This window comes from Sus scrofa, chromosome 14 (assembly GCF_000003025.6).
Source record: "Sus scrofa isolate TJ Tabasco breed Duroc chromosome 14, Sscrofa11.1, whole genome shotgun sequence".
NCBI classification, from domain to species: Eukaryota; Metazoa; Chordata; class Mammalia; order Artiodactyla; family Suidae; genus Sus; species Sus scrofa.
In genome coordinates, this window is record NC_010456.5 from 133,439,986 (window position 1) to 133,583,114 (window position 143,129).

The following is a 143,129-nucleotide window of genomic DNA, read 5'->3' on the forward strand; positions in this document are numbered from 1 at the left end:
CTCCCATGGTGGCTCGTCAGGTTAAGAACCCGACTAGTATCCATGAGGATGCAGGTTCGATTCCTGGCCCTGATCGGTGGGTTAAAGGATCTGACATTGCTGTGAGCGGTTGTAGGTCACAGATGTGGCTCAGGTCCCGCGTTGCTGGGGCTGTGGCATAAGCTGGCAGCTGCTGCTCTAATTCGACCCTTAGCCTGGGAACTTCCACATGCTGCATGTATGGCCCTAAAAAGAAGGGTAAAAAAAGTGCTAAGTTCATGAACTTGAGGAGTCTGGTTTTCTTTTAATGAACAGGAATCTTTTGCTGTTCCGATACCTGGTCTTTGCTGCTAAGACTCCTGTGTATCCTGGCTCCTCTCACCTCTTCGGGGTGGTCCCTGGAGTGACCCGAGAGGCTGTGTCCCAGGCTTTTACGTCCTCAGTTTCATCCGCCAAATAAAACATAATTCTCCACTTTGAGGTTATGCATTTTTTTCCAGTCAGCACTATCCATTCATCTCCCCAGATTGCAGAACAGCCACTCTCCCAAGCATTTCTCAAATATTAGAGGATACCATCCCATTTTACAGATGAGAAGATCAAGGTGCAGGGAGCTGAGGTCACGTTGCTACGGGTGGATCTGAGCCAGGCCAGGCTGGGATGCGAGCCCTTTGTGCCAGGCTGTCTAGGCAGCCGGGGGGCTGGAGCTGAAGCAGGGGAGGGGGTGGCTGGCTCGGGGCTGCCGCATGGGCTCAGCGCCTGGAGGGTCTAAGAGCCATAGACACAGTGCGGACCAAGTGAGCTGCCTTAGAAGGACAGCAGGAGGGAGGGGAGGAGAGAGCCAGCCGTCTCACAAGACCCAAGCCCAAAACCCCAGCCACCCAGAGCCAGGCCAGCCAGGACCAGTTGGAATCAAGCAGGCACAGCAGGAAGGGAGGGGCCCTGGCTGAGAACCTCTGGAGATGTTCTCCTTGGGGGGGAGCAAGCTGGGTCCTTGCAGGGGCCAGCGGGGAGCAGGTCTTTGGAAGAAGTCAGATTCCAGCATAAGCAGCGGTCCCTCATTTGGCTCCAGCTCATTCCCGGGAGCAGCCTGCCCTCTGCTGGGCTTGCCGGGGCCCAGAGAACAGAGCCAGGTCCTGGGGTGATGGGGCTGGGGGAGGGCTTCTCAGACGCCCCTTTTAGGCCCCGCTCATAAACTGAGTGATAATTCACCAAACCAGCACTAGAGTACTGCTGACAGTTTCATCATCCTGCTAACCACTTATTTGGGCTGAGAACTTGTAGTTTATGTTCCGCTCATCAAAGAAACCCTAGCTTGACTTGTATAAAATGTGTGAGAGACATTTTTGTCACAGCCAGGCATGGGGAGGGGAGCGTTGAAGGCGGGAGGGGGCGGAGGGCTGGACTCAGGGTCACCCTCCCCAGTAGGTCGGGGTTCATTCAAGTTTATGTGGAAACAAGAGTAATTACTCTTCTTTCCAAGTCAGAGTGACTTGATTCCCCTGCTCGTGGGTCCTTAATAAGGGACCTTGTTGACACAAAACGTGGCCAGGGCTCCAGCGCCATGGACACATGACACCTAAAAGCTCAAAACACTGGACTCTGGGCTTCGCTGAACCCCTTGGAATTGAGGACAGGGGTGACAGTCTATTTGGGAAATAGTGTGCAGCTCGTTGAAAGATGTTCAACGGGGGATCAGAGCCAAGTCTGCAACTTAGACCACCGCTCACAGCAAAGCCGGATCCTTAACCCACTGAGCGGAGCCAGGGTTTGAACCTGCATCTTCATGGTTACTAGTCGAGTTTGCTACCACCGAGCCACAACGGGAACTCCCCACTCTGATAATTTCATTAAGCCTGGCTCAAGGCTTTCTAAGCTCTATAAACCCACTTTGATCCCACAGGACAGTTAGACACGCACAAGTCCAGTTGATTTACCTGTTTTCATGACCCAAACTTAATCACCAATGAAATCTCAGCCTCCGGTCCGACTGGCTTCTAATCAGCTGCCACTACCTGAGCAGCCCTGGAAGAAAGTCTAACTTGGGGTTCCCTCGGCAGGATCCTGGGCTCAGGCCTGTGGCTGGCAACAACGGTACGGAGGTACCACGCAGGCCACAAGCCAAGTGGATTCACCGGTATGCACTTTCTAAACTGGGGCGTAATTTGGGAGTGGAGACCCTATTCACCCAAAAACCACACACAGCATATGCCCTCCCCTTGGGCACAGGTGGGAGAGGACCCCGTCTCTCAGCTCGAGGGGTCCTTCTCCACCTGCAATTTCGTCCACTCCCCAGGAGGAAGACACATCCCCCGCCCCCGCCCCGCAGGCAACTCCCCCTTTTCTTTGCAGGCCAGACCTTCCCCCCGTGCTTCTGACTCCTGCGCTGCCACTGAAACAGAGATGCATCCCCACCGGCCTGGCTCCCTCTAAGCCACCCCTGCCTCCCATGCGCGGGCCAAAGTCATGGGCATCGCTTGCTTCACAGCCGCTCTCCCAGAATCCAATCAGGCTCCGGGGTCTTCCTCCCAACTACATCCTAAGGGTCGCCTCCCCACCATCCCCCCTGCTGGCACCCTGCACGGTTCCAGAATGGCAGTGATCATGTGTGGCTCTTTAAATTTCAATTGAGTAAAGTGGAATTTCAAATCCAGCGCCTCCGTCAAACTTGCCAGATGCCAAGAGCTCAGCAGCCACGGGTGGACAGTAGCTACTGACCTGAGTGGCACAAGCACAAACCATACCCATCACGGCAGAAAGGGCTACAGGACGCGCCTGCTCCAGGACCAATTAAGGACCAAGTGACAAGGGTGCCAGCTGTCCCCAGGCTCTTGTCTGCTCCTGGCCCATCGTCTACAGGCCACCAGAGGGGTTCTTCCTAAAGCACAAATCAGCTCACATCCAACCTTTGCTTAAACCCACCCATTCATGAGTCTGGTGACCAAAAAAAAAATAATTCCAGTTCGTCTTGTGACTGGCCAGGACTTACGGTATCCACCATTGAGCAATATCTACAGGGCGCCAACCGTGGGCCTGGCAGTGACCTGGGAACTTGCGACAGATATCAGGGAGTGAGAGTCAAAACTCTGGCCCGCCGTGGAGCTATTTAGTGGGAGATGGGAAAACGCCGAGCCAGCCTCGCGAGTAAGAGATGATTGTATAGAAGATGAAACGTGCTGTGACGTAAAGAAGCAGAGTGACTTGGGATGCCTGGGCACAGCCATCAGGGTGGCCTCGTTGCCAGGTGACAGGGGCGTGCCCGGCAAGGGCATCAGCGGTGTAGAGGCCTGGAGGTGGGGGAAGCCCGGGGATTGAGGACCAGCCAGGGGCCCTGTGGGACTGGGTGGGGGAGGGTGCAAACTGCAGGAACCAGGTCACAGAGGATGAGAGCGGGCCACGCGGGGTCTCACAAGGGGCCGCGGGAAGGACTCAGCAACTGCCCGGGTGAGGTTCTAACAGTGACGGCCCCCAGCCCACCTCTGCAAGGCTCCCAGTGGAGGTGAGGAGAGGAGTCCAGTGCCCAGGGGCTCCCCAGCCAGAGGGGTGTGGGGTGGAAGAGAGTGCGGGGGTGGGGGGGCCCCGGGCCCCTGGGCAGGATGGCCGTCAGCCGTGAGGAGGGGAAGGGAGAGGGTGTGGTGGGGGGGAGCCGCTCAGTGGCATCCTGGCAGAGCAGCTCCACCTGAGCTGGAGGTTACAAACTTGGTCCAGGGTGGTCCGCTCCCCTGCTCCCTCCTGCTCCATGGTCACCCAGCTGCCTTTATCACCTCGAACATCCAAGCCTACTGCCTGTGCTGGCCTCCTGTCCAGGCAGCACCCCACTCCAGCCGTGCTCTCCCAAGTCACCCATCTCCTGGCTTCCACGGCATCCCAGCCACCCTTGAAATGACCCTGACTGCTTACACGGTGGGGTCCAGCCCCCTCCCCTGGAAAGCATCAGCTCCTTGAAGACCCTGGTCTCTCTCTGCCCTGCCCCTGGTGGATACTCTGTAGCTAAACATCCCGCAGGCCTCTCTCTGCCCTGCTCCCCGCCAGCCACTGGCTGCTCTTCTGCCAGGACATCCCAGAGGTGACCTGAGGTCCCACTGTGAGGCCCAGGGACCCAGGTGGTCACTGCTGCTCTTGGGGACGCTTGCAAAAAACAAACAAACCAAAAAAACCCTTCTTCCTGCATGCTGCAGGACTCAGCCCAAGGGCCTTGGGCTAGAAGCCATTTACACACACACACACACACACACACATACACACACACACACACACACAGAGGATTTAACTACTTTTTTCTCCTTCTTCTGCTGTTCCCCACCCCCCTTTTGGCCAGAGGGTTTTAGGCAGGAGATTGGAAAAGCCTGAGCAACCAGCTCTACCTAACTGTGTGTATTTTCAAATGTAATTCACCATGTCAAGTATTGATTAGGATTTGATGTGTGCTGAAGAGTGACACGGGCGCTCTTTAAGCAGCGGAACCACTGAACAAAGACACAAGCAAGAGGATACAAGCTTGGTTTGTGGGTCGTTTATCTTGTCCTGCTCCCCAAGCTAATGCCAAAATCTCTCAAATGGCCAGGAAAACGCTGAAAATGCTGATAAACACAATGCGAACAGTGCAAATGTATATAAATACATTTGGGGGTGAAGGATGAGGGGTGATAACGGTATTCCCCCCGTTGTTCTAAGTTTCAGCTTCCCATCGTCCCTGCAAATCCCTGACCGGGGACACGCACGGCACCCCTGGAGTCCAGGCTTAGGGCAGGAGCGCCCCCTGGAGGAGGTTTGGCCGCCAGCCCACTTCTCTGGGTCTGTTCCTTGTGGAGCCGTGGCCAGTCTGGACGACAGAGTCCTGCTGCTGCATCTTCTCTGTTGAAATGGATGGCCAAATCTTTGGGGGGGGCTATTTTAAACTACATAAGTGGGCTCTGGTTTCCAGCCTAGGAAGCAGGATGGGGGGCCACAGAAGGGGAGGGGTCTTCCACGCCACTGTCCCCCAGCCCTTTCTGCCTTGCCAGGCACTGGAGCCACCGTGGTGAGGACAGGCGCCTGCAGTGGCCGGGCACCGTGGGATGTGTAGGTCCCACCCGTCGGTGGCAAGCAGGGAGGTGTCTTGGCTGCAAACTCCGCCCCTTTCCCCTGCTGCTCTGTGCGTCTGGAAAGGTCTCCATCAAGTCCCTGTCCCTCTGCACACTGGGGTCCCAGAGCGTTCCGCCCAGGTGTCAGACAGGAAGCACAGGCAACAAAATGCTGCGGGTGCCCGCAGCCGTGGGGGCTGCTCAGCAGCCTGGTGACCCAACCCAGTCAGTGAGCAGGACCCAGCAGAGGGACAGAACAGGAGTCCACCATGTTTCTCCCCTGTCCTGAGATGCCAGCCGCCAGGCCCAGGGGTGTGACCAGACTGAGAGGGTTTCCAGGATGCAGGACTTTCAGCACCGAATTCAAGAGTCCTGGGAAACCAGGGCATGTCGGTCACCCAAGGCCAAGCCAGCCTCCGGTCACCCCGAATGCAGCTCTCCAGAGAGTCCATCTCTTAGTCTCTTGGTGTGACTGTTTCTGGATCCCAGCAAACGCTACTGGGGCAAAAACATGCTTTTGGTTTTCATAAGCCTAGAGTTGCTTATAAAGTCCTCATGTGGGGCCAGCGGTTGCTCCCAATTAGCTCCTGGCACCAGGCCCGTTCAGCTCCCTGAAGTGCAAGGTTATTGCAGACAGTGAAGGTCCAGGAGGCCTGGGGCCTTCTTCCTGGGTTTGGGGCAGGCTCTCAAGTGCATTTCTTTGGAGGGCACCAGGCCTCGTCACCTTTCACCGGCATGGTCTCCACCTTTTGCTTTCAGCCCCTTGGCTGAGGCACTTGGAGAAGTTGACATGCTTGGTTCACGCACCCGCTGAAGTTCAAGTTCAGCTGTGGAATGTCCCTCCGTCAGCTGCTCCCAGGAGATGGGCTCCTTGCTACCTTGGCTTTGCTGTATCTGGAAGGGAAGTTACTGCTGATTAAATTACTGTCATGGGGAGTTCCCATCATGGCTCAGAGGAAGCGAATCCGACTAGTATCCATGAGGACACATCTTTGATCCCTGGCCTCGCTCAGTGGGCTAAGGATCCTGCATGGCTGTGGCTGTGGTGTAGGCCAGTGGCTACAGCTCCGATTTGACCCCCAGCCTGGGAACTTTCATATGCCACTGGTATGGCCCTAAAAAGACAAAAAAGAAAAAAAGAAAAAAAATTACTGTTATATTTAACCATATTTCTGTATCTGTTGCTTATTTCCAGACTAAGGCTCTTGAAATTAGAAGCCAGGGATTTGCTACCTGCACACGTCTCTCGGTGACCTGCCCTGGGCAATGTGAGCCTCCTGGCCAGCAGCCCGATTAAAGGGTTTGTGGAGTGAGAAGGAGCCCGTCAGCTCACGTATCGCAGGTCATCCTGCTGGGACGACGTGGGTGGGTTCTGGCCTGTCTGCCCACCTGGCTAACTGGACGGTTTCCGAGTCTCCTCCCGGAAACAGACTGAATGCATGGGTGTCCCCGTTCCTTGCCTTCCTGAACCATCCTTTTTCCAGGACACTTTTGGGGCCCCTCTGCTGGCCTGCCATCCTGCTCCAGAGACTCCAGGCTCTGCTGTGTCACCTGCTTTTACTGATGGGATTTTAGCCAACAAGACACCGCAGAGGCCTGCAGAAACGCTTGCACCTCTCCGTGGTCCTCTCGCTCCTTTGCCTTTCCCACGAGAACCTGCCGAGGAAGCCCTGCGGGACCGTGGGCCTGGGGAGTGGAGCCACATTCACAGCTGTCCCAGCTGTGTCCGTCCTGGGTCTGCCACCCATCAGGTAACTGGCAGACATGAGTTGAGCCCAGCCAAGGCCAGAAGAACGGGCCACCAGAGCCCAGCCTAAGGTACTGAGCCCCAGACTTGCAACCTGCTAACTCCGCGCTCAGAGGATGACGCTGCGTTTTTGTGGGGGTTTTGTTATGCAGCCTTCTTGTGGCAACGGATGACAGACTCTCCAACTCCAGCTGCCAGGAGAAGATTTTTCCGTTTCTTTAAAGTCTCAGGACCCAGCGTGGTGCGGGTATGGTTTGAGGTTAAAGATGCCAACGGAAAGAGTTTGGTATCAGACAGACCAGAGAACTGGCCTTGGGGGGGACCTTGGCAGTGGGTTAATCCTTCTCTAGATTAGGGGTACCACTGAGGCTATTGTTCCCCAAATTCTAATACTGACAATGCATTGTGCAATTATGCATCTGGAAAGTGTTAAGAGCTTTCCATCTAACAGCTCATTAGATTTTCACCACAATCCTGTCATAACATGTCTGTTTTTCAGATGAAGACACTGAGGCACGATGTGGTTACTTGGATGGGCTGGGGCACCACACCGACTGTACTGCTTTGTTCTCTGTGTGTGTTTTGCTTTGAGCATATATACACTGTCCACATCATATCATCTCGGCCAATCCAAACATGGGGACATTGACTGGAAAAAAACATGACAATAGCAGTTACCTCAGAGTACAGGGTCTTGAAATTTTTTTATTTTTGTATTAACTTAAAAATGTTTTACAAATGTGTGTTATATTTATAAGAAGACATATCTTTTTTGTTTTGTTTTGTTTTCTAGGGCCACTCCCGTGGCATATGGAGGTTCCCAGGCTAGGGGTCCAATCGGAGCTGTAGCCGCCAGCCTATGCCAGAGCCACACCAATGCGGTATCCGAGCCGCGTTTGTGGCCTACACCACAGCTCACGGCAACGCTGGATCCTTAACCCACTGAGCGAGGCCAGGGATCAAACCCGCAACCTCATGGTTCTTAGTCGGATTCCTTAACCACTGCGCCATGATGGGAACTCCAGAAGACATAACATTTTTAAACGTATCTCTTTACAGAATATTTGACTGTGTTTCTATACCATGTGACCAATGACAGCACCTGGTTTGAAAGTTACTTCCTTCATATTTTATAACTGTAATCAACACAAGGCCCTTGACCTAAGCACCTAGAAGACTAGTTATTGTGGACAACGTGCTTCTAAAAACACACAGAAATACTGGTAAAATACATATTATTATTATTATCTTTTTTTTTTTTTTTGTCTTTTTGCTATTTCTTTGGGCCGCTCTCGCGGCATATGGAGGTTTGCAGGCTAGGAGTCGAATCGGAGCTGTAGCCACTGGCCTACACCACAGCCACAGTAACGCAGGATCCAAGCCGCGTCTGCAACTTACACCACAGCTCACGGCAACGCCGGAGCCTTAACCCACTGAGCAAGGGCAGGGACCGAACCCTCAACCTCATGGTTCCTAGTCGGATTCGTTAACCCCTGCGCCACGACGGGAACTCCTGGTAAAATACCTATTAATTAGGATAGGAAAAGTTGGGGCAGTATATAGACCCCCGAATCTGAAATGGCTGACACACAATAGAGAGGGTCTTTTGTTTCTGGGAGAGCCTGCAGGGGACCCGACTGTCACTGAGGACAAGAAAGCGGATAACACACCAAAAAGCACTTGTTTGAAGGCGCTGGATCACTGCTGCAGCAACCAGGCCTCAGTTTCCAGGAGAGAAAAAGCCATGGGAAGATAAGCCCTATCCTGAAGCTGCTTTTCTGCTCAGGGCACTTGGGAATCCTGGAGAAGAGCAAGAGGCAAGGGGCCCAGGCTGGTGTTCCCTGGGGAACAGGGACACGAACAAAGACGCCGATCACCTCGTACGTCTGAAAAGACCAAAATGAGATTCCTGGAGTGGAGGAGCCAGAATTCTCTAAGATGGGACAAAGAACGAGCCCAGCTCTTAGCCAACTTTCCCCTCAGGATATCTGAGGATTTCCAAAGCTGCACAAGATGCAAACTAAAAAGGTAAACACAGAGCCTGAAAAGTGAAGTGAAGGTGTTAAATGGTTTGGCTGTGCTGAGCACGCAGGACCAGAGTTCAGGACCCATCACAGGAGAGCCCCTGATGAACACACCATTCCCTTAATAGGAAACCCTTAGAACCACGCTGTCCGCGTAAAGCCTTGCGGCGAGAGCAGCAGAGCTGTTCCCATCCTGCCACCCAGCCTTGAGCATCCGGGCCTGACTAGCTCCCGCTCAGGCCCCGACAGGATGAAGATGGTGGACCCCGCGCCTCCAGTCTGGCCGTCCCTCAGAGAAAAGAGTGAATGATGCCCAGCCTTCAAAGAAAACTTACTGGGCATGCCAAGAGATGGGGCCCAATGGCCAAAGATCAGGAATAGGTGTTGGGGATGGGAGAGCAGATAACATAAAACAGGTGCAACACAGATAGAGCAAATAGTAAAAGTAGAACCATAAATCCAAATATATTCATAATTACATTAAATGTAAATGGACTAACTACTTCAAATAAGACTACAACTGTCAGATCAGGGGTTTGTTTGTTGGTTTGTTTATCTTTTTAGGGCCACACCCACGGCATGTGGAGGCTCCCAGGCTAGGGGTCCAATTGGAGCCCCAGCTGTGGACGCACGCCACAGCCACAGCAACGCCATATCCAAGCCACCATGTCTGTGACCTAAGATCAGGTTTTTCAAAGCTTGATTAAAGGTTAGTTACAAGAGATCCCCTTCAAACACAAGAGAAGAATAAAGTAAGAGTTGGCAGAAAACTATGCCAGCTACACACTAAATAAAAAGAGAAAGAGACGATGTATAATGATGGAATGAAATATCAGCACACGCCTCTCAACAGAACCAGAAGGCCAACAAGAATAGAATGTGAACAGCACAGTGAACTTGAACTAATTAACGGTGCATCCAACAATGACAGAATACACATTCGTTTTAAGTGAATAAATATTTAATAAAGTGAACCACACGCTGAGTTGCAAAGCTAACCTCGACAATGTTTGAGAGAGGTGCACCATGCAGGTATGTCTTCTGCCCATCCCCAAATTAACCTGGGAATGAGCAACAAAAGCTAATCAGAATATTCCCATCTCTGCCCCACAAATTTTTTTTTTTTTTTGTAATTCACGTGCAAGCTTGAAAGAAGGACAGGGGGCACTTCTTGAGCCAGAAACAAAGTAGGAACGACAAGCCAGAGGGTCGTTCCTGAGCTAACATCACAGAAACCCGGGGGAGGGGGGTCAAAGTAAGAAAGTATCCTAAGGGCTGGGGGCTGGGGGCTGGGTTTAATGCTCCTTTGTAGATGAGAGGAAATACAGCCCTGACATAGGAAAGACAGAGGGGAACTGCGTAACGTCGGGACTCTGGAAGACTGGCCCTTTCTTGTAAGAGGGACTAGGAAAACTCAAGAGAAATCTCGGGAGCGAAGTTTGACTCTGCTCCGAGACGATGAGGGTGCATAAAAGCACCCATTCAAAATGGAAGCTCCAGAGTTTCCACCGTGGCTCAGTCGGTTAAGAACACGGCTAACTGAACAGAGGTGGGTTCGATCCCTGGCCTCGCTAAGTGGGTTAAGAATCCCGCGCTGCCGAAAGCCACAGCATAGGTGGCGGGTGTAGCTTGGATTCTGTGCAGCGGTGGCTGTGAGGTAGGTTGGAATTTCCATATGCCACAGGCGTGGCCATAAAAAGAAAAAAATAAAAACGGAAGCTCCAAACTCACCCCAGGTAATCCGTGGGACAGTTTTAATTTATATTTCCCATGAAGCAAAACCTCCCCAATCAAAAAGTTATTGCAAAATCTGTTTTCAGAAAAGCAACCCTTTGGATCCAGACCAAAGCAAAGATAAATCCTTTCCCAGAAATACCCCTCGTCCAGGCACATGGGACTCCTCTAGAAAAAAATAACACCACCCAAAGAAAATCTCGCAATAGATTTTTAAAAGCACAAACTACACGAGGAAACAATTTGCAAGGGAAAGTCAGCTGATGAAAAAAACCCAAAAAACAGAATGACTAGGTCCCCCGAGCACTTGTAATAACAGAGCAGTTCAAAGGAAATTCTAAATCCTCTTCAAAGTTATGATTTATGTTTCATGATGTATGAGGCCCAAAACATATTTAAATCAAATATAAATTTAAATCATTTGCCAATCATATTTAAATGACAGACCACCCCAAATGAAATTATAAATTATATTTCAAGTGTTTAATATGCTTAAAGACATAAAGAAGGAATAAATACCATTGAAAAGAACAAGGTTCTATGAAAAAAATAAAACTTGAAAAATAACTAAATTGATGTGCTGTGACTAAAAATGACTCCTCCCCAAAATTACTTAAAAGCTACAAATTTAAAAGTTCAGACAGCAGAATTGGTGGTATAGGGAAGTAGAAAGATTTGGAGAACTGAGACATAAATGTAAGGGAATTTCACAGAATGCAGTGCGGGTGTCAGGAGGCAGAAAATCCAAAAGAGACTGAGAGATGGGAGACTGAGTAAGAAGGGCCAGGCTGGAGCCCAGTGGGGGTTCTGGGGAGCCCTCGGACATGGCGAGAGCTCCTCGACATCAGTTTAAGGTCCAGCATGTGGCAGACTGCCTGTCCCCCGGCGCACGACGGACTCTAGTCACTGAAAAGTGGGCAGACTGGACAGGATCACCTCTCAGCCAGTGCAGAGGACGAGAGGGTCACGTGTTCCTGAAGGGGCAGCCCTGGCCCTCAGGGGAGGAGCCCCCTGGGAGCAGCTGGGATGAAGAGAGAGGGAGAGAGAAGGAAAGAGAGAGAAAGAAGGAAAGCGGGAGGGGAGAGAGAGCTGGGGGTTACAAGTTAGATCCTTTAAACGTGTAGATGCTTACAAAGTGGCATCACTTTCTTTGACTGTTAGACAGGGTTTCTTTGAATGACCTGGCCAGGTGAGCACGGGGCTGTATTTGGGTTAAGCTAAGCTTGGCTTGTCATCCAGACCGTGGACCTTCCCAGAGCTGCACAGTAGCAGCCACCTCAGCTTGCTGACACTAAGGCAGGACAGGTGTCCATTAGCACCTGGGAAAGTGGGGGAGGCAGGAGCCTGGCAGCCCCTGGACCCCTGAGCTCCTCCCCCACATCTAGGAAGGAATCGGCCCAAGGACCGGGGTAGCAGAGCCTGCCTGGGTGGGGCTAAGAGGCCACAGAGAATGGCTTATGAGGGTGGTGCCTGGAGCCGGGACGACCATTTTGCAGGAGAGGAGGGGATGAACGCAGGATAAGGACGGGCGAGGCTGGAGCTCCGTGGGTCTGCAGGTAGAAGCTGAAAGCTCAGCTTCCCCCATCACCAAAGCTTCCAGCTCGGAGGTCCCACCGGGGTGGGTGATGACTCCCCGGGCCCTCTTGAGCTGTGCACAGTCCTAGGAGGGTACCTGAGACCAAAAGGTCAGATTGGCCTAGGACAGGGCGTTGGGTGGGGGATGGGGGCCAGAGTTGAGAAGGAGAGGCATTCACGTGGGGAGGACAAACATGGGGAGGGGCTGAGGGGGTGTCTGACCACTGCCAGCCCCATAGGAAGTGTCTCAGCTCAGCCCCTTAGGAGCTGTGTTCTGGCAGCTCCAGATGGAGTGGAAGGAGCTCTGGAGGGGAGTCAGGCTGGCTCCCAGCCTCCCTTTCCCTGCGGGCACTAGGGCCTTGATCCTGCCTGGCCTGCAGGCTGCTCAGCTGATGTAAGGCAGAGGGTGGGTGGGGTAGGAAGAGCCTGGAGACCAAGAAGCTTCACCCTTCTCTTCATATAACGGCACCTTCAGAACAGCACCTCCTGATTGGCTGAGCTGAGACCTTGGTCCCTCCACCTTTGGGTGACCTCTTCCTGGGTTACTCTTGGTCCCTGGGAGTTCCCTGGCCCAGGGGAGAGGTGAGCAGGAAGACAGTGGGGGATCGAGCAGACCCTCCAGGTTAGTGATGGGCATCTGCCAGGTTGGCTGAGAAAGGCCTCCTGGCTGCAGTGCCAAAATTGGCCACACGGGGGCAGCGCAGAGCTACGGTCCAGTGCCTCTGGCTCCCAGGGCTCCCATCCTGGAATCCCACAAGGGTGGGGAGGGGTCTGCTACTCCCGTCCCAGCCCTTTCCCCACACACTTGCTCTGCCGAACTGCCTTGGGCACCGCAGCAGCTTGGGGAAAGTGTCGCGTTTTCCAAAGGGCGATAAAGGGATGAGCACGTCTGAAAGAGTCCCTTGAAATCCTCCAGGTCCCGACCCCACTCAGTAGCTGGGGAAACTGAGGCTCAGGAAGTTAAATCACTTGCTCAGTGTGGTCCAGATGCTTAGCGCCCAGTTTAGTTCTCTCTCTGGGCCCTCTGCCTCCCTCCTGGAACACCACTCCTCTGCTGGGTATCTGAGGGGGGTAAGGAACAGCTTGTGTTGCCCCCAGGATTCGCTGGCTGAAAGAGAGATCCAAGCACACATGACCACAGAGTCACAGGGGAAGAACCGATGCCAGGCCAGACGGGAGAGAAATCTCATGCAGGCCAGGAGGTGGGAGGCCAGGTGGAATCCAGGAGGCCATCGTGGAGGTGGGGGTAACACATGCCCTTGGCCTTGGGGTGAGGTCAGAAGCGGACTCAGGTAAGCAATGGGGAGGGGGCGCGGCTGGTGGTGCGATGGCTTGAGCAGAGGCAGGGAGGTGGGAGCTCTGGAGCCCAGGTGATGCACGTGCTGTCTTAGGGGAAGTGGATTAGAGGCCAGACAGAGATGTCTGCCCGTTTCCTGAGGTCCGTGCAGGCTGCCCGGGGCTCTGCCCTTAGAATTGGAGGCCGGCTTAGCATTGCTGGCATTTCCCTGAATTCCATTATGTTGAAAGCGCAGAAAACGGCAGTTCTCCAGATTATCTCATGTGGAGGTGGGAGTCCACAAAGGCTCTCCATGGCGACCGTGGGGCCTGATTTGGGATGTTCAGCTGCCCTGGGAGAGCAGAGGCCAGCCCCGAGAAGGCAGGCGGCCGCGCCCCATTCCTCAGCCGTGACTCGAACCCACAGCAGCGGCAGGAGCTGCTGGCCTGGGGGCCCCAGAGGGCCCAGTCCTGACCTCAGAACTGGTGGCACAGGGGCAGCCTCGGGGGCGGGCTCAGAGGAAGACTCAGACTGTGAGATGGACGGGCTCCTGGCACAGCCACCCCGCCTGCTCAACCTCCCCAAAGGCGGGGCTCCTCCCCAGGCCTGGCACTCACTCGGCCTGGCTTCCCCGTACGGTGGCTGCAGGCCACGGAAAGGAGGCAGTAAGAGGGTGGCAGAGCCCAGGATGGAGTCTCTGCCCAAAGACCCCTGCAAGGCTGGGCACTGATGGGGTGCGGGGAAGTGGGGGGCGCTGTCCAAGTCAGTTCTGCTGCTGCCACAGGGGAATGACCTGCAAGATGCCACCTGGTCCTGACCTCAGTGCCCAAATCCCGTGTCGGCCCCTCCAGCCCAGAGTGTCCAGAACACACCTGGCCTCACGGGAGGCTCTGCCCCACCCCCTCCCTACCTGCCTCCTTAGACACCCAGAGATTCCAGGGGCTCAGAGGGAAGAAGGGCAGGGGAGAGTCGGGCCCTGGAGAAAGAGGACCTAAAATCAAGGACCAGCTCTGCTCCTGGAACCGGGGGTCTGGGGCTCAGTCCTTGGCCCCTCTGAGCCTCAGTGTCCCCTCCTGTATAATGACAGAACCAGAATAAATCTGATGCCTCTGTCCCAGGGTGGTGGTGGGGATCCAGACCCTCAAAGGGGCACGTGGCACAGGGCCTGGCATTCAGCAGGTGCTCAGTAAACAGCAGGCGCCGTTATTACCACTGTCCCCACTTGTCCTGCATGTGCCTCTTGTCCGGCCTCCCCAGTGACCCTGATGTCTGCCTCCCGTCCCCTAAACATCTTGGCTGACCTTCTGCGCCTGCTCAGTGCCCTTGGCCATTCTGCAAAATGCCCTCTGGTCAATTGTGTGTTTACCGCAAGTTGAAATCATGTTGATTTCCAAGTCTTTCTTATGCCAGTGGTGCTTGATATCAGAAATGTGTGATTTAGTAGAATATAAACCAGAGTTCCCATGGTGGCTCAGCAGGTTAAGGACCTGAAGTTGTCTCTGTGAAGATGTGGGTTCGATCCCTGGCCTCATTCAGGGGCCATAGTGCCGATCCCCATGGGCTGGCAGCTGCAGCCCCCATTTGACCCCTAGCCTGGGAACTTCCCTTATTTATTAAATAAATAAAAAATAAACACATAAGCCAGCTATCCTCGGGCTGTTTGGTAACAAGGCTCCTTTATGCTCTTAAAAATTACTGACGATCCCAGAGAGCTTTTGTTTACGTGACTAACATGCATCAGTGTACTTACCGTATTAGAAATTAAAGCTGGGAGATGTCTGACGCCCATGAGAGCACAAGCACGTGGTCCAGCAGCAGAGTGAGCCTCGGCCACTGTGTCATCACCTTCATGAGAAAATGAGAGGGCGAAGTTGGTCTCAGTGTGACCAGCAAGAGTTTTGTTTTGTTTTGTTTGCTTTTTAGGGCCGCACCCGCGGCATATGGAGGTTCCCAGGCTAGGGGTCCAATCGGAGCTATAGCCGCCAGCCTGCACCACAGCCACAGCAACACCAGATCCTTAACCCACTGAGCGAGGCCAGGGATCGAATCCACACCCTCATGGATACTAGTTCGGTTCTTTAACCACTGAGCCACAACGGGAACTCCAAGAGTTTCAGTGCTGACTGGTGGGTCTCCTGAGGGTCCCAGGGGTTGCCAACATCCCTGGACCACACTTTGAGAACCACTGATGTAAACAGATGAAATACAAATGCAAAATAGGAGGAAGCTTGAAAAGCAGGTCGGAAGCTTTGGAAAGTCCCAGCACACAGCAGGAAATAATTCTGGGAGAATCAGCTCATCCGCCATGAGCCACTCGGCCTTTGGATGCTTTGCAAGTGGCTTCCAGTTCTCGGGCCCCTTTAGAGAACCAACGCCAGAAACCACAGCTGATTCATCCTGATGTGGTTTCGTCCACAAAGATGACCCCAGAACTCCAATCTGCAGATTCATGGTCGGGCATGGGGTGGGGGGAGGCTTGGCTTTTATTTAATCAAAAGACAAGCGAAGGTACTTTAAATATCTTAAGTAAAAATCAAATGTGTAATGTGTATGTGGTTACGTAGGCTTTCCCCCTTATCCAAGTTGCCCAGTTAACTCTACAATTGGAGAAGCTTCGAGAATTCTGGCCCAACCCTCGCGTCCCGCCCCCGTGGACACCAGCTCCGCACCTCATCCGTGCCTCCCACCATTAAGGCTCTGGCCTCCCAGTTGCGTCACATGATCAATGCTCCATAAACACGTGGGGCAAGACCTGGGGAAGGAACCATCCAAAGAGCAAGGAGCAGCCCCTGACCCCACCCCACCCAAGGCCTGGCCCCGTGCCTTGTGCAAAACAGATGTTCAGAAAATCCTGGCTAAAAAATTAAAGTTTGATTCTTCGCACCCTTTCCAGCTGGAGGGTGTCCCCTTGGTGCCTTGGAGGTCATTAGGCGGGGCTGAGCCCAGAGGTGGGCCATCCACTTCTGAGGTGACGCTGGGCGCCCCCACTGCCAGCCTTGATGTCCACCTGGTCCCAGGAGTGGGAGGCTTAGTCAATTCCGAGCTAAAAGCAGAGGAGAAGCCTCTTCCGGCGGGAGTCCCAGCCATGAGTCCCTTTTGGCAGAATGAAGCCATGTTCATGGCCCTTGCTTTCCCCTAGCAGCCCCAGTCACTGCCCAGACCCTAGACGGGCAGGTCTGCAGAGACCGCTGGCCCAGAAGGCCTAGAGAGGGCTGCCCCATCACTAAGGGCGTCTGAAACGGGGACGACGTATGAAATGCAGACAGGCTGCTGGGGAGGAAGGGAGGGGGCAGGGGCTATGCATTGGCACCATGGTTAAAAACATTGACTTTGAAGTTAAAAAGCAAAAAATCTGAGTTGACATTCTGGCCTTTTCTTTCCGGAGATTGGAGCTGTGTGACCTCAGGCAGGTGTGTAGCCTCTCTGATCTTCAGTTTATGCTTTCATGTACCATTGCCTTGTTAATTCCAACACGCACTCATGAGGCCCATGGACTGCAGATGTGGAAAGGGCCCGTGGTGTCCCCAAGGTTACTTGAACCCGGCTCATCTGGCTCCAGGCCCAGGGCTCACCTCTCCCCACACTGTCCTCTTGGGGGGCCGAGCCTGGTGGGTGCAAGTCAGATGGTCCCTTTCAGGGGAAGAAAGGTAAAGAAGGATGGCTTGGGACTCTGGGAGAAGATGCTGGAAACTTTCCCACCTCGATTCCCCAGACCCAGGTTTTTTCTGCCCAGCGAGAAGGGAATTCCTTAGGGAGGCGAAGGGCTGACCCCTCACCGTGGCCTCCTCACTGTGCGCAGCCTGGGGGAGGACCAGGCTTCAGGCCCACCTGCTTCTAGATCGGACCAAGGCCTGACCTTAAAGGGGCTACTCAGAGCAGGCAGAAGAAAGTCCCAGGAGCCCCAGTGCCTTTGCTGCCCCAAGCAAGGGGTCCTCAGGGCAGGAGAGGAGACCCCTGTGTCTGTACCCCAGGCTCAGATCGGGGCATCCACAGGGAAAGGGCTGATCCTACTCCTTGCTCTGCCCGCCCCCAGGGCACGGTGATGCATACAGGTGCAGCCTGAGCCGGTCCCACCGCGGGAGGACTCAGCCACTCTCAGGCGGCAGCCCAGAGAGCCCGTTCTTCCTCGTGGGCCTGCTGCACTCGCTGAGATGCCACCACTTGTGCCTCTGTGGTGTCCTTGTCACCTGAAGGCTCTCAGGGATAGCAACCGCCAGGCCTCAGGGATCAAGGGCCACCCAGTCTCCCTCTGCCACTTGGGACCTGAGCAGGAGCAGGTTGGCAAAGGATGGGAACCAAGAGGGGGAGGAGGAGGAGGGCTGGGGACAGGGGCCAGGCTGACGGCTGGGCCTCTTGGAGCCGGGACAGAGCCAAGGTCAGGGAGTGGAGGCTGGCTTGGGACCATTAGGCACGAGTGCTGAAAGTGAGGCTGGAGGTCACTTTCCAAAGCCACCCCCGGAGAATGAGGCTGGGGCCAGAGGCCATCAGCCCCCGAGGCTCTCAGGGACCAGAAGACATTCTAACCATTTTTGTCGTTTTCAGAAGCTGCTTCCTGAGAGACATGACTAACCCGAACACAGCTGAACTTCAGAAACTCAAAACTTCCCATGTGGCTCATGTGGGGCTCCTGGGGGAACTGGGAAAGTAACTTAAACCAAAAAAATAAACTGGGGGAGTTCCCACTGTAGCTCAGTGGTAATGAACCCAGCTAGTGTCCATGAGGACGCGGGTTCGATCCCTGGCCCTGATCAGTGGGTTAAGTATCCGGCATTGCCATGAGCTGCTGTGTAGGTTGTAGATGCAGCTCAGATCCCACATTGCTGTGACTGTGGTATAGGCTGGTAGGTGCAGGTTCAATTCAACCCCTAGCCTGGGAACTTCCACATGCCACACTTCCCTAAACACACACACACACACAAAGGTAAGCACTCAAAAATCACTTCCACCCAGCACTAAAGAAAGAGCCCTGTCTGGGGCTGGGATGTCCCCGGGCTCACCTGGGAGAAACATACAAAAGAACGACTTGCCACACACCCTGTCCTGCTTCCTCCAGTCACAGGGTCCCTCCTGGTCAGGAAGACGCAACCCCTCCGAATGGACGTGTCCAGAGCTCAGCCCTCCGCTAGGCAGCCGCTGCCCACGCAGGCCTGCGCGGGCCCCTCGGGGCACGGGCAGACAGAGACAGGCACCTGTCCGAGAGCTCACCGGCCCCACCCTCTATTGACAGCTGAATAACCACCCCAAGACGACGGCATCCTGATTCCGGAACCTACAAGGAGTCCTGCAGACGTGACCTGGAGACGTGGCGACGATCCCGCGTTGGCCTCTTGGGGACCCAGCGGAATCCTCGGGGGCCTTACAAGGGCAGACGGGGAGAGGCAAAGCTGCTGTGACCGGGAGGCAGAGGGAGTTTGGAGGTGGAGGAAAGGGCCACAGGCCAAAGAAGACAGGTGGCCTCCAGCATCTGGAAGAGCGAGGAAGCGGGTGTTCCCTGGAGCCTCCAAAAGGATCCGGTCCTGCCAACACCTTGGCCGTAGCCCCGCGAGACCGAGTTGGGTTTCTGACCCTGAGAGCCTTGAGATCACACACCTGTGTTGGTTCAAGCCACGCCGTGTGGGGTAAATAGCGGCCATGGGTAGGGGTGCGGTCCCCAGGTGCCCTGCCCCGCAGGCCCTGCTCCCGGGCTGCCCCGCAGGCCCCTTCAGTGGAGGAGCCAGGAAAGCCGCGTCTTCCTACCAGTCTCCAGCGGCTCTGCGCACAGGGTGAGAACTCTGGAGCAACGGGAAGTACCTGCCCACACACAATCCTTCTCGCTGCTGGACCAGGCTCCAAACTCCCCCCCTGGAAGCACGGCCTTGGCTTCAATTCCCACAGAGTCGTCTGGGGAGCGGTCTTCCCAGGGGGCGCTTATACTGAGACGCACGTGAACCTCACGAGGATGTCGGCCGAGAGCTGGGTCCCGAGCGGGGAGGCCGCGCAGCACAGAGGGTTCTGGAAGGGCCCCCAGGGGACGGGGTGGGGGATCAGCCCTCCAGACCTGCTCAGCGGTCCCCCCACCCACCCCTCTCCTCACAGGCACAGAACTTTCTCTGCTGAGCAAAGCTGTTCTTGGTTTTGCCTTCAACAGACAGGGCCTCCTCGTTTCCAGGCCTGGGCTGGCCAGCCACTGTGGGGAGCGGTTCTGGGCAGAGGCTCGCCCAGAGTGGGTCTCGCCAGAATCCGGGCTCCACGCGTCCCCAGGATGGCCCAGACTCCTAGAGCCCCAAGCTCATCTCCCTTAGGCTTGTCCTGGCAGCACTTGGGGGCCTAGAATGTCCAGTGACAGTGACACGCACCAGTGACAGCAGGAGTCTCAAACTCACAGCCCCCAAGGGCCACACAGGCCCGGCAAGGAGAAGCAGCGCATCAGGAGAGGCAGCACCTGCGGTCACCAGTCTTCCAATCTAAATGTCTGATGAGGACACCGGGCCCATGTGTGGACAGAGCAGGGCCACGCCGCCCTGACGCCCAGCCCAGCAGGCCCCAGGCAGGAGTCCCCTCCCCAATCGCCTCTGTCACCGTCACCAGAGGTGGCAGGTCCCTCCCTACAGGGCACCCAGCCCGTGCAGGTGACACGGAACTCTCCTGCGGCTCATTCACGCGCAGTGGACCAGCGGGGAACCTCCCACAAGGGCTCTGACGGCTTATAAGGAGGGGTCCCAGTCACAGGGGTCCACAGTTGATTATGCTACATATTAATTAGCATAACTGAATATTAATGAGCACGGCATGGACATACCTTACACCACTAAGGGAATACAGTTTAATACAATCGGATACACAGCTTTGGGGACACAACGTGACTGCCACACCCGGGTCATGGAAACGCTCCGTCTCACTTTGGTTTGGGGACAACAAGCTCAACGCCTCGCTTGAAAGGACAGCTGTGCTGTCAACTAGAGAGGGCCTTGAATGGCAGCGGGGGGAGAGACGGGGGCGGGGGGGGGGGCGGTCAGAGGAAATTCAAGGTGCCAGACAGACAGACAGCCCTTTGAAGAAAGGGCCCGGGAGAGAAGGGGCTGCACGTGCTGATCGGCACGGAGGGATGGGCCTGTGTCTATAAAAAGATCAGTACAATAAACCAAATAATATTGGAAATCAGACTTTCAGTGATACTTCTGTAAGAAGCAGAATTGTGCTACATGTTGTTCACATGCACAGGAGGAAGAAAAGTCCTTGCGGGAACGACAGGCAGGGCCGATGGGCTGAAGGGGACAGCTGAGCGGCAGCGGCGTCAACCCACGCGAGGGGACTGTGTCCAGAGCCGAGGCCCCGCGGCGGAACGGAAGGACGCCCCCTCGGGAACACGCCCACCCATCCGCGCACGCATGCGCACACCTGGACTGCAAACACACCCACTCGCAGGTGACGTCGCCCGGAGGCACCTTGGCTCCGCCCGGGTCGGCCTGCTGCTCCCAGTGCCACGGGGAGGGGAAGGGCGGGCTGTCCCTGAAAGCAGGTCAGGACCACGGCTCTCTCGGCAGCAGAAGCAGCCCGGCCGAGCCCGTGAAGGCCTCCGCACACCTGCAGAGGAGCTCGGCGTCCCACCTCCGCCGGCGCCAGGCCTGGGCAGCCGAGCCAATCCTCACGCCCGGAGGGGCGGCTGGCCGCAGGGCCGATTGCCCTTTCCCACGGCCGTGTGTCCGGGACCCTGATTTGAGGGCTCGGATTCGCGGGAAGCGTCCCTCAACGGTCACGGGCAGGGCCTGGTTGGGGTCCAGCCCGGCGCTGCGCACACGACTGGGTTCGATCTTTCCTGCCACCTCTGAGAACCAGCTAGACCTGCGGCCCATCCATCGGTAAACCAAGCTGCCACGTGGCCCAGAAAGTTCTGGTGAGGACACAGCTCCTGGCATTCTTGCTGCGAATCCCCACACACCATGTCCGGCCCAAACAGAGCTCAGGCGCTGCGTTTCTGGCCGGGAAAGGAGACTCTCTGGAGGTTCGTGAACTGAGAAAGACTTCTGGCCACACGTGGTGGAGAACACGGGTAAGAGGCTCATTCGGAGGAAGGGCCTGCTGCATCCAGAGCTAAAACCTCCAAAGCCCAGAGTGGCCCGAGGACCTTGGGTGCACGGCAAGGGCCCGAGTGCCGAGACGGTCCCTCCACCCCCAGGATGCTCAGCCTGGCATTAAGAGCAAAAACGTCCCTTCTGATTTTTTTTTTTTGCCTCACCCGAGGCATGTGGAAGTTGCCTAGTCATGGATCAAAACCCGCGCCACAGTAGAGGCCCGAGCCACTGCAGTGACTACGCCAGATCCTCAACCCGCTGAGCTACGAGAGAACTCCTTCCCTTCTGATTTTAAACGGCATTTCTATCCAAAGAGAAACTGGAACAACTCTTTTGAGAAAACATCTAAAGGGGCAGAAAAGAGAGCTCCAGCTAGTGAAACGCACCAAGCGGTTTTAAACGTGTTCATTTTCTGCTAAACAGGAGTTAGGTCCACCAGGACAGAGGAGGAGGAGGTCCCCGCGGCAGAGCTGTGCTACCAAAACTGGCTTGTGTTTCTTTCTCATGTAGAGTCGAGTTAATCCGGTTTATCTCTGAAGAGACAGAAGAGCTGACGTCAGGGGCAAAGGGAGAAACAGGAAAAGAGCCTCTATTTTGCACCCAGAGGAGGTTAGTGATTAAACCGTGGGTTTCCAAACCACGTATGAAGAGGTTCTGGCAGCCCCCAGGGGGACCTCCAGGGACCCCAGGACTGTCCAGGCCCAGAATCTGCGCTTCCCGCGGCCCCCGGGCCAGCGCCTGCCGGCCTCGTCCGGAGCCCAGCCACTCGGAGCAGAAGGAGGCCCTTCCCACGTGGCATTTCCAGAAGCCTCCATTGGAGTCTGGTGAAGGGACCACTGCTGGGCTCTTTAATATCACGAAGGAAATTCTGAACCGGTTTCCCCCAGCAGGTGCCTGCGGAGAGGTTTTCTCCAGAGCAGAGAGGTTGGCTCAGAGCAAAAGGGTTCCTCTCACCAAGAGTGACTTTATACCCATGGGAACAGTGGAAAGGCTGGCCCCGCGCTGGCAGCAGGCACTGGGCCCTCAGGTCTTCTTCCACAAGAAGGCCTCGTCAGCGAGCACCTGCGCCAGCCGGGCGTTGAAAGGCCCGTAGAAGTCCTGCAGGATCCTCTGGGTGACCGGCCACATGGGCCCCAGGTTCCGGTCCTCAGGACGCCGCGCGTTGGACGCTGGGCTCTTGGTCAGCAAGGCCTCTTGCTTCTCAGTTAAGGGCCCTGGAACACAAAGGAAAGACGCTGTGAGGCCGGAGGCAAAAGACACTTGAGAAACTCCCAGCTGAGCTTCCTGTTGAGACAGGAGTTTCCGAAAGAATGTGTCGGGAGATTAAAATTCTTTGGCTGGATCCGTGTCGGCGTTGCCGCGGGGAAGGCAGAGGTTCCAGCGAAACAGCCGAGAATCCGTGGCCCGGGTGCTCCATCCAGCCAGGAAGCAGAGCTGGCGCTTGGGGTGCAGCCTCACCTGAGCCTCACCTCCTGTTTCCTCGCCAGCTGCTCCTAAAGGGGAGCCAGCCTGTCTCTGGGTAACCGTGCGACCTGTCAGGCCCAGCCGTGCATAGATTTTCCTGCTAACCAGCCCGCTGGAGTTCTGCCACCACCATCTCTACACCAGGCGGCTGGTGCCAGGGCCCCGCGGCAGGGCCATATTTCACCCCGGGTGTTGTGCTGTGAAGGGGGGGACATCGTGCCAAGACCCTCCCTGGCTGAACCTCCCCCGCAGCAGGGGCATCTGCAGGTGCCCCCCCACCGCCTGGCCCGCCCCACTTCAGGACCACAAGCCTTTGACCCACAGGCTCCGGCCTGTGTGCCTGGGCTCTTGGCATCAGTCCTGAGCCGTGTCACACACAGAAAAGCGACCTCCCAGTGTCCTTGGGTTACGTGACATGGAAGGAACAGATCTGGCCTCACTGTCCATCTGCAGGACTAAAGGCGAGCTCCCACAGGCGGCCACACCAAAGGAAAATGGTTTTTGGCCTTCAAAGGACAAAGCGGTCACACACCCTCACATGACCAGCTCTCAGAAGAGGAGAAAGAATCAAGTGACCAAAGGGTCCTAATGCCTGCTGGGGGGCAAGCAGACTGCAGGAAATAGTCAACCAGCAGAATTCTGGGTGAGCCCACTGACAGGTAAGCACCTGGGAGGGCCGTGCCCTCCACTTCCTCCCCACTGCCAGGGTCTGGGTGCGAGCACCGTCCAGGGGTGCCACTTCACACCATGGCTGGCAACCCGGCCTGTTGCCATGAAGTGCCACTCGGGTGGGGGGTGGCATCCTCTGGCTGGGGCAGGCTCCCCCCTCCCAGAAGCCATGACCAGCAGCCCAAACCCAGCCACACGGCGCTGCCTCCACTGGTCCCCAGCAAAGCTGAGCCATGCATTGAGCTGTCCCTTCCCTCCTTCAGGCCCTGTGGCCTCTGCCAGCCGGTCCAGCTGCCCAGACAGCCTGTCCACCCTCAGGAAGCAGCTCACACTGTTCCTTCCGCGACTCCTTCAGCAACTGGGCGAACCTCCCCCGACACCATTCTCAGCTACTCGGTTACTTGAGCCTCGGCTTCTCCTCTCCCTCCACCAGACCAGCAGCTCGCAAACAAGAGGAGAGGGCAGACACCCCTCCCCACACGGTACACAAGGCACGCCCCCCAGGGGACAAGGCGGTGCTTTTCAAACAGGTACTGAGCGGCTCAGCCCCGCCACAGCCCCGGCTCGGCTCGGGGAGTCTGCTCGGGGCTCAGAGAGCCGGTGCCTGGCGTGACATCCGTACCGAGGCTGAGGAACTGGAAGACCCTGTGCATGGTGAACTTGACGTTGGAGGCGTGGTCTTCCAGGCGCAGAATGAGGAACTGTTCTTTATCGAAGACGGTGAGCCAGTCCAGGAGATACACAGCGTACAGCCCGACCTGCAGCCTCACCTGGGACCAAAAAAGAAGGCAGGCGTTAGCCCGGGAGTGGCTCCGCCAGCACCACAGGCACTTTTCCAAACATGCTGCACACGTCTTGTAAGCCAACAAGCAGAAAGTCCGAGCAAACAGTCCCCTTCAGAAGGTGGATTTTAAATGCCGCCCATTCTCACTTCCCTATAAGGGCTTGTGCTTCTCACACGAGGATTCCCAGACTCAGGGCCACCGAGTCCCCAGGACAACCCTTAGGCGGCCCCGCACTTCATAGCGGGGACTCGGGTAGAAGTGGAGGCCAAGGTTACACCCACCAATGGTGCCCATGTTCTTGGCACAGAATCCTGGCTGCCTCTGCTCCTGCGCCCAGCACACCACCGCCCTGAGAACAGCTGCCGATGCCCCCCAACGAGCCATGTGAGAGAACCACAAAATTCGTGTCTCCACAGGGACATCCGTGGCCTTGAGCGCGTGCACACATCCCCGTATGAGCAGCTGTATGAAGCCGTCCCTCCACCTGCATGTGGGGGTCCTCCTCCTCCTGTGCCGTCTCAGCGAGCCCGTGTGCTGAAGCACTAACCTTACCCTCACCCTCAGCTCCTGCAAGGTGACCTGGAGGCCCCCTGGGATGTCCTGTCTGATAAGAGTGTCTTGCTTGCCTGGGAGGGTCCGGCCCCTGGGATGCTCTAACAGCGTGAGTTATGATGGGGACTCGGGGCCACAAAGCCTCCGCCTGACCTCCAGGAGGCACGGGGCAGGAGGGGTCAGGCAGGTGGGTGGTCCCCAAGGAACACTGCAGACACCAAAGGCTTGGGTGGGCTTCCCTGGCTGGCAACATCCTGCACGTGCCGTCCACAGGCTCCTTCCCTTGGCCGATTTTAATCCGTATTCTTTCCCTGTTGTGAGTGTAACAGCCAGCACTGTGTTCTGTGACCCCCTCCAGGGAACAAGTGCACCCCAGAGGGCTTTGGGGGACATACCCCCAACTTGCGAATGGTGTTAGGAGGGACCGCGGTCTTGGGGACTGATTCCTCTAACTTTGTTGGCTCCAAACTGTTGGCAAAGCTCCAAAAAAGAAGGGGCCCTTCCTTCCCCTCTGCTCTGAGGTCCCCGAGTCCTCAGGGCCCCGCTCCACATCTGCCTACGGCCCCGCCTCCCTGTGCTCTTCCCCGAAGCTTCGCATCCCTGCCTTCACCCTCGCCTCTCTGTTCAGGCCACATCAGGGCCTGCCTGGCACTGTCCCAGCGTCCCCTCTGGAGCCCCTGTCTCTAGTCTCCACGTGTGAGCTTCCCAAACTAACAGCCTGGCCACGGCCGGCCCACACTCGGGGCCTCACTGGCTCCCAGTGCGAGGAGTCCCTGGTCGGACTGGACCCACCCCTCCCACGTGGAGCGCCTCCCAGCGCCCAGTCTCACTTCCTGAAGCAGACACTACACATCCTGTTCCTTCTCCTTCCCGCCTTGACCTTGAACTCCGCGGGGCAGGGACCAAGCTCTTCCATCATCCCAGCCCAGCGAGGCCGCAAGCCCTGGCACGTGAGCGTTTCTCGGGTAGAAACTGCTGAACGCAGTGGCAACAATGAGAGGGTGCCATGCTTGACAAAATATGTACAGACACTAGCCAGTTTCATCTCTCGCTATTCTTTTCCCATTTCACTGTTTTTCTAATGGCATGGGAGGCTGCGGAGGAAGAGAAACAATTAGTGGGGGAGAAGCGGGCTCCCAAATTCATTAGCTGCCTCCAGCCCCCAGGCTGCTGCTACCTTAGACGCCAGAGCATAAAGAGACCTCAAGCTGGGCCACAGCGAAGAGAAAATGAGTACATGCCAGCCTTGGAAATAAATACACGTGTCGCCTCCAACATAGACAAACCGCTGCGAGAATGTCTTAAGTCACGGGCCTCACGGAGCTTTCCAGTTCTCCGTCGGGCTCGGGAGCCAGCCCCCTCCCCTGGAGGCCCAACCCGAGGAGGTGCATCTCCTCCAGAGACCCCACCTTTGCTACTGAGAACATTCTAGAAGGAAAGGAGCTGGATGTGTATGGAGGGACGAGGGTGTTCCATCCCTGCACCTGGCCACGGGTGACCATACTTCCCTGAGAGTGTGTCTGTGTCCTTGCGGAGCCCCTTCCGCTGCTGGCCCACTCCTCCCACGGAGAGCCTCCTTCACAGGAGGGCTGGTCTGACAGGGAAGGGCTGGCCGGGGCAGGGGGCAAGTCTGAGGGGGCTCTGGGGTGGGGGGGCACGCTCCCCTGCCCCCGAACACTCCCTCTCCGGCTCAGTCCGCCCCCCACCTCCCACCCGAGACCCCTAACCAGTCAAGGAAAGTGCCAGTCACCTCAAGTGACAGTTCCTGGGGCAAGGAGCATCACTTCCACCGCCTAAGACAGGTCCGCCCAGAATCCTTTTCCCTCATCGGTCCCCAGTATCGGCCAGAGAATCAAAATGGAATAAACACAGGAAAGCTTTTAGGGGAAGTGACCAAGATATTTACAATTTTAAACATCGGAGCCGAGAGACGCCTTCGAGGTTATCTGCTCCAGGGGACCCCTGACGGAGAAACAGTGGCCCAGGGAGGGGCGGGGGCCTGACCAGGATCAGTGGGGAACATCCTTGCACTTGGGGCCTGTCCGCCCCCACCCCAAACAGCCGAGGGGCCACTGCAGGCATCCCTTGACAGGCACCGAACCTCTCTGCGCCCCGCTATGGATTAGGGGGACTCTCCACCCAGCCTCTCCACTAGTTTCACACACACCTCGTTCATTCGTTCGTTCATTCTGCAAATAATCTAGCGCATCCTGCAGGCCAGGTACCCCACTAAGCAACAGTGACGCGTTGCTAAGTAACAGACGTGGCCCCTGGCCACGCGGAGCTTGTAATCTCGTGGAGACAGAGCTAAACTGCTGAAGAAACCATCACCTATGATCGCCAGCGGTGACATACGCTGAGGGAAAACCAAGAGGGCAGCGAGAGAGAAAACAGAGATCAGATAAAAGACCCCACAGACAAGGGGACCTTCGACAACCAGGAAGGAGGAGCGTGACAGGCTCTGGGACAAGGCCTCTCCAACCTGCGTCACAGCACACCCACCTAGAGGGCTGTGCTCAACAGGCTGGTGGGCCCACCTGCAAAGGTCCTGACTCTTGGGTCTGGGGCTCCACCTGGGAGTGTGCGGTTCTGACAAGTTCCCAGGGATGCTGTGCTAGTGGTCCAGGGACCACACTTTGCAAACTGATGCTGTGAGGCATCAGTCTGAGGACCTAGCAGGAGGGGGCAGGGATGGAGAGGAAGGCGGGGCCGCCTCGCTCGTGTGCTCAGGGACAGTGAGTGTCTTGGGCAGGGCAGGGCCAGGATCCTCGGATGTCTCAAAAAGACTGTCCTCCCTGCGCTGCAGTTGGGCTGGGATTCACAACTGGAGGGAACTTTGCTTTTCTCATGTCACAGTGACCGCCCCCCCACCTCCCCGCCCCCAAGGAGGGTCTCCAACTGCCCCCACCTGCCTGGCAGGAGCTCTCCAGAGACTGAAGGGTCACAGTCTGCAGGATGTAACAGCCCCTTCATCCTGTGTGTGGACCCTGCCCTAGGACCTCGCTCTGACCAGAGGCGCCTGCTAAGCTACTGCCTAGCCATCCTCAGCAAAACACGAAACTGAATTAAAAAGCGCATGCCTCTTGCCCATTCAAATCTTTGTTTTTAGGAGCCAGATAGGGAAGGCGGAAGCGCCGTGAGTTTCATCAGAGGCCATGGGACCTGGGACTGAACCCTGACCTCCTGTCATGAGCCACGCGGCTCTGGGTGGAAGTGTTAACCTCTGCGAGCCTCCGTGACATCTGCAAAGTGGGCGCAGATTTCTCGGGAATGGAGAGGACTGAACAAGATGACGCCCTGGAAGAACTTAGAGGTGCCCCTTGTCCCCTCTCTACCAGGAAGGACAGAACTGGACATCACTCCAGACCGTGACGGGCCTGGAGACGGCACCAGAGCATTGGCTGTCCCAAAAGTTGCTAAAACTGACACGGATGGAGTAGGCACAGACAGTTGCAGAAGTCCCAATTAAGGGACCATAGATAAAGAGGGAAACTTAGGGGACTTTGGGAGATCACTGTAAGTGAGTACATTGCTCAAAAAAGCCATCAGCACGAGGCAGCCTTGCTTGACCAGTGGAGGCGTGAGAACTGCCTCAGGTGGTTGGTGGGCGATGGGATGAGCCCTTCATCCAGATTCCGACGGAGGGCAGGAGTTCGAGCACCGCCCTTCTGCTGATTTGAATACACGCCTTAGCGGATACCCAGGAGGAGCTACTCCTCCCAGAAAGGAAGAGGGGGGCTTTTGCGACCCCCACTCCCCTTGGAGGATAAACTGTAGCCCACTGGGTCCTCGGGGCAGAGCTTCTGTGCCTGCCCGCGTGCATCTCTCACAAGTGTCCTATCTTAATAAACCTATTTCTTGCCTATCACTTTGTCTCTCGCTGAATTCCTTTTGCACAGAGGCATAAAGAACCTGAACCTCGATGAGTCCAGACACAGGGTGAATGATTCTAATTTAAAACCGTGGGGTCTTGTCCCAATCTGGGTTTAGGCCGGGTTCGAGTCCCGGGCACGTGGGTTCACGTCCCAGCCTGCGTTCCGGCCGGGTTCAGGCCGTGAGTGCTGTCAGTTTGAAAACTAGCCCCCGCTGCCCACGGGTTCCCACAGGTACTTGCCTCACCACATGGGCCACCAGAGAAACTCTCAAGTCCTTTTCCTCCGTCTTGTCACTTTCCTACACACTCGCGTTAAGACACCATATGAGCCCGAGTTTCAACCACCCCTGAGCTCCTCCCAACTGCACGTTCCTGTGCTTGTGTGCTAATAAGCACATGACAACAAACTGATGTTTGCTTTTTTCTTTTTTTTTTCAGGGCCGCACCTGCAGCATATGGAAATTCCCAAATGGTCTAGGGGTTGAATTGGAGGCGCAGCTGTCGGCCTACGCCACAGTCATGGCACTGAGTGAGGCCAGGGATCAAACCTGTGTCCTTAAGGACATTGCGTCTGTCCTAAGATGGGCAGAGGAAAGAATTATTTCTCCTCCCCGCCACATGAATACACCCCCACTCTAATCCTTAGCACAGCCTGGGAAAGCGGCGTTATTACCCACTTTTATGATGAAGCAACTGCGTCTCTGAGAAGCAAAGCCAACTGCCCAGAGTCACCCAGCGAGTAACTACCTGCCCCCTGGGAACTGAACTACCACCACTGCCTGGCTCCAAACACCACTCCTTCCACCCTCCACGCCAGCCAGGCTGGGCCGATCTGGGGCTCTGTCTGCATCGTCCGGCCAAACATGAACTCCCGCAGGACAGCATGACATCCTGCCTGCTGCCTCCGGGCGCCCTGCCAGGTAAGACCACCCAGGGAATGAAAGTGGACATGGCCCTGTGGACACAGACCTCCTGGGTCCCCCGTTTCTTATTCTTAGGAAATGAGCCTCATTCAGCGGCCATAACCCTCCCTGAGTCCCTAGGGACGGGTTCTGACAGGTGCTGATCCAGGAAGGGAGGGGACGCAGAGACCAGGGAGGAGCAGGCAAGGTCCTTCTCCCTGGCTTCTCTGCACCCTAAACACAGTCACCTAAAAGCTAGAGATTAGGTACCCTGAGCACAGCGGCCTGTGGGTTAAAGACGATCAGCACGTGAGGCTTTTCGGGAACTTCCTCGTTTGTTCTAACCTCTGATCCATATGCCCTTTCTCCAGTTCTGTTACTCCAGGCAGTCGCCCGGAACACCAGCATCGGATCAGACGGAGATACCCCGACCCCAGCCTGGACGACTAAGATTCCCCCAAAGAAGGGAGAATGTGTTCACCTCCAACCCGGACTCTTGTCCAGAAACCTGTTTTTCTCCTTTTAACTCTCAAACTTCCCGCAGTCCTTCCCAATGGGGGACACAGTCTTTAGGGCATTAGCCCGCCGTGACCTTCCTTTGCCTGGCAAAGCAATAAAGCGATCTTTTTCTCCTTCACCCCAAACTCTGTCTCTGCATTTCAATTCGGCACCTGCAGATGGAGGCCGAATTCCGGCAACAATAACAACGGGTGCAGAATGAACCGGATCCAGAATGAACCGTCTGGACCTGGAACCCCACCCACCTGGACGGTCCCTAGCCTCGCCTCAACCAGATCTAATCACAGGGCACGCTCAGCAGAGAGGGCCTGTCCCTATGCCAACCCGTGGGGAATTTGCCATTAACAGCTTCTTTTGCATAAAAAAAGGACAAGGGAGTTCCCGTTGTGGCTCAGTGGTAACAAACATGACTAGTGTCCATGAGGACGCAGGTTCAATCTCTGGCCTCGCTCAGTGGGTTAAGGATCTGGCGATGCCATGAGCTGTGGTGTAGGTCACAGAAGAGGCTCAGATCTGGCGTGGATGTGGCTGTGGTGTAGGCTTGGGGGCTGCAGCTCTGACTGGACCCCATCCCTGGGAACGTCCTTGTGCCGCGGGTGTGGCCCTAAAAAAAAGAGGGGAAAAAAAACAAGGACAAGAAATGTGCAGCTATGTTCCTGAAGGTAAACAAGAGCAAAGCGAAGAGGGAGCAACAGAAAATATTTTTCCACCGTGACCTTGTGCAAGAAACCCTGAAAGTCGCTAGTGGGTAATGTTTTACACCAGCAAAAACAATCCACTATTAGAGAGAACGCTCTTAAGATGATCAGAGAGCTGGGTCCTCACATCTGCGGATCCTAATTACAGGGTGTGTTTTCAGAGCCGCACTAAATAGTCATCTCCCTAACTGCGCCCTCATTCTTCCGTAGGGGGAGGAGAGAGCATTGTAACTGGGAAGAAAGCAGGCTGCCCGCTGAAAGCGCCCAGCAGCTTCCAGTTTTTAAACCACGCCTATTTGTTTTGCATTCGCCACCCCAAGGTCCGGGGAAAGGCATCTGCACACTAAAACGCTCCTCTGCGTAGATGCTAACATCCTGGTCCACAAGGATCCCCTCGCCCAACAACCACAGAGCAGGCGCTGGGGGGCGGGGGGGGGCTACGCACAGGCATCGCATTGTTGAGGGTGTTGTTGTAGACGCAGGCGCGCAATGAATAATCCAGCATGCAATTTTCAAACAGCTGCAGCGCCTCTGTCACTTTTTCATGGAAGTCATCTGCCGATTTATTTGAACTTGCAAAGTAGAGATAGTCTGAGTACAACCTGCGAATAAAACAAATGGATATTTTTACCACCGGGAATGTGAAACCTCGCATCGAGTGACAATGGGAATCAACAAGCAATTACCTTATCTAGTTCGGTTCATTAAAACACCGCCTTTCCGCGTGTTCCCCGACAAACGCGCCACTTCTAACACCCCAAGACACCTCCCCACCCTTCACGGGGCTGCCCAAGCTCTCCTGAACTCAGACACGTCTACACTGGCCCCAGACAAGCCACCACTGGTAGGATTTTCTTTTTCTGGTTCTTTCCAGCCACCTCCGGCAGCGGCTGGTTTCACAGGAACAGTGAACTTGGAAATAACACTGGCTTGCAAAGATCGTGCCACGGCAGAGAGAGACCATGAAAACTGGATGCTTCTCCGCTGGGGGGAACATCTGTCGCTCTCCGTATCACAGCTCGGCGTGGCACGCCGAGCCCTTTCCGCAGACAGTTCTACCACGACGCTGAAAGGCATCTTTCTGGTTGGTAGGGGCCTATTTCTTAACACAATGTAAAATCACCCCCACGTGTGCATGCAGACACCTGTGGGCCTGCATGTGTGTCCACACACACACACACACACACACACACACACACGGATCTGCTCACACAGACCCCGGCACGCATGTGTAACAGTGTTTGCACACAGCAGCTGACAGTGCTTCTCTTTGACCAAACTGAACTCAGGTTCCTTCGAACCTTCTTCCCAACCTGACCTTGACTTTTATTTTATTTTACTTATTTTTAAAAATTTTTTGATCACCCCTCAGCATATGGAGGTCCCAGGTCAGGGGTCAGATCCGAGCTGCAGTTGTAACCTACACTGCAATGGCAACTCTGGATCGTTGAACCCACTCTGTTGGGCCTGGGATTGAACCTGTACCTAGCATGGCAGAGATGCTGCCTCAGATCCCACTGCACCACAGAGGATACTCCTTCACCTTTTTTTTTTTGCTTTTTAGGGCCTCACCCCTGGTACATGGAAGTTCCCAGGCTAGGGGTTGAGTCAGAGCTACAGCCGCCAGCCTACACCACAGCCACAGCAACACCGGATCCTTAACCCACTGAGAGAGGCCAGGGACCGAACCCACATCCTCATGGATCCTAGTAGGGTTCATTAACCACTGAGCCACAAGGGAACTCCTCGACCTTGACTTTTTTTTTGCCCAATTAAAGCAGGAATCGTGCTTGGTTGGTTTATACAGAATCCCCCGCCTCTGCTGTTTCCTCGTAGTGACTTTCCATCCATTGACCCACACCCCCTTTGGCTGTAAGTTTCCACTTTTCCTCGTTGTCTTTGGAGCAGAACCTCATCTTGTTTCCCCACTGCAAGGCCCTGCCACAGTCCTGAATGAGGGCGCCCTCGCATTCTTTAACACGTGTCAGTCATTATCTATCTTGCTTTTTTTTTTAACAAATTCTCTGCAAATATATTTCACTGGACTTTCAACATTACAAACAGCATTTTTTTTTTTTGCTATTAGATACTTCTTTTCTTATATCAAATAAAAAGTAAAGCAAAATAAGTTACACACAGTAATAAGCACATCTTTCTTTTAAAGTTTTTGCCTCTGATCTTCCCCATGGCCTTAGCTTCTGACCCCAGGCCCGCTCTCTCCCCTGTACTCTAAGTACTATAGGGACGAGGTGTGTGGCATTAAATTCATCTGTCAAACAGGAAATAATTGTGCTTTCCTCGTAAGGTACAAACAAGATCATCCATACAAATCCCAGAGGTGACCTTCGTTATCAGCTTCTTATACATTCTTCCAGAAATTTTCAATGCCTATTCAAACGTATATCTGCATATAATGTACCACAGTCTACGGGGTGGGATCAGAGGAGACATCTATTACCACAGCACTTGTCCGACGGTGTAATTCGGGGGAAACATGGACCTCACAGAGGTCGCAAAGGAGGGACCAACACCTCGGCCCAACCTAAACCTCGTTCCATGGTGGCCCAGTCATCATTTCTTTAACAGAACTTCTTCCGAGCCGTGAGTTTCCTAGCTCTTCCTCTCCCTTGTCTCTGCTGGCAGAGAGGGTAAGTCTTCATTGATTTGAGTTTTGGAAAATTCCCCCTTTGTTTCTGTCCAATACCTTTTTCTTCATCCACCTGCTGGGGCTCCCGCTGCTCTGCCCCAGGCCACTTGCTCCCACACAGCCCCAGCTGCCCAGGGAAAGCAGGCTCATGGGGCCTGGGCCCCGGCTTCGGGATGCCACAGTTCTCTCTCTCTCTCAGCCCCATACCTTCTGTTCCCCCAACTTCTCCACCCTGGCTCCCCTCTTTCCAGCGGAGGAAATTCAGCCAATCCTATCAGGTCCCCGCGTGCTCGGGGACGGCAGCTCTGCGCGGCTGGGAGGCTTCCGTCCTGGCCACGCTCATCCCTGCCGAGACAGCGGTGCCTGCAGCACAGGACGGCGGCAGCCCCTCCTCCGGCGCCCTCGCCTCTCATCCCAGCTGGAGTCCGAGTCGCAGATTTCCTAACAAGCAGGGCAGCGCGTGGCACCCTCAGCCATCCCCACCCCACCCCACGGAGGACACCTCTGAGAAGTCCTGAGATGTTGGCACCTGCCCACACACAGACGGCCCGGAATCCGCACCCACCCTGGAGGGAGCGCCGCGGACACGCCGCCGGGTGGGCCAATGCTCCGAAAGGACGTGCTTCGGGACCAGCTGCCAGACACCATCCTCCCCCAGATCCCCATTCAGCCGGATACAGGCCCCGGGGGACGCGACCTCGGTCCCTTACAGGGGTCCCCCCACATCGGCTGTGCTGTTTTCCCCTCTTCAAGAACAGGACATCTAGCAAGCCTGAAACACGGCGTCTGTCACGGCAGGGTCAGAGTATGACCGAGGGGCTGATGGACAAACGCCCAAATCAGGTTTGCACGGAGCTGTGCTTGTGCACGGGCACCTGGCAGCCAGGGGCCTGACGGGGTCCTTCCCGGCCCGCACACTTCCTATGGGAGCTGTCGACACTTCGGCTTTGCTGCCCAAGAAAGGCGCCCATGCAGAGCGACCCAGGCCTCTGAAACCGCCGTCAAATCTGCATGTAAATGGAAGTTCAAGTGCAGAGCTCCGACCGAGGACTCGCACACAACCAGCCAAGCTGGTTGCTGGAACTGGAATTCCACCACATAAATACCTGAAAACCCAACCATCGTCTCAAACGTTCCACACTGAAGTTAATTTGTGGTAATGGCATTTCTTGTAGACGTCTGGCTCATAAATGGAACAAGAGCCTCTGGAGCTGGCTTCATTTTAAACACAAAAGTGACTTCATGAAGAATCTGCTGATGCCATGCAATTCTTTAGAGATCAAGAAGTAATTCCAGGGGACAAACTGAGACATGTCCAGTGGTCCAACCGGGCCCGCCCAGCCCCTCCCGGGTGAGAATACTGATTTTCATCTGTTTGGGGTGCAGTGAAATGAACCCAGACCCCTACCTTCTGTGAATCAGGTTCATGACCTCTAGAACCCGGCCAGGCCCACTTCCTCGGCAGGGTAAGGGGAGACTTCCCCAGCCCTTCAGTCGCCCAGGGACCCTGGATGCACCCACAGGATGGGTGGTGGGCTTCCCTAGAGGCCTTGCACAAGCTGGGATGTGGGTGTGACAAGTCCTTCACGCCCTGTTTTGTCAGCAAACACCTGAGTGTGGACTTTACTCACCATAACGACGGCCACCCTCCCCCATTTGGACTCTGGAGATTCCCCCCAAGATACACCCAAGTCCTAACCCCCGGTACCTGCAAGCAGGATCTTATTTGGAAATAGAGTCTTTGCAGCTGTAATTACGTTGGATTCAGAGTGGGCCCTAAATCCAAGGACTGGTGGAGAAGGGGGAACCCTCCTACACTGTTGCTGGGAATGAAAATTGGTGCAACCACTAGGGAAAACAGTATGAAGTTTTCTTAAAACACGACAAAATAGAACTACCATATAATCCAGCAATTCTACTCCTGGGCATCTATCCAGAGAAAACCGTAATTCAAAAAGATACATGCACCCCAAATATTCACTGCAACACTACTTACAATCGCTAAGACATAGGAGCAACCAAAATGTCCATCGACAGAGGAATGGACTAAGAAGATGTGGTACATGGGAGTTCCTGTCGTGGCTCAGTGGTTAATGAATCTGACTAGGAACCATGAGGTTGCGGGTTCGATCCCTGGCCTTGCTCAGTGGGTTAAGGATCCAGCGTTGCCATGAGCTGTGGGTTAGGTCACAGACACGGCCCGGATCCTGTGTTGCTGTGGCTCTGGCGTAGGCTGGCAGCTACGTCTCTGATTAGACCCCTAGCCTGGGAATCTCCATATGCCACGAAAGCGGCCCTAGAAAAGGCAAAAAGACAAAAAAAAAAAAAAAAAAAAAAAAGAAGAAGAAGAAGATGCGGTACATGTATACAGTGGAACACTACTCAGCCATGAAAAAGAACAAAATAATACCAGTGGCAGCAACATGAATACAACTAGAGATTATGATACTTTCTTCATACGTGAAGAAAGTCAAGGACAAATACCATATGCTATCACACGGGCTTCCCCAGTGGCTCACATCATACGATATCACTTATATGTGGAATTCAATAAAAATGATACAGACAAACTTATTTACAAAACAGAAACAGACTCACAGACATAGAAAATTAACTTACGGCTACCAAAGGGGAAAGCAGGGGTGGTAGGAGAGATAAATTAGGAGTTTGGGGTTAACATATACACACCATTATAAATAAAATAGATAATCAATAAGGACCTACTTTACAGCACAGCAGGGAACACTACTCAGTACTCTGTAATGACCTACAATGAAAAAGAATCTGAAAAAGGATGGATACATGTCTATGTATACCTGAATCCTTCTGCTGTACACCCGAAACTAACACAACACTGTAAATCAACTGTACTGTAATATAAAATAAAAATTAAACTGATGGAGTTCCTGTTGTGGCTCAGAGGGTTAAGAACCTGACTAGTATCCATGAGGACTCGGGTTTGATCCCTGGCCTTGCTCAGTAGGTTAAAGGATCTAGCGTTGCTGTGAGCTGTGGTGTGGGTCGCAGATGCAGCTCGGATCTGCTGTGGCTGTGGTGTAAGCCAGCAGCTGCAGCTCCAGTTCGACCCCTAGCCTGGGAACTTCCATATGCCGCAGATGCAGCTCGCCCCAGAAAAAAAGTGAAAGAAAGAAAAAATGTTTTTAAAAAAAGAAGAAAATAAAAGTTAAGAAGAGGGAGGTGAGGCCAGGAACACATGGGGAGAAGGCCATGTGAAGACAGGCAGAGACCGAAGTGGTGTCTACAGTCCAGGGTTTCAGAAGCCACTGGAAGCTGGGAGGGACACGTGGAACAGACCCTCCCTCAGAGCCTCTGGAAGCAACCAGCCCTGCCGGCACCTTGAATTTGCACCTCTGGCCTCCAGAACTGTGAGAGAGTATTTATTTGTTGTTTTAAGCCACAAGTTTGTGGTCATTGGTTACAAAAGCTTCTAAGAAACTAAGGCAGGTTCTGAACTCAAATTCCTGAGGATTCATTTCTGCCAGCACCCCTCTCTCACCCTGAGACCCTAGAAGAGTGACCAGAGTGTGCAGGACGATGGCCATGTGGCCAGCTTTTCCGCAGAGAAATAAGAAGGAAAAGCAAGAGTTCCTGCTGCTGTGTGGCGGAGGCAGCAGCATCTCTGAAGTGCTGGGACGCAGTTTCCATCCCAGCCCAGCACAGAGGGTTAAGGATCTGGCGTTGCCGCAGTTGTGGTTGCAGCTGCTGCTGGGATCTGATCCCTAACTTCCATATGCCGTGGGGCACCAAAAAAAAAGGAAGGAAGGAAGGAAAAGCAAAGCAGGATCCGGACTAACAGGCAGGGAGGGTTCGTCCAGAACCAGGCAGGCACTTCCTAAGAATGTCTCTTCAACAAACAAGGCTCTGATTTCGCCACAAACTCTCTGGGTAAGAAGAGTCAGATGATGCCCTCGGATGAGTGCACGCCGTGTGGAGGGATTAAAAGCATTCAGAAACGTTGAGAAGGACAGCAAAAAGATCAGAACCAGGTATCCAAATGGACCTCAAGGAGCTGGACAAGGCACACTCAACGCAAAGAAACATAAATGTGCACATTTTAGTCTGTAAAGTCAACTGCACAATGATGAAGCAGGGGAAGGAGGTCAACCTGGAAAACAGATAAGGGGATTGGTTGACCCTAGGACATAATGAATCATCGCTGCAGGGACACCGCTGCCACCTCGGGATGCATTAATAAAGGTATGGCATTGAGAATGTGGGAGGGTGTCGCTCTGCTCCACCCTGGCAGGTCAGAGACCCAGGTATGCTCTTTTCAGTACTGGGTGCCAGGCAGTGAGGGGAAAGGCGCTGTTCCATCTGGAGAAGCAAAAGTCAGCAGGAAGGACGCCAGCATCAACGGCTAAAAGGCTCTTCAGGGCTGGGAGAGGACAAGTCCCAGACTCCTAAAGGACTGACCACTGGGCAGAAGGTTCAGAAAGAGAGACTGATTTGATACAAGGGAACATCTCTCCAACGGGGGCAGTGAGCAGGATGTGAGCGGCCCCAGCGGCAGGAGCGGTCAAGGCCAGTGGGGACGAGGGCTCCGTGGCTGAGTGAGGGCAGCTGACCCTGACCCCCAGCCAGCCCTGAGCCTTGGTGCTGCCAACCCCCCTCCTGCTGAACCACCTCACTTTCTGACTCTCAAACCATCCCAAACAGATGGGTGTTACATTTGGCCAGGACTGTTTCCAACGGCAATTCCAAATATAAGTCCAAAGACATTCCGGGCCTTCTGTGCTGCGGTTATTTTAGAAGGCTGCCGGCGTGGCCCCGGGACGGCAGGCCTGCGCTCCTGGAGGTGAGGCGCCTTTGCCGTGCAGGGCAGGGGGCCCGGGACCCCAGCACTGCTGGGAAGGGGAGCGCGAGTGGATGTGGGGGGAGCCCCCTCAACCTGGTGCCTCTGGAAGGGCGCATGTCTCTTCCCACGGGGCCACAGGAGTGGCCATCGGTGACCTTGAAGGTCTCAAAGAGTAAGTCTGGAAGGTCATCCCAAGATCACAACTGAATTCACTCAACAGCCCCGGGGCACTGCTCTGAGCCCAGGAGAGCAGAGGTGATTATCACAAAAACAGGTGGCCTCCCTGAGCCAGGCTCACCTCAAGGTTGCCCAGGGTCAGCCCCCAGAATCCTCTTGGTGTCCGCCGCCAACAAGGCTGCTCATGGCTACTGAGGGCTGCCCTCACCAGGCCCTCTGCTCCATGTGGCATGTATATTTTCCTCCTGTGCTCCCATCCAGCCTTCGAGATGCACCTGTCTTACAGAGCTTCTCAAGGTCACGTGGCCAGAAGGCCCCAAGCTAGCCCAGGCCTGCCTGACCCAAAGCCCACAGACCCAACGGGACGTGGTCCCTGGCTTCAGAGTTTAGGAGTGGAGCCAGATCAGCAGCAGAACAGAGTGGGTCACTATTCTGGGTCACTAGCCATGTGAGCTGATGGTTTGGGGGTTTTGTTTAGAATTTTTTTTTAAATTGTTTTAAGTGCAGATGAGTGATTTGAAGGCATTACGTCAGCTCTGTTACAGAACTACATAAGTTACAGGAGACTGGAAAGCACGTACACACGTAATAGAGCAGGAAACATTCAGGACGAACAGGGGAGCAGCCCCGGCACAATCAGGAAACCCACACGTGTGTGCACGGAGCACCACGCCGGGCGTCTGCACACCACAGCAACAATGAACGGGTGTTCAGACATCTGTCATAATTCAGTCCTCACTTCCTGAGCTTCGACACTTGGAGAAGCTAAAATTCCTTGGTCATTGCAAGTAGCTCATTCAATTTTACCAGTTTACCTCTGCAGCGATGCTGGGCTTATTGATCTGATTGGCCTTCCCTCCAGGTGGGGGGAACCCTGCGGGTTTTACCCCAAAGGTCACCAGTTCGGAGAGACCACCCCTCATGGTTGGTTTCTCTTTTTGTCATATTTTTGTTCATACCATTTTAAAAACGAAATATAATCCACACACCGTAAAATTCACCCTTTTAAAAATCCGCAATTCAGTAGCTGTTAGTATATGCGTGACCTTACACGGCCACCAGCACCATCTAATTCCAGGACATTTTCAGCACCCCAGAGGGACTGTTGGCTTTAACCTGTCAGTCCCCAGAGGGGCCACTGTCAGCAGTTGCTAAGATCCCCAAGCCCAAAAGGCCCAAGGAAGCCTGAGCCTCAGTGTCAGGGCCGCGTGGCCAAGTGCAGGCTGTCGGAGGCCTGGAGCTGCGCCGTCTCCTGCCACGTACTGCCCACCCAGCAGACCTCTCAGAGAGCCATGTGTGGAGGAAAGCCCTGGGGCAGATGCCGAGGCTGGGGACAGAGGCTGAGGCTGGGGGCAGACGCCAAAGCTGGGGACGGCTGGGAGCAGCTGACAGCTCCTGGACCAGCTCACCCCAGGCCATGCTGGCCCCGGCTCCCTGTGCTCCCAGATTGCCCCCAGCTGGTGCTGTGAACAAATGGTCATCTTTCCTCACCAGCAGCTCCCAAAGTGGACACACCATCTTCCAGTCCACCGCCCATGAGAGCACAGGGCCCTGCGGCCTCCAGAGGGTCGAGCACACACGATACCAGAGCGACAGCTAGAGAGCCCTCGTTACTCTCCATCTGCTGGCATCCAGATCCAAAGCACTGGTCAATAACCCCCACCCTCTGATACAACGCCATCAATAATGATTATAGATATTTTTTCCTACAAGAAAAAAGTCATTTCATGTAGCTGGGAAGGAGGCCCTTTCATCCAATGACTCACAAACCGTGAACATCTCGTCACAAGGGACAGTGAAGCAGGACCAGCTAATTTGGAGGAAACGTCAGCGTCACCTCAGACTGTACCTGTAGGTGACACTGATGAGGCTCATTTTCTGCCAGAAAAGAACATCCAGGTTTGGGCCTAAAAAGGTCAATGTGGCTGCCAAGCTTTGGGTTCCCCGGGGGCCACCTGGGCCGTGTCTTCTCCTCCGCTTGAGCACAAGCAGGATTCTGGGCCCACCTCTGTTTCTTCCTGAGCATCTGCTCTCGGGCCTTGGCGGACATCCAGGGGTGGTGGCAATGCCAAATACACCCTCCATTCTCAAGCCCCGTGTGGCTTACAAAGCACTGTCACATGATCCCGGTACCCGGCGTCTCTACAGGTGAAAAAGGTGCACAGAGGATGGGCTGCCACTGGGTGAGGCCGCAGCAAAGCCAGGCCTGCTTCCCGCCGTGGGGGTCTTACTGCAGAGTGACGGCCACCAGTCCCCTGGCTGACCAGTGCGTGATAACCCGCCCTCGATAATCAGCCCCAACTCTCCGTACCAGGTTCCCCAACTCCACCTGGAGGCCCAGCCTCGGCGCCCGGTGCCCCCACCACCTCTGCAGCCGCTGGCTCTTCTTCCCAGCCTTCCTTGCCCCACAGACCCGCCCTTTGCAAACAATCCATGTGGGAATGCTCGGGCCAGCCAGTGGCTTTGTAAACACTTCTCCCCAAAATAAACAGTGGTAAACACAGGGGAGTCTTCAGCACGATGGTTTTTCTCCCACCAGTAACGAGATGTGGGCCCTCCCTAGGTGGTCACTCCTGAACGGTCTTCAGAGACACCCGCAGACAGGCCCGCATGCCCTGGCCAGGGCTTGGCCAGCTCCCCCTTTCTGCCCTGGGCAGCTCACAGTGCAGCCCTATAAAGTGACCTCGTGCAAATTTGGGGGCCCATAGAAAGATGTGTCAATGACACCTGGACAGGCAGCTTCTGAGAAGCGAAAGCATGAATCCACCGGGAAATTAACAAGCGGCTTAGGACACTCGCTGCTGTCTTCCTCACAACTCAACGGCGGCTTGTGATCCTTAATCCTCCAAGTCAAGCCCACAAGAGGAAAAAGAGAAGCTAGCAGTGCTGGCAGCCGGGGTGGGGCGGGGAAGGGAGAAGGACCGGAAATCCATCATGACCTTGACAATTCTGTGCTGCCCCGCCCCCACTCTATCTCTTGCCCACAGGGAAGTTCTCCAAATTTCCCTTTGAGATAGTTACATTAATATTTAACCCATTCGTGCTAAGAACAGCCTGCTTTTTAATCCTCCTGCATATCTGTTACAGAGAACACATCACATGGCAGCAGCGTGCCAGGGCTCCTCTTCCGTCTGAGAACATGTCTCTGGCACCAAATTGGTACTTCCAGCAACCTGGAGAAGCTGGGCTATTTGGAGGAGGTTTTCGCCACCGGCTGAGTAGCTAGACTCTGAAGTCAGAGGTCCAACAATTCAAAACTGATGCAAAAGCATCCATGGGGAGTTCCTGCTATGACACAACAGGACTGGTGGTGTCTCTGCAGCACTGGGATGCAGGATCGATGCCCAGCACGGTGGGTTAAGGACCTTGCATTGCCACAGCTGTGGCATAGGCCGCCACTGCAGCTCGAATCTGTTCCCTGGCTTGGGAACTCCATATGCTGCGGGGCAGCCAAAAGAGAAAAAATAAATAAAAATCAAAAGCATAGATCGGGCTCAGCTCCTTGCTACACAGCAAGTCGCTGCCCTGGGTGAGCATCCTGCTCTCACCACTGAGGAGAGAGGGGAGTCCAGGCTTAGGCACCCGCACAGACTGGTGTCCTCACTGCTCGTGGAACTTTGCAGAAGTGGGAGCTGACCTGCCGATGGCTCACAGCTCAGTCCCTACACTGAAAAGACCTGCCCCACATAAGGTTAAGCCCCTTCAGGGCAGACACAGCCAATGGCTGGTGGGTGGGCGATGCCTCGTGAAAGGGCCACCGTGGCTACTTTGCTCCCATGGGGGTGGCTGAGAGCCCTGTTGTGCCTGCATCGTAGCTCAACTCCTCCATCGGTCTTTCCCGCTACCCTCTCAGGGTTGTCCCAAAATCACTCCCCAGGAACCTCCTACACACAAAAGGCCACCTCAGAGTCTGCATCCCAATGACTGACCTAAGACAGAGGTGAAAAGCTTGGATCCTCAGACCGGCATGGGATCAAATCTCAGTCTAGCCACTTACTAACCAGGTGACAGTGGACAGGTAACTTAACCCCCCTGAGATCACACAGCTCACCTGACACATCCTGACAACCCTTTCAGCTGCTTGCACAGTTCAAAGGAGGCAATGCCTGCAAGGGGCTTAGCACAGAGCCATTTGCAGTATGTGCTCAACTAGCACCAGGTCCCCTCCCTCCACTAGATGGGGACTCCAGGTGGGCCTCGGACAGGAAGGGCTTTGCTCCGCAGTGGATGCGGTGCATCTAGCACTTCAACGACGATGCTCCATCAATGCGAGTGAGGACATGAGGGCTCAGCTTGGTTACTGTTATCATTATTTGCTGCTACTTGGCTTAATAATACCAGCGAATAATAACAATATTTACCACTTGTCCAGCACTGTTTCAACATACTACACATATTAAGATCTATAATTCTCACAACCCTAGAGGTAGGACTATTTCCCCCCATTTCACCACTGAGGAAATGAGGCACAGAGAGGTTGACTAGCTTGCCCACAGTCACAGAGCCAGGAAGTGGCAGAGCTGGGATTTTCGAATCACAATGATCCTGGGTCCCTGCTCACCACCCACGCACCCCACCATCCACTCTGGAGATGGAGTGAAATTCTTCTGGACCAGCTGGCCCACATCCTGGCTCATCGTTCTGTCTGAATGACCAACTGCACATAAAGGGACATATTTCATTAAAAGCCGCATTCCTTCCATTCCTAGTTGATCTTCATAAGTAGAGTAAGTGTTTAACCAGTCCAGTGGGGTTGTTTTCAAAATCACTTCTAAAAGCAGGGGAAAGAAAATTCCCAAGGTTCCAAAGCCAAGGCATTTGGGTCAAAATCAAGGTCTCCTCTTAAGGGAACCGAGTCCTCTTCCCTTTTGACGCATCGTCAAACGACGGGACAACCAAGGGCTCCTGAGGCGGCTGTGTCTGGGGCTGTGCTCAGGCTACACGCAGAACTAAGACCAAGAGGCAGCGACGTCCAGGACAGATGGCACAGCACCCCTCTCCAAACAGCCCTTGGGCAGACTGTGCTGGGGCAGTTGACACCTTCGGCTGTTTCCCATAGTTTGTGGGGGCTGTAACCACCTCTGAATTAAGATCAAACTCTATCCACTGTCTCTCAAATGAAGAAGCAGGAGGCCAATGGAAGCTGAGTTGAAAGGTCTTTTCCACTTTTGAATTGAACCAATAAAGAAAACTCCTGCTTGTAACTGGTGGCTTCTCTTTAATTCACTAGGCCCACTTGGCCGAAGAACTTGAATTTTAAATTGTTATGATCTCTTGCACAGAGAAACTTACAACAGGAATTCGTGGCTGCCCTTTGGGGCCCTAATAACCACCCACCTACCTTCCACTATGCCCCCCTCTCCCCGAGAAAAATAAGGGGACCTGCTGTTTACAACCTTCTCTGGAAACTTTCAAGTGACGGCTTTGATTCTGCTGACAATTCCAACATTTCCAAACCCTCTACCCTTGATCAATTATAGAAAAAAGGCTAAAGGTAAACCTACAACTAGAAACACAAGTTCCTCCCCCTCCTCTCCCAGCCCGTCTGCAGAGGGAAAGAACAATTTGGTCCAATTCCACTGGCAACAAGCAACCCAGGGAACCTCCCACTCGCAGAAGTGCAAGGTCACGGAATGGCCCAAGCGGCTCACGGCTAGTTAGGCTAGTGGGGACTTGGGCCCCAAGTGTTTGTTTCTTCAAGAGTGACCTAAACACCCAATATTTATCATCCTTTCTGCTCGGGGTGGGAAACAAGACAACCATTTCAGAAAGGCCATGAGTCACAGGGTTCAAAAACGAAGTTCCTTTTGTTGCATATTTTCATAAATGTTTAAAAAGTAACAGAACAGCTGCAGCTGTCAGTAACCCACACAGAAAATATGCACATGCACACACACTCCCCGTGCCAGCACGTGGGGGCTCTGTCACCGCACATGGCACCACACAGGCTCTTCTTCTTCTTCTGGCTGTAAGGCCCTGGTTTGAGGAGGCCCCCTGAGAGCAGCAGGAGAACGCAGGTGGCAGGAACTTTTAAGATGGTCCCCAAGGTCCCTGCTCCTCGGTACTCACTCCCTGTGGTCTCCTCCCCTTCAGTGGGGCCTGGACCTGTGACTTGCCTCTTGTCAAGAGAATGTGACAAAGGGGATGAGCTGTCACTCTTGTGCTCAGGCTACAAAAGCTGCAGGCTTCCAGCTCAGGGTACAAAAGCTGCAGGCTTCCGACTTGGTAGCCGCCCTCTCCTTTGCTGGCTTTGATGGAGCCTTTGATTTTGGCGTGGCCCAGGGGCATGCCTCTAGCCAACAGCAGGCAAAGCATGGAGGCCCTCCTTCCAACAGCCCTTGGGGAACTGAATTCTGCTAACAACCACACGGGCAGATCCTTCCCCAGTCAAGCCTTCGGATGAGACCCTGCCCTGGTGACACCCTGACTGCACCCTTGGGAGAGACCCTGAAGCAGAGGATGCAGAGAGACAGTGTGAGACAGTAAGTGTGTTGTTTTAAGCTGCTGAGTTTTGGGGTGATTTGTCATGCAGCCGTAGATGACAGATACAGCAGGCAACTCCCCAACGGGGTCAGCTTCCAGATGAGGCCATTGCCACGGAACCTCGCCCTTCTCCTCTGCGCCATCACGTTCACACTATCACATTCATCGAGAGAGCCAATGCCTCGCTTTCCTGATGAAGAGTAGCTCTGGAGGGCAGGCTCCTATGCAGTCTGCTCCGCCCTGAGCATGGTGCCCAACACATGACTGGAGATCAATGAATATTTTAATTAGTGACCTCTTTCTGTTAAGTGAGGACCAGGAAGGTAAGAACTTTCAGTTCCTAGTATAGAGTATTCATTCTTAAAAAAAATGGAAACAAGAGGACTCTCTGGATGGCCACCTTGGGCCCATGACTCTTCTGCAAGGGGGACTTTGGGCTGGAACCTGAGAGGAGAGTCAGACAGGTCCTGCTTCTGGCCAAGCTGTCTGAACCTGGGCAGCACGACTACCCTCCCTGTTAAGTGCTGGCCTTTGCAGGGCTTGTATCCTCCGTCCTTAAGGAATCAGAACTGTGGGAAGAAAGAGACACTGCAGGAAGCTGGCTCTGTGTGCCAAAAGAACACACAGCTTTTCCTTTGTGCTGTCTTTCCACTCAGAAGCTTCTTCCCCTTGACTGCCTTCTTTCTCTGTTCACTTGGCAAACTCCTACCCACTCCTCAAAACCCACACTGGTTCAGCTCCTCCAGAACAGCCTTTCTGGACCCCCCACTAGGAGGTTCTTCCCTCTTTGGTGCCACACCTCCCTCCATCCCTGCTCCAGCTGAACTGCAGACTGGAATGACCCCGGCCACATTGTCCCCAGGGCTCCTAGCTCTGCGCCCAGGGAGCACAAAGGCTGCAGCTCCGCTCTCCGGGCCTCTGGAGTTGAGGCAGCACGTGCTCCCTCAGAACAAGGACTAGGGAGACGTGACAGGAAGACACAGGGAGAGCAGCGGGCACCCCCAAGAGAAGGCTCCAGCCTCATGAACTGCAGTGGGAGCGCCCCAGAAAAGGCCGGCAGAGCAGTGGTGAAAACACCTCAGTGGGCAGCGAGGGCTCGTGTCGTCACCAGGGCTTTCCTCTCAAGACTGAAGGCCACATAACCATGTCCACACCAGAGCACTGCCAGCTTGTGTCAACTATTCTGAAGCCGAGGGGGACCACCCACCCCACGGGCAAATGGACCAAACTCCTGCCTCCTGTGGGAGGAGCCAGCAGGAAGGATGGGGCAGCTGTGCCGAGGCCAGGGCTGCCTCAGAACCAGAGCAGGGCTGTGGGGGTGGAGACGGAGCAGGGGTCATCTGGGTGCCAGGCAGGGCACAGGGGCCATTCTGAGATGCCACAGGGGGACGCGAAGGTAAATTCAGGGAGGAGTGCCCAGGACAGGACTTTAAGGCAATAATTCAAGATGAAAGAAACGATTCAAAATGAAAGAGGCAATTCAAAATGAAAGAAGCAAGGTGTAAGACTGTGTGTTACAGTTATATTACACACACACACACACACACACACACACACACACACACACACACACGCCATTTATCTGCACAGAGAAGCAGCCTGAAAGAAAACACACCAAAATATAAATACTGGTTAGCTGCATGAGAGATGATAGGTGTTTCTGGTTTGTTTTGTTTTGTTTTTGTTTTCTCTTCACGACTGCACCCACAGCATGTGGAAGTTCCTAGGCTCAGGGTCAAACTGGAGCTGCAGGTGAGGCCTGTGCCACAGCCACAGCCACACGGGATCTGAGCCGCACCTGTGACCTACACCACAGCTCACAGCAACACCAGATCCTTAACCCACAGAGCAAGGCCAGGGATCGAACCAACATCCTCAGAGAGAGTGTCAGGTCCTTAATCTGCTAAACCACAGCAGGAACTCCAGCTTCTAGGGGTTTTAAAACCACTTTTCCAGTGTATCCTCTAAGATTTCTACAAGCACACGTGTGTGTTACCACTAGCAGGGATACAGGGCCAGGAAGGGACCCTGGGTGTATCTGTGTCCCAGGGTTGTTGCCACAAATCACCACCACTCGTGGCCTGTTACAGCAGGAAGGTACTGCTCACAGTTCTGAAGGCCAGGTGTCAGCAGGGCAGTTCATTCTGGTGCTTCTGAGGGAGTGTCTGCTCGGGCCTGTCTCCGAGCTGCTGGGGTTACCGGCAATCCTGGGTGGCTGGGGGCTGCTAACAGCATCCTTCCAGCCTTGGCCTCCATCCACACAGGGGGTTCCCCCTACGTCTGTGTGTCTCTCTATCCAAACTTCCTCTTTCTGAAAGGACACCTGCTACTGGATTAGGCCCCCCCCCGCCCCAATCCAGCACGACCTCATCTTTTTTTTTTTTTTTTTTTTGTCTTTTTGCCTTTTCTTGGGCCGCTCCCACGGCATATGGAGGTTCCCAGGCTAGGGGTCTAATCGGAGCTGTAGACACCAGCCTACACCAGAGCCACAGCAACTCTGGATCTGAGCCACGTCTGCGACCTGCACCACAGCTCACGGCAACACCGGGTCCTTAACCCACTGAGCAAGGGCAGGGACCGAACCCGCAACCTCATGGTTCCTAGTCGGATTCATTAACCACTGCGCCATGACGGGAACTCCAGCACGACCTCATCTTAACCTGAGCCCATCAGCAAAGGCCCCGTTTCCAAAGGTCACGTACACACACATCTTTTGGGGGATGCAGTTCACCCCGTAACAAGAGGCCCGGCCAAAGGAAAACAAAACCCAGAGTCCTAGGAGTTCCCATCCTGGCTCAGCGGTAATGAACCCGACTAGTATCCATGAGGATGAGGGTTCGATCCCTGGCCCCACTCAGTGGGTGAAGGATCTGGCGTTGCCGTGAGCTGTGGTGTAGGTCGCAGACGTGGCTCGGATCCCGCATTGCTGTGGCTCTGACATAGGCTGGCAGGTGCAGCTCCAATTTGACCCCTAGCCTGGGAACCTCCATGTGCCGCAGGTGGAGCCCTAAAACAAACAAACAACAACAACGACAACAAAAACCCTGGCCACCGTCTCCGCCCTCTGGCAGACTCTCCGTCTGGAGAAGGATTAGATGTGATCTCTGCAGGGCTCTGCGGGGAAGAAGCTGGCACAAAGTATGGATGTCCCCAAAAGACAGATGTCATTTCAAAATAGGAAGAATGCCCCACGCAGCTGAGCTGCACTGGCCATCCTGAGTGGGGAACCCCACCCAAGAGTTCTGGACCAGTCTGGAGGCCTCTTATCTCTGGTGTAGGGGTGCTATTTGGCATGGGGGCGGGGGGGCAGGGTAAATGATTTTAAGGTCTAAGCAGCGCCAAGATTCTGCCATCCGCCCAGGCATCAGCAATGAATGAAGCATCACCCCGAGCCGAGCTGGCCGCCCATCACACTGGCTCGGCCTTGTCCACAATGGGCAGCTCCCGCTCTTTACAACAAAACAGGTCTGTCCGTCGTTTTCCTCCTCTTGGTCTCTCCAGGAAAGGTTGCACCTTGAGACCCGACAGGACAAACGTGTCCTCAGGTCAGAGACAAGGATTCGAGAAGTTCAACTCTGCAGAGAACTCCGACACCCTGACTCCAAGGGCGTTTCTCACGCCCGGATGTTACCCAGAAACAGCCCCACACCCCCAGGTCGGAACGGCCAGAGGTTGGAGGCCCACAGACCAGGGTCAGAATGGCTAAGAAAACAATCCACAGTTTGTTTAGACACAGCGAAGACTGCCCCAAGAATAACATTTACATAAGAAATAGCAGTAACATGGCAAGTTTAACTTGTTTATTTTTAAAAAGAAGAAGAACAAGCAAAATCTTGTTTGTGATGAGAAGGCTGTTCCTCAAAACCGCCTTTCCCTTCCGCCCCCCAAACGAAACATGGACACTGCTCACCTCTCCACGGGGTCCCTGAGCATGACAATCAGCTTTGCGTCGGGCTGAAAGGCGTGGATGAAGTCCTGGGTCAGAAACGGGGGCTCGCCATCCGAGCTGTTGTCGTAGAAGAGCGTCCAGGCGTTGTTATCCCACATGGTGGAGGCGCTGGCCTCCCCTGGAAACAGAAGATGCTGTGAGTCAGCGGGGCGAGGGGCTCCTGCGCAGTGGCCTGAGGGCTGGGACAGACCGGGCTGTGATGCCTCCTTCGGCGGCTGTGAGCAGGTGAGCGGGCCCGCCACGCTGGAGACCTGGAGACGGGGCTCCAGGAAGGGGCGGCTGCTCACCACCCTCTGCCGCAGCCCCCCCCCCCCCAGACCAGGACCTTCATCTGGAAATCAAGATGATCATGTGACACCAAGCATCCCGATTCCTCCCAGCACCCCTCTCCAGGACGTGCACAAAAACCTCCACTAGCATCTGGCCTCCCCATTTCACGATGTTTAGCTTTGCTCTCACAGCGCATGGCTCTGTGGCATTTTAAGGGTCCACTGAGAATGCACTCGACGGTTCCCTTCGAAGAATGTCAGCGATGGAGGAGTCGTCTGGGACACTGATTCTCACCAGGAAACTGCATGCTGCCGGAATCCTCACTAGGAAACTCCTGGGTCTTGCCCCGAGATCACAAGGGTTGGTCCCAGCACACACCCTGAGACCCTGAGAGGGGGCGGCTTTGTGGGAAGGCTCCCAGGACCTCAGTCCCGCCTGCTCACCCACCCCGTCGCCCTGCACACAGCGGGCATTCACTCAGTGCCAACTGGGTGAACAGGAAGCTGGATTCTGGCCCCTGTTTTCTCAGGGTCTGCATGAATGAAGCACGGTCATGTCAGACATACATTCTAGAACAGAGGTGAGGCCAAGACACAGACAAGTAGAAAATGATACAAAAGAACTGATTTATAAAACAGAAACAAACGCACAGATTTTAAAACTAGGAAGGGAGGAACTACGAGGCCAGGAATTAACCCATGCACACTACTGTACAAGAGAGGTGATTAACAAGAACCCAGCAGATAGCGCAGGGAAATCTACTCAATAATTTGTAATAACCTATAGGAGCAAAAAAGTGGCCATATTTATATGCATGACTGATCCACTCTGCTGTACGCCTGACACCAATACAACACCGAGGACCAACTACACTTCCGATAAAATCAAAAAACAAAAAGAAAAAACACTACACACATGTTCAAAAAAATCTTTCGAACTATATCTAGGCACTTATGATGGAGCATGATAATGTGAGGGAAAAAAATGGATACATGTATGTGTGACGGGGTCACCCTGCTGTACAGCAGAAAGTTGACAGAACGCTGTAAACCAGCTATAATGGAAAAAAATAAAAATCATTATTAAAATGTTAAAAAATTTCTATCTCAGACAAAGGAACCAATTCCTGACCCCCCCCTTTTTTTGGGAACATCTTCAGAGATTTAGAAAGAGAGGCAAATCAATCAATTATACATTTGATTTCGGGACATTTTCCTGGAACTGTATCATACATGTCAGAGTCACTTAGGGAAAATCGAAGCCAAAAGACGCCATCTCTCTGATCAGTGACGAGCACATCACGGGAATGCAGAGCGTGAGCGGGGCCCTATTTGTTCTGTCGGATGTGCAGTTACATCCAGGTGAGCACTTCTCTTCGGAGCTTTCTTCCTTTCTGTTCTTTTTTTTTTTTTTTTTTTTTCAATATAATGGAGTTCCTGTCGTGGCGCAGCAGAAACGAATCCGACTAGGAACCATGAGGTTGCAGGTTCGATCCCTGGCCTCGCTCAGTGGGTTGAGGATCTGGTGTTGCCGTGAGCTGTGGTGTAGGTGGTAGACACGGCTCAGATCTGGTGTTGCTGTGGCTGTGGTATAGGCCGGCAGCTATAACTCCAACTCGACCCCTAGCCTGGGAACCTCCATATGCCGTGGGTGCAGCCCTAAAAAAGTGACAAAAGACAAAACAACAACAACAACGAAAAAGATGTAATACCGTAAAATACAGAAAAATAAGTCAATCAGAGGATCTTTGAAAATTCTACTACAATGAAGAAGAGATTATGAGGACAAAGGAAGTATCACGAACTAAGCTGGCATAAATTCTGTCAAATCCCATAAATGAACTGGTTCTACGCTCATCCATCCCCCTGTCCACCTGTCCATCCATCCTGCATCCTGCATCCATCCATTCAGAAAGCACTCACTTGGTGTCTAATACGTGCCCGGCACTGAGCTTGGCCTTGGAGATAGATGATGGAAACAAGACACAGACAATACCCTCCTCGCTCAAACCTTCTATCTACGGGAAGAGCAAAAATTCCATAAGGAATCAGAGCCCCAAACAAGCGCTTTGACAGGGCAGAGCCGGTGCGGGGGGGAAAACATCAGCAGAGGCAGGGGCCTCTCAACGTATGTAGATCCCCAGTCCGGAGAACCCAGCCCCTTGAGTCCCTCTCAACTCCAGCCATTAGCCCAAACCAATGAGAAAAGATCCTCTCTGACCCATTGATCAAAATGAAGAAAGACCCAGATGCTTCTAGCAAGGATGTAACCAGAAGAAGCGGAAGCAGAGCTGAATCACATTTCAGGGCTGGAATGAGCCCAGAACTGATCTGGTCCAAAAGCCCATTTAACAGGTGAGCAGGCTGAGCTGTTGTCACATGGAACTGACTTGTCACATGGCACAGGGCTGGCTGGTGGCAAGTTCAGGACCAGATGCCAGCTCTCCACCTGCCTCTCCACTCCTGAAAAACTCACCAAACTCTGCCTTAGGGAAACGTCAGAGCAGTACATTTATTCCCTATTTTTCATTCCTAAATCTAGAAGTAAACAGAATTAGGAAATCAAACAAAAGCTTTCCTTTTTCATTCATCATCTTAGGTTCTATTTCCTGACCTTAGGACTCATATTTTTAGCTCTTTCATAAAAACACGAGATTGCCCCAGAGGCATATATATATATAGTATGGGAATCAAGTCAGATATGAATTAGACTTGTAACTTGCGCGTTAGAACCCAAGGCTGCAAGGTATTATTAGCTAGTAGCCAATTCGCCCTGGGTGGGATCTCATCTGGCTCCTAAGACTTGATTTCTTTGAATTATCAATCAATCAATCAATCAATCAATCAATCAAGGCCCTGGACACAGGAGTCACAAGTAAACAGCCATCTTCCCAATGGGCAATGACAATTCCTCGTAGTCACTAACAGAGTCACTGAATTTGGAGAATCAAAACATAACCAATTTAGGAGAATAAAAAAATAGATCACTGCCTTCGATAACCAACTTAAGCAAAATATGTGATTCGACTTCTCTCTTTCGGGGATTTAAATAGGTAAATGTCTTCTCCCAGCTGAATCCAATAGAGTGAATAGGTTTTTATAAAACATTTTTGTGAATTAAAAAAAAGATTATTAATCAAACCACCTCATCTTGAGTGCCTAAAAGCATTAGGTTGACAAGGCCTAAGTGGTCTCAACAGCAATTAGTCACCACCCACGATGCACCAGGGCTGCGTCTATTTCAGGAGAGGCTGCCTTTATGTTTGCAGGGTCCCAGTGACCAGGGAGTATAAAAGCCACAAGAATTCAACTGACGACAAATTCATTCATTTTGCACACATGATCCCCCATCCAAACTTACTCAAGTGGGTGGATCATGAAAAGAAATGGAGCATGCACACTGAATTTAAATAAAAGCAAAGAAATGGCAACATTTTAAAAAAGCCATTTCAGGTGCGCTTGAGTTTCCACAGAACTAGAACGTCTACTAAACGTTTCTGCTTTATAGAAGCTGCACAAGCGAATATGAAATTGTACGTGGGGGTAGGAGCAATGGCCAGTGGGGAAGTGCATGGCCGTGGGCAGGCATCATGCAAATGTCTGCAGGTGCAGTGAAGCCGGGCCTGGCCCAGGGCAGGAGCAGGGCCCTCTCGGGAGCTACCCAGAAGCCATACCGATAAGGATTCGATTCATCTTGCTCTGTTCCTTCGCAGAGCTGGCCTGCAGGGCTTGATGAATCTGGTGCGCGGCCAGGTCGAAGAGATCCAGATAATCCTCCACGGGATAGCGGTCCCGCAGCCCATCTCTCAGCCGGACGATTCCTGTGAGACCAAGAGGCAGGAGTTACTGAGAACAAAGCTGCCACTGCTGGGCTGGTGGCCTCCAGGGAGTGACCACTGAGGGATGGACAGGTGCAAGGGCCCAGCTGCAGCAGCCAAGGCTCAGGCGAATGAGCCACAAGAGAGGGAGGGGCGTCTGCGAACCAGCCGCCCTCTTTCAACCCATGTGCGCTTCAAGGGCTGGAATGTACCACTGTTAAGCTGCACAGCAGCCAATTAAAGGATGGCGCACCTGTTTGAGAACTAGAAACAGGTCTACTTCAAAGGCCAGAGAGTTCATAGCTGGTTAACATATGCACTGGGTGAGGCCCTCAAGGGGCTGGGTAGCAATGGCACCAGGAAACTCACGCTGGAGCAAAAAGAAAGGGCCGCCCATCAGAGCACAACGTCTGCTGAAGTTCAGATGCATCTTCTTCATCAGGGCCCACCTGCACTTTCCTGGGGTTCTACTGCATCCAGCAGCCTGTCTGTCCGTCCAAACAAGGGGAACTGGTGGTCCTCAGACAGTTATTCTGGCATCAACCACAAACAGCCTAAATTTGCCCCTTGCCTTAGAACTGAGTAAGTTTCACCTGAAAATGTACTGACAACACACTGCCCCAAACCACAGCCACCAAGGTTAATGGAAAGTGGAGAGAGAACATCCACAGGTCAAACAGCAAGAGGTTTGAGGTGAGCCTGGACACCAAGACACCAGAGGCCCACACGCCCCTGTGCCTCCCTTTCCTCTGCCTGTGGGAACCTGGTTTTCACTGGGGAAACAGTCAGCTGTGTAGGGGAGAGCCCCCTACAGATGCACAGAGAAACCCTGGCTCCCACAACTGCTGCCACCAAACCACAAAAGACACACTGACGCTTCTGTTCACTCCAGAAGTGGCATCAAAAGGATGAAGTCAGCCCTTTGTCAGGAAACACATTTATGAGTTGGTCTCAACGTAGCTTCTACTAAGGAAAACTTTCAAAATTCCCTTCTAAGCAACGTGGGTCCTTCATATGGAAACCGCCCTCAAGGTCCGCCTGGACTTTGGCATCTGTCATCTTTGAACTCCAGTGACCAAACGTCTCCTGGCAGAAGGAAAAGGTTAAGGAGAGGAAACAGTGACCCGAGGGCCGCGGAGTGGCTCGGGCTGGACGAGCAGAAACCAGCCCACGGGCCAAGCCGTGGGAAAGGGATGCTGTCAGCAGAGTCGCCCAGAACTTTCTCCGCAGTGTTTTCACTCCAACCCTGTAAGGCCGAGGGGCTGGTCTGAGAAAGGAGACCACAAGCAGCTCAGTGACAAGCTCTCGGTTCTAAGCTGAACCAGCGGGAAGATGAAACCCTGCCTGTGCAGCCACCTTTCTTTCTCCTGCCTCCTCTCGGCGCGGGGTTGTGGGGGTGGGGGCGCTAGAGGAAAGAGCACCCAGTTGTTAGCTGGGAGCACACAGCCCCAGACCAACATCCACCCGGGCAGCCCTGACCACTTCCCGGGTGGTGCATGTGCCAGGGCCCCGCAGGACAAGATGAGCTGACCATCCTGCACCCTTCCCCTCGCCCTGCACACGACTGGTACTCCATAAATGCTTACCGGGTGGCCAGGAGCTGATCCTCGGTCCTGCTAGATGCCTACCTGGGGGGACCTTAAACCAAAGAGTTGTCTAAACTCTGCATCTTGGTGTGTTTCTTTGTCTCCCCGCCCCGCATCCCCTCTGGGGCCTCACACAGCACTTTTTTTGGGTCAGCCTCAGGGCTTCCCCACCCCCTCCCCGACCTTGACCATGACCCCAACCCCAAGTGTGCGTAAGAAGCTGCTGAATGAAGACGTCAGGCGCACGAGGTGCGGGCAGAGGCCCCTCCGCGCCCGCTGGCCACGTGGTGCGCGCACGCACGCGCGCGCACTCACCGAAGCGCTTCCGGGTCCACCAGTGCGGCTCTTTGATGGCGGAGAACTTCACTTCCGGGTGCAGCCGCAGGCGGTCGTAGAGGTCGGTGGTGCCGCACTTGGGCTGCCCGATGATGTAGAAGTGCGGCAGGCAGCGCAGGCGGAAGTGCTTGCCGTGCGCGTGGGACAGGTGGCCCCAGAAGGCCTTGCGCAGGGTGTCGAAGGTGGAGCGGAAGCGCTTGGAGTAGAGCGCGTAGGAGTTGGTCCGGTAGGGGTCGGTGGTGTTCCTCCCCGCGAACGCCTCGTACCAGCAGGGGCTCTTACAATTGGGCAGAAATTTACCGGGGATGACTGAGAACATCTGCAGCGGGAAAGATGCACAGCGAGGGGAAAACATGAGCATCAACACGCTCTCGCCACAGCGGGAGCTGCCCCGAGACTTGTTACAGGGGCGCGTTGGAAGTATCATTGGAGGGTGACGAAAGAAATACTAACGTCAAGCAAAACGCAGTAAACGGCCAATGACCGTGCTTTTCCTTAACCCACGAGTAAAAATAAAATTTGGAGAGAATGAAGATAAAGTGAAGACAAAACCCAGTCTACCATGAATTCTCTTGCCCGCACACACCTATGCACACAGAGCAATCTAATTCAGTCAAACAGCCGGAACTTCTAAGTTGTGTATTTAAATGGCCGTGAGAGACAAACAGAGTGATTAGGACAGATGAGAAACAGGATGCCAGAGATCTAAAAAAGCGACTTTACAGCCAGGACCACATTCCTTTCTTTCTTCTTCACTGCTCGCTTGCTTTTTCTTTCTTTCTTTTCTTTTTTTTTTTTTTTTCTCGCCACACCTGCAGCATGCAGAAGTTCCCAGGCCAGGGATCGAACCCGAGCCACAGCTGTAACCAGAGCCACAGCAGTGACAATGCCAGATCCTTAAACTGCTGAGCCACCAGGGAACTCCCGGGACCACATTTCAAGCAAGAAGTCCCAGAAAGGAATTATGAGAAGGAGCACCCTTCAACATTTCCAGCTGCACCATTCAGTACCGAATTCCCTTGCTAGGGTTAACAGTGTAAACACAGCACTCCCAGTGACCTCGGATCCATACGGCTGTCAAATTACCATTGGTACACTTGAGACATTTTTGGTCATTTTCTGCCTGTGTTCCCAAAGGTGCTGAAAGGAAAGGGAGCATCCACTTTTTAAAATGGGTCAGTGGAGATAAGCAGCAAGCTACTCACGTGCAATTCCTGCTTCTTGAGATCTTCTCTGTCTGGGAGCTGCCTGGTCGTGAACTCAATCCTGGCGGTGATGCTGTTGATAATTAATTTAATGCTTGGATAGTCCTTCACATATGAAATATTATTGACAGAGGGTGGGTGATGAGGCTCTTTAGTATCACTCAGATTTTCGCCATCCGTCGAGCCGGGATTGCTGGGGAAGGCTCCGTAATGGAAAGGCGATGAGATCAGCTCTTGGTGGACCCCAGAAAGGATGTAAGAAGCCAGCACCAATGTCATTATTACCAATCCAAAAACAAGGCTGCATCGCTTCCCCTTCTTGAAGCGCAGAAACCCACCCCAGCTCTCGTTCCCTTCGGCCCTCACTTCGAGAACCGCAAGCAAGTTCATCTGCTTTCCGTCCACTCGAAACACAATTGTGTTTTCTCCTTTGCACGCGGGGCACTCCTGGCGACTGTGATGGGGGCCTCCTCGGCAGTTCACCTGCTGCGCGTGCGTGTCGTCAGGCGACAACTGTATGCAGCAGTTAATGCAGTGCCTCATGGTAATGCCCTTGAACTGCCGGCCCCCAGAGCCATGGACGAGCCCCGAGGAGTCGGAGGCCCGCACGTGGTGCTGGAACTTGAAGGACGTCTCCTGATCATGTAAGGCGGTCGAACGGCACAAGCAGCACAAATAAATGTAAAAACGAGCACAGGCCAAAACACCAGAGAATGAGGAAGCACGTTCTTTGGTCTGGCTCCGCGAGACACCATGAATGATCTCTAACTGGCATGTTCTGCAAAAGCCACAAGATCGGGAGCAAGTCTTCCTGTCCTTCAGGTCTTTCCCATGGCACAGAACGACGTGGAAGAGTTCTTGCTGGAGCGCATGCAAAGCCCCAAGGGATTAGGAGACGTCATGGCCTCAGTGGGGGAGGGGTTGGCCTGCCATCCACGCGGAGCCCGTGAAGATTCCGTCTTTTACCTCCTGTGCTCCTTTGAAATGTTTCCTCTTCATGGGGAACAAAACCCTCAAGACGTCAGATTACCTAAGCAGCAAAAAGAGGATTTATTACATTATGCGGTGATAAGGATAACCCTGGGATCATCTTCCAAGGAGAGAGGTTCACACGCTCCTTTTCCACGTCTAAGTTTCAGCCAAGCCGGTTGGGTCACAAAGCAAGTTACAGAGAATCATAGGTTAAAGGGAGAGGTTTCAGGTCTGGCTTTGGAATTCAGTCTCTGCCACCAAATGTGGCCCCAATACCAGTACCACCAGCACCATGTCCAACCCCTCCTGGTTTGCACAACTCACAGACTCTAATGCCTCAGCCTTGACTCATCTAAGTGACTGGATCCCCCAATTCCAGAACTTGCAGTCACTCTCAGATTCTTGGAGTCATGACTAAGAATTTAAGGGATGAACTGGAAATGTCAGTACGTTTAAGTCAACAAAAAAGCCAAGAAGGAGGACGGCCAGGATGGGAGCAGGCGGAGAAAATGTTTTTTTCTCTCCCAGTAGCACCACTAGTGTCTTCACCTAGAGCTAACATTTATGACCAGTTTAGGATGCAAAAGTTAATGAAAATTTAGAAACACTGAAATGATTCTCTCCTTCAGTGGACTGTATCATATAAAAAATTGATTTTAAGTTATTAAGCAATTAAACCCAACGTGCAGTATTCCCCTGACTAAAGGAACGCTTCAGACCCTCACACAATTTTACACATTCATCATCCTGGGGAAAACATGATTCTTAAAAATCCATTACTAGAAATCTGTGGTTGTAAAATGTATCGTTGCCCAAATGACACTCTTTATAGATGTAAAAAGAGCCAAAAAGGAGACCTACTTAGTTTCCAGCAATGCTAACCCAGCCAGCTGTGTGATAACCTCTCTGAGCTCTGCTTTCCTCATCAGTAAAATTAGGATAAAAGTAACTCTTTTACGTGTGTAACAAGTGCTAAATTAATTAGTGCATGTGAAGAGTTTGCGTAACGCCTCTACACCTTTAGCATCTCATAAGAGGTAGATAGCATGAGTTATAATAGCATCATCAATGACTATCATGATTATGTTTTTTTAAATCATCAGTGAATGCCAAGAACAGCTGAAGTAGAATCAAAGGTGGGAGCTCCCATCACATTATTTTTCCTTAGTGCCTGAGAATTACCCAAGGGTGGCAGGTTCACCCCAAGTCTGCACACCCCGCCTCCAAGAATCCTTACGGTCCCTGGAGAAGGAGGTATTACCTAACCCTGCATGGAGCCCCCTTGTATTGGGTTGAAGTACCAGAACTCACCAGCAGAAACAGTCCCTTCCCTTGAACCGAAAGGCCCAGGTTTTATCAAAACACAATGACCAAGCAATAGCCAAGCAGTTTCCTAAAACATCTTCCAGAAAAATATCCTGCATGGGGTTGATAGGTCTTCAAGTCCTTCAGTTACCTGGAGAAAAGGTGAGATGCCCAAATGACACAGACTTCTTTCTAGCAGGACTTCTCAGTGCGCATCCATAGGAGCAGAAGCAAATACACAACATTTCCAAAACATCATCAGCCACGGAGTTCTCACTCATATCCCCAGGAAGCAGTTTGAGGAATGCTAGTCAGTAGAGACTGAGATAGGGCCAGAGCAGTTCTAAGACACGCAGAGGGGTGGGGGCTGTGGGAGCAAACTCCCTAGAACCAGGCCAGCACCTCGGGCTCGCCACCCCCCCCCATCCCCACCAGCAGCTGGGCGAAGTGCCGGGAGCCTCAAGGCCCAACCCTCCGCCTCCTACATGCTCAACCACCCCGGACTCATCCCTTGGTACAAACAATCCTCCCAAACCAAGGAAACAAAAGGGCATGCTCCCTGCTTGAAAAAGCCCATCGCTCAGCCAAGAAAACGTCAAAGACAAGGCCAAGCGGGGTTAACATGAGACTCCAACCAGGATCCCAACAGGGAGCCAGTTCGCACTCTTCGGTCCCTCTGGCTGCAGAAGACCTAATTAGATTTTTCCCCAAACATGGTCTTTGAAGCTCCAAGGCAAGAATGTACAAAATCTGGACCCAACAGAATGGGCAAAACATTCTTCAACAAGAACAAAGGTTTCCTATTACAAGTAATAAATAAATAAACAGGAGTGGCGGGGGGGACACCGACAGTCTCCACAGAGCAGCCCTGGGACACGGTCAGCTGGAGCATCTGTCCCCTGGGCAGGCCGCACCCTCCAGCCAGACCTCCGCCTCCACAGCTCCCTTCTTAAACACAAGACGGGGAGCAGAGGACTGGGGAGACAATTCTAGATGCCTTCAGAGCCTTAAAATAAACACTCGGGGAGTTTCCACTGTGGCGCAACAGATCAGCAGCGTCTCTGCTGTGCCAGGATGCAGGTTCAATCCCCAGCCTGGCACCGTGGGTTAATGATCCTGGTCACAACTGTGTCTGGAATCTGATCCCTGGCCTGGGAACTTCCATATGTGGAACCTGAGGCGGGGTTGTAGGAACTTCGGAATTTGCAGCCCATTAGGACAGAAGTGTGAGTAGCCAGGGAACCCAAGACCTGTGAGTGGCTCCTGAACGGGGTGCAGTCTCAGAAGATGCAGCTCTTAACCATGTGGTCTGCTAATTCCAGGGGTTACTACCAGAATTCACCTGAATTATAGGACCCCCAGCTGGCATCCGGAGAGTCGGAGATTCTATTGGTGTGGGAACCACTACCCCTTGTGGGGAAGGAGCTCTTTTTGAGAAAAAACATAAAACTCTCTTACATTTACAAGTTTTACCAGAACATATGGCCAGTCTGTCAAATACTTGATTAAAAATAATGATCCCGGAGTTCCCATCGTGGCTCAGTAGTTAACAAATCCGACTAGGAACCATGAGGTTGTGAGTTCGATCCCTGGCCTCGCAGTGGGTTAAGGATCTGGCGTTGCCGTGAGCTGTGGTGTGGGTCACAGACGCAGCTCAGATCCCACGTTGCTGTGGCTGTGGTGTGGGCCGGCAGTTGCAGCTCTGATTGGACCCCTAGCCTGGGAACCTCCATGTGCCGCAGGTGTGGCCCTTAAAAGACAAAAAAAAAAAATAAAATAAAATAAACAAACAAATAAATAAATAATGGTCCCATGACCAAGTGAGTACATTGCCACGAGCCCTTTAAGTACAGGGCCTGGGACTTCGAAGCTGCCAGACCACCCCCTCTGACTGGGCGGCAGGGGTGCAGGAGTGACCATGGCAGGGAGGCCTTCTCCTCACCCAGAGCTTATATTCATTCGACCAGAAAGGGCGGCAGGGCGACAGACAATAAAAAAGCCACAAATGAGTAACATCCTCTTGGATGCCGACAGAAGCCAGGAGGAAAGACAAAGGGAGAAGACAATGAACTCGATAGAACAGGGGCTCTCAAGGCTGCACCGGGGCCAGATCACTCTCTGCGGTCGGGGCTGTTCCATGCCTGGAGGATGGTTAGCAGCATCCTTAGCCTCCACTCCCAGGCGAGAACTGCTTCCTTGGCGGAAGGGGAGGCAGGGTAGAGAGGATGGCCGGAGAAGACCTAATTTAGGAAGGGACATCTGGATGATGAGACGGAAGCCACATGGGGCGCAGGGAAGCCAAGCCCCTGTGAAGAAGACAAGTTAGAGATCAGAGCTCCCAGGGACCACCAGGAGGGCAGACCCTGGGCCACGGGGCAGGCGGAGGGTGAGGGTAGATGGGAGAACGGGGGAGAGGGGGACAGACTCGCCTGGAGGGCCGGGTCAGGGCTGGGGTTTGCTGCAGCGTAAAGAGGGGTGCACACTGTGTATTCTGTCCAAAGGATCATGACATATAACTATGAACTAACATAACTCGATGAAGAACAACCAAATTCAAGTGACAGGATGGAAAGAAAGACAGATGGCCGCTTTGTTCCTGGACTGGCCTTTTCCATGTGCCACAAATTACCCCACGAACAATCATTCAGAAACCTAACACTCAGGTTATTCTTGCTTAAGAAACAAGCAATGCGTGGCCGCTGCCTTAGCCTGTCTGGAATGTCCAACACTTTGGTGCCAGTGGCCTCAGATTAGACAGGGCCCTTGGCACGGGCTACATTTCAGTGAGAGTGCTCCCCAGCCTGGGCTCAGTGCTGTGCCCCGTGGATGCAGCTCTAGTAGTGGGGAACCTGGTACCGCAGTAAGGGATCAAATAACTGGTCCCAAAATAGAAAGTGTTCAATTCCAGCCCTGGCTAGCATGGCCCCTATTAACCTATGTACCCCAAGCATCATTAGCAAGCCATTTATAACAAAATTGTAATCGAGAGACCCAGATAGAGCACTTCAGATTAAGTAATTGAATGCCCCCTCAGTGTAAGATCGATAAAGGGCATCCAATTTCACCCCAGGAAAAACTTATTAAATTATTGTAGCTATAAGCTGATACAGCAGAAGAAAGATATACAAAACTTCAAAAGGAATCTGGGTGGATTTAAATAAATAGCTTCGTTTCGGTAGACCATTTACATCTGCCCCCTGGGAGTAGAGAAGGAAAAATAGCCAATTACATTATTTTACTTTAATGTTTCCAAGGAAAAAGAAATTGATGGGTCTTAATTAACCTTTACTAAAACACAAAACCTTCACTGATTAGTATGTCTAATGGCTGACATTTCTCTTCGGGCTATGCGTTTGGAAATACATTTTTTGACGAATATTAATCAACAAGTGGCAAAAGGAAGGTTTTTCACATTTAGCTCAAAGATAGCCTAGGTTTGTTGCTGAGACCCAGAAGAAAGCGAACAAGACTGGAGCGTCCTGTACAAACAACAGATGATGGGTTTCAGTCTCACACCTGGATCTCATGCTTTTGATCACATCACGCTCAGTAAACAGAGCAAAGCTACATTCCTCAATGAACCCTCATTGGCCCAGAGCACAGAAGGACGACTACAGCCAGTCGCCCTGGGCCAGGATGCCAGAGTCGTGTCTACTTGGTGACTTCAGACAAGCCACTCAAGTGACTTGCACCGTCTTTGATGGTAACAGGTCACATGTAGTGCTGGAGCCTGGGTGCTGGAGGGGAGTGATCTGGCCTTGACCCTGAGCAAATTGCCAAACCTCTCTCCTCCTTGGATGTGTCCTTGCTTTTTGGTTTGTTCGTTCATTCGAGGTCCACTCCTGGGGCACATGGATGTTCCCAGGCTAGGGGTGGAATCGGACCTGTAGCCGCTGGCCTCCACCACAGCCACAGCAACGCCAGATCCCAGCTGTGTCTGCCACCTACACCACAGCTCACAGCAGCACTGGATCCTTAACCTACTGAATGGGGGGCCAGGGATGGAACCTGCGTCTTCATAGATGCCAGTCGGGTTCGTTACCACAGAGCCACAACGGGAACCTCACTATTTCCCTGGATGTAAACTGGGGGTAATGTTAGGGTCTATATCACAGTGTTGCTGGGAGAATCAAGTGAACCAATTCGTGTCAAGTGTGTAGAAGAGGGTCTGGCCCATAGTAAGGGCTAAACAATGTTAGCTACTATTATGTACCCATAGTCCCGGCCCGCAGTAAGCACTTGGTAAGTAGCGGTTTATTATTATTCATGGCAGATTGCATTTTGGTTCCAATTTCTCATCCCCTCCTATATTCACACCCTTCACCACACAAATGACTTTGCAGGTCCTCCAAGCAAAGGAATGGAACGCATTTCTCTGCCCTTTGGCTTGAGTTTGGAAACTGCTTTGGCCAACGGAATGAGGCAGCAGTGACAGTGTGCCAGTGCCAAGCCCAGGCCTTATGGCAGGTCGCCTGCATTCACCTGTCCTCTATACCTTTATCATTGCTGTGGGGAGAACGTGGTGGCTGGACCCTGAGGGGGCAGAAGACACAGGGACCAGAGCCACCTGGCGGAGCCCAACCCAGAGCAGCCAATACCCTGCTCACCCCCAGCCATAAAGGGTTGGTGCTTTTAAGTCACTGAGTTTTGGGGGCTTTGGTTATGGGATAAAAGCTAACGGATACACTCTTCTACAGATTACAAACAAAAGATTTAACTGAGCTAAGCCAGAATAAGTATACATTTAAGAGCTCCAAAAAATAAGAGTTCCTGCTGTGGCCCAGCAGTAACAGACCCAACCAGTATCCATGAGGATGCAGGTTCAATCCCTGGCTTCGACGTTGATGTGAGCTGTGGTATAGGTTGCAAATGTAGCTTGGATCTGACATTGCTGTGGCTGTGACAGAGGCTGGCAGCTGTAGCTCCGATTCTACCACTAGCCACAAGCAGATATGCCAAAATAATGCTGGAATCCCAGATGGCAGCTGTTCCCAAATCAAGACAAACTTACCCAAATGTCCCATACCGGGTTATTCTCTGGCAAAGTTACGTTTTTTATTCTCGGGCAGCTGTTATGTTTTAGCTATGGGACGACTCCCCCCACAGTCCCCGCTCCCTGATAAAGAACCTTCCTCCTTGCCTATTTTTAGAGTCACTCTAATTTCTTCCTTGCTTCCTCTCCTTGAGCAAGCCCTTCCTACAGCCTGTTCTTGTGGTTTCCTTAACAGATGTCACCTCTCCTCACGACTAAGGCGACTCATCTGTGCTCGTCTGAAACGGGGATTCTCAAACTGTGACCTGCAGGCTCTTCCTGGCTCCCTTAAAACGTGTGTCGTATGAAACACGGGTGGGGTTTTTGGTGTTTTGTTTTGTTTTTGTCTTTTCTTTCGCTTTTTAGGACTGCACATGCAGCATACGGAAGTTCCCAGGCGAGGGGTCGCATCGCCCCTTCTAGCCACTCCCCTGGAGCTACAAGTTTTTTTAAATTATTTTTAGAGCACATTTGACTCTATATTATCAAGTTCGTCATCAACTCTGTATTTGTTAGGGATGACCCCTTCACATGCTTTACAGCATGGAAAATACATTCTAGGCAATTATTTCGTTACATAAAATACAGCCGTAAGAAACAGGCATTTTCTCTGAGATCACATCTCCAGATATGTAGCCGGCTCCTCCTTTGCATCTGGCCCTGGAGAACCAAAGGATGTGCAACTTGGTAGAAAGTTGGGATGTAGCAAAAAAAATGTTCTCTGAGCTGTCAAAATAAAGCCTCTTGGGCCTTGGAGTGAGGCGGAGCTGCATTTGAATCCGACGCCAGTCTGTGCCAGGTTTACCATCTCAGGCAAGTCTTTACCATCTGTGACTATATTTTCCTCATCTGTAAAATGGGAATGAAACTATCTTCTCTCAGCATGGGTATGACGAGGAAATGAGACCACACTTACAAAATGCTTTAACCCTGCATCTGGCACATAGCGAGCCTCCATAAATGGCATGTATTCTCTGTATTATTATGGGAGAGGCCCTCAGGCCTTCAGTCCAGGCTACCTGCTTTCCATGTTTATGGAGCTCTAGGCATAGGTGTCCAATTTTCCTGCCTGCAACTAATCCAAAGGAATGCGCAAGGAGGGGCAGGTGGCAGCTGGAGGCAGACACACAGACAGGGGACAAACAGCCTAGTTTTAGAGCAGAAACGGGATACAAAAAAGCAGGGACGGAATACCCTGGTGGCTGGATGGGTTACGGATCTGGCATTGTCACTGCTGTGGCTCTGTTTACTGCTGTGGCACCGGCTAGATCCCTGGCCCAGGGATCACATGTGGTGGGCCAGCCAACAAACCAAAATGTAGGGCTGACAGAAATCATTTAGATGCCTTGATAACCAGGGTAGGGAGCCCGGGAGAGGCTGGGACCTGGGCAGGTGCATCCGGGGAGGTGATCAAACAGCCAGAATGATCATCCCCCATCACTGCTTCACTCTTACCAGGAAGGGTCAGCTTCTGAGAAACAGGCCCATCCCCGAAGGGCTAAAGGTCTGGGCTAAGTGAGCCATCTCTTTATAGACGGCGGGGGGTGGGGGACAGCAGAAGGAAACCCACCGGGGAAGCCCTGGGGACTGCTGCCGCACGCAAAGCCTCTCTCCCTACGCAAAGTCTGGAGCACCTCGAAGATGGTGGTGGGCAGAGGGGCCCAGGTCAGCCACTGAGCAGGCTCCAGCGGACCAGACCTGCAGGTGCTGCACATCCAGGCCTGCCGTTTGCAGATGAGGAAACGGGGCCCAACGCGATGCCTCCCCAAGGACACGCCGCTCATTCCAGAGACCCAGGGTCCTGATCCCAGGCTTCGCCTGCCCACCTGAACCTCTGCCCTGCTGCGCCGGCCTGGCCTTGGACGGTCCTGCAGTTTATCCCAGAGCATCCCTTCAGGAATCGCTCCCTCAAGAGCAGATTTGCTGTCTTACTCAGAGATACAGGACAGGGAGCCCCAGGGCGCACTGGGGAGGTGACAGGGGAGGCAACACAGTGCTGGCCTTGAGTCCCCGGGCACCGAGTCCTAAACCATCTCAACCCAGACTCTTCATCACCTGGTCGCGTCTCCCCAGCTTCGAGGTATGAAGGGCAACAGGGACAGCACCAGGGGCAAGGTTGGTAGGGGCTGGCCTGGCGCCAAGCATGGGGCAAGGGGAGGAGAGGACGTGCAGAAGGAGGGCGGCTGGTCCACCCGTCGGTTGACAAACACGGAAGCTAAGACGGCGAGAGGATGGGACGGGTCCACACCCAGGACGGCGGGGCCGGAGCCCAGCCTCAACCCTTTTGTTCTTGGTCATCAAAGGGACAAGCCTGGACTCTGTGACTGAGCTGGTGGCTTCTGCGGCCCTCTGAAACTTCAGAGCCACAAAGGTGGCACCTCTCCAACAAGGCTGTGAGCTACGGGGTGTGGTCCCTGAGCTGAGATTCCCCAGCGTGGTCCCCATCCAGACCTGACACTCACCTGGCTGGTAACCCCAGACAAGTCCTTGCATCTCTGAGCCTGAACCTTGTATGTAAACTATGGAGAAGGGACTGAAACTGCCTCTTTCAGCCCTAACACCCAGGCGGGTACGATTTGAAATTAACTCCTCCCCAGTATAAACCCACTATCATCATCTATTATGTCCTGCAGGGTTGCTAAGAAGCCAGCAGTTTTGCAGCGAGCACTGAAAAGCTGGCACAGCCTTTGCTTTAGGCTAGGCCAAGAAGCTGGATGATGAACCCCCAAACCCATAGAGTGTTTGCCCTTACTAGCAGCCCACACCAGTCTGCACATGTCTATTAAGGACTGTGGTGTGCAGGGCACTGTGTTGGCTGACGCTACAGCTAGGAAAAGTGCCCAACCCAGGCCCATGGAACATCCCATCTAACTCCAGAACAAAGGCTCCAGAGGCTCCAGAAAAGCACCCACCTACAGCATTATAGGTCCCACTTCAAGGACAGCCGCAGAGCCCACCAGCCCCTCTGCATCTGCAGAGCTGGGAGCACCAGCACTGGTTCCCAGGGCTGGAAACACACCCCACCAAGCAGGGCTGCCCTGCTGACCCTAGGATCTCCGACAGCTGAAGGCAGGAGGGCAGATCTTTCTAGTACCCTCCAGGACAGCTCACTCTCCCAGCAGGTAACCTGCTCCAGCTTGTTGTCTAATGCCCAGATGCATGGACAAGACCCAGCCAGATGCCTCTCTCTGAAATGCACAGAAAGATCAGGGGCAGGTGGGCAAGACGCTGCCAGCGTGTTCACGCTGCACCATCACCCAGTGACTGCAACGTGCAGACATTCTAAGGGTCTCAGGAGCACAACCGACGCAGCTCTTTTTCTGAAACCAAATGGAGGGAAATACTATTTCTAAGCACTCATTTCATTATTTCCAGTGGTAATTCCAATGGGTGCTAGATGTAGGTCCTAGATTTTTCCACTCAAGCCTGTACATCTATGATGATGGTTCTTCCCAACCTGAGACGAGCTTTCAGAGTTTGCTGTCAAACCCGCCCACCTACGTGGCTCTCGGCAAGAAGCAAGGCCAGTCCTGTGATGTAAAGCATGTGACGGAAGCAAAGTGCAATCTGTTTAAAGACATTTGAAATTCGAAGTGAATGATCAGGAATTCCCGTCGTGACTCAGAAGTAACGAACCCGACTACTATCCATGAAGATGCGGTTCCATCCCTGGCCTCGCTCAGTGAGTTAAGGATCCTGACGTTGCCCTGAGCTGCGGTGTAGGTCGCAGACATGGCTCGGATCTGGCGTTGCTATGGCTGTAGAGCAGGTTGGCAGCTGCTGTTCTGATTCAGCCCCTAGCCTAGGAACCTCCATATGCTGCAGGTGTTACCCTATAAAGCAGAAAAGGAAAAAAAAAAAGATCATTCTTTGTGTAGACTGGGATGTCTATTTCAAATCATGGGCCCAGTTCAGGGTGTTAAGTGACCCCAGAGATGGGGAAAAGAGAAGGCAAGAAACGTAGGTCCAGCACCTGCCATGTGCTAAGCCCCATGCCAGGTCCCTTCCTGATGGCAACCCTCCTGAGGTCAGCGCTGTGACCCTCAAGCTATATGCAGGAAACGGAGGCACAGCAGGGTTAAAATACATCTGGAGTCCCATGGCCAGCCAGTGGCAGGAACAAAACCCAACCACCAGTCTGTTTGGCAAAGCCTGTGACTTCTCCCTGCATCCCATTGTCATGATGACTCCAGCTCTGGGAGAAACCTGCTCAGAACATACGGCTCAAGAACAGCGAGGTCAGCCTTCACCCAGCCCCACACTGTCTCCCGGGCAAAGAGGTGTGACTGGAGTTTGGTGACTGTGCCGCTGGACTATCAACTCTGCAAGGTCAGAATCCAGAGATGCTCAACCCTGAAGTCCAATCAGTGTAGGAACTAGATTTGCCTAGTTCCTGTATCAACCGTGCCTAGAATGGGGCGGGCATTCACTGAATAGATTTAAAATTAATGAGTGAAGGAAGAAGTCCAGAAAAGGGGTCTTACCATTTAGTGACAACAGCAAGAAAAGTGACATGAGCTAGCATTTAGTGAAGGCTTTCTGGTGTCCAGATACCATGCTGGGATTTATATGGATTAGTCTGCCTATACATGGTGAAAATCTATGAGGAAAAGACAATGCATACTCCCATTTGACAGGTGAATTTAATATTTAATGCTGCACCCCTCCACCCCTCTATGACTTAGAGTACAGGAGAGAGAGTGGGTCTGGACTCAAAAGGCCTGGGCAGAGCACCTGCCACCCCTCTTAACCAGCCATGTGACCGTAAGCAAACCTGGCATCACTTAGACCCTCATTCTCTTCTTCTCAAAGTATGACACACTGTCACATCATCCAGTGATCTCAGGACCCAGGTATGCGATCAATTCTTATTATTCTTGGTGCCTGCTTTCAAGGCTTCAAACTCCTGCAATGACAAGCCTTAACTACCAGCAGGGTGAAAGTGACACATTTTTAGACTAGAGGTCATTTTAGCTTTTGTACAACTGGACTGCAAAGATGACAGGTGGATTCTAGTTGCCTCCCAACAATTTTCCTTAACACAAATAGGACAATGAACAAAGAAGTGACTCCGAGTATAATGCAAGAGACCACGTATCAGGACCAAAAGGAGCAGGGTGTCTGTCACCCCTCACATGGGTCCTCAGAACCCTCTCACCTGCTTTGATGTGACTTCAGGAAGAGTGAAAAGGCCGCCGAGCAGCAGGAGATGCCCAAGCCAGATGTCAATCAGGACGGGCAGAGGAGAGAGATCTTGCCTAGAAGCAGAGAACTCATGTTCAAAACCAACTGCAGGGAGTTCCCATCGTGGCGCAGTGGTTAACGAATCCGACTAGGAACCATGAGGTTGCGGGTTCGGTCCCTGCCACTTGCTCAGTGGGTTAACGATCCGGCGTTGCCGTGAGCTGTGGTGTAGGTTGCAGACGCGGCTCAGATCCCACGTTGCTGTGGCTCTGGCGTAGGCCGGAGACTACAGCTCCAATTAGACCCCTAGCCTGGGAACCTCCATATGCCACGGGAGCAGCCCAAGAAATAGCAAAAAGACAAAAAAAAAAACAAAAAAAAAAAACAAAAAAAAAAACAACCAACTGCAAATAATGAGTTTGCAGATGTACACCAGCCCCCCTACAATGAATAAATTAGAGGGGGTACTATTGAACGGGGAGCAGCTGCGTACTCCCCACCAGATGGCCTTGCTGATCTGAATAGTTTTAAACATTGTTTTATTTCCAAAGATAAGCAAAATAAGAATCTGGTTAACCCTTGAATGAGAAGAACCGCCTGGAAACACTTCTTTGGAACGTATTTCCTTTGGATGGAAAGAGTGAGCGATCTGACAGAATTACAATGTCATCTGGAAGGTTTTAAAACGAGGTGAAATGGGATTTCTCCAGAACATTCACCATCTGCCCACGAACAAGCCCAGCCCTTGCTAGATGTGACAAGGACCTGGACTCCAACACCAACCCTGGCTTGGGTGTGTAGACCCCAGGTCTGTGGGGAAGCGTGCCAACCCTCTAGTTGTATGAGGGAGCTGTGCCAGGAGCTGCAGAAAGCTCCAGGACAATTTGAAGCTTGCATGTTCGAAATATTTAAACGTTTCAGGAGTTCCTTGATGGCCTAGTGGTTGAGGATTCAGAGTTGTCACCACTGTGGCTTGGGTTTGATACCTGGCTTGGGAATTTTTGCCTGCCACAGGCATGGCCAAATAAATGAAACATTGAAAACATTGTTTAAAATTAAGTTATATTCAGATACATCACTAAGGGATACAAAATCTGTACAGAGTTGCAGCTTCATGGCTGTCTGAAAGCTGTTTAGGGCCAGCCCAGGGCAACTCCAGTGAGAACTTATTATCTTCTGCCTGTGTGAGCCCCTAGAGACCAATTTGAGAAGCACTGATATGGGGTGGGATGCGGGGGAGGGGGGGAGAACTAACCGCAGCTGAACACCTGCTCCAAGGCAGGGACTCCCTGCCTCTCATCTACTTCCAGGCGATGCTAAAGGCAGATGTAATCACTCCATTTTGTAGGTAAGAAAACTGAGGCTCTGGGCAGTGAAGCATCTTGTCCTAAATCACACAGCAAGTAGGTGGCAGAGCTGGATTTCAACACAAGCTGAAGCCCAAACTGCCCCTCCCTGCAGGGAGTGTGGGACCTGCAGGCACATTAAGTTTCTGATCACTTTGCTCCCAATTTTACTCACATAGAATATTACTTTTGGAACCCCAAAGTAAGAAAGGTGAACCCATAATAATAAATGTTGACTAAACAGGGGTGGCAAAGAGAAAAATGGACTGGACCAAGGCCCCCAGGGCATGAACTCCCATCTCTGAGCCTGTTTTCTCATCTATTGAAAAGGGGTGCCCTCTTGCCCCCCAGCTCAGATGGCCTGGGGGGATGGCCAATGAGGCCACAGGGTGGTACCAGACAAGGTGTCATGGCATGGAAGGGGTTTATCAAAGTGCTAAGCAGGACGTTACAGCCAAGTTTCACCCCCTCACTTCACAAGTTATCTTTGAATTAACAGTATCTTCCCACCAGACATACTATAATGCTCTTCTGTTAAAAAAAAAAAAAATCCACTTTCTCTTTAACCAAGAACCACATGCCTGGGAGTGAGGCCAGGAGGGACATCTCCCTTGCCTCTCTGCCACGGCCATGGGCATTCCAGAGCCGACCACAGAATTCCCCAGAGTGGGTGGGCATCCGTGTTTAGAAACACGCACAATCCAAAAGAGCACCAGGGGACAAGAAACAGAAAGGACAGTGGGACCCTGGAGGACAATGTCTCGTGACTGACCACGTGCTGATGCCAAATGAGCCTCTGACTCCTTTGACGCAGGATCCCGATTCACACGGCTACACACACAAGGGAATGGGCACTGAAGGAGTAGCAGGTGGCAGGGACCAACAATGAAAGTCCACACCCCAGAAGTGTGTGAACACACACGCACACGCACACACAAAGACACACACACACATCTGTCTGTTGGCTCTGTGCCCTTGGGAAAATTGCTTTTCCATTTTCTGTGCCTCAGTTTGCTCATCTGTCAAATGGAAACAACAGCTCTACCTGAGAGCTCACATGAGGATTAAAGGGGTGATCCATGCAAATGCCTCTTAGGGTGCCGCCAACTCCACATGCTCCAGCAACAGCAGCCAAACCACTACCACTTCCCCCATTTCTCTTTCTTCTCCCTCTGCCATGTCTGCAAACAGGCTTCCGGCTCAGCAATATGGTCTCTTGCTTGGGCTACCCAGCCACGTCGGGATGCAAGGCAGGAAGAAGGAAAGCTGCAAAGACTGCATGTCAGCAACATCTCAAAAAGACTGAAATGGGCCATTTCCCAAGGTGACATGGCAGCAAAAATGCTGGTCCCACTAGGGCACCCGGAGCCAAGAACTAGGTTTTCAGGGTTTAAATTTTTTTTTTCCTCTTTAAGGCCACACCCACGGCATATGGAGCTCCTGGGCCAGGGATTAAATCTGAGCCACAACTGCCACCTGTGCCACAGCTGTGGCAACACTGGACCCTTTAACCCAGAGCACCAGGCCCGGGATCAAACTCATGCCTCCACAGTGACCCAAGCTGCTACAGTCAGATTCTCAACCCGCTGAGCCACAGCAGGATTTCCTGGAACTAGTTTTTAGATTGAAGAAGAGACCCTTGGAGTTCCCGTCATAGCTCAGTGGTTAATATCGGACTAGGAACCATGAGGTTTCGGGTTCGATCCCCGGCCTTGCTAAGTGGGTTAAGGATCTGGCGTTGCCATGAGCTGTGAGCTGTGGTGTAGGTCGCAGATGTGGCTTGGATCCCGAGTTGCTGTGGCTCTGGCGTAGGCTGGCAGCTGCAGCTCTGATTTGAGCCCTAGCCTCCATATGCCTTGGGAGCAGACCAAGAAATGGCAAAAAGACAAAAAAAAAAAAAAAAAAAAAAAGACTGAAGAAGAGACCCAGATAAGAAATTAGTTTTTTAATGGTAGTTTTAGGCAATATTTGATAACTATAAATGGAGTACAACCTTAAAAAAAGTAAAGAGGAGTTTCCATCGTGGTGGAGTGGAAATGAATTGACTAGGAACCATGAGGTTTCGGATTTGATCCCCGGCCTTGTTCAGTGGGTTAAGGATCCAGAGTTGCCTCGAGCTCTGGTGTGGTTCGAAGACACAGCTCGGATCCTGCGTTGCTGTGGCTGTGGTGTAGGCGGACAGCAACAGCTCCGATTTGACCCCTGGCCTGGGAACCTCCACATGCTGCGAGTGCAGCCTTAAAAAGCAAAAAAAAAAAAAAAAAAAAAAAAAAAAAAAGTACACAGTTAGCAAAACCAAAATATATGCAGTCATATCAGTTAAACTAATGGCAACATAAAGCTCTTTAGGTGTCAACTGATAAATTGTAAAAATAATTAATCAATTCGTTTCAAAGACAGTTTCAAATCCTTCTAACCTGCTTGACACTTTTAGAAGAGACCCAGTTTCCAACAACGCCTCTCAAGTCTGAAATCCAGATTCCCAACCTCTAAAATAAATAGGTCGAGTGAGTATTTATTTATAGGCACACGTCACCCAAGATGCTGAACACAGATACGTCCCATCTATCAAAAGGAGTTCTCTTCTCCATTAAGCAGAGATGCGCTGAAGGAGTTTGGCGGCAAGTGACTTCTTTCAGACAATTCCTCCAAGCTTTGATACTTGAAGCTGGAGGGGTGGACATTCAATCAACACTGTAACAAAGGTGTGTTCTCTAAGAACAGCTCCGTTTCTCTGGGGCCCGAGAAGATGCTGCTTCAGCAGAGCCCTCCACGCCCCCCTCGCTGATGCAAAGGAACTTGCGGAGTGGGAAGAGGAAAGGAAGCTGGGCAGCAAGAGCCGCTCTAGGAACTCCGTTCTACCCAAACGAGTAAACACGCAACCTCTTAGAATTAACCACAGGGCGGAACCTCTTCCATAAAGATCTGGAAAACCTTCCGGCCTCTTTAGGAAGGTCAGGACTTATCTGGAGAGGGAAGACTTCTTCCTGGCCTAAAAAACAGTCTCAAATTTTTTTAAACTCAGACTTAAAAAAAAAATCCTTGTAGCTGACTTTCTATCAAGAACTGCTCTAGTCAGTTGAGAAAAATAAATCCATCAAATCCCTTCTACTTTTTTTTTTTTTTTTTTTTTTTGCTTTCCAAGGCTGCACCTGTGGCATATGGAGGTTCCCAGGCTAAGGTTCTAATCGGAGCTGTAGCCACCAGCCTACACCAGAGCCACAGCAATGCGGGGTCCGAGTGGCATCTGCAACCTACAGATGCCACTGCAACCTACAGTTCATGGCAATGCCGGATCCTTGACCCACTGAGTGAGGCCAAGGATCGAACCTGCAACCTCATGGTTCTTAGTCAGATTCATTTCCACTGTGCCATGATGGGGAACTCACTTTTTATTTTTCTTTGTAAGGCCCCGCCTGCAGCATATGGAAATTCCCAGGCTGGGGGTTGAATGGGAGCTGCAGTGGCAGGCCTGCACCATAGCCAGGGCAACACCAGTTCCAAGCCATACCTGTGACCTATGCCGCAACTTGGGGCAACACTGGATCCTTGACTCACAGAGCAAAGGCAGGGATCCAACCTGCATCCTCGGAGAGACACCATCAGGCTCTCAACCTGCTGAACCACAACGGGAACTCCCTCCTTCTACTTCTCCTGTGTGTGCTTGCTGGACCGGCATCGGCCTTGACCACTGGACTCTAAGCCCCGTGAAGGCAAGAATGCCTCTTCTGTTCACTTCTACAATCATTTCCTAAAGAAAGACAGTCAGAAAGGCAGGCAGGAAGCAGGCAACACATTCATAAGCATAGCGCAGTCTAAACAGAGAATTCCCAATAGGTTGGGGGGAGGGGGGGGTATTTAAAATAGGATTTTCAACTCTGCAGGTTTTCAAATTCTGCCGCTCTAAGATTAGTCCTTATGGCACTGAAAACCCATTTCCTGGCATCTCTCAGGCCTGCAGCTGGCACTGGCTTCCACAGAGGGGCTGTTTGGTGGGCTGGCCCAGGGCTTGCCAGCCCCAGGTTCCTGACACCCACAGAGAGGAATGGTCCCCGCCTGCCCCCAGTTCTGCTGGGGCAGAAGCCACGGCCCCAGAGGGCCTGGCACTGGATCTCACCCCTGCCAAGCTCAAAAGTACCTCCCTGCCTTTCAGAATGAGCTTCCATACTTAAGAAAACACCAAAATGATACGTCTTAGTAAATTATATGATCCTTATCTGTGGCCAGAGGTTTTGTTTTCTTTCCATTTTGTTTTGTTTTTACCCATTTTCAGCTCTTACAAGCCCTTCAGGCAAATTTCTGAATGCACTCAGTCTACAGTTTCCCAGCACGAGCCACAAAACCCCAGGACTGAGTGTAGGACGAAAGAAAAAAACAGAAAAACACCCCCCTCTTTTTGGCTCATTTTCATTCCTTTCCTGTAAAGGAAATTTGGAAACGTTTCAAAAACATCAAGTATTCAGAGTTGACTAAGGACCCAAATTACCTTTCTCTTTCTCTTTTCTTTCTCGTTTTCTTTCTTTTTCTCTTCTTTTTTTGTCCCCTCAGCTACTTTCCCCTCTTCTATACTTAAAAGAGATCAAATACCAACTACTCATGCAATGAAATGAGTTCCTCCATGTAATTAATTTGAAGGATTTACTGGGGTTTATGGGTGGAAGAAACCAGACATTTAGGTTAGAATAATTGCCCATGGCATGACAGAGTGCTGGGGCTGGAAGAGTTTAAGTGTCAACCAGTCCTGTTCCAGCAGGTTGGGGGTGGGGGGTGAGGCGGGGATGGGGGATGGATGCTTCTGCGGGTTCTTTAGCTAATTCTAGCTGGGTCTGTCGCTGCTGCCGCCCGTGTGCAGCCCTCACCGCCCCCTCCTCCTCTGAAATTGGCTGAAAGAGACAAGTTTACGTTGTCACAAAGCAATCTGGGCTGACCTTTATTTTTCTGAATGTACACACACTGGGATTATTTTAGTTTTCGAATGACAAAAGAATTGACGACACTGCTGGACCATCTTTGGCTAACTCAGTTTTTCTGAGGTTTTCACACCCTTCAAGTTGTAAAACCTTGAGCAGAAATGAATGAACAAATCCAGCAGATGCTTTTCCCAACGAAAGGCCAACAGCATTCACTTTACAATGGGAAGGGGGCATTTCAATCTGGGGGGGAAGAGGGGGTGCCCTACTTGGACTGCCAATCGCCCCCCCTCCCAGAGGGTGGGTCTACACGGCACCAGCTCCTTCTCAGGGCTGCCTCTCCTGGGTCCCTCCTGTTCCCCTCACAGCTTTCTGAGACCAGGCAGGGCCCTTTGGCAACAGCAGGATTGTATGAACACATGCAATCCAGGGAGGGAGGGTTCCCTGTGCTCCCCTCACCCCACCACTCTCGCTGGGACTGACACCCCCCGCCTCCAAGCGTATTTGCAGCTGGAGCAGAGAAGCTGTTTGCGCAACGCAGAATAACTGGCTGGGCTTCTCAGGGCATCTCCGGGCCTGCAGACCCTGGTCCCTAGTGATGTGACAACAGCACCCCACATGTCACATTCCGCCCTTATTCTGGGGATGTGATAATGTGCCAAGACTCCTGCAGGCAGCACACTTGAGGTCTCTTTAAAATTCTCTTTGGGGATTTTAAAGGAGAAATTAGGAAAAAATTTCAAAGGTAGCATGGAGCTGTTAGATGTTTATCTTCTTTGACTATTTTTTTCCGGCTGGTAATTTCCATCTGCATCATTCAGTGAAACCACTGGCATCTTCACACCTGTCCAGACCCATCTGTCCAGTCATCAGTGCTCAGCCTGGAAGAGGGTGAAGAAAAGGGCAAACGCCCATCCTGCCCCCTAAGACCCGCAATCCCGTTAGGCACAGAAGCCACCAGAACAGAACCGCAGCCCCAAACCCAGGCACCCGAGAGGCCATCTTTTTAAAGTCCGCGTTTCCCCCGTAAGGAAAAGTCAGTGGATCTGCCCCAAATCCAGGGTGACTTTCAAGGCGGACCAACAGGACGTTTAGAGGAGGGGAGGTGTTGGTGGACAATTAAGCTTCTGACTAGAAGCCTAAGCCATCAAGTACGCGGCGCAAAAAGTTCCAAGTCCAAGGTAACATTTCCCCAGGTAGAGCTGGGTTTTCAAATTTCATTAAAGGCTGTGTCTAAACACGTAAAATGAAAATGATATATTGAGGCAATTATCCAGATACTTAATGTCAAAACTCCCGGAACCCTTGCCTCAATTAGTGAAATAACCGAAGCAAAAAATGAGCAGATGGCCAATTCCTGGAACAGCTGCTTCTAGTTCTCACCTCCTCTGGGGTCGGAGGCAGGGCCATGGGGGCGGTGCCAACGGCTCCCCACTGGTGAGCAGTTCCTGGGGTGCAGGGCGGTGGCTACAAGCCCAGGGGGCATGCAGGTGGCTGGAGTCCTCGTGCTGACTCCGCAGCCTGACCCCAAGCCTGCTTCAGTTCCCCATCTGCAAAAAGGGGATGATAATGAGAACATGGAGTCTGACAGAACGGCAGGAAGGCCAGAGATGATCCAGGGAAAGTGCCGAGCGGGAAGCCTGGGAGCCTGGGAGTGCCTGACTAGCTGGCTGCTACTCTTATGATGTTTGCCAATTTGCCATCACCATTGCTATTATTCCTATTAGGATTAGTATGTTATGTCATATTGTTATTACTGTCATTCCTCCTCGTAGAGTTTGTGTTCAGCGAACATGTCGGGTGTGTCTCTGGTCTGGTGTGCGTCACACCACTCTGTCTGTGTTTCATTCTGGCCACTTCTAGAAAGCCAGCTCCCTGAAATGCATCAGAAACGAATGACTTCGCCGTCTGTTGCAACGACGGATCCCTCATATTCTAATCCAGAAAAAGAAGATCAAAGCCCACATATTTTCATGTCTTCTAAGCCTGTTTAAAAAGAATCGCTATGCTCTTATTAAAAAATTCTGCTTTCCGGAGTTCCCGTCGTGGCGCAGTGGTTAACGAATCCGACTAGGAACCATGAGGTCGCGGGTTCGGTCCCTGCCCTTGCTCAGTGGGTTAATGATCCGGCGTTGCCGTGAGCTGTGGTGTAGGTTGCAGATGCGGCTCGGATCCCGCGTTGCTGTGGCTCTGGCGTAGGCCGGTGGCTACAGCTCCGATTCAACCCCTAGCCTGGGAACCTCCATATGCCGCGGGAGCGACCCAAGAAATAGCAACAACAACAACAACGACAACAAAAAAAAAAAAAAAAAAAAGAAAAAAGAAAAAAAAAATTCTGCTTTCCTATCACCTGCCTTGATAGCTCTACTCTTTACAAAAAAAAAAAAGAAGAAGAAGAAGAAGAAAATCAGAAAGACAGAGGAAATACTTATTCATTTAAAAAGACCATATCTTGTGAATAACCGCAAAGTATTCCATTTCAATAAAAAACATAAATGCAAATGATAAAAACAGGATCATTTTCTTTTTTTTCTTTTTTTTTCTTTTTAGGGCTGCACCTGCAGCACATGAAAGTTCCCAGACTAGGGGTTGTCTCAGAGCGACAGCTGCCAGCCTACACCACAGCCACAGCAACGCCAGATCCTTAACCCACTGAGCAAAGCCAGAAATTTAACCCATATCCTTACAGACACTATGTCTTAACCTATTGAGCCACAAAGGGAACTCCAGGATCATTTTTATTTTAAATGTTAGGACTGAGGCTATTCGGGGGCCCAAACCCACAAAGATGGCAGGGCAAGGAGATAGTGCAAGCTAGGCAGAAAAGTATCTGAACAGCTCTGAGCACTTCCCTCCCTGGGCTAAGCCGCAGGCCGATGTGAGTGGACGCGAGCAGTCAGGGTGCGGACTCTGCTTCTCAGAGGTGAGAAGACACCCGGCGTCCCACCACAGACATCCAGCTGGCATCGTGCCCCCTGGTCCCTTGGAGGCAGTGAGTCTTAACTTCCAGCTCCACGGGGCAAAGACGCAAACTCCTTGCACTAACATCTGACTTGCTCTCCACTATGGGGAGAATCGGGTTCAGCTGAATCCTGCACGTTTCGCTGGAGCAGAATCAGGGCCACGCAGGCCATAAAGACCATCAGGAAACGCGAGTCTTGTGAAGTTCAAGAGCGTCCCTGCCGTTGCCAGGTGCCATCTGTGGTGTGGAGGGCATGACACTGCAGGAGTTATGAGGGCTGGGCCTTGGGGGTTGGGCAGGGGGCTCAGGGTTGGGGAGCCCAGAGTCTCTGGCCAGTTGAAGGGTGCCCCCACCCCAAGAGAGGATGGAAGGAGCGGAGGGCAGGGCCTGTGGTCTGGGGAAGGTGGATGAGGGTGGGGGAGTCAGGCATTTCCCCAGAGACCAAGAGGCCCTCGGGACTCCCGGGTTCATGACTTCAGGCTGGAGAACCTTGAGTCACTGACGTTGAAGGGCGAGACAGAGCGGACGCCCCATCTGGTGTGAGACTCGGGTCCCACCACCTGGCGAGGGAAGCCTGAGCGGAGGCCGTCAGCTGGTCCCGCCCAACCGGACCCCACCCTCCCCTCCCAGGGGAACAGATCTCGCTCTCCCTGGCTCAGCTTTGACAGTCCCTGTTTCCCGGGCCCCACCAACCAGATCTGCACATTAGGTCCCATTAACTGTGAGATAAGGTGAAGGCGGCACCCCGAGAATCGAAGTTCCCGCCGCACTCCCGGCAGCCATTCGCCTCTGGCCACAGGGCCCCACTGGTTTCCTGGGACGACCTGAAAATACCGATGTCACCCAGGGTGCTGTCAGAGCAAATGACAGAGGACGGTGAAGGGAAGGCCTGGCAGAGAGAAGAGCCGTGTCCCAACAGAGGGGCTTCCCTCTTCACGGCGTGGCAGGACAGTGTCATCCAAGAGAGAGTTTTTAGAAGAAAAGAAAACCCTGCACTTAGTCATAGACTAGGAGTTCCTCTTGGTAAGAACCCAACTAATATCCATAAGGATGCAGGTTCGATCCCTGGCCTGGCTCAGTGGGTCCAGGATCTGGCACTGCCATGAGCCACAGTGTAGGTCACAGATGCAGCTCGGATCTGGTGTTGCTGTGTCTGTGGTGCAGGCCGGCAGCTGCAGCTCCAATTCGACCCCTGGCCAATGTGGCCCAAATGAGAAAAAGAAAAAAAGAAAAGAAAAAGTTGCAGACCAAAGCACAGGACAGAAGCAAAGTTTCTAGCCATCCCCACGTCCAGCGCCCATCCACCGAGGCCTGATTCCAGGGAGGCCAAGCCCCCGACCCCCGGGGGTCATATTTGACCCTCAGACTAAGACGGCACCTCCAAACTAGCCTATTCAACAGAGATCATTAAACCCCTACCGCGTGCCAGGCCCCCGTGTAGCGCCAGGAACAGAGAAGTGAGCTGAAGAAGGCTGTGCCCAGAGGAGCCCGCAGGCCAGGGGTAGAAGCATCCAGAACCCTACAAAGAAGATAAACGTTTGACAGGCCGAGGGCTGTGGGTGAACATGAGCTGCTGACAGACCAGCATGCTCATCTGCATGTCGCGGCCCGCCACACCTCCCTCTGGGGACTCCCACTGTCCCCCGAGAAACGGCGGGGCCAAGGCAGGAAGCAAAAATGAAACCCGATTCACTTTCTGGACAGTTCTGTAGCTTAGAGTTTGGAGGGGCTCCCATTCCACTGGAGTAGAGACTTGGATGAAATTTAATTTAAAAGTCAAGGTGGAGTTTTCACCTTGACCGAAGGCTGGTCAGGGCCCACCCATGCCTGACTGCAGGGCAGATGGGTGTTTGCTTCTGTGCTGGTACTTTCTTCCGAACAAGGAGCATCAGAGCAGATGCCTCTTTCTTTCGTCCTTTCTTTCTTTATTTATTTTTTTTATTTTTGCTTTTTAGGGTCTCACTTGTGGAAGTTCCGGGCCAGGGGTCGAATCGGAGCTGCAGCTGCCGGCCTACTCCAGCCACATCTGTGACCTACATCGCCTCTCACGGCAACGCCAGATCCTTAACCCACTGCAGATGCTTGTTTTAAAGGCAGCAGCAGAGAGAAGTGGCAGGGAGGACAGAGCCCCTGGACAGCTCCTCCTCTCGCTGGACAAGGCACCCTGGAGGCCAGGGGTGTCATCAGCCTGAAACCCCGTGCCCAGGTGAGCAGAACGGTGGGGGGACACCAGGGGCACTGCTCACCAACTCCAATTCCCTGACCTCCAGGCTCAGATTCCAGCAAGGAAAGGAAAGATCCCAGAGCAGCGGCGCCCAACAGAAAGGGAATGTGAGCTACATGGCCAAGTGTAAATATGCCAGAGGAAGTTCATTTTCACATATTTCATTCCATATTATCATTTCAACATGTATGCGGTATGTCATTAATTATAGAGTTACATTATTTTTTTCATACTAAGTCTTCAAAATCCAGTGTGTATTTTACATGTATAATACATCTCAATTTGGATGCCGAATGTTCATCAGAAGTACCTGATTTGTATTTAGACTCCCTAAAATTCACAACTGAAAATGTAGAGGGAGTTCCCCGGTGGCTCAGTGGGTTAAGGACGTGGTGTTGTCTCTGCTGTGGTGGGGATTTGGTCCCTGTCCCCAGAACATCTGCATGCCGCGGGTTCGGGAAGGAAGGAAGGACGGAAAGAAGGAAGGGGGAAAGGAAGAAATAAAATGGAGCGGTCCGTGCCCAAGTTGCTCCAAACATTCTCAAAAATTTTCCAAGAATTGAACTGGATGCATGTTTTAAATTTTAAACTGATTAAAATGAAATGCTATTCAAATTTTCAGTTCCTCGGTGGTACTGGTCACATTTCAAGGGCTCACTGGCCACGTGTGGCTTATGTTACCATCTGGGCAGCACTGAGGCAGAGTATCTCCAGTGTCCCAGAAAGCTCTGTTGTACACGGCTGCTCAGGACAGACAACCACTGGAGGACGAGGTCTCTTATTTCCTTCATTCCCCTCCTTTCCCAGCCTCCCAACAACGGGCACTGGAAAATCACTGTTTCCCAAATTGATGGAAGACTCCCTATGGCCCTGGGTAAAACAGTGCTTCCACCTCTGCCCCAGATCTGCAGAATCTACTTGGGGCAGGGAGAGGCAGGTGGGCAGGTGACTTTTAAGCCTCAAGCCAATGGCCACAGAATTTCCTTCTTTCCAAGTCTCCCTTATCCAGCCACGGCCACTGTTGTGAGTCAGGAATTTGATGGAACCAGGGCAGTGCATACACCACCTTGGAACTCAGCCAGGGCTGGCCCCCATGGGGCTCTGCACATGGGACAGAGTCCTCTCCCCTCGAGCTTCCTGTCTGTATCAGGGACACCAACATACCTGCACTCATAACTGTCGTCAACACACAGGGATGTTCAGGAAGTGTCAGTTGCCTCTTCTCCCTGCTTTGGACCCCCAGTCACTCTAAGCATCAGCCTTGCAGGCAGGAAAGGCTTTCTCCCCACCTTGAACATGGGGTGGAAAAGTCAGGCTTGTCAAGCTACACAAAAGAAGGGAGTGTGCAGAACCAGTTGGTTCAGGGACTGGATTGATTTGCAAGTAAAATCTTTCTAAGAGGAGGCAGCCCCCACCCCCTCCAGGAGAGAGGAACCCCAGGTTGGCCACTTTCATCATAAGGATTAGCCTAGAGGCTCTACTTCAAGGCAGGCAGACACCCAAAAGGGTGGCGACTAAATGCTCGATTCTGGACTCTTCCCAGATACCAACAAATCCCCACTGCCAAGTTCAGGCACAAAGACTGGCTTCCAGTGAAACGTGACCATAGGGTGCAGGCTCCCAGTAGGGATGGGCATCTTTCTGGGTCATCATAGGGACTTTCTCTCCACTCATTCCCAGTTTATCCATTCAACACAAACCTGCAGAATGGCCAGCAGTTACCCCAAGGTCTTTCCTTTGGAGGCAAGGGGCAAAGGACAGTCAGTCTGACTGTATGTTTCTCCAAGCTCTTATTTCACCTTTCAGGAGACTCATCTGCTGCTGGGGGGAACTGCATGTGGTATAATTGCATGGAAAATGGGCCACATCTGCTGAAGTTGAGTCCTCTCATTCCCAAAGACCAGCATTTCTACTCCTAGGTATGTGCCCCACAGAAACATGCTCCAGTGCTGATCAAAGGCATGCACCACAATTGGAATGCTCAGTGCACCAGCTGGAAGGCCAAACTAAAGCTGCCAGCAACACCAGGGAAGAACCTCACAAACACAGTATTGAGCACAAGAAACCAGACACAAAGGAGGACACTGGACATTGTTCATTTATATAAAGTACAAAGAACAGATGGAACCTGCAGAGGTGGTGAAGGTCAGGATGGAGATCTCCCCTGACCGTGGACTGGGGGTGATCAGTGAGCAGAAAGGAACTGGGGGTCTCTGGGATGCTGTTCACACTTGACCATGGGGCTGGCTGCACAGGGAAGTTCTGTTCATGCAAATCCATGCAGGTGTAAGCATTTGGTAAGTGCCCTCTAATTAGGTCTGTTATACTCCATGAGTGGGGGTGGGGGTGGGGTGGGACTCATAAAAAAGAAAGTATGGGACCTCAAGGAGATAGAACTCAAAGCCTCCCGACAAGAATTACCTGACCCTTATCATCATCCCACCCATCTCCCTGTAATGGCCCCTCCTCCACCTTGAGCAACCTGGCCTACCTACTCCTTCCTGCCCCCTACAAGGAAATGTAGGTGGCCCATTCCTCACCCCACCCCTATAGAGGCCTTATATGCCCCCAAACAACCAGCACATGTATCCTAAGACCCCTCTTTCCCGAACAAATCAGCAGGTCAGCAGGTGTATCCTAGGACCCCTCCTCTCTGCCTGGGCTATAAAATCGGACATGACCATGCACTCATTGTCGGCTCTCCCTGATTATCAGGAGGTCATCCTGCTGTGCTAGCAGTGATTCTTATCTCGACAAACTCTTCTTGCTCTTCACTTCGCTATGAGTCGGGAAAATTCTTCTTTCAAACCGCGCCACAACAGAAAGAACAGCTGGTAGTGGGTCTTTCTCCCGTAGAAAACAAGAGAGAAATAAAGGGCACATAGGAGATTTGAGGCCGGCATGGACGTGTCAATGAAATTCAGCCCTCTTGCCTTGACCACAAAAGACAACACCCACTTCCTTTCAGAAGCACCAAACCAAAGCCACCTCCACTCGCAAACACTCAGTGATTCTGGGACCCAGCTCACAGTCCAAAGGCTAATGATCTCCATTTGCCAGGTTCAAAGGACTTTCAGAGCCTTAAATGACTCTTCTCAGGGTGGACTTGGTCAGGAGGCCACAAGCCCTGGTTCTCCTGAGCCATGTCATAGGGCCAGTCTGGCAGCCACCTGCAGGTTGAGCACATGCTGGGAAAGCATGGGATCAAAGAGAAGGCTCTCACTTATTCCTTTAGCCACTTTCTTTCTTTGTTTCCTTTTTTCCCCTTTTTTTCTTTTTGGCTGCCCCATGGCATATGGAAGTTCCCAGACCAGTGATCAAATCCAAGATGCAGCTTTGACCTACACCCACAGCTGCAGAGACACTGGATCCTTAACTCACTGTGTTGGGCCAGGGAGTGAACCCTCACCTCCATAGTGACAATCCTTAACCTGCTGCACCACAGTGGGAACTTTTTTTTTTTTTGGTCTTTTTAGGGCTGCCCCTGCGGCATGTGGAGGTTCGCAGGCTAGGGGTCGAATCAGAGCTACAGCCACCGGCCTATGCCACAGCCACAGCAACGTCAGATTCCAGCTGCATCTGCAACCTGCACCACAGCTCATGGCAACGCTGGATCTTTAACCCACTAAGCGAGGCCAGGGATAGAACCCACAAGCTCATGGTTCCTAGTCAGATTCATTTGCACACGCTACGACGGGAACTCCCCACAGGGGGAACTTTGATAGTATTATTTTCTCATATCTTTACAGTTTCCTTCCATTGAAGGCATTGTCTGAGAAGGCCAGTGCACAGGCCAAAACAGCAATCCAGAACCTCATTCTTTCATTCCTTACCAGGTTCCATTCTACATGGCTGTGCTGGGCACACAGTGGCAGACAGGGCAGGCGGGATTCCTGCCACTTCAGAGTTTGTGGGGTTTTGCAGAAGAGAGAGTCTGTTTTGTATGCTCATCTCTCCTTCCTTCCCTCCTTCCTTCCTCTCTTCCTCCCTCTCTCTCTGGTTTGTACATTAAAATTTTTCCCCAATAGCTTTGAACCTGACATGTTATTAACTCAGACTCCTGCACCAGGTCATAAAATACTGTGGACTTTTTTCCTATTATTTTTCTTTTCAAAATAAAAGCAATGATTACAGATGTCTCAACAGGGAAAATAAAACCAGCTTTTGTTTGCCCACCAAGGTGCTGTAACTTGTCATTTACTGAGAAAGTTAAGGACCGGCTGAGCGTCCCCTTGAAAGGGAGGCTCTGATGCCAGACAGGCAGGTACAACAAACCTTGCTTCATGGTCCTGGGCTCAGCAAGAGCAGCTGTGACCTCTAGAGCCGCCTCTCTCTCCCCAGCCAAGAGATGCATAAAAGATGATTTCTTTCTTCGGGCATCACAGCCCCATTCAGACCCATCAGCCTGTGACAATGAAAGCAGAGCACAGTGTCCTGGCTCCCTTTGAGCTCACATCCCCAGTGACCTCATACAAACTGAGAACAAAAGGCGGGAAATCCAGTGGCAGTCCACAGTAACTCCTCCGAGACGAGACGGGGCTCTGAGGAGCTTTCCGTAGGGCTTCTGAGCAGAGCAACCCCCAAGCCCTGCCCCCAAGAGAAACTAATTTTAATCTTCATTCAAGATCCGCAGTCCCAATTCGAAACCTGCAAGTCCTGGCTCTCCTCTGCTGGAACCTCCCCTCTCCTTGGCAGCCAGCCCTGGATGCTACTTGCCACTTCTCCACTGGCTTCGAAGAGGAAAAAGGCACCCACGAAGCCGGTACAAGTCTCAGCTCAACGCCCTGGAGAGAACAAAGACTTAACACAAAGAAGAGCCGGCCCTTCCAAGCCCTGCAGCCACTTGCTCCAGCGGAGGGCCGCTTCGGGCGCTGGAGTCTGTGTCCTCCGCCAGGATCTGCGCTCTCCGCCCTCCCACCCCCCACTCTGCACACTGACTCTCCGGGCTGGGAAAGGACAAGGCTGACCTACGGCGGCCCTGAAACCCCGGACTCTCTCCAGGGGCCTTTCACTCAGCTGGGAGGGCAGAGCCCAAGCAGTGGGCACCACAGACGAAGGCCAAGAGGGGCTGGGGCCGCCCCTCCAGGGACCGAGGCATGGGGCTGCAAAGAGAGTCATACACCAGGTCCTTAACCCACTTCGCCAGGCCAGGGATCAAACGTGAGTCTCCAGAGACAACGCCAGATCCTTAACCTGCTGCGCCACAGCAGGAACTCCAGCCTTTTACATTTTGCAGTGAAAAATCTCTCTCTCTCTCTCTCTCTCTCTCTCACACACACACACACACACACACACACACACAGAGTCGGGTGTTCTCTTCTCCAAGCTAAGCTATCAGACTGTAGGAATTTTGCCCTTGTCGCTTGTCCATTCTGAAGATTTTTCCCTGATTTCTTTTTCTTTTTTTTTTTTTTTAATTTTTTGGGCCACACCTGCAGCATATGGAGATTCCCAGGCTAGGGGGTTGAATCAGAACTGTAGCTGCCGGCCTACACCACAGCCACAGCGACATGAGATCCAAGCCGTGTCTGTGACCTGCACCACAGCTCATGGGAACACCAGATCCTTAACCCACTGAGCAAGGCCAGGGGTCAAACCTGCATCCTCGTGGATACTGGTAGGGTTCATTACCACTGAGCCACAATGGGAATGCTGACTTTTCCAGACTTCTGATGCACGGCACCTGAGAAAGGCACATGAAATCCCACCAGCAGACCAGGACCATCCTTCCAGGAATCAGTTCAGCTCAGCCAGCCTCTCCTGAGCATACACAGGGGTCGGGAACCCTGCCAGAGCCCGCAGAGCTCACCAGCAACAGGGCAGCAACCCTGCCCTTCGGGGGCTCACAGTTTACTGTTGACACAAGGTGCTGGAGGTCAGGGTGCTCTAGGATAAGGATGACACAAGATGCCCAGGGCCAGCTCCATGGGCTGCAACCCGTGCAGTCACGCAGGTCCCGGGGCCCACAAGTGTCCTGCACGTGGTTCAATGCTCTGCCAGCTCCATTCTGAGCTCCTTCATAAGTTTCTCATAAAGGGCTTGAATTTTCCCATTGTACGAGGGCTTGCAAATTATACAGCCATTTCTGGAGATGCCTAAACAGTTATACAATCAGGATTAAAAGGAGAGAAATCCCATCCAGAGAGCGTCTCTCATTCCTGGTACAGCTAAAGAACAAACACATCCTTAGAGAATGGCATTACGCCCTGGGTTTAATCTCATCGCTGGTCTACGCAGGGACCTTTCCAGGGTCATTTCAGAATCAGCATCTTCCATTCCATACCACAAGAGACGTTACGGCAAAAGCAGTTCCCACAAGCCCATTTATCGTAGCTCTGACCTATGACAGTTTCTTCTCTAAAGCAGCTCTGCCTGATGATTTTAAGATTATGGGGACCTTCGGTTTCTCAAGCCGATGTGATGACGCAGCCATCCCAGAATCCAACCGCCTCGCACGCCCTCAAGTGGAGGCCTCCCCTGTGAAATTTATGACCTGAAGCTTATGCTCCTCTGGCTCCTTTTCTTTTTTCTTTTTCCTTTTAGGGCCACGCCTGTGGTATACGGGATTTCCCGGGCTAGGAGTCAAGTGGGAGCTGCATCTGCTGGCCCACACCACAGCCACAGCAATGCTGGATCTGAGACGCATCTGTGAGCTACACCGCAGCTTGCAGCAACCCTGGGCCCTTAACCCACTGAACAAAGGCCAGGGACCCAACCCGCTTCCTCACTGACACTACGTCAGGTTCTTAACCTGCTGAGCCACAGCAGGAACTCCCTTCTATCCTCTTTTAAAGGGAAAATCTTTACCCTGGTTGAGGGATAAACTTATTCCAAAATTATATATAATATATGTTTGTACATATATATATAAAGGTGCAAATATCTACATATATTGTATAGGCATACACACATACATTATATATGTATATATGCACATACATATATGTGTATATGTGTATATGGCACACCTGCGGCATGCAGAAATTCCCGGGCGAAGGATCAAACCTGTATGCACCATAGCAGTGACAATGCCAGCTCCTTCACCTACTGAGCCACCAGGGAACACCATTTACAAACAAGCTGGATTTTAACCTTCCTTTGTGAAGAATGCAAAATCAATTCCGTATGTGCTGACAACGCCCTGTATCTTGGCCTGGTGATGTCTCACAATTAATGCTGCCCATAAGGCTTACAACCATCGGCTTCCCATGACGCCTTCTGGTTATTACAACCATCACTCTGACCCAGAGCTGAATGTAGGGGGTTTAGACGCAGCAGGATGCATGGGGATTTTGCATCTTTAAGATTGTAGATGGTTTAATTAAAATACACCAGAGCATAAATCAATCGGAAATAAGGCTCCCATCCACCAAATTAGGCAGCAGAAGCTTCCCAACCTTAAGAGTTGAACAAGGAACAGAGGAGAAATTTTACTGAGATCTTTGCAGTGTTCCGTCCTCTACTGATATAAACTGTTTTCACCGCAGTGAAACCACCTGCACTCAGGGATGGAAGGGACATGACACCTTTTTAGCCAAGGCCCTCGTCCTGCAGGCGAGAAAAGAGGCTCAGAGAAGTCAGGTAAGCAGCCCCAGGACACAGGGCGGTCAGGGCGAACTGGGACCAGAGGTGTAAAAGCCTGAAAAAATGAAGCTGACCCTACAAGGTAGGAGCCAGCAACCTCTCAAGTCAGACTGCCTGAATTCAGGTCCCAACTCTACCTTTCAAAAGCTGCCAAGACTTGGGCAGGGTGACCTTCTCTAGCCTCAGTTTTCACATCTGTAAAATGGGGGTGTTAACTGTGTCTGTGTCAACGGCTGCTGAGAGTAAAGGGAATACTGTCAAATCTAGCATATGGTAAGTATTCAAACATGGGCTACAATGATCGGAACTCAAGCTTCTCAAGTCTTTGTCTTACATTCTATTTCACCAAACTGTTCTCTATCTCACGGGCTCCTTACCTCTGCGAATCTCCCAGATCTGGGGGAGAAACCTACCTGTGTGCACACACCAAGGATGGGCCCCCACAAAGCACCAGGTGGGCACAGGGAAGACACGAAATGCGTACATTGTGGGTCTTCCGGAATTTGATGATCGGATAAAAACTAATTTCGGTTGATGGCCAGTTGGAAGGGATCCAAAAACAATCTGAAAGATAAATGACAACACTGAAGTTCATGAAATTCTAAGATGCTTCCCAAGTGCTGCGGATCCCGAGATTTAATGAAATTAGACGGCGGCAGAATGTGGTCTGCAGCTTGGGTTGCACCAGTGTCGGTTTCCTGGATTTGATAATGTCCTCTGGTTATGTTAGATGGTATCACGGTGGGAAGCTGGTTGAAAGGTACGCAGGAACCTGTACTATTTTTTGCAGCATCTTGTGTGTCCACAGTTATTTCAAAATAAAAAGCTAAAAGAAAATTAGGAGGCAGAATCTAGGAGCACCAGAAATTTAAGGAGACTCTTGGCAAGTTTTCAACATGTCAAAACAGGCACAGCTCCTAGGCGGTATGGCCCCACACAGGACTTGGGAAGAGAGGCTGAATGAACATCTGGAGTGATTCTAAATCAAGCTCTTCTGAATATGAAACTGTTTCTCTTTTATTTCTCCATTTTCTAAAACATAGGGAAATTTATCCATATGTTTTGTCCGTATTGAAAAATTCAGCATACACAGCATAAAAATGGAGATGAATGTTGCTATAACTACTGGTAAACATTTATTAGGAAACGTTTGCAAGGTTTAAGAACGTCCAGAGAGGAACAGGCAGAGATTTAAAGTTTATGACCACAAATGACAGGGATAATCTGTTGAGGCCTTCCATACATCAGGTCAACCCGCTGGTCCTTGGGCATCGTTTTTCCAGGAAGGAAAGGTTGACTCTATGTTATACCAAGGGGCCCAGGTGTAGACAAGGTGGAGCGTATCCTGAAGAAGAGAGCAGGTGGAGGACCCAGAAGGCCAGAGCACCAGACAAGCAGTTCCCATGGAGACCACAGTACCTGGGTGATGGTGGGACCTGGGGTGGGGAGGTGACCTAGGAGGTAGGGAGCCAATTGCCAAGAAAGGGACAAGGAACAGCAGGGCCCTTAAGGAGCTGAGGTTCTCACGGACGATGGGAGAGAAACATCTGTGAGTAACCACAGGAGGGAGGAAGACCCTCCCTGTGAGAGGGCACGAGAGGAAGTCAAGTCCTGAGCGAGAGCTGGGGCTCGGTCAAGGGCACGGGGCCAGGGGAAGAGAGCCATGCTCAAGGCAGGCGCCAGACCTTCATGGGAGTTCACTATACCCCTGTCCCCCTCCAAAGGGTCCCCTCTCCCCAAACCAGACTTCTTGGAGTTGTCACAGAATTCAGGTGAACAGCCGCAGGCTCACCTTTGGGATTTCAGAGACTATTTCAGTCTTGTTTTCATGAGTGTGGTTTCAGCTGCTCACCCAAGACTTCCCCCATCAAGCATGTGCTGACTTAAAAATAACTCCTGTTCACAAGCCCAACCCTGAGCGAGAGGACGAGGAGAATGGGGGTTTTCTTTGCTTCTCACTAGCCCTGCTTTTTAAAACTGAAACAGCTGCAGGCCGGCTGGCATGGGACAAGGATTCTTCCCCCAGAGATGAGACCAGGAGAAAGCGAAGCCGTAAAAGGTAATTTGGAGGATGGAGAATGGAAGAGAATGGGTATCAACCCAAGTGTGCTACAAACCAGGTCCTCAGAGCCACTCTTCCCAGCCTAGTCATCCCATCCCATCCCATCAACTGGTCCCCCGGACATCTTAGCATTCCCGGGATGCTCTTCCCGAGCATCCCAAAGAACCAAAGTGGTGCCTTCTTGTTGTGCAAAGTTCAGCTTAGATGTCACCTTTTTGGAAAGGCCTCTTCTGATCACTCAGTCACTCCCCATCAGTTGGCACTTATTACGAACAGAATCAGCCTGTTCTCTGACTTTTGTGAACTCATCCCTAGGTATATACATTCTGTGAGTGCGGAGACCCTGTCCATCTCGTAAACGGCTGGATTCCCAGCTCTCAGGACAGCATCAGGCACACAAAGGTCCTCAGTCACTGGAAGGGGACTCTTAAGGGAGGTGCAGAACCTGAGGCAGAAGAGCTGAAGATGGTCAGACTCCCAAATGGTCTTCATTAACAGAGCTGAAGGATCAAGGGCAAGTCGCTTCGCCTCCAAGGTCAAGGTTTCTCCAGCCATATCGGAGGGTGAGCAGGGAAGGAAAACAAACCAGACAACCAGTAGGAAGACCCTGTCATTTCTGAACTCTGGGTCCAAACTGCCAAGTCATCTGTGTATTCCTGCCTCTCCTCCTTGCATCCAGCCATCCATCCATCCAATCATTCTCTCCCAGGGGCTGGGTCCTTGGGATATAACCTTGAATAAGACACACTCCTGTCCTAAAGGGACAAAAACCCTTTTAGTGGCAGGGACAGAAAGGAGGCAGTTCCTGCACTGACCAGCCAGGGGCCAAAGGAGACTGCTGGGCCTTTGGCTGGGACCCCTGTGGAGAGGAGGGGCCAGGCCGCTCTTGCAGAAAAGGAAACAGGAGCTAAAATCCCAGAGATGCTGCAGTGATGGGCATCCAGGGAATCTGATCAAGAAACCCCAGGAGAGTCACAGTTGAGGACAGACTGAGGACGAGAGGCTGGGTCCCGAGATTTCCATGCAGATGAGCTGTCCCTCGTCTTCACCATGAAGAACTGGAAATCTTCCTCAGAGGAACAACTACAACCACTGTTACGCTGCATCCGAACCAAAGAGCTTAACACTTGTGCCCATGCACAAACACACATGTGTACACACACACACACACACACAGATGCCCAGGGCCCACCTCCGCAGAACACATGGAGGACTAGAGCATGTGCACTTCTTTCCAAAATCCCCATGGGGGTTCCCAGGTGACACCCTGGATGTAGAGCTTCCTGCAAAGTTTACTTCTGATTACATCTGCAGAAGTGCATTGTGGGGGCGGTGCCAGTGATAAACAGCAAGGGATGGAGCTGTGACAGTCTTAACTGGTGAACCTTCCTAAGCATCAAGAACATTCCGGCCACAAAATAAAAACTAGTCCAGGGACACAGCTCCACGCCCTGGGATGCGCCCCCAGCCCCGGCATCACACCTGCCCGGGTGGGGAGAGCGCCCCACTGGCCCACACGTGTCCTGCCTTGCAGCGGCCCAGCCCGAGTCTTTAAAAGACAACTTCATAATGTACCCTGGAGTCACAATCACAGCCCCTTGTTTATGGGCTCGGCCAGATCAGATAAAATTTCATTCTCTGAATTGGTTCCTAATTTAATTACTCCCCGGATCAGCGCGGGCCTCCCGCTGCCGCAGGGGAGGGATGCAGGAGGTGCTGGCGCCAGGAGCTGCGGCTCTTGTTTGGCAGCTGCTGGAGATGAGCCGTGCTGGGGCCTTTGCAGGTCGGGGGGAGGGGGGTTGGAACCACGGGCTCGGGCAAGGTGGTCACCCATCAGCCTGTATTTGCTGTCCCCAGCCAATCAAGAAGGTGACCTGGGGTTTTATTAAGGCCTCAGGGAGAACATTCAGGATAACTGGGCTGACTCTGAAGACCCAGATTCCATCCTGACTCTGTGTGGCCTCGCTGGGTCTCAGTTTCCCCATCTGCAAAATGGGGCTGGACCATGTTCCCCCAAAGGCCTTTCCAAGCTCTAAAATTCAGAGATTTCAGGGGCAGGGAGGATCAGAACCTCATCTGAGAATCAAGCCTTTTCTCAGGCCAGGGAAAGAGCATATAAAAAAGTAAGTGAATTTTATTGTTAAAAGCAAGGGAAAATAACTCATGAAATTTAATTCCAGAAATGGAAACATGTCCACACAAAAAATGTGTAAAGGAATATTTACAGCAGCATTATTCATAAGAGCCAAAAGGTGGAGACCACTCTAATGGCTATCAACAGATGAATGGATTAAAAAAAAAAAAAAAACAGGTCTGGAGTTCCCGTGGTGGCACAGTGGTTAACGAATCCAACTGGGAACCATGAGGTTTCAGGTTTGGTCCCTGGCCTTGCTCAGTGGGTTAAGGATCCAGCATTGACGTGAGCTGTGGTGTAGGCTGCAGATGAGGCTCGGATCCCACATTGCTGTGGCTGTGGTATAGGCAGGTGGCTACAGCTCTGATTCGACCCTTAGCCTGGGAACCTCCATATGCCATGGGAAGCGGCCCAAGAAAAGGCAAAAAGACGAAGAAAAAAAAAAAAAAGGTCTGTTCATATAATGGAATAGACTCTAATGTCTATCAACAGATGAATGGATTAAAAAAAACCCAGGTCTGTTCTTACAGTGGAATATTATTTAGCCATAAAAAAGGAATGAAGTACTGATATAAGCTACCACATGGATGAACCATGAAAGCATTGTTACATGAGAGAAGTCAGACACAAAGAACACATATTACTCGATCCCATTCATCTGAAGTCCCAGAGAGAACAACAGAGATAAAAAGTGGGTTCCTAGAAGGTAGGGGGAGAAGGGGGAGGCAAGGGGCTGACAGTTGACAGGCACATGGTTTCTTTTTGATATGATGATGTGTTCTCAAAGTTAGCTGTGGTTCTGGCTGCACATATCTGTGAATACACTAAAAGCTACTCAACTGTATACTCTACATGGGTGAATTTTATGTTTCGAGAATTACATCTTCATAAAGCAGTTTTATCAGAAGAATAGGTTGAATGGCCAAAAAAAGTCTATTGCGGAGTTCCCGTCATGGTGCAGCGGAAACAAATCCAACTAGGAACCATGAGGTTGCGGGTTCGATCCCTGGCCTTGCTCAGTGGGTTAAGGATCCGGCGTTGCCTCGAGCTGTGGTGTAGGTTGCAGACGAGGCTCGGATCTGGCATTGCTGTGGCTCTGGTGGAGGCCAGTGGCCACACCTCCGATTAGACCCCTAGCCTGGGAACCTCCATGTGCCTTGGATGTGGCCCTAAAAGGACAAAAAGACAAAAAAAAAAGTCTATTGCATGATTTTTAACAATAAATCAGATGAGAACTTTGTAAAATAAATATATACGTATAAATATACATATCTGCATACAAACATGCACTTGTGTTCGCTTGTGTTTGCGCACACACACACACACACACCTCCCTGAATAGCCCTGCAGTTTCGAAACAGGTTCAAAGCTACGTGGATTTTCAGTGGGCAAATCTCCTTCCATAAACAAACAAACCAAAAAAAAAAAAAACCCAAAACCTGCTGACTCAGAAGTGGGAAGGCTTGCATTTTTCTATTGATTTATTTCAGCTTTAACAGCCAAAAGTAAATTTATTTTCTACCATCTAAATGGCAACTGAGGTTTCATCTGCTTTTTAATACATCGTTTTTATTCTCTGAGCCAAAGTGTGAACAATGCAAAAGATCCATGGATTTTCAATGGTCAACCTGTGGGCAAATGATTTTTTTTTTTTTTTTTGGCTTTTGGTCTGGAAGATATTTCTGATGAGGAAGTCATTTTTGCTGAGCTCACTCTTCTCTTTTGTACCTTTTCCCATATCTAATTTCTCACCAAAACTGCTACAGAGCAGGTAAAAATAGCTTTTCAAAGTTAAGGCGACCCAGATGTCAGACTGATCCCACTCTCATTAGCTGGAGCATCCTTTCATCGGCTCATTTAGTCTTACTGATAACTTTCTGAGGCAAGTTCAAAATGTCCTAAAAGCAGCTATTTCCTGACTTGCAAAACAGTGCACTTGGATTACCGGACTGATGGGAGATTGGATGAGGCCTTCCTGGAACTATTTCTCTTTATCACAAACTGTGACAGAAGAAGGAAAGGCCACATCCTTGTGGGCCAGGCTACAGATGACCACAGAAAAGGCAACTGTGAGTTTCCCACAGTTCAAGAACCCCCAGACCCAGGGAGCTGGTCCTCCCTACAGACTCAGCATTTCTAATGGACAGTGTTTCTTTCACACAAGAAATATTCACCAGTGGATCAAAGTTAAGAAGCAACCAGGGAAGGGCAGGGCTTAATGCTGGACAGCGGATGGGACAGTGCGGGGGCTACAATCCCGCGCCATGCCTCTCCCCTTGGACCACCACCTGCTTCACGTCCTCCCTCAGGAGGGCCTCAGCATCCTGGGACCCGAAGCAGAGAGATGGTTGACATTCTTATAGCCAGGACACCATGCTCTTTGCAAGTCCTGGTCCTAAGGCAACAGCACACGGTGGGAGAGGAGGAGGCGGCCCCACCCATGAGAGGGGCCTCGGGCTGGCTGGGATGCTGGACAAAGGAGGTCCTGGTACCAGCCAACTAGAGGTCAGAGCTAGGGGATCCCAACGTTGCCACAACCCCCCTCTGCCCTGGGGCCCCTCTCATTTGTCCTTCAGCTCTGTGAGGAGGGGGAGGTTTCCAGGCAAGGCACGAGCCCGGATGCAAGGCTGCCTTTTGGATCAGGTTGGTCCTCTCCCACAGACCAGATAACCCCACTCCTGATCTGTTGAGATTCTGGAGAAAGGTGTTCCATGGACCAAGGGCTGCATGGAGAGTTGCGAGGATAAACTTGCCTCCCTCCAACACACACACACACACACACACACAATGTCAGGAGCAGAGAGACCCTGGCCCCGCCCCCACTGCAGCCCCCAATCCCTCACTCCAAAGAAGAGGGCAGAGGCCAGATAAGTGATGACATCCTGCCTCCAGCAAATGTTCTGGGCTGTTCTTCGCGGAAAATTAAAAAGCTAACCTTCCCCAAGAATCCAGGGAAAGATCACATCCTACAGAGGCCCCCAGACTTCTACCTTGAACCAGACTAGAGAAAGAACGCCAGTTCCCCCATTCTTTTCGACATCTGCCTAAAGCCACAGTAATTCTGAAATCAGTAATTCAGAATCAGTAATTCACAGTAATTCTGGTCGTGTCTGGGTCCACGACCAGAGATGAGCCAGCTGCGGACAACCCCTACCTGGATGGCCCCCGGCCGGTCCCACAGGACCTGGGCCAAAACTACGCCCTGCTTTGTGGCTGCAGCTAAAACAGATCACAAGTATCTGCTGAGAAACTCAACTGCTTGGCCCAATTCCCCGGGGCAACCCCGCTTTCTTGTAATCCTGGAGAACCCTTGCTGGCACAAAGCAAACACAAATGCGTGTGTGTGTGTATTTGGAAGACTCTTTATATAAACAGGTTCACAAATCAGAGGAAATAGCCCTCTGTAGACCAATAGTCTGATTTTTGGTTTGGAAATTATGGTCCCTATAAATACACGCCAGGACAGACTTTTATATTTTGAACGCAAATATTTACATTCCAAACAAAGGAGCAGGGAGCCTGAAGACAAGCTATTTACACCAGCTATAAGAAACACAAACAGCCCCCACATTTCTTGCCTGAGTTAAAGGCTCCGCCTTCTATTCCTGAAACACCAACCAAATTTCCACAACATTTATCCCCAAGACTCTCAAGACACACACGCACAAACTGTGGTTACTACCTTTTAATAGCCCCAAAACCTACTGTCAGGAAATCCACAGTTATTGCATTAGGCTCTTGACTCCTTGAGAAATTTAGTGACAGGCATGAACGAACTCTCCCGCACCAGGCTACCAGTGTGGGGGTCCTGTTCTGTCTCCTGGGTGCACCCCCAGGCCCCCTGAGGCCCACAGGAAACCCATCACAGTCCTCTCTCTCCAGGACAAACTGGCTTTTGATGCATTAACTCAACCAACAGCAGTTTCTCCTAATTGCACGGCACCCCGAGACGACGTCACCCTGGAGAGGCCTGCCAGGCCGAGGAGAGTGGACCACATCCAGGAAAACCAGAAGGAACACGGTATAAAGTAGGATGGGGTCAAGGTTGAGTTCAATAGGGTAGAACCACAGACGCTCAGAGGATGGTAACCCCTGCATGGGAGGAGGTGGAAAGATGGAAGAACTACTGGCAAAGCTTCCTGAAGGCGGTGATGGGGGTGGGGGTGGGGGATGGGGAGAAGGGGGGGAAGGGGAGGGCCCATAAAGGTTTAGGTCTCCTAGGTTTAGGAGAGGGAACCAAGAGGAGGCGGGAAAGCTTCTTCGGCTCAGGCCACCCGGCTAGGGGTCAGCCAGTGGCTCCGCCCCCGCCTTGTAAATTACACTTGTGCAGCCTTGAGATCAAGGGCTAATCATTATCTCAATCTGGCTCATCCTGTCCACACTCGGCAGATAACAGCACCTGGTTGACAGGGTCGCCTGGTAATCTCAGGTCCCCCTCAATGTCCTTATCAGCCACATTGCTAAAGTTGTCCCTATCAACTTCATACCTAATAGGTGCCACGTGTCAGCCCCCCACCCCCCTCCATGGGTCAGCTCTGCAGCTCTACTCCCTCGAACCCAAACGTGACCCCATCTTATTTGCTGTGTGTATGGGAGGGGAACGCTCCTTGCCCACATGTGATGGGCCCCACCTCGTGGAGCGAGCGCGTGGGTACCATCACCTGTGTCTACACGAGCCAGGAGCGTTCAAGGAGGATGAGGATCTGGGCTTTTTCCCACACAGAGTCAGCACTGCCCCCTGCTGGCTGCCCCAGGGAGGAAGGGAGCCCGGCTGGAGAGGCTGCGGCTTTGCCATCATTCTGCCTGAGGCTCAGGGGAGATCAGCCGGCCTCACTGCCCAGCTCTCCCTTTTACGATGCCCACTGGCCACCGGTTCAATCCCATTCTCCGACGTCCGCTTCCATGAGGAGCAAACGCTGCAGTGTCACCTTCATCCATCCTCCTCCTCCCCCCTCTCTCCATAGGCTCAGAACTTGGCCAGGAAAGAGGGGCTCAATTTGGGGAGCGCCCTTGAACCCTAACTTGTAGGAATGGTACTCAACTCACACGACAAGGTAGAGATTATTAACCTCCATTTTACGGAGGAGGAAACCGAAGTACGAGGAGATGAAACCACTTGCCCGGGGTCTTGGTGATGGAAATAAAGACACACCCAGGCTCACCCCACCACCTGCGCTGCCCCTCCAACACCCAGGCTAAAAGAACATCCAAGGAGGGGGCCCCCAACCTTTGAGGGATCGGAGAACGAGGATGCCGGCCCAACTCACTCCATTCGGCCTCAGTGGCCAAGCAGGGCTGCCCAGACCTCTTTCAACAGGGGTGAGGCGGACCCTCAGACTCTGAAACACCTTCCAACCTCACAGCAGGTGCGCCACAGGCCAGACCCTCGGGGCAGCTCCCTTGGAGGGCATGGCAGAGCAGGACCGGGCGTCCCCTGAGCTGCCCTGGAAGGGACGGACTCACCACCTCCCAAGGCCTTTCCTTCCCTCAGAGGCTCTACCCACTGTCTTTTTGACCACAGGGAGCACAAGGGACCAACAGGCTCATATTCCATCTCAAGAGAAGACTGTACATTATAGGAAAAAATAATCACGCCTGCCCTGCCATCTTATTCCTTGCCCTGTTGGGGTATTTTCCAGGCACCTGGGTGACTAGCCTGCCTGTTTCAATATTTTTATCACAAACATAATTCTGGAAAGCGTCCCAGTTTCCATTATCATGAAACTCTCTGCCTTTGAGGATCTGCCAACTTATTTTCTTCGGGGACCCAAAAGGCCTGGACCAGGGCAAACTCTAGAAATGTTGAATCGGTGGCAGGGAGAGCCTGCCCCAGAAAGAAGGTCCCCTCACACCTTTTTGTGTGTGTGTGTATCTTTTTGTCTTTTTGCCATTCCTTGGGCCGCTTCTGCGGCATATGGAGGTTCCCAGGCTAGGGGTCGAATCGGAGCTGTAGCCACTGGCCTACACCAGAGCCACAGCAACGCAGGATCCGAGCCGCGTCTGCAACCTACACCACAGCTCACAGCAACGCCAGATCCTTAACCCACTGAGCAAGGCCAGGGATTGAACCCGCAACCTCATGGTTCCTAGTTGGATTTGTTAACCGCTGAGCCACGACAGGAACTCCACCTCCTCACACCTTTTAAGATTAGAGTGGAGCTCAGGATGTAGCATTCCAAAGCAGGCTACCCCAGAACATTCCCAAGGAAAGCTCCCTGCTCTGCCCTCGGCTTCATCGCAACCAGCAGGAGCACAGAAAAGCTGAGGCACGGCCTGTGCATGGTGTCGGCTGAAAGCATCTCAGAAGGCAGCTGTTTATCCAGCCACCTCCTTGCACAGACGAAGGAACAGCCCAGAGAGGTCACCCAGCCTGATCAAAATCAAGGCGTCCTGGAGCCCCTGGCCTTAACAGTGTCAGAGAAGCCCTTAGAGGCAGAATACGCCAGAAGGCATCCCCCGCCCCAAGAAATATACACATCTACAAAAAAAAAAAAAAAAAAGAAATATACACATCTACATAAAAACCTGTAGTGCGATTTTAGGGAGAGCAGAGACATCTTTGGTCCCTGGTCATCAGCTCCAGAGCTAAAGAATACTACCGGGGGAGCGAAGGTTTACTGTATGCCAGGCACCAATGCAAGCACCTGGCAGGTGGCAAATAAGGCCAGAGCTGAAGTCACCCCAGAGCACTCTCACCTCAGAGTGGCTCACCCAGGCTCCCACTGCACCCTCAGTGGCAGTGTTATGTAACTCTGCAGGTTCTGCCTCCCTCACTGCTCTGAGCACCGCCTCTGGGCCCCCACGCACCTGCTTCTGGGCCCGCACCTGGAGGAAGGCGTAAAGGCTGCGCAGAGCTGCTGATGGTGAAAGAGGCAGCTTGCGTTTCCTCCACATCCCTTTCGAAACCAGCAGAGACTGAGAACCTGCTTTCCTCTGGCACCTCCCCCCTCCCACCACCACTTGCTGATTCACGCCCGCCCGCCTTCCCCTTCTAGAGCCACGATTGTTATCCCCCGCCCCCAGCCCCATTTCCCCCCTTCCTCCCGCGCATCCTGCCTCCTGATGGCTCTGATGGCTCAAAGCGTGGTCCCTGTGATCTCAACCAGCCTCCCTGCCCTCTGACTGAGACAAAGGGGGACACCGGTCAGGCCTGGCTGGCACGGGGCCAGCTGGGAACCAGTAGGGACCCAGCAAATGACAGCTGCGAGGACCACGTGTCTTCCTTCCCCACCCCCCTACTTGAAAAACATTGTCTGTATTGGCCCGATCCATACAAAACCTTGACTTTTCTTTCTAGACATGGAGACTGGATAGACTCACTCGCTAAGTGCCACCTCTAGGCGTCATTGCAGGCAGACCTGGGTCTACACATGAATCACCCCCCGGCCCCAGCGCTGCATTTTAAAGGAAGCGCATCGCAGGAAGGAAATCAGACCCCTCGCACTTGAGAACAATACCGAAACACTCTGTGCAAGCAGTCGCCCAGGGCGGTGGTGGCTAAAGGAGAAGGCAGGCCCTGGGCGCAGGGCGCAGCAACACCGTCACAAGGAATTCTGTGGACAGCATCTGAGCAGCCCACCTGCACACGGACGCCCATTCTCACCCGGGGCTGAAAGAGAGGCCCGGTGGCCAACAGCTCACACTAGGACACTCCCAGGGCCAACTAGTTTAAAAATAGTTTCTGCTTTTAGATTTTTTTTTTTTTTTTTTTTTTTTTTTTTTGCTTTTAAGGGCCACACCCATGGCATACAAAAGTTCCCAGGCTAGGGGTCAAATCAGAGCTACAGCTGCCAGCTGACACTACAGTCACAGCAACGCGGGACCTGAGCCATGTCTGCGACCTACACCACAACTCACGGCAGCACCAGATCCTTGACCGACTGAGCGAGGCCAGGGATCGAACCCACAACCTCATGGTTCCTAGTCGGATTCGTTAACCACTGAGCCATGAAGGGAACGTCTGCTTTTAAAGAAACTCCTCTCTCCTACAAACGGGTTCCAAATGACACCTCTGCCATCCTGGACCTGCTGAGGCCTGGGGACCAGGACAGGATCTGGACGTGGGGACAGGAACAGAGAGCTGGCGACCACAGCAATCGTCCATTCATCTGGGAGTTTCCAGAGGCTCCCGCTCCACAGGGTGGGAGGAGCTGGAGCTTGGAGGCCTCAGATGACTTTCCACTTCTGGGCTAGAGGACTTTGGACCCGCTGCTCCAAGCCTCAACTTCCACATCAGTAAAAGGAGACTCTGTCCCCCCAAACCCACTCCTCACAGTGCTATTCCTTGCCTGATTGTTCCTCCCAGATCTTAACGCAGCTCACTCCTCATTCGCCCACCAGGTGCATGTATTTTTGCCTGCTCCCTTCCTGCAAAGGCTGGGACTGTCTTCTCACTGTTGCACATTTTTTTTTTTTTTTTTTTTTTTTTAGGGCCCTCAATATAGCATCTGGAAGTTCCAGAGCTAGGGGTCGAATCCGAACTGCAGCTGCAATCTACACCGCATACACCGCAGCTTTTGGCAACACCGGATCCTTAACCTAGTGGGCGAGGCCAGGGAACAAACCCAACATTGTGTTGGCCACAGTGGGAACTCCTCGCTCCTCACGTGTACTATTTGATCAGTTAAATCATAGCAAAGTTTCATGCAGAGTGTCTCTTTCCACAGGACAAGAACCCATCCAATAGCTACTGAATGGATGCATGACACACAGCATGTGACAGAGCCTGGCACATGGCCATACACACTGGGCACCTGCCAATTCTCAGTCCCTCGGCTTGGGGGGGAGGGGTCCCCATGTCTTATCATGGGCCACATCTCCCCGATGGGGGGACACCCTTCTTGATATACAAACACAGGGCCAGATGTAAGCTTCCGACCTCTTGGCAGAGCCTCACCCCCAACCCTCTATTCCACTTGCAGGACCTGAGCCCACACTTAAACTTCCAGGCTTGAGGATTCCTCTGAAAATTAACAAGACCCTTCAAGTTGGTTTTCTCCCCCCACTGGCTGAAGCTGAGTCAAAGCTGCCCTCTATGGCAGGGCCTGTGCCCACCTGCTCAAGGTAGCCCCAGAGTCTCCCTCCTCTTCCCATCCCCTGGGGCCAGCCTAGATGCTAGCTGGGGCAACCTCCAGCCAGGCCTCCGGTGGCCTTACACCACCACAATCTAATCACAACCCAGCCCTAACCTAAAGCTTCCCCTAGTGTAGGTTCAAAGAGCCCGGGGCTCCGTGGCCCAGCTGGTTAACTAGGAGTTTCTTTTCTGCTCTTTCTCCAGACACCCAATACGCAGAGTCTACTTTCCAACCTCTCCCAAACTTTCCTGCAGACAATAGCTCTTCCAGCTGCAAGGACAAATCTCTTCTTCAGGCAAGGAGAAAGCCAAATGCCTCACCTGTGCAGGCTGGGGCAACAGTAACACAGCGAAACAGCAGCCCTCATGGCAGCCACAGCGACAGTGCCGGGATCCCTGGCCATCTAAGCATCCAAGAAAAGTAAGGGGCAGGTGGGATCCACTATGGACAAAGCTGCCTCTCCATCCCCTAAACAATATCCTGGATGAATTCACCTGCTCACTTTACGCCATGAGGTAGCTCACTGAACTGGAGAGAAGAAAACACACACACACAAAAAAACATTGTTGGATTTCCTTCCAGGGCTCTAAAGATGGTTCTCCAGGGAAGCTGGACCTTGGAGGGAAAAGGAGCCCCACAGCTCCACTTGGGGTTCACCTATGAACCGAGAGGGAGACGATGGTGAGCCGCCTCACCTTGCTGGCTCAATTTCCCCACCCAGCAGGAGGCAAAAAGAACATTTTCCTGCCAACGTTTCAGGCTTATTGACGAGAAACATGTATCTGATTACAAACTACCCAATTAAAAGGCATTTTCCCATGTTATTTTAAACAAAATCATATATAACTTGTACGTATTTACGTACCAACCAAGACATCCTGACTCAACACACAGTTGGTAAAATAAATGCCACGTTCTGGAAAGGAGGGTGCCTGAATGTGCACGTTGGGGTGGGCATAGAGAATGGTGTGGGAAAGATTCTAGAGAAACTTGGGGCAAATCTCCAGACCTCAGTTTCCACCTGGGTGTTTCAGGGGCTGCAAGATGTCCCCTTGCGGCCTTTCTGCCCCAACACCGGCTGGCTGGCTACCTAAGAACCGCAGCTGATAAAGAGGAGCTGGGGCCCTGTGAACCCTGAAAGTCTCCACTCAGCCTCACTGAACGGCGCGCTACATCCCTTTGCGGGGCTTCCTGGAGAAACAACTTCACTCCCCAAAACGCCGTGCCATCAACTCACCCAATGTGAATACAGCGAAGAGCCTCGGGGAGCAGGAAAAAGGGGGCGGGAGGAGTGGGTCTCAGTCCTAATTTTGCCTCCTCCTTCTCCAATCTCCCTACTCGGGGCGGGGAGTCCAGCTGTCAACAGTCGGCCACCGAGCCCCTGCCTTCCGTCTACACCCGCCGCTCCAGTCGCGCCAGCTGACCCGGGGGCGCAGGGCGGACGCGGAACGTGGGCACCAGGACCGCGACGGGGCGGTCAAGCAGCCGCGCCCAGGACCGTGGCGGCTCCGAATCCTAAACACACACGCACACACACGCGCGCGCGCGCCGGCCAATCCGTTTGCCCGGAGGAGTCGGAAGGCGCTTCCCCAGCTCTTCATTCATTCCCCCAAAGGCGACGTTCTCGTCTTCCAGGCGCCTCCACCCCGCGATCCTGGGGGCTCCAAAGGAGCCAACTGCGCCACGACCCGCCCCCCATCCGCCCACAGCCACCGAGTCCTCTCCACCCGCACACGCAACCCAGCAGACTCGCGCTCCATCACGACCGGCAGCGTCGCCCCCGCGCAGGGCCGCTGCCACCCCGGCTCCCCACAGCTTCGCCGCCCCGCAGCCCCCGCAGCCCCGCCGCCGCTCCGCTCAGACCTGCAGCGCCCGGCTCGCCGCGCCCAGGCCGGCCGGGGACGCCGCCGCCGCCACCGCGAAGCGCCAGCTACTCCAAAGTCACGCCGCCTCTGGAGCTGCGGCCCGGCGCTGCGAGGGGGCAGTGGGCGGAGGGCGGACAGGAAGGAGGAGAGGGTGGGGAGCAAAAGTTCAGGCGGCTCGGGCCTCGCCGCGCCCCCGTCTCCTCCCAAGCCCGCCCCCGCGCCCCCACCCCCGGAAACCGGTCCCTCAGGCTTTGTCACCTGGGACCACCACCGCAATTTCCCCCCCCCCCCGCGATCTCCCCCAAGCAGCGGCGGAACAGAAGCCGGGGCGGGGAGGCGGCTCGGAGCCCGAGTCGGGGAGAGTGGCGGATGCACACCTACCTGCCCCAGGCGGCGCCTGGAAACTTCCCCGAAGTGCGCCGGGCAACAGAGCGCGTGGCTGGGGAATCCCCCCCACCCCCCACCCTACCCGCGCTCACACGGAGAAAGCACCGAGCTGTGGGTCCGTCTATCCTCCGCCTGCAGCGCGCCGCCCGGATTCCGACTCCTGGGGCTGTTCTCCTGCTCAGCCGGCTCGTGCGTGCCCCGGGGTGTGCGCCCCCCGCCGGCCTCCCGCGGTCCGCAGCGCCATCGCCCCACCATCGGGTCCCCGGTCCCCGAGCTCCGACCGCATTCTCCCGAGTCGAGGAGGGGGGCGTGCGAGCCCTGGCGCCGCCGCTGCCGCCGGGCAGCCCTTCCCGCGGGGTCCCCTGCGCGCGGGGCGCCCGGAGCGCGGGCAGCACCGGCGGCGAGAGGACGCCCTCCGCTGGGGGCCGAGGTTGCCTCGGGGAGACTGGGCCGAGGGTCGCGGGGCCCAAACCTGCCTCGGCTCCGCGCGCTCCCAAGTTCATTGTCTGCCTGGGCCGCCGCCGCCGCCACCGCGCCGGGAGCGCCACGGGGAGTGAGGCTGCGCGAAGCTTCCGCTGGCCGGGACTCCCTACGCCCAGCCCGGGCCGCCCCTGGCGCTGCCTGGCCGGAACGCGGAGGGGCGCCGGAGCCAGACACCCACCCGCGCCGCTTGTCGCCGCCCGGGCACCCAACTTGTACCTGAGAAGCCAGACTCCAGCCCGGGAGCCTCTGCGGCTCCAGCTCCGCGGGAGCGCGCCCAGCTCCGCGCCACGAGCCCCGCATCCAGGGCACGTCAACCTGACTCCCCAAGCGCAGGGAGGAAAAGTTTGGGAGTGACGTGCGGATGGCGAATGAAACATCCGAAGAGAGCCCTCCCCCCGCCCCATGTCTGTCGCGCGGACACACATCAGCTCGAGTCTGGAATGTGAGATCAAGGCGTGTGCGCCCAGCGGTGGGTTTGGTTCCCACCCCCTCCCCTTCCAAGTAAACACGGTTTGTGCGATGCGCTGATTCCAAATAGCAAAAGCAAACCGAAACCCCTAAGCCTGCCAGTGACACCCTGCCAGAGACATTTTTTTAAGGAACTTGGCGGTCTGGAGCCAGCCCATACATTGATATTCAAGGCCACGGAGCCGGTGGGTTCTGCGCCCTCTGTTGTATTTTTGCATCCTGAGAAGGCTCTCCCGGGTTCTTCAGCCTGTTTGCTTTCGGGGGGAGGGAAAGCTCAGCGAGACCTCAAGCCCAGCCGCTGTGGCCCCGGGGTGGCTGCTCCAGGAAACCACCCGGGCTGCCCGAGGTCAGGGAAGCGGCAGCAGTGGTCCTCTCTGGACCTTCGAATGCACATACATACCGTCAGTTAAAGAAAAGACACTTTGAATTCTGGAAGACTCAGCTCAAGAAGTGCTTAGAGCACTAAGATCCAGCCTCTGAGGAAACAGGTCCAAGGGACAGGAAAAAACCCTTGTCTTCAGTCACATGAGCCTTTTGCCTGCCGGTGTCCCCATGGCCACAGCCCAGCATCTTGTCCTCAAAGCAACCAAAGTGGAACTGAAAGTGCTCCGTTAAGTGTCAGATGCTGGCACACTGATGAGGGATGCTTCCTGAGGGTGTCTTTCCTCTCATCCTGGGGGGGAAAAAAAAAAAAAAACCAACCTGATTTTTATTGCTTGAGGCTTCATTCTCTCACCCCCCCCCCAAGAAACTATAACCCACCCTGAGGTCATAAACTTCTGCTCAGCATCCATGGCAACTAACGTAGAGGTCACAATCCGAGGATTATAACTGCAGATGGGAAGCTGGCATAAGAGGGGAATTCTTCAAAACTGTATCTTGTTTTCCTGCAAATAGTGCCTCTTACATAAAAACTACAAAGCAAGATTAATGCAGCAAAGAGACCAGCCGTAGAATCTCAGGCTAGATTGCTTTTTCCATATAGACTTCACTTGGTGGGGGTTTTTTGGTGGTGGTTCATTATTATTTTTTTTTAAACAAAAACCTTTTTCTGAAAATACAATGAGCTGCTTTTTGCAGGGCTCACAATTCCCAATAGATGATGATGCCATTTTTCAAGGTCTTACACACATCGTGGCTTTGGGGCTTATTTATTAGCTCCCAAGAAAAGCCTGCCTTTCAGTGAGGTTTATATACTCAAGTAATTGCATCGGGGGACACAGTGCAGGGTGCTGTTAAAGAGGATTGGCTGTGCGTGGGTCTGCAAGGAAGGCCCTGGGCCAGGCAGCTGTCAGACCGGAGTGTGCAAATGGGTTTAAACAAACACAGGGAAGGTTCTGTGGAAACTGAGGAGGAAATCCCCTCCTGTAAGGGTGTGTGGAACATTATTCCGAGGCCACACATACCTCTGTCTTTCCTCTCCCCCCTCCAAGTAAACACCTCCCTCCGCTGTGGAGATGGCACAGGGCCCACGCAGATCCCTTTCGGATTCAGGCATCAGAAATCATGGCTGATGCGGAACAAATTGTTTTCAAGTAACATCACGGAACCCCTTTGATATCAGTTCCACCAGGGACTTTCTAAAGGTATTTATACACATGCCTGAGGTTAACTGGAGGGCAATTTTCCCCCTCAGCATTAATTTCAAAAAATTACCCAAGAATTGCCCTTGCGTCTATTATTCTGGAGAATAAACACAAATGCCAGACAGGTGTGAAAAGTGGACGGATAGACAAATAGGTGTGTATCTGAGGCTGGTGCCAACATGATATTGGCAACTAATGGCTGAAAAAAATGCAGGGAATTTTAGGAAACAAAGAAATGTCTCCTCCCCACATGCACACTTAGGCCTCCATCCTTTTGGAATTATATTGTTGGATTTCACCTCCTACTCCTGATACCCACTAGCTGAGTGATCTCAAGCAAGTTGCTTCTCTTTCCTGTGCTTCAGTCTAGCACCTATAATAACCCCCGGAAGCAATAGATGGAATTATTGACCCCATGGGGGTATTGTACTTTACATCCCTTGACTTTGGACGTGGTCATGTGACTTGCTTTAGACCATGAGATTTATTTATTTATTTTTAGCTTTTCATTTTGACATTATTCAGACTCACAAAAAGTTGCAAAAATAGTACAGAGGCTTTCCAGTGTATCCTTCACCAGCTTCCTCTGATGATAACACTGTACAGAATTACAGGGCTTTGTCAAAATCAGGAAGTTGGTGCTGGTAAAATAAGACCCAAGTACATACAGCAGAAATTGACAGAACATTGCAAATCAACTATAATTTTTTTTTTTTTTTTTGTCTTTTTAGGGCCACTCCTGTGGCACATGGAGGTTCCCAGGCTAGGGGTTGAATGGAAGCTACAGCTGCCCGCCTCCACAACAGCCATGCCAGATCCGAGCCATGTCTGCGACCTACCCCACAGCTCACAGCAATGCTGGATCCTTAACTCACTGATGGAGGCCAGGGATCAAACCTGGGTCTCATGAATACTAGTCAGATTCGTTTCTGCTCAGCCATGATGGGAATTCCACCTATAATTTTAAAATTTAAAAAAAAATACTCAAGGGAGTTCTCATCCTGGCTCAGTGCTTAACGAATCTGACTAGCATCCAGGAGGACTCAGGTTCGATCCCTGGCCTTCATCAGTGGGTTAAGGATCCAGCCATTGCCACGAGCTGTGGTTGCAGACACGGCTCAGATCCTGCATTGCTGTAGCTGTGGTGTAGGCCAGCAGATACAGCTCTGACGTGACCCCTAGCCAGGGAACCTCCATATGCCTGCAAGTGTGGCTCTAAAAAGCAAAATAAATAAATAAATAAAATTAAAAATAAAAAACATTTTAAAAAGACAAGTATAGATCTTACTCAGATCTCCCAAGTTTTTTGGTTGTTTTTTTTTTTTTTTTTTTTTTTTTGACTTTTGTCTTTTTAGGGCCATACCCACGGCATATGGAGGTTCCCAGGCTAGGGGTCTAATCAGAGCTATAGCTGCCAGCCTACACCAGAGCCACAGCAATGCCAGATCTGAGCTGCATCTGCAACCTTCACCACAGCTCACAGCAATGCTGGATGCTTAACCCACTGAGCACGGCCAGGGATTGGACCTGCAACTTCATGGTTCCTGGTCAGATTTGTTTCTGCTGTGCCACGACAGGAACTCCAGATCTCACCAGTTTTTAAGTGTATTCTCTGTGTGTGTGTGTGTTTATATAACATCATACCACATGTATAGATTCTAGTAACTGACACCTCCATTAGGATACAGAACCATTTCGTCATTGCAAAGAAGCTCCTTGTGCTTTACCATAAAAGCCAGGCCCTTCCTCCAAACCTAACTCCTGCAGTTACCAATCTGTTCTCTGTTACTATAACTTTGTCACTTAGAGATTGCTGTACGAAGGAAATCCTCTGGTGTGTAACCCTTTGAGACTGACTGTCTTCACCCAGTATTATAGACAATGAGATTTTAAAGAATGTGACTGAATCAGAGGCTTGACATGTGTTGCAAGTCTAAGATTGCTCTCTTGTGCTTTGAATCCATAATGAGAACACATCCCAAGAAGCTGCTGCCTCTTGCAGCAAGGCTCTGGGATAAACACGTATGGAGCAGACCAGAACTCAGCTAACAGCCTAGAGTCAAGTTACCCCACCCGAAACTGGACTCAGAGCTGCCTCAGAGGACCTACAAACACATGAGCAAGGCGGAGAAAATGTTTGTTGTAAGTCACTGCATGTTGGAGTTTTTGTTACACAGCATTACTGTGGCAGTAGCTGACTGATACATTCCCTCAGTGGGCTGGTATGCAGATGAATGACACAGTATTTGAAAAACATTAAGCACAATTCTTAGGGCCTGGTAAGAGCTCAGAAATATTAGCTACTACTAATAATCAATATTATTGAACGTGGTTTTGCATATTATGGTCACATAATAACTGTTATTTAACTAGTTAATTGAATTAATGAACACGCATGAGTTGAGTAGATTCTATGAGACAGTGACTGCGCATCAGAAAACTGGAAGACCTAGGACCTGCCATGATTCCCAAATTACATTCATTCACTCATTTGCTCATTCATTCAGCAGACATGCCCCGAACACCTGCTCTGTGCCACATCCTGGAGCCACTAGGACGATTAAGTCATCGTACCCTTCCAAAGATGGGGACTACAGACCACCACCGTATGACAAACACCACTAAGCACTTTCCCATGATCATCTGAACTTCACCACAGCCTCATGAGCCAATATTATTTAATTCCCATTTTTCAGATGAGGAGACTGAGGCTCATAAACAAAACATCCCAGGAAAAGGCCAAAGGCCACTCCTGAACCTTTAGTGTACACTGCTGCAAACAAATTCAAGTTAACAGTGGGCACACACATTAGGTAAGTAGAAAGGAGACGAGGCCGGGGCACTGTGTATTACGAGCCCCAATTCAAAAGCAGCAAACTTGGTTTGATTTTTCCACCATAGGAACATTGAGCATTTGGAGAAGCATAGAGCATTTGGAGGCTTTTAAGAGCCTCCCATTAGAATGGAATGCACGTTTTAGATGTCAGAGGCCTTACTTATCAGCTAACGCCTTAATTTTCAGTTAACACTTTAGCAGCGAGGGGGGCGTTTCATTCATCATCACCTTATTCCCATATTTGAGGTTGTTTCCAAGGGGACAGCATGGGCAGTGGAGAGCTGCTGGGGTCAGAGTTCCTGTGCTGGGAGGGGCAGCACCTGCGGGTGATGGGGACCCAGGCTCTCAAATTTGTTTCCGAGGACCTGGCTTCAGATCTCTGCCACCAGCAACGACCTGCCTCCAGTTCCGTGACTTTGACAAATTTAGACTGCTCGGTAACCTGAAGTGCATTTCAATTTCATAAATTTAAAAATACTCTGGTTAGACAGATCCCTTCTGCAGTAATGCATCCATTAAGTGCACTTTAAGCCAATTTTGGTATGCTAATCCATCACAAATCGACGTGAAATTTAGGTTCTTGTGAAAATTTCCTACACCCGATCCAAAACCTCAAGCGGATTTAGGATAATAACAATTCCTTAAAGCTGCAGACTTCAGTTCTGTAGCGAAACTTCAGTGAAGAAAGAAAGGGGACCAGTTTTAAACAAACATCGGAACATGTGCATTTACATCGGATATTTTCAGGGTCCCCCAGGGGGTGGGTTCACTTACTCCAGAGATGCTGCCACAGCTGGAAGGTTTTAGAACTCTATTTTGGAGCTCCCTCTGGAGACGTCTGAGGGACTGTAAGCCCTTTGAGGTCAGGAACAGGGTCATGGAAGCCTCTGTATTCCCAGGCCCTAGCTCAGTGCTTGGCACAGTGGACATGCCCACTAAACGCCTGGTGAATGACCCAGTTGGAAGCTCCTGGCTTGATTAGCGACTCTCCCACCAAACTAGTTCCTGAAATCAAATGCTTTCTCCATGCGTGAACACTGGGGTTCCTAAAGCACAGGCAGAAACCTCTGAAGGAAAATCAGATGAGGACTCTAAGTGGCTTTAGCGATGACAGCATCTTTTAGTGATAACGGCATCATGAGAATGGTGCATCTCTTTGCCTTGAAGGGTCTGAGGCCAGGAGTGAGCACACAGCCAGTCATCGTGATACAAAGAACAGCCAGGTGGTGAAAGCGACATAAAGTCATTGTTATCACCGCCTAAGACTGTTGCTACCAATTGTGGAAGGGCAGCGCCTATTGACTAGACGTTTTTAGCTGCATAATAGACATTTCGCCAATAAGATAGTTTACAAGCCGGTAGCATTTTCACTTACTTGTTTCTGTCATAAGATCTACAACCCACCCAACAGCAAAAATGAGCTGTTGACTTGGTAAATTGAGAGCAGCATCGCCTGCCCTGGCTGTGAGATACCTGAGCCCTCTAAATAAATTTCATTTTCCTGGTTGAGTGTTTAATGAAGTCACATGTTACAAAGCTGTGCTTTGGAGCATAACGGGAATGACACACCCACACGCAGAGGCTCCCAGCAGCTGCTGGTGGTATGAACCCCTTCCCTACCCAGCATGTCTGCGGGGTTCAGGTCAGACTTGCTTCACCCCTCGCAACCCCCACCTCAATGTCATCCTCAGCTCTCATCTCTTTCACCCCCAGCTCTAATTATCCACCACCTTCTTCTCAAGCCTGTTGATTTTAGAAGCCCAGGGAGCTTTTAAAATGCAGATTCCAGAGTTTCTGCTGTGATGCAAGAGGATCAGTGGTGGTGTCTCTAGAGCACTGGGACACAGGTGCAATCCCAGGCCCGGCACAGGGGGTTAAGGATCTGGTATTGCCACAGCTTCAGTGTAGGTCAAAGCTGCAGCTCGGCTCTGATCCCTGGCTTGGGAACTCTATGTGCCACAGGGCAGCCAAAAGTGAAAAAATGCAGATTCCTTGGCCTCGGCCCCAGAGATTCCATTACAGGAGGTCCGGAGAGAGGCTTCAGAATCTGAAACTCTGTAGCCCAGGCCAAGGAGGACTGTGAGCATCTTCAGATGACAAGGTCACGATTGCAGCCCTCAGAGTGGTTTGTCATTTCTTGCACTCCCTTTACTGCTTGGCCAAGCCAGCCTGTGTCATGGTGAGGAGAGGTAGCCGGCCTCTGGTTGGCCCACAGGAGGGAGAATTCTAGCAGGGAGGAGGAGTCTGGGACCTGAGAGGCCAAGAAGGGAGAAGGGCGTCTCCTGGACCCAGAGACCCCTGGGCTCTGCAGCACCTGCAGGCCTGTGGCCCCTCTTTCTGGAGCCAGGAGGACCTGTCGGCTTTGCACCAAGATGAGGGAGGATCTATTTGTCCTGAGTCCACAGCTGCCCACCCAGGGCTGCCCTGGAGAGGAGCCTCCCTCTCCACCCACTGCCACTGATGCCCGCCCCCAGTCTGGGCCTCCGTCAGTCCTGGGTGTCCAGTGATGGGGCGGCCCTGCAACCAGCCTCACTCAGGGCCTCCCTCCTGCATCCCAGAGCCCGGACGTCCATCCCTTCGACATTCGCTGCCGAAGGAGCTAAGTGATGCTTCTCCCGCTTCAGGATCCACGATGCATCCTGTCCACCAAGCTCAGTCACGTCCCTTCTCAAGCCGCGATCAGGCCTGCGGCTGCCAGTCCAGCAGGGTCATCATAAAAACCATTATTTCTTCTTTCAGTTCAGCCCAAGAGCAGAGCTGGTATTTGAAGAGTCCAGGAATCAAATATTCATAGAAGTGACTGCATAATTCTTATTTGGAATACTAATTATGTGAAGGAACAAGAGAACCAGTTTTTGTTTTTTTTTTCCTTTAAGTTCCAGTGAAGGAGCTGTTCCCAGGATCTGCTAAAAGCCCCACAGAAATAAACAAGGGCCCGCAGGACTGACCTCAGGACCTGCCCAGGCACCAAAAAACCCCCAAAACAAACAAAAAAACCACCACACCTGGAGTACCTCTAGGACTTTACAACCCACAGACACGTTCACCTTTGTCCAGTCCCGTGGGCCCCTGTCCCTAGCTCTTAAAGATGGGACATACTGGAGTTCTCGTCATAGTTCAGTGGAAATGAATCTAACTAGTATCCATAAGGACGCAGGTTCGATCCCTGGCCTCGATCCATGGGTTAGGGATCTGGCATTGCCGTGAGCTATGGTGTAGGTCTCAGACGTGGGTGGGATGCTGAGTTTCTGTGGCTGTGGTGTAGGCCGGCAGCTGTAGCTCCGATTGGACCCCTAGCCTGGGAACCTCCATATGCTGCGGGTGCAGCCCTAAAAAGGCAAAAAAAAAAAAAAAAAAAAAAAAAAAAAGAGATGGGACATAAGAATGCACCATTTTGTAATGAAGCAAGAGACCCAGGAAGAGAAAGGGTCTTTGCCCAGGGCGGCAGTAAGAAGTCCTGAAGGGTGAAGGGAGGGTTCAATCCAAGGCCAGTGCTCTCCCTCCTAAGTGCTCATCACTCAGCAGAAAATCGCAGCCTCATCACAGCCCTTGGGAAAGTCCATGCATCCACCCATCCTATAGACAGGAAACCGTAGCTGAGGGAGCACCTCCAAACTGCTCCCCAAATCCTCTGGAACGTTCACCCACCCATCCCTTCACCCGAAGGAGGCTCCCGGCGCCCTGGGATCCGGACCCATTTCCCCTGGGATCTGGGTCCCCAAGGGGGATGGCATTCCACGATGTTCCTCAGTTCTGATTGCTTTCCAGCTCGGTGTTGAAAAAATATCAACACGCCAGAACCACAGAACACAAGGTTTTCTGCACCTTGGCTAATTTCCTGCTGACTCAGCCAGGCTGAGAAAGAGCCAGCCGTGGTAACTTCTCTGGCCGTGTGTGCGGAACAGTCATTGTGGAATTGTCCTCTGTTTCATAAAAAGTGCTCAGGCCTTTCTGCAGGGCAGAGAAGCCCCCACAGCGTGGCTGTCCTCCCATGCCCGTCACTTTCAGGTGGGCTTGTTCACGGGCAGCTAACTGCTTCCTCCTTTTTTTTTTTTTTTTTTTTTTTTTTCTATCAGGGCCTTTGTCTTATCTCTGCAGAGGCCTGGTGCAGCCATGATTTTTTCAGAAGCCAGAGCAGAAATGCCAGGTCCCATTTTCACTTATATGATTTTCCTTGGTGAGCCTCGCGGAGACTTAACCCTTCTGTGCCTCCATTTACCCATCTGCGAAATGGCTAGGAGAGAATGCAGGGACTGATGGATTTGTAAAGCGCCTGCCTCTGATTCATCTTCAAACAACCTCTGTGTTCAGAGCTGGGGGGCTTCTCCACGAAGCTGAACCGTGGCTCTGTGTTGACTTGAAAAGAGCCTTTGAAATGCCAGAACACGTCAGAGGAAACGAAAAGGACTTGAGGGCACACGAAAACTACCTCTCCTATTCAATAATGCACGAGGCTTTGATGATGCTCATGTAAATAGCACCTGTCTGCGGAGGCAGCGCTGAAAGAGCCAGTTTCAGAAGGGAGCTGGTTACAATCTATTGGATTCCAAACCCTGAAGCCCAAAGGGGGTTAATAATTATCCCCAGGGGGTTACTCATGATGCAGTTACCTCAAGAGCTGCAAAGAACGCTGTCGTTGTGGGGTCCCAGCTGTCCTCTATGTTAAAAGTGTCTTTCCACCTGCCGTAATCAGAACCTCGCTCTTTGTCCCCCAGCCCCTCCTGGCCCGTCCTAGGATTAGGGGTGTGCAGTCTAGGAAGGGGTCACGGGCTTCAGAACTTCAGCGGCTGAGATAACGCGTGGTGCTTTTAATCTGTCAGCCCCCCCTTTGCTGTTCCAAGACTGGCTGGTTTCCCTGTCTCCTCTCAGCGGCACCCGGCAGGGCTCTGTGGATGGTGGGCAGCTGACAGGTGGGTGCTGCTCAGTGTGGCGACCAGGAGGTGAGCAGGACTGCTGTGCTCCAGGGGTTGATGATTGTTTAGCTCAGGTTTCCCTCCCAAGCCCTGGAATGTTCTGTCCCCTGGCCAGGGCGGAGGCCTCACTGAGCTCAAGACTTCCCCCAGCGCTGTCCCCCGCCTCCTGACCCCAACTCCGGGAATGACAGTCAGCCGGGGGAGGAGGCTGGCAAGTGCCCTGAACGTCTTCCTTCTTCCCGACTTACACCCAGTCTCTTGATTCTGTTGGTGGACTTCTCAAGGCCCTGTCCCCTCCGGCTGCCCCATGTCCATGGCCCCAACGCAGGCCTCCACTCCCCTGGCCCAGGTCCCTGCCACAGCCTCCGGAGCCTCCTTGCCTCCAGCCACACCCTTCGTTCTTCCGTCACCCTAGCTCTCCAGCATGGCGGCTGGCCCATCCTTGCTACCACCCAGCCCCCGGCCCCCTCCTTCCTGTCCCTCCCAGCTGCAGGAACCCTGGTCTGCTCACAGTTTCCCCAACACTCTCCTACTTGTGCCCCGGCTCTCCCTCCGCCTAGAGGCTCTCCCCACCCCCACCCTCCATGCCCCCAGCCCTCCCTGCACTTAGATGGGACCACGTGACCATCTGGCCAGGGAACAGCCAGTAGGATGGCACACGTCATTTCCGGCCGAAGCGCAGAGGAACCGGTGGGATGAACATACCCCGTGCTGTCTGGTGAGATGACAGACCCCCCCCAAAGCAGCCGCCATCACTGAGTCACTTTGAGGAGGACACCTGAGGTCCCGTCTCTCAACATGCATGGCCTGTGCATGAACAGGAAACAAACTGTGTGTGTCCACCCTGACCTGTGAGCTTCGTAGTGACCGTAGCAGAGGCCTTGACCGCCAGATTGATGGCCTGGGGAACTCCCTTCCACCTCCACACACTCAAGAGTCACCCCGGCCAGACGCCCCCTCCCCAGGTCACCAGTGACACTCAAGTCCCTAACCTGTGCTTCCAGGGTGTCCTGTGATTTACCCCAAAGGAACTTTGTTGTCACCATCATTCTGGTCAATGTCATTGTCATCGTGGTCTATCAGTGCTTGACCCCTGTCTAAGGCTTTACACACACACCGCATCTCATCTCATCCTCGTTATTGGGTATAAACTATTTCTTCTCCCCGTTTTGCAGATCAGGAACCTGAGGCTCAGAGAGGTGATGGGGTTTGTTTCGCTGCCCAGGTGCCAAGGGCCAGTGTGACCAAGCCCACAGCCGACGTCCCTCAGCACCCCTGGACCCCTTCCTTATCCACTTCTCAGTCCCCAGCACTCAGCACAGTACTAGCATACACTGGGTGCTCCGTGAAGTGTGTTGAATGAATACATAAAGGATCCTTGCCTTCCTGCCTTCCTTTTATGTAGCAGAGCTCAGGGCAGAGGTGGAGCGACACAGTGGGCACTGGGGCAAGGGGCAAGTTATTATGCCCAGAAAGTTCCCCATCATGCCCGCTCCCTTCAGGGCAGCTCACACCAAAGGTTGGCTCTCAACTCAATTTGCAGAAGACTTTTGTGTGGGATGGAGTCTGTTTTTTTGTATTGTTTGCTTGTTTGTTTTGAAAAAAAAAAACAATGAAAGGATGGGATGGACCCAGCCCTCATCACTTGCTTCTACCTTGACAGTGGGATTCAAAGGCCTTGCCCCGCCCCCAGTCCTAGAATAGCCCCCTGTTCTCATTCCCTAAATGTGCATAGCCCTTCTCTGTGTGTGAAGCACTTTTCCAGGGTCTTAGCTCATCCGGCTCTGAGATGCGGGGTTATTATCCCCGTTTCCTAGATGAGAACACTGAGGGTTTGGGCAATTACCCCTCCTCAGCCAGCTCCTGAGAAGCCCAGCTGTGGTTTGAGCCCAGGTCCTCTGGCATCGGGTCATGTGATCTCCCAGCCCCTGCTGGGCTGTGCTCTGAGGCCGCCGCAGCCGCCACCACCGCCACCGCCACTGTCATGAGCCCCGGGAGGAGGGGCAGGAGGGGAGCTTGCAGCAGCTCTGGTGCCTGTCTCTGGTGTCACGCCGAGCACAAGGGAGCCATTATGCTGATTGTCTTCCTTCCTGGGCAAAAAGAAAATCGAACCCAAGGTAACAAGTAAGAAGACGGTTTGAAAGACCCTGGGGAGGCCAGTTCCGGGAGGGGGCGCGGAGGCAGGGAGGAGAGCTGCCAGGTGAGCAGACACTTTGTATTTTGTGCTTTAATGGCTGCCTGTGCGATGCCAGGCTCGGGAGAAGAGAGACTCAGTGCTGTCCACCAGGCTGACCTGCAAGCACCCCTGGCCTCAGCTGCCCAGTCCCTTGGCCTCCAGGAATCGGCTGAAGGACTTCGTTTGTCTTTTTCCACCAGCCTGGCCTGATTGGAGACCCACTGAGACAGCCAGTAGGGTTTGAATTCATTCCTTATTATTGGCTCATGGCCTTTCCCAGAAATAAGAAAATTCACAACCAAAGGCCATTGAAAGAAACAGAAGGGAGTTCCCTAGTGGCTCAGTGGGTTAGGGATCTGGTGTTGCCACTGCTGTGGCTTGAGTGACTGCTGTGGCATGGGTTCCATCCCCGGCCAGGGAACATCCACATGCCAGGGGCTCAGCCATTAAAGAAAGAGAGAGAAGAAGAGAGGGTTCCCCTTCTTCCTTGGGGCAGTGAGATGCCCCGAGCAGCCGAAGCCTCTCGCCTCCAGCCTGAGGATGAAGCCATCATGCAGAACCACTGGGATCAGCGGAGAACGAGGTCAGAGCCTTGGCATCCCGTCTAGGGCTTGCCCTGCTCTGGACTTCTTGGTTGTGAGATGACAAGTGTCCTTACAGCTGAAACCAGTTTGAATTGAAGCCTCTTATTCCTTAGAGCAAAATCAACCTAAATCGATGCACCAAGAATCTGGGCCTCATCCTGGAGGAACGGAGAACAGATGGAAAATGTGCTGATGGATGGATGAGCGGACGCATGTTTGAACAGATGGACAGATAGCCACTGCCTGGTCAAAAGGCATGAGGCTGTTGTTGTAAAGGAGCCTGAGTCTTCCACAGGGGGCTTGGGAGTCAGGAGCAGGAAGGACTCACATCCGGCAGGAGCTGGAGACCTGCCAGTCCACACCCCTCACCTGGCAAAGACCTTTTGCCAGGCATGGGACCTGGACCAGTTCACCCATCCTCACTGGCAATGGAAGGACGTCAGACATCCGGTGCCTGTGGGTACCCACCAGGGACAGCACGGAGCCTGGCGTCAACACACGGTCATTGGAGAGCATCTTTAATTGAAAACACAACCACGTGATCACAGCCATCCCCTCCCAAGTCCCTTCACCCATCCACAGGGGGAGAAATCTCAGACCAGAAGCCCAGGACGTGCCAGTGTGGGGTCTTCAGAGAACGGACTGGATCAAATCAGGACATTTGGTCTCGTGCGTGCTACTCTGATGAGCCATCCAGCCTGAGACTCTCACCAGCTGTATCCCACATGTTCATTAAATGTTTGGTAAATGGACCACGAGATGCTCAGGGCACTCCCCGAACCTTTGCGTGGAGTTGACCCCAGATCGCTGGAGAGGCGGTGAAAACACACCCCCCTGGGTTTACATCCTGGCTCTGCCGTTCCCTGACTGGGTGACCCTGAGGCATCAGTCACCTTACTTCTCTGCATCTCGGGTTCCCCAAACCCTTTTTGGTAAGGGCTGGATCCCCTTCAGGCAGAGGGCAGGGGCATGGCTCTTTGGAGGAATGGAAGGTAGAGAATCAAAGCGGGTGAGGGAGGGGCAGCGGGCACGGAAGAGCAGGGCTGGAGGTGGGGGACTTGCCAGCTTATCGTTGGAAATGACCACTTTCCCATTTTCAGCCTCCTAAAACTTTATTCTCTTGCATAGATTCTCTACTCCACCTTTGTGTTTGGCTTAACTAGATTGGTTTGCAAACGCTCTCCAGGATGGCCCCACTAAGCTGCGGCCCTCCTGAGTCCACGTTATCACAGCCAGCGCCCCCGATGGCCCCCCAGCTTCCTGCTTGCTCCAGCACCCACATGCTCAGCAGGCCACGGAGACAGCCTAGCTGTTTACCTCTGACTTTGAACCCTTAGCCCTCAGAGGTTCTTATTCTCCTTTCTGGAAAGGGCTAGTGTGGTCATTTTCCCATCAGCTTTCAAAACAGCACCGCCTAGACCTCAGCATCCGTGGCCAGCGTTGTACACGCTAGAGGAACCCGAGGTGTGGGACTTCTCCACGCTCGTGGATGGAAAGCCAGGAAGTGCAGAAATTACCTTGGTTCTAGTGGAAACAGAATCCTGTTTTCCAAGAAGCCAAGGCCAAAGATGCCTTTGTTCCAGAACATTCTTTCCATTTCCCCTTCTGACCCATTGCCCTAGAGTTTCCCTTACCCTGTTATATGGAGATGGTGGTCTAAGGTCACTGGCCCGATAAGGATACGGAAAAGCTTCCCATTCCACCGACTGCCATTATTGGTGACCCGACGCCCACCCTATTTCCGGCAGAGTTAAGAAAAGAACAAGGTAAAAAAAAAAAAAAGAAAGAAAGAAAGAAAGAAAAAGAAAAAGAAAAAAGAACAGAACATGGTGTGAACACAGAAAGGGGGGGATACGGGAGATAGAGAGAGCAGGGTTCAACAATTAACCTTTGTTACACCTGCCCCACAACACCCGCGCGCGCGCGTGCACACACACACACACACACACAGAGCCTCCCCTGACCAGGGCCTGGCCAGACCTGGACAGGATGTTGGGGACCTCACCAAGCAGGCAGGACATCAGCTCCCTGCAACAGCAAGGACTCCGAGATGGAAGCCAGCCTTGGGACTGGGCCTGCACCGCGGAGAAGAGGGAAGAAGCCGTCAACAGGTCCAGAGGTTCTTCTGGGAGGATGGCTGGCCCATGAGCTCTGGGGGATTCTAGGACATACGAGCTGGAGGATGGCTCAGGGTCTCATACCCCAGTGCAGGCCCCCAGTCTGGTCGGAAGGCTCAGGGCTGGGCAGTGACCTGTATTCCTAATAATGTGAACATCACGTGCTGTCCCGCTGAGCAGGGGGTTCTGACACTCCCTGTACCCTGGAAGGTGACATGGAGATGGATGGTCAGAAAGAACCATATAGATTTCTGTGTCCTTTTAAAGGCTGTTTGTAAGGACTGCAGGCGGGGGCGTCTGATGAAGATGAAAACAGAACGTTCCCTTCTGGTTTTGAAAGTATCAGAAATGAATAGCTTCCTGAAGCTAGAAGAATGCTCCGCTTGTGTAATATTGATTATCTTTGGGGCCAGAAATTGTTTTGCAGTTGTTCCTGATTGAAAGGTTTTCTATTAATTCCCACTGGCAGGCAGAGTAAGAAAGATCAAGCACCTAATTGCCTTTGAAATAATTACACCCCCAAATGTAAAGTCTTAACCAACGCACCATGCAATCGATGTTTTGCTGAACTAGGGAGCTCTGGGAGCCAGTGGAAGGTCAGCCCTGGACGGGGGAGGGGAGCACTAAGGCACTGGGTGATGGGGTTAATGCAAGTCACAGGCCCCTTGAGCCCTAACTTCCTTCTTACTGATTCTGGGCCCATCTGCAGAGCTGGTGACTCCCACCGGGGTCCAGGACACAGAAGTGGGAGCCCTTGGCTGGGACAGCTGTGCAGTCAGAGGCATAAGCCGAACCACCACCACCACGCTGACCCAGCAACCTGCGGGCAGCTAGTGGATCCTCTTCCACCCAACTCCATGTTCTGTCTCCTCTTCTGCCCAGTGAGACTGAACCACACAACCTCGGGGGGTTTTATGAAAATCCGGTATGATAAGTGTTTTGTCGTCTATGAATTCATTCAGTCACTTTGTATTTTATTTTATTTATTTATTTATTTTTTGGCCATGGATTCAGCATGAGGAAGTTCCCTGGCCAGGGACTGAACCTGTGCCACCATCACCAGAGCCACAGCAGTGACAATGGTGGATCCTTAACCTACTGAGCTACCAGGGAACTCCTCATTCATTTATTTCAAAAATATTTGTTCCGTCCCCTGTCAAGACCAGCACTGTTCTAGGTGGGAAAGGGGGCAGCTGTGGGTAAGGTAGCCCAAATTCCTGCCGTCAAGGAGATTAATTCTAGGGAAGCAGCAGGCACTGGAGAAATGTGTGGGGCTCGTAGCATGCTGATGACAGGTGTAAGAAGAAGAAACAGGTCAGGGAGGGAAGAGGTAAGGGGCTGGACGGAGAGAAATTGGAGGCAACGTTCCCCAGGAGTTTGGCTGTGACAGGAAGCAGCAGAATAGGGTGACAGATGAGAAGTGGGGTCCCAAGGGGAGTTCGCGTTTACAGAAAGAGGAGAACATGCTAGAACATTGATGGGGTGAACCCGTAGGGATAGGAAGCCCTGACGTGGGAGGAGAGGGGATTGCTAGAGCTGTGTCCTTGGAGCAGGAGAGTTAAGATGGGATTTTGTGCCCAGGGGGTTGGTCCACGGTTCTGGGGGAGAAGACGAAGATGGTGAAGGCAAATGGGCGGGCAGGTGGGGAGGGCGTGGATGGTCTCCCAGGTTCCTCTAACTTTCTCCTTGAAGCAGGTGCAAGGCCATCAGCAGAGAGGGGCAGTGGGATGGCGGTCTGCCCCTTAGCTTGGGTGCTGAGCACTTCCGGGGTTTTCCTAAGGATGGAGAGGGCTTGCTTCTCAGAGAGCAGTCCACTCCCTTCCCACCCACCCCTAGGGATGCCAAAGAGGCCACGTGTTTTGCAACATCTCAGCCGTGCTGCGGGATGAGGGCACCCTCCTGCCCACATCATTTTCTCCATCCTGACTCTCAGCCTGGCGCACAGCAGAGCAGGCTGCACCCTTTTCTTTCCCTCTGGCAGGAACGCGACTAGCACTGCTAATCCAGTCACCTTTAGCACGTCACTTTCAGAGCACTGGGGTGGACTATTTCAAGTGACTATTCTAATTGCCCCAGCTTAGCCCCCTGAATACTTAAAAAAAAAAAACCCTGATAGTCATATGTTCCACAGAGAATTTGAAAGAAAGAATAGAAAATGAAACAGCACCTTAAAAAAACCACTCCGTGTTATCCTAACACCACCTTCTATTTGAAATTTCCCTTCAGCCCGAAGACCAGGAGGTGGAGGCGCTGGGAGGGCTGGGCCAAGCCTGGAGTGGGGGGATGCCGAGGGAGGGGCCTTTGGCTTCTGAGACCCAGCTCAGGCATCTCTTCAGACAACAGACTTGGCTCCGATCCAAGCTGGATAAAATCAACACCCTTTTGTAAAGATGCTTCAGGGCTGAGAGCTGGGGCACCGCAAAGGAAGATCTCTTTCCACTTCGCTCAGCACAGGCGGCTTCAGACGCAGCCCCCTCACCCCCTCTACCCCCCACCCCCGTCGCCCTCCAGAGGGGAAAGTCAGGCGTTCAGGCCAGGGCGCTGGCTGGGGAGACACGGTCTGGGGAAGGAGGCTTTGCTCTCCCCTGTCAGAACCCATGCTCGGCAGGGAAAGGGGCCCCTCTGCCCATAACCAGCACAGCCAGAGGCGGGGCTGCTTCTGCAGCGGGCCTGTACCAACATCTGTGAACATGGGCCCAGGGCAAGGGCACAGATGTCCTTGGGGACACACCTGGCATAGAAAGGCCTGAAGGACAGGAGGTGGCCAGGTGCTGACTAAGATCCGGGCAAACACAGCCCCTACACAGCCAACAGCCTTGGCCCCACCAGCCCTCAGCCTCGGTGCCACCCAGGGTCCCCCGACGTCCCCATTTTGACCTTTTTTTATATATATAATGTGGCATGTGGAAGTTTCCAGGCTAGGGATTGAACCTGCGCCACAGCATTGACTCAAACCACAGCATTGACTCAAACCACAGCAGTGGCAACACCCAATCCTTAACCTGCTGAGCCACCAGGGAACTCCTATTTTGGTCTCTTGGCAGCATTAGGCACCTGTGATCACCCTTGTCTGGGAACTCACCCCTCTCCCTCTCTGCCTGGTCCACTTCCAACACCTCTGGCCCTTCGCTATCATCCTGCTCCTCCTCAAGTTGCTTTTTAAAGATTCCTCCTGAAGCCCCTTCTCTGCTCTCTGCACGATTCCGGGCAACGTTCTGGGCTTTGTTTATTCAGTCAACAACTATCTGGGCACCCAGCTGGGCCAGGCACTGAGAGAGGCCCCCAGAGGTACCAGCATTACATTTGCATAGAGGAGGCAGATGGTCTGAAGGAAAACATGTGACTCAGGAAAGCTCCAGCCCCGAAAGTCGGAACTCTTTCCCCAGTTCTCCTCAAGGGGGGGATCCAGCACAGAACTTCAGCATCCCAGGCCCCAGCCCCACTCAGCTCTGAGACCCTAAGGGGGACACGTTGGCTCCGAGGCCTCAGTTTCCCTGTTTGTAAGATGACAAGGTTGGCCTGTCATCTAGTCTCCAGATCTGCACTGTCCAGGAAAATTTTCTGTGATGACAGACGGGTCCTATACCCCGCTGTCCAATCCAGCCGTCACTAGTCACTTGGAGGTATTGAACCCTGGGGAAATTAAACTTTAATTTTATGTAATTTCTATCCATTTAAATTGGCACCTGTGGCAAGTGGCTGCTGTATGAGACAGTGTAATTCTCACTGCCCTTGACCTCATCCATAATTTTACAAAAGTATTAGCCAATATTGCAAGAAAGTGACCTAGAAATCCTCTGAGTTGATGAACAAAATAAAGAAACAGAAACTGCCAGGAGTGAAAACAATTATGACTTTTTTTTTAGTTATGATTTTTTTTCCGTTTAACCAGAATGCTGGTTTATAGCATTCTGTCAATTTTCCACTGTACACCATGGGGACCCAGCTACACATACATGTATAGATTCTTTTTTCTCACATTAGCATGCTCCATCGTAAGTAACTAGATATAATTCCCAGGGCTATACAGCAGGATCTCATTGCAATTCTGACTTTTAAATAGATTGTTTCATGAGGACACGGGTTCGTTCCCCGGCCTCGCTCAGTGGGTTAAGGATCCGGCATTGCTGTGAGCTGTGGTGTAGGTCGCAGACTCATCTAGGATCCCAAGTTACTGTGGCTGTGGCTGTGGCGGCTGCAGCTCTAATTCAGCCCTTGGCTTGGGAACTTCTGCATACCCTGGGTGTGGCCCTAAAAAGACCAAAAAAAAAAAAAAGTCAAATGGGTTATTTCTTCTTCCCAAGGTGAAGACCCCACCCCAGGTGAGACCCAGGGGAGAAACCCTGACCTCATCAGGTTATTGATGCTCTTTGCCGGCTCCGTGTTAGGATCCATTGGCAAAGATTTTCAAAATCACCAATAACCAGGTCCCACCTCAAATAAATAAAGTCAGAATCTCTGGGCCTAGGCTGGGCCCTAGTCGTGTTTATAAAGCAACCCCTGCCCCCCTGGATGTGAGGCCAGCGTTTTGTCCTACAACCTGCTGAGCTGGAGGGGAAACCCGAGCTGGAGAGGAGATAGATGACTGTGTGGGTCATGAGTTTGTCTCAGAGCCTGAGCTGGACCCCAGCTCCCCAAGCTTCCCGGGCCAAGCAGCCTTTGACACCAGGCTGGTGGCACCAGACACTGGGACCAGCGTGCAGTGCCCATGGAGAGGGCCTACACGCTGGCTCATCCTGTGACAGAGCCATGGCCCAAGATGGGATCCGGTCCTCTGGTGTCCTTTTAACTTTCCATCAGCCTCTGCGTCCACCAGCACATGCTGACATGCTAAGGCATAAAGCCATATCCCTTCCCACTGAAAAGTATTATTACACATTTGTGGAAGATAACTCCCCACTTGTCACTTTGTAAAATAAGAGATTTCCTGTGTATGGAGAAACAGATTCACATCTGAGCTCATTCCAGGCACAGAGAGACCCAGCATCTCTGCACCCACCAGCTTTGCCTGAAGGGAGGGAGGAGGGTGAGGCTGGGGGAGAAGGAGAGGGGAGGGGAGGGGGAGGGGAGGGGAGGAGCCGTCTGTGCTGGAACAAGGTCCCCCTCAGGCCGTAAGGATGGTCCTCAGGGCAGGGCTGGTTCTGCTCAGCTTCCTGGATCCCTGGGCAGAGACGGCTTCCTTGGAGCTGCTTGGTCAGGCTGAGCGTTTTGGGGTACCTCAGGTGCCCAGGTTGCCTTCTGGGGTACAGATCCAGCCCCCTCTCCATCCCGCTCAGGGCTCCCTCAACCCTGGAGCCCTGTCCCCACTCTTGGCTACTCCCTGAGCCCTGCTGCACCCGCCCTCAGGCCCAGCAGTGGGTTCACGCCCGGCTCCTGGTTTGGGAATGTTTCTTTTGCTGGTTTGCTTGATTTCCAAAGTCAGCCTGGTCTAGGGACTGAGCCCCGGTCGACCTGACCTCAAACCTTGGCTTCCCCACTTCACAGCTGTGTCACACCCTATCTGAGCCTCCACTTCCTCATCTCTAAAATGCAACCTCCTCCCGGGAGGAAAGAGCTGAGTCAGCACCGTCCTGGGCACCCAGCAGGAGCCCCACTGTGCCCATCGCTTTCCCTACTCCCCCCACCTGCCAATCATCAGCTTCCTCGGGGCAACGTGGGTCCAGGTCTTACTTCCTTTGTTTTCTCCTGAGCATTTCTCCGCAGGCTGGCAACAGCCTGGGGACGCAGGCATTCTGCAAACACGTGTTCAGTGCGTTGCAAATATTCAGAAGGTGAGGATGTAGGATGGTTTTCTCTCTTAGTGTCTCCCCCAGGAATTAGAATTTACAGCCGTCTTCCCCTCACTGCCAACCCCGACAAGCAGACCCATCTTGCAGCCATTTCCTCAGTTACACACACACACACACACACACACACACACACACACACACACACACACACACACACACACGGAATCAAGCACATCCTCTTCAAACAATAGGAGGAAATGAGGGGGGGCTGGACCACTGTGGGAATAGCGCAGAATCCTTCAGATGCCTTGTGTTTTAGATGCTGCTGGTGTGAAGAGGAGGTGGCCCAAGAACAAGCAGTCTTGACAGTGAAGAAAAACAGGAAATGATGGTAGTGGTGGTGATGGTGTGTGCGTGCGCGCGTGCACGCGCGCGTGCGTGCGTACTGCCTGTGGCGTGAGCTCCATTCATGAATGCGGATGGAAGCAAGGGCATGGCCGCCCAGGAGGCTTTCTGACCCCCTGGAGTTCTCCAGGCAGAAAGGGCACCCCCAGAGTTCCCACTGTGGCACAGTGGGTTAAGAATCCAACTGCAGTGGCTCAGGTTACTGCAGAGGTGTGGGTTCAGTCCCTGGCTAGGAATTTCCACATGCCATGGGTGCAGCCATTAAAAAAAAAGAAGGGCACCCCTAAGGGTGGGAAGATGGGACCCAGGTGAACAAGAAGATGTTAGTAATTCTGTAGAAGACGCAGGGTGCCCGGATGCCCAAGACTTAAGGATGCTCTCTGGGGAAAGCTGGTTTCCATTTCTCTCATGGAGGAGCTTAGGTTTTTGATGTGGTCCCTGATGAGAAAAAAGAGACAAGGCTTGGGAACTGTTGATGAGGAGAGAAAGTCCCGGGATCCTGCCTCCTCATCCTGGCCCCTCTCTTGCCTTGATTTGGAGCAGAACCTGCACAGAGAACTCGGAACGGGATTTCAAGAGTCTGCGAATTCACGTGGAGATGGGAAGCCATGGACTCAAATCTCTGCCTCTCTGGGTCTCTCTCCGTCTCTCCATCTCTGTCTCTGTCTGTCCCTGTCTCTCTTTCCTGGACCACATGGTCGGCCTCCTCTCCAGTTCTCCTTTGTCTCTTCTCCGATCGACCACAGGACCTACCACCTTGCAGTGAGAACGGCCATGGCGTGCTGACTCGCTGGGCCTCGTCCTTCAGCGAGTAAACATCTGTAAACGTGCCTGCTGTTTGCCAGGCGCTGTGAGGCGCTCAGACACTGCAGGAGCTGGCCATGCCCACCCTCCTGGGCTTACCTGTCATTTCAGTCCTCTAGGGAAATACTTTGGTCCATGGCCTTGGGTCCCTGTCATTCAGGTCCAATCAGCTATAGCCCATAGCAAGAAGTCACGTTAATACCAAAACGACTCAACTGGAACCTTCCTGGGGAGTGCACATCGAGAGAATGCATCCGAGGTGATTCTGACCCCAACGCGGATCCCAGACCACGGGTGTCTAGACACAATTTAAGACTTTATGGAAATGAGACCCGCAGAAAGGTCATTGTACCAGGTCACACAGCTAGTCAGAGGCAGGGTGGGACCAAAACTTTGGTCTCCTCTTGCCTAATTGATTCTGTGACAGAACTTCCCGCATCCACGATTCCCTGTAACCTTCCTAAACTTCCAATGCCTCTAACATCGGGACATTAACGGAAGAAGTGTCCCTTTGTTGAGAGGGTTTAAATATGACCAGGTTGTGTAAACATATTTTGAGAAAACTGATACCTCACGTGGGGTCAAAGCAGTCTGTTCGTTTGCTTCTATCTTTTCCGGCTCCAATGGCCTGGCCCCTCCTGGCCCCTCCTGGCCCCAAGGGTCTCTTCTCTTTAGAATGCTGCCTGGGCCTTTGCTTCCCTGGCGGGAGTTCCTTTTGCCCTTATTCAGTACTCGGGAACCACACTCTCACAGCAAACACACATACACACCACATCCACACACACCACACCCACCACACCCACAGACTGCAGGTACCTCACATCACACCGGCACACCGTACAATATACCCCTACCCACCACACACACACACACACAACACACAACACACACCACACAACACACACAGCCCTACACATGCATATATAAAACACACACACACAAACCATGTATACACACACACACACAGTCTCACAATCATCCAGCACGGCTGGAGGATGTGCATCCAACTAAATCAAAAATCCTCGGTTGGTGAGTTTCTCCCTCGGGATGTGAGGTTGTAGATTCTCCACGGCCTCACTCACATCCGGGGTACAATCCCATGTCCTTGAGTTCTGACACCTGGAGACGACCACCTTCTCGTGGTGACGGAAGATTGAGTTCTGCAGGGGGCGCTGCCTCCTGGGGTCTGTGGGCTCCAGCCTGGGCTGCAGCCTCTGCAGGTCTTCTCTCTGGGCATCCAACAGGCCCCCTCAGGCTGGCAGAGGCGCTCCCCCATGCCCAGGCCTCGCTGGAAGCCCAGTGTCAGGGGTCCCAAGAAGACCCTCAGGGGGCCGCGCCTCCGTCCCTCACATCTGCACGGCCGGCTCCAGATCTCAGGTTTGTTCCAGGCCCGGGTCTGCTCAAAGTCTGATTTCTGGATGGGGGGGTATTAAAACACCTCCATGCGGCACATTAACTTGCTCTGGTGGTACAGCGGCTAGTCTTGGTTCTATACTAACTTGACCCTGGAGTGCACTAACTAGTCCTGTTGATCCCTGACTTGACCCGGTCATACAGTGACTAGACTAACTTCTTGTTAGTGGACTAACTTCTCTGGCTATTCTCCGGTTGTCACTAGCATGCCCTGGTGGTATAATAACTTCCCTAGCTGAAGACTAACTAGTCCTGGTTGAACTCTAACTTGCCCTGGTGGACATGCAACTTTGTGCATCCTGTCTCTCTTATCCAGCTCCCAAACCAACCATGACCTGTTGGACCCCCGTGGACCTTGACCCCCTGGGAGGCGGCCTGACTCGCCGCCCCAGCTCAGCACCCAGTGGGTCCTGGCACCCCAGAGGTGTCTCCTACAGTTCTAGGCCCAGCTCCGGGCAAAACCCATAAGTTTTTATGTTACCGTTTCTGAAAACATGATCTTTACTGCAAGTCACTGGACGGTTAAGGGGCCGCCACCTCCTCTGGGAACGTTATCCTTAGTCAGGGGATTTGGGCTCGTTAGATTTCGGCATTTGCTAAGGAAAAGAAATTTACCTTCAGGGCCTCGGAAGAAAATTCCATTCCATCTTTTAAAGTCACAGCCGAGATTTTTAATTTCCTAATGGATTTATAACAGAAGAAAAATTACCTCTTCACATGGTATCCTTGCCAGATGCCGAAGCTGTTCCTACTTTGAGGTTGGCTGCATGGCCTCTTCGTTACTGAGCCTGGGCTTCCTTTGGCCTCTGAGCTGAGCACATTCACGGGAAGCTTCTTCCCCAGAGTGAGCTCATCAGGCAGTGCCCGCACCCCAGACCTCCCGCCAAGGTGCCCTAGGGGCCTCCTTCATCACTCACACACATGGCCAGTGAGCTCCCTGGATGTCAGCAGATGCCAGCCACTGGGGGTTTCCAGACTCTGGAAGGAGCTTGAGGCCTCCTTAGCTCCTGTCTGGTGAAGGATAAGGAAACAGAGGGAAGGACTGGGCAGCCTTGGAGGGTGAAATGGACGCAGAGTCCAGAACAGGCTTCAAAGCTCTCCCCTCCTCTACTCTTCCCCCACCCAATGCCCGCTCCCCCCCCCGGCCAGGTCTTATTGCGCACAGTGGCCAGCCCTGCCTCCTGGCTCCAGGCCCCTCGTGGGGGTGGATGGGGACGATGCATCGGAAAGAAGACAATTCAGCCAGCAATGCTGCACCACATTCACCCAGTGCTTCTCTCAGCCGACAGCCGGCCAAGGGCTCTCAGATGCCATCCGTTCTCATAAGAACGGAATTTGTCCAGCTGTCCCCCCAGAGCCACCTAACTAGAGAGAAGATCCCCCCAAAGCAGAGGCTGTGGTGTCCTGTGCTGAGCAGAACCAAACATAAACACGGGCTGCATCTCCCTCTCTAAAATATCGTGTCTATGATGCAGAGAGGTTCAGAGACCACTGAAGGCCATGCAGCTTGTGTGTTCGTCTGCTCAGGCTGCCCCATAACAAAATACCACCCTCCAGGGTGTGTTACAACTGCAGGCAGGCGTGGTTTCTGGGGAGAACTTTTCCTTTCTTGTAAGTGGCAGCTACCCCTGCCTCCCTACAGGGTACAGAGGGAGCCAACCCTCTGGAGTCTCTTCTTACAAGGGCTCTAACCCCCTAGTGGGGCCCCACCCGCATGAACTCCTCCGACCCTAAGGCTTTCCATCTCCAAAGACCACCACCTTGGGGAGTAAGACTTCAGCAAAGGAATCTGGGGGGACACAGGCATTTCATCCACGACAGCTGGCGGGTGGCAGAACCCAGACTATCCCCTAGGCTTCCTGCTGCTATTGCACAGTGGCCCTGGGGGAGACCTAAGTGGCCCCCCTGCCAGAGAGGCCCCAACCCTCAGTCTCGCCCCTACCCAGGCAAGCACAAAACCCCCTGCTGCTGCTGTCCAGGGGTCCTGTTTCTAGCAATTCCCATCTTGCTCCCATCCTAAAGGATTTGAGCCCACCCACACCAGACATCAAGTCCTTGGACCTGGCGCCCCAACAAAAAGGAACTGCAGGTGCCCAGCGATTGCCTAGCCTGGGGGCTGAGAGCGTTCTCACCCTGCTCTTCTGCCAGGTGGCACTTCTTGACTGCCAGGGGGCACCCACGCCACCCTGTCGCCAGCGCACTGGCCTTCCCTGGAGTCCTCACTGTGACACCTGAGGCATCCCGTCCCCGGGGACGCTGTCTCAGCCAGGACAGGCCATCAGAGCTTTCTCGTAGGTAAGGGACAGGCCTTGTAGAGAGCAAGTGAGTTAGCGCTGGGCTGCCTTGCCCTACCCTGACCTCACCCCCGAAGCCCATCCAGCAGCACGGCCGCCTGCAGAGGCCAAAGGTAGGCCTTGAATGACTTATCCAAGCTGCAGGATATTCAGCAGCTGGCACCTCCCTGGGGGCAAACACCCCTCTCCCACCGCACTGCTTAAGCCCTAGAATGATCATCTGGCCCAAGGGGCCCAGCCCCTTCCCAGCCTGCAGCCCCTCCTCCTCCTAGCGCTGACCTGCCGTCAGCCCTCTCCAGGCCTTTTTGTCCTCTTCTCAGCTTGGCGGCAGCCACAGTTCTGTCCCCTCCCCTGGCAGGGTTCTGATGTATTTGCAGCTTTATTTTTTTTATTATTTTATTTATTTTATTTTATTTTTGTCTTTTTATGGCCGCATGCACGTCTTATGGAAGTTCCCAGGCTAGGGTCGAACTGGAGCTACGGCTGCCAGCCTACACCACAGCAACAGCAACGCGGGATCCAAGCCATGTCTGCAAACTACACCACAGCTCACGGCAATGCCGGATCCTTAACCTACTGAGTGAGGCCAGGGATCGAACCCACGACCTCATGGATAGATACTAGGTGGATTCGTTTCTGACATACCTGTGGTTGTAGCCACAGCTTTGGACAGAACTAGTTTGGGAGGCTTCTGGGCTCCCTGACCCCAGGATGCCAGGCTGGACACTGCCCACAAAGTGCCAAGAGGAAAGGCCATGCTGAGCCAGTCTCAGCACCCTGGCCGAGGGGCAGGAGCAGGAGGCAAGGGCTGGAGTCTGGCTGCCCCCAAAGGCTGGGCTGGGAGGAAGCAGCAGGCATTCAGCTCCCAGAAGGGTGATGCCACAAAACCTAGAAGCTGCATCGCAAGGGGCACTTGTCTCCCAGGCAACCCCACTGTCCCCAGGAAGCCCCTCTGGGCCCTGCTGTATTCCCCTCCCTCACCCTCCCTCCCTCACTGCGTGACCCTGGGTCGGTACATGCCTTTCTGTGTATCTTGATCCTTAAACTGGGGACTAGAACTCTCTAAGGTTTTTCCAGCACGAACCTTCCAAACATCCAAGCTCCAGGGCCCAGCACGTGGGAGAAACAGGCGCTTCCGCCTCCGCTTTCACACGTTCACAAGCCCCATTTCGCACAGATCCCCAGCCATTATTTTCTCTTTAAACCTTCATCACTCCAGTGGTTTCTCTCTTCACTCCCAGGTCACCCCCGAGGGGGGCGGGAGGCTCAGCCCGCCAGGAGGCAAGCCACTTTCCGGTCCCTGTCCCCGCGGGTGCTCTGGCTCAGCTGGCCCCGGACCATCAGGGCAGAGCCCACCCCCGCCGCGTCCAGGCATAATTTACGAGCCCCATTCTCTCCACGTGGGGCCCTGAGACGCCCACGGCCTTAACGCAGGATGTTAAAAGCTTCCTGGGAAGCCCAGCTCTCAGCTCTCAGCTCTCAGCTCCAAGAGGGGTAATTAACGTAATAAAGGGGTTTCCAATTACGATTCTTGCCGCTCCTTGATTTTCCCTGCAAATCCTCCCTGAGATGTTTCCAGAAGTGCCCAGGCCTTTAGAATCTGTTTCCTCGAAGGCGTTTCATCCTCTCTGGTCTGTTCCATTCAGCGTGAAAGAGGCCCGCGCCGCCAGGGTCCAGGCGCAGGTGCCAGGGCACAAGAGAGGCGTGGACCGTCCCACCTGGGAGCCCAGGCTCCAGTTCTCTCCGCCGCCCAGGCCACCCTTTCTCGGGCCCCCTCTATGTGTGAACCGTCTTTCTTGCTCTCCAAGGAGGAAGCTGTTTGTAAATACACTGCCTGATTCTGAGGATTCTGGGTGGGGGGTGTGACAGGGTGGGTCCTCGCTGTCTGGAAACAGACCTTAACCCAGTGCCATCAGCACCCGGGGACTCCCAGCAGCCTTGAGAAGCAGCTTGTCCGCAGCGCTGCGGTTCACAGGGGTGCCCTCTGAGCCCAGAGAGGTTAGGGACCCTGCCCACTGTCACACATACATATGTGCAAGAATGGCAGGGCTGGAGTTCCCATTGTGGCTCAGTGAGTTACAAACCTGACTAGTATGAAGATGTGGCTTTGATCCCTGGCCTCCCTCAGTGGGTTAAGGATCTGGTGTTGCCTTGAGCTGTGATGTAGGTTACAGACCCGGCTCAGATCTGATGTTGCCATGGCTATGATATAGGCTGGCAGCTGCAGCTCTGATTTGACCCCTAGCCTGGGAACTTCCATATGCCGTAGGTGTGGACTTAAAAAAAAAAAAAAAATGGCAGGACCAGGTCTCAAGTCTCCTTCCGCTGCCCCCAAGCCACCAAGCTCTGTGAGCAAACCCACCCCAGGCTGACCCCTCCCCCCCCCGCAGGATGCTCGCCCTCTCTTCACCTGCTGGGGGGAAGCTGGGGGCACTGCTGCTCCTCTGGACATAGAAGGTTGGAGAAAAGGACAACTTAGGCTCGTGCACACAGGTATGCGCAGACAAGCCGCACACACGCCCCATGGGCCTGGGTGTGAGATGCACGGGGACCTCAGAATCCTAGACCAGTCTGCTGAGGTCGGAGGGGCATTTAAGAGACTTAGAAAACAACCCTGCTGCGACAGAGGCTGATTTGTCTCTGCAGGGTGGGCAGGGAAGTGGGCCAGGAGCAGCAGGAAGAACCAAGGATGTGAAGACTGGTCGGGTTCCAGCCAAGAAGCCTGCAGCTCAAGGGAGGGTCCAGAACAGAACCAACACTGGGAGAGCTAACAGGGAAACTGAGGCGGCCAGCCAGGAATGCAGCCTACCATCCCCTTGGTGGTGGTGGGGGGGAGGCTGTGGGACTCTGCATGCAGTTCCCCAGGGAGCGTGGCCATCGCATCGGAAGCCAAGCCCTTAACCCTCTCCCAACCGCTACCCCTCTGCCTGGGGGGCTGAACCTGCTGCAGGGAGGGCCCCCCGCATAGGGAGGGCAGGGGGCCCGCACGTAGAAAGCACCTCTTCCTCCTTGTTAGGCTTCAAGGCCCCTTCAGGGAGATTGAACTCAAAGCCTCTGGCCAAGACAAGAAGGGCCAGACCCTATCATGACCCCCCCCATCTCATTGTAACGCCCCTCCCCCACTTTGAGCAACCTGGCCTGCTCCTTCCTGCCCCTACCAGGAAAGGTGGGTGGCCCAGTCCTCATCCCGCCCCTAAAGGGGCCTTATACACCCCCAACCAACCAGCAAGCGTATCCTAAGACCGCTGTTCCCCCCACCAATCAGCAGGTCAGCAGGTGTATCACGAGACCTCTCTTCCCCCTGGGCCATGAAAACAGGCATGTCCATGAGCTGGTTGTCAGCTCTCCTTGATTGTCAGGAAGTTGTCCTGCTGTACGAGCAGCATTTCTATTCTCAATAAACTCTTCTTTCTTTTCACCCTGATACGAGTCCAGAAATTCTTCCGACCCACGGGGACCTTACCGGGGGTCTCTCCCATACAGACCACGACACTCCTCTCGTTCCCTTCCTTGGCCTCCCGGCTCCCCTTTCTCACCTCTCCCAGCCTCCCCATGCCATTTCCGGTCACAGGCAGAAATTCTCTGAGATGTTTAGTCCCTGGATGACTGAAACAAACCCATTAAATCAGAAATAAGGAAGCGAGATGGGAGCCTGGAAGTCGTGAGCCAATTAATGAGAAGATAAGGATGGCAACATAATAGCTCAAGAAATTAAATAAGGAAAAAAGTCTTTTGAAATAACACCATTGGCAGCTTTTGACTCAGCACCTTGGGATTTTCCTGCAGAACCTCAGGCAGCAGCCATTCATTCCTTCCTTTTTCTTTTTTCGTCTGCTGTTACTTTACCAGATCTCTCCAGAGTCACTGATTCTTCCAGCTAGCCTCGGGCTGAAACGTGGAAGTTCCAAGATATTAAACATTAACATCGGCACATGCACTTTTCTTAAAGCAAGAACGACCTGAAATAGAGTATTTGACATTCAGCTGTCCTGTGATCCTTTGTCCTGTCCCATGTGGTTCAAGGGCTTGGTGTTTCCATGCATCCACTGCACACATGTCCATGGCGTGTCCACTACGTCCCTGACTTGGTCTGGAATGTAATGGCACCATTTAAATGTGCAGGAACATTTTTACACATTCTTTTTAACATTTGTAAGATTCCCAAACTACCAGTCGGTTTAATCCCACAATTTGTCATCTCAGAAGAAAGAACACAAGCATTGCTCCGATAAGAATCACCTGGAAGGAGCCAGGCTGGAAAGAAGGGGGACGGGGCTATGGTTTCCTGTTGTCGGGCTCAGATCGTCAGAGTCGGAAAATGAAACACATGAACACAGGGAGATCTCGACAAGGCTCTTTACTTCTGCAGAAGGGTGTGGGTGCTCGAAAAACACATGCCAAGAAGAAAAGTCCCTATTTATCCCTAACTCAGGTGATGTACCTGTCCCCTTCCCATGGGTCAGGTCAGGGCACACACACTTCCCGGTTGGCTAATTTGAAACAAATGGTTACTGGGAGAAGAGGGAAAGAGGAGGGGGTCGCAGGAGGGCGTTTCAGCTGAAACCGGAGCGAAATGGGGTCACCAAAATTTCCTTTGATAGAAACGGCATTATGTTACTTCTCACACTGGTTATCAGTGTTGGGTCCCAGCAGGGCGGGCTGGGGTTAGTGTGGTGGGAGGCCAGTCTGGTGACCCACCCCCCCAGCAAGGAGGGGCCAGCTAAGACCACTGGAGTCGTTTGGACTCAGGTGTCCCTGGGTGGGTCTGGATGCTAAGGCAGGTGGGCACTGAGTGCTTACCCTCCAGGTAGCTGAGTGGGGAGCTTTTCTGTGAGACAAGACACTCCCACAGCCCACACCTGGCACCTCTGAGGCTCAGTCCATGATAAAGGCAAGCTCTGAGGCAGGCACCTGACTCTCACGTAGTCTCAGCCGTACTGGCAACCTCGGAGATAATACACGCCCCTTCCAGACCATCGCAACAAAATAATATCACAAAATAAAAAGAGAGAGTTACATAAATGTTGTGGTTTCCTAGTGCCTACAGAAGAAATGTTTACACTGTAGTGTATTAAATGTGCAGCAGCATTCTGTCTTAACCAATGTTCACATCTTAATTTAAAACTAGTTTATTGCTAGAAATACCAGCCATCCTCTGAGCTTTCAGAAAGTCTTCACCATTTTGTTGGTGGAGGCTTTGGAACACGGCAGGAATTGCCAAAATGTAGAGTTCCCGTCATGGCGCAGTGGTTAACGAATCCGACTAGGAACCATGAGGTTGCAGGTTCGGTCCCTGCCCTTGCTCAGTGGGTTAACATCTGGCGTTGCCGTGAGCTGTGCTGTAGGTTGCAGACGCGGCTCGGATCCCGCGTTGCTGTGGCTCTGGCGTGGGCTGGTGGCTACAGCTCCAATTCGACCCCTAGCCTGGGAGCCTCCATATGCCGCGGGAGCGGCCCAAGGAAATAGCAAAAAAAAAAAAAAAAAAAAAAAAGAAAGAAAGAAAAAAAAAGAATTGCCAAAATGTGACACGGGGACACAAAGTGGGCAAATGCTGTGGGGAAAACGGTACCAATAGACTTACTCAACACAGGGTCGCCCCAAACCTTCAGTTCGTGAAAATGCAATTATCTGTGGAGCACAATAAAGCAAGATCTGCCTGTTCTCCTTGTAGTCAGTTTACATTGTCCTGTCCATTTTCTACAGCAAAGTGACCCAGTCACACATACATATAGATGCATTCTTTTTCTCGCCTTATCCCCCATCATCTCCATCACAAGTGACTAGATAGAGTTCCCACGCTGTATAGCACAGCAGGATCTCATTGCTTATCCATTCCAAACGCAATCGTTTGCATCTATTAACCCCAGATTCCCAGTCCATCCCGCTCCCTCCCCATCCCCCTTGGCAACCACAAGTCTGTTCTCCGAGAAGGTGTGGTATATATGCCTGCCATCACTTTTTAAATGCCCTTTTGTACACTAATGACTGATTTTTATTCTACCTCTGGGTTTTAACAGCAAAATAAAGAAAACATGTATTTGACAAATACCTTTTTGTGACGAGTAAAGCAAGATGGCAGAACTAGAAGGGGCAACACAAGGAGACAGGGGCACTCCTGAACCAGGAGTCGGGGGCTGGCCTCTCCCCCCAGCTCTGCTCCCAACCAGCCAGGTACCCATGAGACCTTGTTCCAGTTTTAGATTTTTCTTCTGCCTCTGCTTACATGTCAGTTCATACCATTCACTGAGCCCCTAACTCCATGTGGAGCCAGTGCCAACAACTGTGCCTCCTGATGTGACGGAGACCCCCCCAACCCCTGCCTCCTGTCCCCACTATGTTGGTCATAGCACAGAGTCCTATCTGCTACCGTGGAGGGCACTGTGCCGGGGCAACGGCCTTGAGGACAGACCACTCAGCTGTCCTGGGCCACAGAGAGACTGGGACAGATAAAGCTGGACACAATGAGGCCGGGGATGGGGCCACTGTGGATTCCAAGTGCAAATGACAAGAGGGTGATATCTGATCTCAGGGTAGTGAGGACGGAGCATGACGGAGCAGGGCTGGATGCAGTGCTAAATTCTTGGGGACTCGGTTTCTCCATCAGAGCCGTAGGGCAATGGCACCTGCTAGTCCCTGTGGCAAGCCCCAGGAGGGTGTGAAGATGAAATCCCCACTCTGTGTAGAAGGACCAAGTTTTGTTTAACTTCCGCTCATAAAGCCTGTTTTATACAGCTCTTTAAGAAGTCAAAAGCTCCGATCAAATTTAGGCAGAAGAAAAAGGCAGGTGGCAAGCCTCCTAAAGAGACCAGCTCTTGGGGCTGCAAAACTTAAAAAGGAGGAAACAGAACGTCAGAAAAGTGGTCACCATGGGCTTTCTTTTAAAAGTTTTTAGGAAAACTGCCCCTTATTCGGACCTTGCTGTTCACTTGCTCCCCCATCAGCCAAGCCTGCAGAGGTCAGAGCCCAGGGACACCCCAGATCCGGTGTGGAGAGTTGCAGCCGCCCACAAGCCGGGCAGTGATCGTCTCTCCAGCCAGACCATCCAAACAGTTGGGTGTTGCTGATGAGGGCTTTTATCCCAGCATCCCAGGGCGCTCACGGGGCCCAGACGGTTCCTAGAGCACCCAGGAGACGGCTGGTGCACAGAGGTGGTTTTGACTGAGCAGTGACAGGTGGTAACTAGAGTGTCTGAGGAGGTACCTGCTGGATCCTCTACGTTTGCAGTTCTTTAGCTTCTGTCCTAAATTGTCCGTTACTTTGTTTACAGTAGTTGGAGATTCCTTTCTTACTTATTTATTTATTTTAATGGCCTTACCTGCAGCATATGGATGTGCCTGGGCCAGGGATTTAATCCGAGCCACACTGTGGCAACACCAGATCTTTTAGCCCACTGCACTGTCTGGGGATCAAACCCCAGCCTCCACAGCAACCCGAGCCCACTGCAGTCAGATTCTTTTACTTTTTTATTTTTTTATTTTTATTTTTTTATGGCCAAACCTGCAGCATATGGAAGTCCTCGGGCTAGGGGTCAAAGCGGAGCCACAGCCACTGGCCTACGCCACAGCCACAGCTATGCCAGATCTGAGCCACATCTGTGACCTACACCACAGCTCACGGCCATACCGTATCCTTAACCCACTGAGCAAGACCAAGGATCAAACCCACATCCTCGCAGATACTAGTTGGGTTCTTAACCCGGTGAGCCACAATGGGAACTCTCCGCAGTCAGATTCTTAACCCACTGTGCCGCAGCAGGAACTCTGGAGATTGCTTTTTAATTTTTGTTTTAGTAGAGAGGAATTCTCTTATTTTCAATCTCTATCATACTTCCTGACTCCTATCTGGAAGAAATTAGCAGATTTTAAGTCTTGGGAACCCATCCTTACAAGGTGCAGTTAAATATGGAAATAAGACGCGGTTGGTGTTTGTGTATTTTAACATCTTGTTTTTCTGACGTCTCCAGACATCAGCTTCCCTCACGCAGCATTAGCCAAAGGACACAGCCGCCCAAGCGCGTCGGCACACTCTGACCTGTCTGCGAGGGCTGAGCCGAGCGCACTGGCAGAAAATGTCACTGGGACGCCGCTGGGAAATGAAGACGCATGGACCTGCCCAGTTAATTCCAAATGCTGTCACTGTTGGGATGACACATCTCAGAAGAGGCCATTTTTCTCCCTCTCAGAGTGCAAATCATCCCATTAGTCCTCTTGCACCGCTCGAGACAGAGTAGCAAGCGCGTCTGCAATTGAAACCTCCGGATGGCCAGGAGCATCCCCAGGGGCTCTGAACCCGGACGAAGCCAGGTTTGGACTCTGGGCGGCGTCTGCAGGTTCCTGACTCCCCAGTAGGCCTGGCCGACACCCTGCTGTCGGCCAGGAACCCAGCTGATGGGCCCGTGGTCTTGCCCTCCAGTGGCGTCTGGTCACTGCTCAAATCCAAGGCCCTGCATCAAGGAGGACCCAGGCCAGTCACACCCTGCCCACCACTCCGTCCCGAGAGGTGTGGCTCAGCCCGGCTGTGCACCTCTGACGGTCTGGAGGCACAGCTGCTGGTCTGCTTCCACGCCTCGCATCAGCCTCTCTGTGCTGGGGCTGCCTGGGGCCTGAACTCTGTTCTGAATGAGGAAAAAAACCAGTCTGTCTCCCCTCCTAGATTGTGATCTCTCAAGGGGAGGTTTTTCCCTCACAACTTGAAGCCCAGCTCCAGGCAGCAGGACTACTGACTGCAGAGATGGCAGCTATTTGCTTTATGAACATTGGTTCGTCCAGCCAGCTAATGTCAGTTTGCAAAGTTAATCTTTGAATTTACAAAGTCAGCCTTGCAACTCTTACACTTGACGTCCTGTATCGAATAGTTAAATGCACGTGTGTCGAGCATCTGTGATGTGCTGAGTCCAGTGCTGGGTGTCAGGTACCCAAAGGAACAGTTGGTGCCACCTTCCTTCAAGGAGCTCGTAGTCTAGATGAAAAGACAGGAGGTGAGCAGATCATATCAATGCAGTGCTCTGCCCAACCGCCTCCTTCTCATGTTTCAAGCCCCAATTTCAATGACACCCCTTTAAAAGCTCTTCTTTCCCTTTGCAGCTGATTCATTGCAGGCCCCCTACTCTATCAATGGGCCTCTCAATGTCCTTCATCAATAATTATAATTCTTACTTATTTGACTTTCACTTATTTATTACATGCTCCCCACTAAAACATACACACAAAAGCAAGAACATTCACTTGTCCATTGTAATTCTAGCACCTAGTATGTACTCCATGTACTCAGCACCTAGTATCCAGCACCTAGTATGTACTCAATAAATACTTCTTAAATGAAGGAGTGTGTACAGTGACCTCTCTAATCACTGTCACAGCCTGTGGCCCCTCCTGCTTGGCACCCGGAGACCAATAGATCTATTCTCCAATAGATCTTATAATTTATTCATTCATTTCGTTTATTTCCCGCCTCCTCCTACAGGAACATATACATTCAGGGTTTTTTGTTGTTGTGGGTTTTTTAGGCTGCACGCACAGCACATGGAAGTTCCCGGGCCAGGGATCGAACCCAAGCCACAGAGTGACTACATCAGATCTTTAACCTGCTGAGCCACCAGGGACCTCAGAGAAAGGACACCCTGTAAAAGCAGGGATTTTGCCTGGTTTTTTTCACCGTTGTTTCCTTGCATCCAGAACTGCACCTAGAGTGGACACTCAGTAAATATTTCTTGAGTGGATGAATGTCACTGCCTTGTGGGAGTTCATGAGGGTAATTTCGTCTATATTGGCAGAGGGTGGTCACAGAAGGCTTCCCACAAGATGTGACATCTGAGATTAGCCTTAAGTCCTAACGAATTAACTCACCAAAATGGACTCGAGGATATAAAAAAACCTGAGTAGTTCTATGACCACTAAATAAATTGGATTCATACTCAAGGAAAAGCTGTTAGGCCCAGATGGTTTTATAGGAGAATTCTTCCAAACATGGAATTCTAATCTTATTTAAACTCTGGAGAATAGAAAAGGAGAACCCGTTTCACGAGGCTAGTATAACCCTGATAATAAAACCAGCAAGGTCCGCATGAGAAGGCAAATCCCCAGCTAACGTTTCTCACGAGTTTACGTGCAAAAGTCCTAATAGGATATTAGCAATCCTGATCTATCACTGCCTGTAAAATATCAATGCATCATCATCAAATTTCTATATTAAGAGCAATGAACTTCTTTGCAGAACAGATACTGACTCACAGACTTCAAAAAACTTATGTTTTCCAAAGGAGACAGATTGGTGGCGGGGCGGGGTGGGGGAGCACTAAGGGTTTGGGATGGAAATGCTACAAGATTTGGTTGTGTTGATTGTTGTACCACTGTAAATGTAATAAAATTCATTGACTAATTAAACAAGTAAATAAATAAATCTCATATTAAAAGAAAAAGTTGGGTTTCTCCTAGGAACGTGACGATGGCTTATTAGCAAACTTACAATATGACAAATTTCTATATTAAGAGATTCAAGACAAATTATATTAGAATCTCATTACAAGCAGAAAAAAGGCAGGAGCAGAAAAGGGCAGGAGATAAAATGTAACACTCATTCATAGTAAAAATTCTTAGCCATCTAGAAAAAGGTATATTTAACCTGATAAACTAAAAATCTACATAAACGTCACGTGACAGTAAAGCATTTAAAAGCATTCCTTTTAAAATGATAGATGAGGCAAGAATCTCTAAGATCACCGCTTCTGCGCAACAGGAAGCGGTGACTACGGGATAAAGGACCGACTATTGGATAAATGGTTCTGGGAAAACTCATTATGGAAAAAAACAAAAAGGATCCCTGCTTCAGCTTATATGGATGGGAAAAGACAACAAGCATAAATAATAAGAGGAAAATTACAATAAGTTGACTAAATTTTTAAAAATTTTTACTAATCAGAGATACACAAACAAAGCAAACCAAAAACATGGAAAAGATATTATCTATATAATACATTTACATATACATATATAATACATATATATCCAAAAAAGATTATTATCTATAATTTTTTTTGTCTTTTTAGGGCCGCACCCATGGCATACGGAGGTTCCCAGGCTAGGGGTCGAATCAGAGTGGCAGCCGCTGGCCTCCGCCCCAGCCACAGCAGCACCAGTTCTGAGCTGCGTTGTGACCTATGCCACAGCTCACAGCAACACCAGATCTGGATCCTTAACCCACTGAGCAAGTCCAGGGCTCGAACCTGCATCCTTATGGATACTAGCTATGTGCATTACCGCAGAGACACAATGGGCACTCCTATAATGTATTTTAAAAATTCCTCAAAACATTAAAAAAAAATTAACGGGAAAAATGACACATAAACGGAAGTTAGAAGTAGGCATTTCAGACAGGCAGACCATGCTAGTCCACTTATAATCAGGGTACGTCAATTCTCAACTACAATAGCATTTTATTTTACACCCATTTGTTGTCAAAATCTTTAAACTGTGTCATTTGGAGGTTTAGGCAGCCGTGTAGACTGGAGGGAATTTTCTTTATAAGCCCCGTGAGCCCATAAACTGCTCCAACCACTTAGCAAATTATTTGGCTATACTTCGGAAAACCGAAAATGTGCTTGCTCTGTGATTTGGAATTCTACTCCTGAAGGATATGCCCTTGAACGGCTCGTGCCCATGAGCCCAAGGAGATGCGTTTATAGTGCTCATAGCAGTAAGGTTTCTAATGGGTTTTTTGGTTTGCTTTTTTGTTGATGTTGCTTTGTTTTCTAGGGCCACCCCTGCAGCCTATGGACTTTCCCAGGCTAGGGGTCGAATCGGAGCTACCTTCCCCAGCCTATGCCATAACCACAACCACGCCAGATCTGAGCCTCATCTGCGACCTATACCACGGCTCATGGCAATGCCAGATCCTTAACCCACTGAGCAAGGCCAGGGATTGAACCTGCATCCTCATGGATATTAGATTTGTTTCCACTGAGCCATGACAGGAACTCCTATAACAGTTTTTTTTTTTTTTAAAGGAAGCAATCTAAATGTGCCTCAACAAGAGAACACATTTGTGCAGTCAGCTGGAATATTACACGGTACTGAAAATGAGGGAAATGAGGCTACATGCATCAACATGAAGCATCTCAGGAACATGACACAGGGTACAGATTGCAAGGGTAGGAGCATACACAGAATAGGACATTTATATGAAGGTTTAAAACACTCTAAGCAACAATGCATATTGCGTCCCTAAGTATATACCTTCATGGCAAACACAGAAAGACCTTTATAGAAATGATTAAACACTGAATTCAGAATAGTAGTTACCTGGAGACAAGAGCAAGACAGCCAGGACTAGGAAGGGGCACAAAAGCCTTGGCTGTGATGATACACTTAATTTCATAAGCTTAGGAGGATTGTCTTTATAACCCTTGGATGCAGACGTTTTACTTAAAAATCGAAGGAGGAAAGGTACGGGCATCAGATGGAGAAGGAGGGAAGGGAGGAAGAGCAAGAGCAAAAATGCCGAGGGGTAATAGAGCAGACAGAGTAGGGAAACCACAAGAAATGTACGTAGTGTCTAAGGCACACGTTGGGGAGGGGATGGTTAACCTTAAGGCTGCAGAGGTTATGGGAAGGACCGAGCATGGGGAAATCCTGAGCGCCAGGCTAAGGAGCCAGGAAGTTATCCCGAGAGCGACAGGGAATTATTGAAGGGTGTTAAGTGGGTGAGCGGTTCAGTCCTCTGAGCATTTTGGAAAGGCCATGCCCGTGGCAGTGTGGAGGATGGATTGAAAGGGGATGGCCTAGAGGAGCAGGCATTCTGGCAGCCCGGGATCAGTCAGGAGAGAGTGGTCCAGACCAGAAGTGAGGGGACCCTGGGCTAGAGGCAGTGGACATGGGGAGAAAGAAGCTGTCTAAATACTAAGCACCCAAGACACATTTCAAAAGATTTCTAATGCTCCTGGTGTGCCCACATGGAAATGACTGCTCAGTATGCAGCTGCCTTAAAGTTCAAATCACAAAGGCTCCAGCCTCCCCATGTGTTGCTAGAGACAGCTTAGACTGGCAGGTTCCAATGAGCTTGGCTGAGTTCTGCTGGCCTCCGACGCCGTAATTATGTGTTGATGGGTATTTGGAATGGATGGTGGGAGCTGCCCACGTTGTCAGGTCATTGCTGAGTCTGAGTGATGGCCTCTCTCTTCCATTTCTTCTTAATGAGTGCACGCGCTCGAGCACTTAACAGAGAGCAGTGGCTCCCCAGGACAAATGGCCTTCCAGCAGAACAAAGCACTCTAAGGAATTAGTGACTTCGGGCTTTTATTAATCGGGCTGACAACTCTGGATAGGGAAATTCGAAACTTTGAGTTATTTCCAAATTGGCTGAATTATAAGAATAATTGCAAAGCAAAGTCACAGAAATGCAGATATTGAACCTCAAGCCCACAGAGAAAGCAGATCTCACACCAGGTAGTTCAGGAGAAGGATTTTATCATAGAGAGCCAGTTACAAATGGGCAGGAAGAGCAAAGAGGAAGGTGAGTCTACCCGGAGATTAGCAGCTACAGGCAGCAGCTGCCAACCCTGGACAGACAAAGGGAAGGAGGGTATCCCAGACCCCAAGAGGGGGCATCCTAGAAGGAAGCGCTGCCAGGTCTGGACTACCGGGGGATGGTCCCTGAAGCAGCAAGTAGGGGCTAGAATGGCTTCGCCCTTCCTCCCGCCCTCCAATCTGCTGCCAGCTCCTGCCAATGCCGGAGCATAACCAGAAGCCAATGGCAAGTCAGCCGAGAAAATGCATCTTCCCCAGGCCCTGTGGTATACAGCGGGATGGAGAAAAGGGATAGATCTTAGGGCAAACAGGCAAATGGCTGGAATGAGAGGCAATATTGAGTCACGACCCAGATGCTGAAAGGAGGGAGCCATGAAAAGAACGGAGGGTAGAGAATTCCTTCCGAAGGAGCACAGAGCTGACGAGGCAGAGACGGTGGCACTGGCTTCCCCGTCACAGGCTGGGCTTGTCCCTGGCCCTGGTTGTCTGGCTGAGCCGCCTCATGGCTCCCTTTTGCCTGATTTCCCCTTTTTCCTCAAGCCTGCCTCTTTGACGCCTTCCA

General features: G+C 52.3%; 1 protein-coding gene across 18 annotated transcripts; it reads right to left on the bottom strand.

Moving 5' to 3' along the window:
- CHST15 (carbohydrate sulfotransferase 15) lies at positions 20,174 to 104,786 on the bottom strand. 18 transcript variants are annotated; one of them, XM_005671536.3, is made up of 9 exons: positions 104,591 to 104,774; positions 88,131 to 88,281; positions 56,199 to 57,228; positions 54,973 to 55,312; positions 52,928 to 53,074; positions 48,946 to 49,102; positions 31,358 to 31,514; positions 24,205 to 24,352; positions 20,174 to 22,663 (listed from the first exon to the last, which is right to left on the bottom strand). In XM_005671536.3, exons 3-9 carry the CDS (start codon positions 56,739 to 56,741, stop codon positions 22,473 to 22,475), a joined length of 1,683 nt encoding a protein of 560 aa, XP_005671593.1. In that variant the 5' UTR covers positions 56,742 to 57,228; positions 88,131 to 88,281; positions 104,591 to 104,774; the 3' UTR covers positions 20,174 to 22,472. The 18 variants fall into 18 exon arrangements, with proteins under 18 accessions (XP_005671593.1, XP_013839286.1, XP_020929269.1 ...); XM_013983832.2 differs by lacking the exon at positions 104,591 to 104,774 and adding an exon at positions 103,939 to 104,156; XM_021073610.1 differs by lacking the exon at positions 104,591 to 104,774 and adding an exon at positions 103,334 to 103,541.

Excerpts from the sequence above, each read along its gene's own strand:
- CHST15 (XM_005671541.3), bottom strand. The coding sequence starts at position 56,741 with ATGAGGCACTGCATTAACTGCTGCATACAGTTGTCGCCTGACGACACG. Across the intron at positions 31,515-48,945 it reads CTCAGGGACCCCGTGGAGAG|GTTGTACTCAGACTATCTCT; the intron begins GTGAGCAGTGTC and ends TTTTATTCGCAG. Across the intron at positions 24,353-31,357 it reads CCCTCAACAATGCGATGCCT|GTGAGGCTGCAGGTCGGGCT; the intron begins GTGCGTAGCCCC and ends TTTTGGTCCCAG.